Here is a 141,144-nt window from a genome sequence, read left to right as displayed (position 1 = left end):
GAGGGACATGTTCATTCCCCTCTATTCAGCATTGGTGAGGCCTCATCTGGAGTACTGTGTCCAGTTTTGGGCCCCACACTACAAGAAGGATGTGGAAAAATTGGAAAGAATCCAATGGAGGGCAACAAAAATGATTCGGGGGCTGGAGCACATGACTAATGAGGAGAGGCTAAGGGAACTGGGATTCTTTAGTCTGCAGAAAAGAAGAATGAGGAGGGATTTGATAGCTGCGGGAATGATACGGTTTGGAACATGTGCTTGTATGCCTCTGGAGTCAGCTCTAGCCGATCCAAAATGGCTTCCTTCACCACAGGGTAGGAACTCGCCTTCTCATTGCTTATTGCCTGCTAAGGCTCCTGGCCTCACTCATCAGGAATGGTGCTATGCGGGCTGCCCAAGTTGACTCTTTCCAGTCTTGGCTACCTGCTCAAAAGTCTGGAGAAATCATCTGATCCGAGCTTTGCCAGGCCTGGAGCCAACCGACCACCAGTTCCATCACCAACTGGGTTCTCGAGCATGGTGTGACCCAAACGCCTCTATATCTACTCCTCATTGTTGGACTGGATCTCCTGCCACTGTTGCTGGGTCACAAACTGGGCCTCTTGTTGCCTCTGCAGGTTCTCCATATTGCATCAACAGGGTCTGGATGCACTGCTGCTGCCGCACCACGTCTACCTGCTGCTGTTGGCCTGCCACCAACATGCAGGTCACCTCCTCCATAATCATGCCCCTTGTTAATCAGAGGTCAGTCCAAAAATCCCCACTTCTGATCCCATATGTAATGGGGTTGGCACCTATCTCTTGCAAGCACCCCCTCTAGTTGGGTGTGTCCATGGTCTTTAAACCAGTCCAGCCCCGGAACGGGGCCAGAGCCCCAAGGAGACACTATCTTCCTGCAGCCCTGCCCAGGCTCAGTCCCTGCTCAGTCCCCGCAGCCAGCCAGGAGCTCCCTCAGTGCTCCACTGTCCCTGCTAGCAAACTGTCTTAGGCTCGGTCCTAGCAGCCAGCCAGGAGCATCTCGCTCCCCCAGTCCCTGCTCACATTGAGCTGACTGTGGCCCTGCTGCTCTTTCAGGCAGCCAGGCCTGCAGTCTGGAGAACCTCTCCATTGCTTCTTTAGAATCTAAAATCTAAAGGTTTATTCATAAAAGGAAAAGGGTAGAGATGAGAGCGAGAATTGGTTACTGTATATAATTGATTTCATTTAATGGCAAAGTTCTTAGTTCAGGCTTGTAGCAGTGATAGAATTAGCTGCAGGTTCAAATCAAGTCTCTGGAGTACATCCCACGCTGGGATCGGTCATTCAGTTCGTTGTTCAGAGCTTCAGTTTGTAGCAAAGTCCCTCCAGAGGTAAGAAGCAGGATTGAAGACAAGATAGAGATGAGGCATCAGCCTTTTGCAGTCTTTTCCAGGTGTAAGAACACGTCTTTGTTCTTACCGTGGAAAGTTACAGCAAAATGGAGTCTGGAGTCACATGGGCAAGTCTCTGCATACTTTGCTGAGTTACAAGGTGTATCTGCCTTCTCTCAATGGATCAATTGTGTAGCTGATGGTCCTTAATGGGCCATCAAGCTGGCTAGGCAGAGCTAACACCAGTTTGTCTGGGATGTCACTGTGGCAGAGCTCTGACCTTGCTCCCGTGGGTCCTGCGCTTTTAGGCGGTTTATGCTAGCCTCAGTGGCTCACTGTGACCCTCCACGTGGCCCTTCTCTCTCTAGGGCCAGGGGTACAGTCTACCGAGCCCTTTTCATCAGAGGCCAGCAAGATCCTGGGTGAGAGAACTCCCACAGTCTCTGTTGTCCCTGGGGGTTTATTTCAGAACAGTTTAGCTTCCGGGCCTGACAGGGGCCTGACTTCCCCTCCCAGGAGATGTTCCTGTAGTGGTGGGTTGCGGGGAACCCACCCCCACCCTCTACTCCAGGTTCCAGGGCAGGGACCCTAATGGTAGCAGCTGTTGGCAGCCAACCTTTCACTGCCAGAGTTGCTACATTTCCCTGGGCCACTTCCACATAGCTCTCCCGCTTCTCCCTTCTTCACCCTTACCTTAGGGCTCCCTTGCCGATGGTTTGAGGGTGTCTTCATTAAACAACCCCACTTGCTCTCCCCTGCCTGACTGGAGTGAGCCCTTTTTATAGTATCAGTGGGGCCTTAACTAGAGTCAGGTGGTCACATTAGCTTAATGGCCTCACCTGACTCTTAGCAGGTTAATTGGAGTCAGGTGTTCTCATTAGCCTGGAGCAGTCCCTGCTCTGGTCAGTCAGGGAACAGAAAACTGTTAATCCAGTGGCCAGTATATCTGCCTTCTGCTATACCCAACTGGCTTGGGTCTATCAGTCATCCAGAAGCACAGCACAAATTTGAAATACAGACAGTATAGAGCCAATACTCATAACTTCAACTACAAAATGACACATGCATACAGACAGCATAATCACAACCAGCAACCCATAACCTGGTCTTAGACACCTTATATGACCCCCTTTACATAAGATTTGGTGCCACTACAGACCTTGGTTGCAACCATGTCCTATATGGCCCCAGATATCAATAACGTCACACCCCCAATGTAAAATTGATGCAGGAAGAGATGACAAAACATCACTGACTGCATCCCAAGAGCTCCCCATTCTTGGGTCTGTCTCACTACAGCCAGTGTTGGGATAGAGGCCGTACCAGTGTATAACAGAAATGGTTTATCAAAGTCATGTTCAATAACATGATTGAATCTCTTTACCGACTTAAGGTAAAACTTGGTTAGAACAACAGTGGATTGGATCTGTTTTTGCAGCATGGTTCTTGTAGGTTTCATGTGATCTTGCCAAGAGCTAAAGCAAACAGCTACTTTATCCATACAAGGTCTGGCAAATGTCTGGAACCCAATTAACATCAGAACAATGTAGATATTAATATCGTTTAGAGTACAGGAATCTTGGCATTTAGCCATGCAAGCAGTATGGTAGTGTGCCTCAGTTTCCCTTTTCGTACAGCACATTAGGTCTGGAATGTCTTTACCCCATGAAAAGTTCCAGTACTGTTTACAGGCATTAACTGTGAAGAATCAATATAGCAAGGCCTTTTAACATAAAGTGTGTTCTCATGTACTGCTTTCAACACGGTCAAGGGATTTTCCACAAGATTAGACACATTGTACATTCTTACCGTTCTTGGTAACAGCAACACATTAGTTACAAAAATCACCATTAGCAGCAACAACAAATTCACTGCAAGTGTCCATCTACAATCATGTTTGTCATGCCAGACCTTTGGATCAGGACCATTGGAGTTTGGGCATTTTAGGGTTAACCTGCAGCTTCCCTTTGCAACATTCAGTTTTCTCTTTCCTCCTTGTCCTGCAGGATCAAACCCTGATTTCTCTTGCTTAACAGAATTCAGGGGCTGATGGGGTGGGCTATCTGTGCTAACAGCTATTAGCAAGTCTTTCTTCTCCCTCCCGCTCAGGTAATTTGCATTAACGCAAACACCAGCTTTTAACTTCTTAGCTGCTACCAATTCCAATGCTGGACTCTGTCTTACAGAGATACCACACAAATCCAGAGTCTGAGGGTGAGTCTGCTTGTTCTCCCCTGAATCCTCAAGCATTCGGCCATAAAACTGTTCTGCTCTTAAACACCAGTAACCAAATCTGTCCTCAGATCCTGAAGCACAGACTGCTCACTTAAAGAATCAGAACAGAGACATTCCTGTTTTAACAACCTTGTCTTCCCAACAATCTGGCCACACACAGCCACTTGGTTATATGGCTGCTCAACTTTCTTAACAGCCTCTACTCCTTCTGAGGCTACACCTACACTACATTACATTACATTAAACAGGTTTTATAAAACAGATATTATAAATTCGATTTCACGCGGCCACACTAGGCACAGTAATTCGGTGGTGTGCGTCCATAGTCCGAGGCTAACGTCGATTTCTGGAGCCTTGCATTGTGGGTAGCTATTCCATAGCTATCCCATAGTTCCCGCAGTCTCCCCTGCCCCTTGGAATTCTGGGTTGAATCATTGTCGCGGGTGGTTCTGGGTAAATGTCGTCAGTCATTCCTTCCTCCGGGAAAACAACAGCAGACAATCCTTTCGCACCCTTTTTCCCCTGGATTGCCCTGGCAGGCCATAACACCATGGAGCCCGTTCAGCTTTTTTTTTACAGTCACCGTATGTGTACTGGATTCCACGGACAGAGGCGATTCTCCAGCGCTAACAGCAGCATTCATTTGCTTTTGCATGATAGCAGAGATGGTTACCATCGTTCTGTACTGTCTACTGCCGGAGTAAACTGGCAATGAGATGATGGTTATCTCTCCCCCTCTGTACTGTCTACTGCTAACATGAGTGCCTCTGGCTGAGATCGCCGGGAGCGCAAAAGCAAAACTGGAATGACTCCCCAAGTCAACCCCCCTTTATGGTTTCTAAAAATAGAGTCAGTCCTGCCTAGAATATGGGGCAAGTGTACTAGAGGACCAGTGTATCAGAGAGCACAGCTGCTGCCATGTCAGTATTCACAGGGGGTGCCCCTGCAACAACCCCACCCATTTGCTTCCCTCCTCCCCCAACCTTCCTGGGCTACCGTGGCAAGTGTCCCGCCCATTTGTGGCATGAAGTAATAAAGAATGCAGAATAAGAAACACTGAGTTTTTAGTGACATAAAATGAGGGGGAGGCAGCCTCCCGGTGCTATGATAGTCCAGCCAGGACATTAAGCGTGTGGGGGAGAGGAGCCCAGCATCCCACTGCTATGATAGTCCAGGCAGTACAGAATCTTTTCTTTACACATGAAAAGGGAAGGGGCTGATTGAAGCTCAGCCCAGTTGCTATGATGAAGACGGTTACCAGCTGTTCTGTCCCATCTACTGGATGACCAGGAATCATTCCTGTTTTTACCCAGGCGCCCCCCGGCCAGCCTCATCTCAGGCCAACATGTTAGGTATTGAGCAGTTATCAAGCATTGGAGCACTCGGGTTCATAAGGACCGTTACCAGTCCTACTGCACCGTCTGCCACTGAGAGGGGAGAGGAGCGAATACTGCGCTTCACTGCCGCAGCATAATACGTCTAGCACCAGCAGCATTCAGTAGACATAGGGTGACATTGAAAGAAGTCAAGAAATGATTTCTTGCCCTTTTCTTTCACGTGGTGGTGCGGGGGAGTAAACTGAAGAGCTATTCCCTGAATCACGCAGGACAATGTGTTTGAACCTACAGGCACTGGGAGCTCAGCCAAGAATGCAAATACTTTTCGGAGACTGCTGTGGACTGTGGGATAGCTGGAGTTCTCAGTACCCCTCCCTCCATTAGCGTCCATTTGAGTCTCTGGCTTCCCGTTGCGCTTGTCACGCAGCACTGTGTAGCCTGGATTTTTCAAACGCTTTGGCATTTCGTCTTCTGCAACGGAGCTCTGATAGAACAGATTTGTCTCCCCATAAAGTGATCAGATCCAGTATCTCCCATACGGTGCATGCTGGAGCTCTTTTTGGATTTGGGACTGCATCGCCACCCGTGCTGATCAGAGCTCCATGCTGGGCAAACAAGAAATATCATTCAAAAGTTTGCAGGGCTTTTCCTGTTTACCTGCCCACTGCATCTGAGTTCAGATTGCTGTCCAGAGCGGTCAGTGGTGCACTGTGGGATACCGCCCGGAGGCCAATAATGTCGATTTGCGGCCACACTAATCCTGATCCGATATGTTTATATTGATTTTAGCGCTACTCCTCTCGTTGGGGAGGAGTACAGAAATCGATTTAAAGAGCCCTTTATTTCAATATAAAGAGCGTTGTAGTGTGGACGGGTACAGCGTTAAATTGATTTAACACTGTTTAAATCGATTTAAACGCGTAGTGTAAACCAGGTCTGTGACCTTTCCAAAGCTATCCACACTGGATCTTTCAAAAGAAAAGTCAGTGGATCCATTTACAACAGAAAATTTCCAGCTGTTAGAAACTGAAACTTCCTTGATTAAATCACTTTTACACCCCTCAGTTGCAGTAAATTGCTTGCCCAGATTACCATGAGGATTCCTTTCCCTAGGCGCTTTTCTAAGCAGCAATTCACCTGTTACAGAAACTTTGACCTTTCCCTCTTCACCTAGGGCTTGCTCTGAAGGAACACTTCCCAGAGCAACAACAGACTCTTTCTGGGTCTTACTTACATCCAGGATTACCTTTGGCCCATCAGGCAGATTTCTACACAATTCTCTTTCAGGCAAACCCATAGACTCACTAGTAAAAGGTTAGAAGCATTTTCCTTTGCCACACACAAGTTCAGGAATCTTTTTCTTCTTGCTATCAGTTTCCATACCATCAGTAGGTAACACAATCAAATCACCTCTCTGCTCTCCTTGTGCCCTGGCTAGGGAATCACCCTGATCAGACAGAGCTCCTACACCCTTTTCCAACCACACATCAGCAACTGGCAAACTACAAGCACCAGAATTGTTTGGTTTCTGGGATTTTGCTATGACACTAACTGGATGCAACCTAGTTACAGTGCCATTCTCCCCAGCAGACACAAACTTAGGACCATTCCCTTCCTGGGCCTCAGTTGAATCCACAACCAACTCTGAGACAACTGCACTGTTCTCAACCATCACAGGCTGAAAGGCCCCTTCTGTCTGCTCCACGGACAAAGAAAAGCTGGAGATACATTCTCCTTCACCAGACATACAGTTAGGATCTCATTTCCCTTGTCCCAGCACACAGGGCTGTTCACAGACAACTGCTTGGAGATGGAGGTAGCTTCCTCCGTAGGCAAGTCAATACCCCTGACAGACACAGGCACATTTCCTTTACTGTCACAATTCTCCACACAGGTAAGGGATAGGGACACTCATCTTCCACTGTCCTTGTCTTCCCAAACTGCTGACTAGACAAAGCCATCGGCTCACAAGGCTCCTCCAAACTTTTCTCACCAGGCACATTGCCACTCCCCACAGATAAGCTGCTGCTCTTTTCACTACACTGAACTACTTTCAGCAAATCACAGTTACACATTTCAGGTTCATTTTTACAAGCTGCACTAGCCACCGATCCATCACCCATTACAAAACTCCCCTTTCCTTCCTCAGTTAGGGCTTCCACCTGACCATTTACTTGAATCTGCTCCTGAGAAATATTTTCCTCACCTATGAGATCTTTCTGCTCTTGATCTAACTCCAGATTCACTTTTGAGACATTAGACAGACATTCAGAAACTCCATTCAGAGACACACTGCTTTCTTGCACAGACAAACAGCTATTACCCACCAGGTTAGAATCCCCCTCTCCCCGGCCATAGCAAAACTGGTTAAACACAGAAAACAGCCCAGAGTAATACCACATATCAACACAGTTATAAACTGGATTTTCAAGAGGACACAGTTTCTGCTGTTCTTCCAATGCTTTTTTGACTTGGAGCTGGAGTCTAGCCGTCTTCTTCTCAGCAGCCAGAAGCTCCTTCTTTCTTTTATCAGCTTCTTTTTCTTTCTCTTAGCAGCCTCTTTCTCTCTCTCGGCAGCCTCTTTCTCCAGCTGGGCCAAGGCTTGCTTGTCTTTCATTCAAATTTCTGCCAGTTTTTGCTAATGTTCAAACCACAGGCTGTCTATTGGGGCTTGTGGTTTCATTGTTTCTGCTGATGTTTTCTGGCTCATGGTCACTGATCTTTAACCAACCAACTCTCAATACCAAAATTTCAAATTTGGATAGTGTGGGGTTCTGATCCAAAGCTTAATTGACCGGGTTCTGTGGATCCTAGCATGACTACGCACTGTGACGATGCGGTTCTGGCAGGACTCAACTGAGAGTTGCCAATTCAGGACCAAAATTGCTTAAAACACGGCAGTTACAGCCCAAGGCAATGGGAGTTTTCCACCTCTAAGCAAACCAGAACCAGCCTAAGACGCAGTCAGGTATTCACTAGGTCCCACTCCCACTGCGCTAACCAACACAGCTTTCCACTACAGCAATTCCCCTGTGAGTACACTCCATTACCCAGCAACCACCAGTCCCACACTCGTCACTGGGGATGAATCGGTTATGTAGAACCAATACCCCTCAGAAAAAAGGTTCTCTCGATCCACAAGAGACAAGCACAACTCTAAATCAGTAGCCCAGTCAATATACACATCAGATCTTACCACCAAATGCATAGTGTTCCTAATGCCTTCTTTAGAATCTAAAATCTAAAGTTTATTCATAAACAGAAAGGGAGAGATGAGAGCGTAGAAATTGGTATAATACTGTATGTAATTGATCTCCTTCTGGCATCATTCATAGTTCTCGGCTTGTAGCTCAGTATGATAGAATTATGAACTGCAAGAAGGTTACAAATCAAGGTCTCTAAGTAACTCCACGAGCTGAGAATGGTCATTATCAGTCCTTTGTTCCAGAGCTTCAGTTATGTAGCAAAGGCACCTCCAGCAGTTAAGAAAGCAGATTGCAAGACACAGTTGGAGATGGTCAGGCATCAAGCCTTTTGCAGTCTTTTCAGGTTGTAAAACCTACTTTGTTTCTAATACCTCGCTGGAAAGTTACAGCACAAAATGACAATCTGATCACAATGGGCATACGTCCCTGCATACTTGCATGAGATATACGAAGGCGTATCTGCCTTTTTTTCTCAGTGGTCAGTTCTACAGTTTGATTGGTCCTTAAGGGCCATGCAAGCAGGACTTAGAGCAGAGCTAATACACCTTGATCTGGGCATGTATTCTCAGAAACACAGCACAAATTTGAAATACACGCCAATCTCACATATCTTCAACTACAATAGCTATCAATCAGCCATATAGACAGCATAATCATAACCAGCAGACCCTATAACCTGTCGGTCATTAGACGACTGAATAGCACCCCCTTTACAATCCATATGCATTGGCTTTGCGACTACAGGACCTTGGTGCAACATGGTTCCTATATCGGTCCCAAGATCTACTAATCAAAATCGCTCACAACCAAGTACGAAACCCGATGAAAGGTCGGTCCACAGAATGGTGTCCCCCTGCTCAGCGTACCTGCCCTGCTCCCCTGCACACACGCTTGTCTCTCTTCCTGGCTAACCTGACCCCGCCCTGGGACACCTGACTTGCTTGCTTCTGCCCCCTGGCTGTGTGACGAATTGGGACTGTTCTTAATGTTTGCCTGAATACTGTGTTGGTGCCTCAAGTGCTCCCGCTTAGGCAGTCCTTAAGTACTACTCACCTACGGTGGTCGGATAAGGGTCGTTTGATGGCTTGCAGGAGTCAAAGGCCCAGTGCACCTAATGCCTGGCACTCTTAATCCCTAGCAACTCGAATGACCTGGGCCCCGTTCTCTGCAAAGCCGTTGCCAACTTGAAGGTGTGGAGACAAGGGATCAGGGACCTCCTTGGCCCCGGGAAGGAGCTGAGCAGAGGGAGGGGCTGGAGGGCCGATGGTGTGAGTCTGGAGCGTGTGGGACCGAGGAGTGAGGGCACGCCTAGGTGTCTGCGCTTCACTGTCTCCCCCAGAATGGCACCCGGGCCTGCCTGAGCCGGCTGGTTCGCCTGTAATCCTGACAAGCCTACTCTTTAGAACCTCTGTTCCTGTCATCTGAATATAACCTTTCTGTTTTGCTGGTCTCAGAGAGTCACGTCTGACTGCCAACGTTGGTAGGGTGCAGAACCCTGTGGCTGTCCCCAGGAACCCTCACGCTGGTCGGGCTCGCTGTGGGTATAGCGTCACAGGTCAGGCTAGGGATGCTCGCAATTGCTCCAAGGTAGAGAGATATCCCAGGAGCGGTTGAAAGGGAAACGTGTGTGAGTTCTTGCCTCTGAACAAGTCTGGCTCCAAGGGAAGAGGAGGCTCCCCAAAGTCACTGAACTGATGACTTATGTGGGATGAAGCGAGCCAGTTAGCCAGAGCAACCTCGCACGCAGGGGACTGCTCCGTGGACAGCCTGTCTCAGGCTCTGACGTGAAGAAGCTGAAAAGGGTCTCTGACCCAAGCTGACCTCCTGACCGCCTGCCTGACCACAGAATGGACCTGGCTAACCCTTTGGGAGCACCAGACATGCTCGAGGCAGCCGCCTGTCTTCAGGCAGACATCCAAGCTCTGCAGGCCTGGGTCATCCAGATGACCTCGGAGAACCAGCTATTGTAGGAGCAAGTCACACAGTTGCATGGTGAAAATGCTGTACTCCAGACACGGCTCATGCAGCCCTGTTCCCCCCCAAAGGAATAGTTTGATGGTAATCACCAAAGATTCTGGGATTTTATAAACCAGTGGTGCTTCCTGTTCATGAGACATGTTCAGTCCTGTACTACTGATCCTGCAAAGGGGAGTCTGGTTGTCAGCTGCTGTGCAGGGAAGCATGAGACTAGGCATCCTCCTTCTTGGCACGTGACAGTCCAGTACTGTTGAACTGGGACGCCTTCCTCCAAGCCATTTCGGTGCTATTTGACAATCCGCACTGAGCTTGAACCAGGGAGGCTGCCCTAAGACAGGGCAGGACACCGTAACCTCCTCTGATGCACGATTCTGCCAGCTCACAGTTGATACAGACTTGAGTGAGGTGGCACAGCTGTACCTGTCCGGTGGGACCTGCAAGGAGCAATTAAAGATGAATTCGGGGCACTGTGAACATTGCAATTTGGCTTGATCCATTCTCCACACTTGCCCCTGATCCTCGGGACTTCCTGGCTGGCCCTCCACAACCCGCTCATGTGGTGACAAGAACAGGGACTCTGTTTTCCTTTGCACTTTTGTCAGCAGCACTGGCAGCATCCTATCCCAGAATTCGAACCTCGAGAGGCTCAGGTGAAGGCAATTATCCAGGCAGAATCTTCCAATGGAGCTACATCTGAACTCCCCCAAAATACCACGACTACACCAATTTGTTTGAAAAGAAGAATGCAGAAACCCAACCGCCGCACCAGGACTATGACAGCTCAGTAGTGCAGAAGCCAGGAGCCAAAATACCATTTGGACAAATTTACACCATATCAGAACCTGAGCTGTCAGCACTCTGAGAATACCTCCAGAGAACCTGGCCACCTCACCAGCTGGCAACCTGGCCAGAGGGTCAAACCATGCAGACAGAGCACCCTGAGTTACAGATAGCGACAGAAAGAACAGCAGCAGGGTGTGCAGCAAGCAGCAGAAAGGGGCATTGGGCCAGAGCGAAGCTAATCCCTAGATGCAGCAACATGGAGGCGCCCCAGCGGTAAGTGGATCTCATGACATTGGAATACCTACGTAAGCCAAAAGCCGCAAACCAATGGCAGCTTCAATGGGCCTTATTTGTCTCACAATTCGATAACGTTGCCTCCTGGAGTCTTGGGATCTGATTGGCAGAATGCAGGGGGTCCTGATTGGTTCCCAACTTGTATTAAAACCAAGCAGAGGCACAGGCAAGGTCCATGCAACTGGGTTCCCCTGCCTAGGACTGCTTTCCCTGACTCTTGGGCTGTCTCAGACTCTCACTTCCTGGTATCTGACCCAGCCCTGCTTCTGGCTCCTGCTCTGACACCGGGTCACCTCACGGCAGGGCAGGCCTCTGCCCAGGGCACCACATCTCTGTTAATTGCCGGTCTTTTCAGACTGGGTTACAAATGGCTCTGTAATGGCCTGTTGCAAATTGAGCCTCTGTGACTACTGTCTCTTTATATGCTTTTCTCTCTAGAGCAGAGTATAGTCACCCTTCTTACTCCCATGTCCCCCACCTGCCATGCACAAAGAAAGGCATCTCCATGGAACTGTCCCTGATGTACAGTGTTGTCAACTCTAGCAATATTATCACTAATCTTCTGATATTTGGAGCTTTTCTTAAAGCCCCAACTCCTGGAGTCCTGGAACTGTGGGAGAATCTTAGATTTAATTTTTAAAAAGTGAGTTTTTAGCCCTCATGGTTGCAGAGGGAAGTTGGGAAACTTAACGCCCGAGGGCTCAGAAACCAACAGGCTGATGAATAGACCCAACATCCGTTATCTTAAAAAAAAATCCCACGATTTTAAGCTAAATTCATGACTTTTGAATTCTCCGATGCTGTGTCCTGGAGTCCACGAAGTGGCCCTGGCAGAGTGGGAGATCTGTTCATAAGGGGTGGGTGACAGCAGGACCCAGTGCGTGATTTGCCTTTTTTGCCCCACCCCCAGAAGGAATCTGCTGGAAAGGCAATACGAGCACTATTGCCTTTTCTGCAGAGATCCCGTGTTCTGTAGATATAAGCTAAAGCATGAGCAAAACACCTGGATGTAAGGTTGTCTGAGCATTTCCATTCTAATCCCCCTTACTCAGTTGCTCACACTGTATGCCCCACCTGTACTGGAGACTGTTGGGTCAAAAGAGAAATGGGAGCGGTGCAAGTTGGCTGCTCAGAAGCAGCCTCATCGGGGTGTTTGTTTTTGTTTTGTTTGTTTTTAAAACTGGGAGGAAACCCAAAACCGCTGCTCTGTGGTGCTCGGAAGAACTCCCAGGATTCCTCGGCAGTTGAAGTGGGGGGAACTTGAGCCTTGGATGGTTTTTAAGAGGGTGGGGATGTAAAAGGAAAAAAACAGCAGGGGAAGCAGGCAGCAGCACCCCCCTGGAACCGCTTCAAGCAGGCCAAATTGGCATCGATGGAAACAGCTGGTGAAGGCTGAAGAGAGGCTGCCCCATGCTGGGGGCAGGGAGAGAGGCCTGTAGCCAGCAAGGCAGCAACTGGTACCAGAGAAGAAGGGATGCCGAAGTGTGGAGCCAGTGGCCACGTGGCATTGTCGGAGAGGTGGCAGGAACAGATCTGAAAGGGACACAATCCAGCCCCGGAGGGAGAGAAAACACAGAGATGCTGCAGTAGGAACAGTGGAGACAGCCACAAAGGGGCGGCACGTAGCAAGAGAAAAGAGCCGGCAAAGGGGAAAAGAGGAAAAGTTAAAGGAAAACCAGTGCAGTTAAACTAAAGGAAAAATGACTCAATAGTCTCTAAATAACCTAAGCAATTATTAGAAAAACATGGTTCGAAAACAGTGGGGGGAAGCGAAGAAGGAAATGTGAGGGCTAAATGTAATAAAACAGAAACCGTAATGACAGAGAAATAGACTTAAGAAATATGGAGGAAATGAGCTGCAGTGAAAGTAAAAAGATAGTAAGGACTGTAAAAGAAAACATCCGGACAGCATCTTAAGGCATGCGGGAACAGAACAATTGTCAGAGAGCAGAGGGACTGGAAGCCAGAAAGGAGTGGAGGGAAGTTCCAGCAAGAAGCCACCCCAGCGTATCAAGGAACACGTCTGTCTTTGAGATGGAATTTAAAACCGTAAACAAAGATTGCACAAGAGGATTGCTCAAGATATAACTAAACATCCTAAGAACTCTCCCTCCAAAGTCTGGGCTTAGAGGCTGAAAACTGAGAAACTGACAACAGAACGTACAATGTTGGGGTTTATGCTTTAATGCAGAGTTTGTAATTCAAAATTCTGTTATTTTATCAATGGAAACTGTAACCTATAGAGGGAGTTTAATTACGATACTAGTAAATAATATACAGTAGATAACTGTACTCATTTATAGTTGTTTACAATGTGAGCCTAAGTAGTAGTTCCTGCTAAAACAACTAACTCTGATTTACTTGTGATTATTCCGCCTCTAATTGATTTCTACTTTACCCCAATCTGAGTGAGATAAAACATAACTTGGCCTCTAGCTTGCCCCTGCCACTCTTTAGCGCAGAATAGCCCTCCACCAGGCTTGTTACAACTTTCCAAAACTTTCACCTTTGGCTTGATACTTTCCAGGCTTAGTTGCTGCCCAAAAGCAATTTGTTTGGATTCTGATTACAATTCAGTCATTTCTGAGTGTGAAGAGTGAAAAACAATCCACTCTTCCCCAAAATAAAAATGCACTTTCTTCATAACATAAAACAACTTTCCACACTTTTTTAAGCAGCTCTACTGCAGAAATTGTTGGGGGCAGAAAGCTAAAACTTGGCAGAGAATCAGTGCTGATTGAAAAGAACTTTCGAGTGATCCAGTAAACATTGTATTTGACTTATTGAAAATTATACTCCACACAGGCCCAGTGCATTTTTAAGTGATGGCCCCTTTCAATCACCATTTGGAAAGTACATGGCCAGCGTGCAGAAGCACGAAAATAGCAACATGAAAACTCTCACAGAATATCCCAGACAACCTGTGCTATGGAGAGAGAGAAAGGAAACCCCAGGAGCAGCTCTCACCACAGAGATACCAGTAAAACGGAGAAGGAGAAGGAGAACAGAAATAAGATGTGTGGTGTCTGGGTAGCTTATCCGCTATGTGGGCTGCTGGCTATAAGACCCTCTCTCTGCTGAGGTTTGATGCAAAGGTATAGGCATAGAATCAAACTGAAATGTAGAGCAGGAAGGGACCATGTGAGGTCATCTAGTCCAGCCCCCCATGCTTGGACGAGACCTGGGCACTGAAGTGCTTTCCTGGTGGCTGTGGTGTGAAGACAAGCCTTGCTGGTGGGGCAGTCTCTAAAGGACCTGCCACCACAGATAGTGAGATTCCAATTACACATGTACTGTTTCGGCTACAGAGCTAGACCTACCAAGAATAACCTTGTGTTGGTGGAATCCCTCTCTCCAGCAAACACCAAGAGGGTATTGCCAAAGAGAAAAGAGCTGATGGAAAAGGACCCAGGGTGGGGTACGGATCAGGTTTCCTCAGCTGCTCAATCAAATCCAAACAGACCCAACAAGTACACAGGCAATAGGATCTTCCAGCAATTGAACAGATTGGCAGGGATAGGCTGGCAAGCCTGAGTGGTTCCTGAACAGCCCTTTCAATGCTGGCAATGCAGTAATGTGGTTTAAGGAATGCCCAAGCCCCAGGCATAGAAGCAGGAGCAGCAAGAACACTCAGTAAGAGAAGGACTTTTCAGCTTGGAGAAGAGACGACTAAGGGGGGATATGATAGAGGTCTATAAAATTATGGCTGGTGCAGAGAAAGTGAATAGGGAAGTGTTATTTACTCCTTCCTGTAACACAAGTCACCAAATGAAATTAACAGGCAGCAGGTTTAAAACAAACAAAAGGAAGTATTTCTTCACACACAGCACAATCATTCTGTGGAACTCTTTGCCAGAGGATGTTGTGAAGGCCAAAACTATAACAGGGTTCCAAAAAGAGAAAGATAAGTTCCTGGAGGATCAGTCCATCAATGGCTATTAGCCAGGATGGGCAGTGATGCAAAACCATGCTCTGAGTGTCCCTAGCCTGTTTGCCAGAAGCTGGGAATGGGCAACAGGGGATGGGCCACTGGATGATTCCCTGTTCTGTTCATTCTCCTTAGGCACCTGGTGCTGGGCACTGTCGGAAGACAGGACACTGGACTAGATGGACCTTTTGTATGATCCAATATGGCCGTTCTTATGTTCTTAAGAGCAGTCAGGACTGTACAGTCTCAGGGGAGAGGGAATGTGGATGATGCCTGGAAGGAGATCTCCAAGGGGATGCAAAGACTAAGGGAATTGGGTTACTGTTCTTGTTAAGTCACAAAGAAAAAAATCACTGTCGATGAAATTGGAGGAATGCACCAAGATTGGCGGAGTGGTAAATGGCGACGACTGGCAGTCATACCACGTGAGCTGGGTCACTTGGTAAGCTGGGCCCAGTCCAACAAAATGTGCTATAACGCAGCCAAATGCAGAGTGACACATCTAGGCACAAGGCCCACAGCCTATACCTACAAATGGGGACTGTACCCTGGAAAGCAGGGACTCTGGAAAGGACTTAGGGCTCATGGTGGACAAGCAACTGAACACCAGCTCCCAGTGCGATGCTGTGGCAAATTGGGCTAATGGTAACCTTGGCGTATAGAGAGGGGAGTAGGGAGACAATTTCATCTATGGCTAAAGCACCAGTGAGACCGGAACTAGATACTGCTGTCCCAGCTACAGGGCTAGCAGCACCTCTGACCCCTCTGGGGTCTCTCTGAATGCACCCCGTCAGCTCTCAGGCCTTGAGCCTTTTTCCTTTCCTGGGATGGAATCATGTGATTCTCCAACTCCTAGCTACAGCAGCTGGTGTATCCACATGCAGATCCAGCTGGGTTTGGTACCTGTGGGTCTTCCCGTTGGGCGCTATGACCAGACAGCCTTCTGAAAGCAAGTCTTGTTCAATCTTAACAGTAAGAACAAAGCACTATTTAAGAGAAAAGGATTTTAAAACAACAAAAGGTATATCTGTCTGGCTGACCCCAGCACAGACCCTAAACCAGCCTCCTTTCCTTGACACCCAGATCCTGGAATCTGGGTGATTGTCTGTTCCCCAGAACTGTGTCTCTCCCCTGCTTGAGGCTCTGGCTCTGTTCATCCCCCCAGATGTCCTTCACCTCTCAGTTTCCCAGCCTCGGGCCTGCTGCCCCAACCCAGTGTTGGTTAACTCTATGAGGGTGGCATGTTGTCCATTCAATTGCTGCCTTCTTGCCTTGTCCTGTGATTGTTGACAGATAGGTGGTTATCTCCTGGCTTCCTGTGTGTTTCCCTGCAGCCTGCTGTTAAACTCAACCAACATTAATGCAGCAAACCTCCTGCCACAGTCGTACAGAAAATATCTCAATAACCAGGTCAACAACCCAGGATTCATAAATTCCTCCTGAGCACCCCACTTCCCCCACAGCTTCAGCCAGCTCTGGGGTCCACATTGTAAAAAGAATGTCCAAAAATTGGAGAGGGTGCAGAAAAAAAGCCACAAAAATGATTCAAGGACTGCAGAAAATGCCTTACACTGATGGGCTTAAGGTACGTCTACACTGGAGTCAAAGGTCCATGCCTATCCTCTCCAATGGCACTGGATGTAGAGCAGACAGCGGCCATGCCTGGTGGCCTGTGGGGTATGGTAGGGGCAGGGCCGGCTCCAGGCACCAGCCGACCAAGCACGTGCTTGGGGCGGCACCTTGGGGCAGGGTGGGGCAGCGCTCAGGGGTTTTTTTTCGGGTTTTTTTTGGTTCGTCGGGACAGTGCTGGAGGGATTTTTTTTGTTTCAGCGGCATGGCGCTCGGAGAGGGGCAGGGGCTTCGGGGGCATGGAGCTTGGGCTGCACGGCACTTGGGGGCAGGGCTTCAGGCAGCGTGGTGCTTGGGGGGGCGGGGGTTTCGGCAGCGCAGCGCTCACAGTGGGGGTACGGCAGGGTGACACTCTTCTTTTTTGCTTAGGGTGGCAAAAAAGTTAGAGCCGGTACTGGGTAGAGGGACTTGGCCCCACTCTCTCCATTGGGTTCCAACCCAGGGCCCTATGAACCCAGGGAACTCCCTATTAGGAGTTCAGGTATCAGTTTCTAGTACCTTCCCTGGGTCACTTCCTACCACAAGTTGCGTCCTGGGCACCTCCTCAGCTGATGGCAGCTTGGCTTCCCTGGCAGTCAGAGAGTCGCCTGCAGCACAGTCTGGGTCCAGGGGCTCTACCGCCTGGAGTGTCACAGGCACCTCTGCAGAAACCTGCAGTACACGTCCTTCCTCCTCTGTAGCCCACCCCGACTGAGCTGGGCTGCCTCCTTTTATCTGGCTCTTCCACCTGGAGCGTCCACAGGAGGGGAAAGGGGGAATGGCCTCCTGGGCCATAGAGATTGGTCCATCCCCACTGGCCAATCACAGTACCTGTAAACCACTCAATCTGGTTCGAACACAGAGAGGTCATTTGATCACCATGTATCAGCATCTTCAAAGGGAGAAAACAGTGGGTATTAATGGGCTCTTTCATCTAGTGAAGAAAGGCATATCAAGAACCAATGGCTGGAAGTTGAACCCAGTCAAATTAAAAGAAGAAATAAGGTGCACATTAAGAGTGAGTCTGATTAACCACCAAAGGAAGTGCTGGATTTTCTGTTTCTTGGTGTCTGCTAATCCAGACTGGGCGCCTTTCTGGAAAAGATGTTTCAGCCAAACACAAGCTATTGGACTCAATACAGAGGTAAGTGGTTGAAATTTTCTGGCCTGTGTATCCAGGAGGTAAGACTGGATGATTTAATAATCCTTTTTATTTTGAATGCTGCATTGTTTGTATTTAAATATAGGCTCAGCAGAATTCCATTTTTTCTTATTTTATAATTTCAATGGATAATATCAATATGTATTTTTAAGCATTTTTTTTCTATTTTTAGTCATTAAAATTTTCACAGGTATGCAAAATTATGGGTTTTAAGCATTTTTTCCCCAGTTTTTACCTATTTCCATTTTCACAGTTGCAGGAAATTCTGAGGCATCAGAAATGAAGGAAGTGAGACGGTAATTATTTAATGATGGTCGACACACTGAGATTCAAAACAGCTAAACCATAAATTGTCAACATCACATGTCAACTATCCAAAGTAGATATCCTGAAATCAAACTCTAAGAAGTTCTTATGCAGCGCGTTTCTTACATTGCCTCTCTGTAAACAGTGATTATCAGTGATGGAAATCCATTGTGTTGGGTTTGTTTGTATATAGTGAAACTGACATTTACTGATCAAAATTGAATCCTTCCAAGCCTGTGTAAATATAATATAATCCAAGGATGGAAGTCTGCCCTGCTACTACTGTCCTGTGGCCAATGCAGCCGTTCTCCTATCCTCACACCGCTGCAGCAGCTGCTCTTGTTTTATAAAGCCAATGACATTGAGATATCTGGGTTTGGGAAGGCTCTGGGTGAGTATGCACAGGTCTCCTGGCACAGTCTTTTCTTGCAATAACACAGCTCCTAGTCCATCTTCAGAGACATCTGTAGAACTTCTTGTAAGCCAGGACACATCCACATTTCACTCTGTAGGTGCACTGGTGAGTAATCTTTTCAGTCTTTTGCATTTAGACTCATGTCCCTCAGTCCACTTCCATGCCACGCCCTGGAACAGTATCCTTCTTGTACGCTTTAGCAGTCAGATGGTCGATGAATTTCCCAATAGATTCACCACACCCTGGATCCTCTGTAGACCCTTCTTTTGTCTGGGCCTGGCATTCATAGGGAAACTTGTATTCTTTGTAGGATCTGGCCTGACACCATTTTCTTCTTAAGTTTCCTCCAAACACAAGAGTTCCTTTTTTGGGAATTGGCATTTTACTTTATTCACTTTCAGGCCATTGTCCCCAGCAACCTGCAGGACTTGTGCAAGCCTATCACCGTGTCTATGTTTCGTGGTGCCTGTGGCGGGCGAAGACTCAGCAGCAGGGTGCCTCCTGCTGGTTGTCCAGGGAATAAGCTGTTTTTCAGCTCCGGAGCACCCTCTGCTGGCTGATGCCTCACCTGCTGTTGGCCTCCGTGTCCTTCCCAGACCCACGTCCTTGTATACCAGGGGTCTGCCTTAGCAGTAACCCCTCCATCTCTGGGTCTCCCCTCCCAGGGGAGCCCTCAACCCCCAATCTCCACCTTGCCTCAGTGACTATTGCCATTCCCATCTAGCCCCGCTCCCTGGGGCAGACTGCAGTCTGTAAACCACTCATACTCAGCAAGGGGGGTTGGACCAGCTGCGTCTGCCTATTCCTGGGTCGCCCCTCTGCAGCCCCAGTACCCTTGTGGACCCTTAACTCGGCCTGCAGCCTGGGGCTTAGCTAGGCTGGAGCTCCCCAGTCCCCTCTGCCCTTCCCCAGCGCTGCTCCACCCTAGGTACCCTTCTCTGCTTCCCAGGCAGCCAGGTCCTTCTCTCTCAGAGAAGCTAGAGAGAATGTTTCTTAGCCTCTGGCCCTCAGCCCTCTTATAGGGCCAGCTGTGGCCGGATTGGGGCATGGCCCCACCTGTGGCTGCTTTCCCCAATTAGCCTGGCCTTTCTCCACCACAGCCCTCTCCAGGGCTGCTTTAACCCCCTCAGGGCAGGAGTGGGGTGACACCCTGCTATAGTGCCCATATGAAATATCATCTATTGACACCCTGACTCCATCAGCACCATCCAGGAGCTGCTGAATAGTCCACTGATATACAGCAAATTCTAAACAGGCGATGTTGGAAACAGTGCCTGCCCAAAAGTGTGTTAAATGGGCAAAATCATTAACTCTTGGGTCAGAAGATTTTGCCAAGACCTACCGCATGCATTGAAAATGGTGAAAAATACATCTCCTTCAATGTTCTCTAGCATTTCATGTCTGGTTAGAGAGTGATAATGCTCCTTCTTCATGCTGGCTTTCAGTTCTCTGGGGTCGAAACACAAGCACAGCGCTCCCGATTCCTTCTCCACCATCACCAGGGAGTGCACCCGTCTTCTTGGCTACTCCACTTCTTCCATTGTGTCCACTGAGATGACGCATTGAAGTCCTTTCTGTAATGTGTTCCTCAGGACCACGGCACATTCCTGGCTGCATGTAGGAGAGGTTGTGGTGCATCTTCCCTTATGGTGACTTTTTATAACCAGTTATCATTCCAAATCTTTGGAACCACACCTTCACATTTCTTCACTAATGTTGTGACATTCTGAGTCAAGAATTGTTCTACAGTAAACAACTTGCGTCTCACCCCCAATCAATTGCTTGACCCCCAATCTAAGATAAGTGTTCTGTCCCCTGTAACCTGGGTAAAGGTGTTGTTTACTCCTCTGTTGTTATATGGCAGTATCTTCCCACTGCTGACCCAGGCAGCTCACTGTATGTTTTCAGGATATGGGTTTGCCACATCAGTGAAAGTCTGTTTGGCAGATTGCACCACAATTGTGGGAGTACCATCCATTGCAGCACCTGTGTCCAAACTGTATGTAATGTGCATGCCACTAAGTGAAATGGGCCAACTTTTGTCTACCAGTATCAGTTGCTGCATGGAATTAATGCCAAATGCCTCATCACTAGAGCTAACACTGAAGTCCTTCATTGCATGTACAGGTCTTGTTTGCCTGCATTGCTGGACGGAACGGTTGTCCTTCAGGCAGACTCTGCACTGTTGCCCAACACTGGACAATCTTTGTACCCGTGTTCATGTCCACACCTCTCACACAGGAATCTGGGCTGTCTGCCTGTGGCAGATTTGGGTGCTCTTTCTCTGCCCTGCCTGATATGCGCCTGTGTGTTCATCCCATGCTCATCCTTCCCATCCTCCTGCCTGCCTGATGCCCTCACGTGTGGTTTTCTAGCTCTCCCCCTCCCACCCCGCTTCCCCTGCCGTTCTGCCAGCTGCACTGCTATACAGGTTTGTACAATCAGCCACTCACAGGCTCTGAGCGACTGCTCACTGCAGCACCCCACCAGGCTGTCCCTGAGCAGGGAATCACTTAAGGCCCAAACTGCAACACTGGCATCTTAGCTTCACGTCTGTACCTCCCTCCTCCCTCCCTTGTGCCTTTGGTACTCTGTGCAGAGCAGGAATCTTTCATAGGTTTCCCTTTTCCTAAGTACACAATATGCTTTGAACTGTGCTAGGACTTTGTCACAATCTGTGCTGTCCACAGGTGAGAGCTGGAAACTATTATAAATCTCTGGCTGTACCAGCTATGGTTAATAGTAAAGCCGCTTTCCTGGCACACTCAGAGAGTCTGCATACATTGCAGACATAAACACTATGAACCTCTGTCTGAAATGCTTCCAGACCCCTTCCACATTGCTCCCAAACCTTCATTCTCATGGTGGTTTCAGACCATCCATCCTTGCTGGCTGGGTAGGTGCAATTCAGGCGTCTGGAATTGCTATGAAATTCTTCTTGATTACGCTCAAATCCATCCACTCCTTGCCCCATGTGGTGTTCTTCTCACAAAGGCAAGGAGAGCTTGTGTTTAACCGCTCCATTCATTTGTTTAAACATTCCATAGCACAGCACGAACAGCCTGCCGCGTGCTCCAGCCAGCCACAGCGTGCTCTGCCACTACCCGCTGTCCAACATGGAAGATGCCCTTTTCTTTCTGTGGCCACACCCACATCCTTACACCCCCTAGCAGGGGTTCTGCACACAGTGGCTAAGGATTTGCAAAGGGAAAGCAAGAACAGGTGAAATAAAAAGTTAATTTGACTGAAAACCCTTCCAGCCAGAGCGGAGACACTGCCTGCTTGTTGTGTTTGCATGCTGTTGCATTCATTGGCTTGGCAAGTTCTAACAGACATCCCCACCCTGCCCAGTACTGCAAACTGTCCCCCAGATTTCCTGTGGCCGTAGCTACCAGCAGCTTCCCTAAAAAGCGCGAGGAGGCGAAACAACCCAGACAGGCAGCACCCAGCGATACTGTCTTGACCAAGGAGGTGAGCAGCACTTCTTTAAGTGGTGTCCGAGGTTCGGAAGTCCTCCCCAAAAACTTCATGTTCTTGGCTCCACCTGTAGGGGACAAGAATGAGCTAAACGAACTTGTTGCTAATTTGCATGCCCACGGCCCTCAGAAGCTGCTGGTTTCCAGTCACAGGGGAAATTAGCGTGCCCTAGGCGACATGCAGCAAGAGAGGCCAGCCGGAATTGGGTGCTCTGTGTGCACCAGGATGCAGCAGTTACCAATGGCTTGATGTTCCAAGACGGTGGGTTTCCAGTGTTCTTGCTCAAGTTCAGCAAGAGGCCCAGCTGCTCAGCACCTGGCGATCAGGCTGCCTGACTGTGCTACCAGCTGTGGAGTGTGCAGCTCTCATTGACGCCCCCCCAGCGAGGTGGCACGTTCCCTGCCCTGTTCCTGCACGGCATATAGCTGGGATGTTTTCTCCATCTCCCGTCTGGAGCTGGTTTCCCCACTGCACCCATGTGGCATCAAATGCTCTGTGGCTCAGGGTCCCTGAGAAACATACGGGCTGGAGATTACAGTCCTGGGCTCTCTGCAGAGGCAGGAGCATGTGTGCCAGGGGCCACCGTCCCTTGCTTTAGCCTTTTCAAACGTCTGTGCAGTTACAAAAGCCGCCCATTGGGCCTTCGCTTCGGGGTGCGGTCTGCCCCACCAGCTGCTCCACCCAGCCCTAGGTCCTGAAATGCCCTCTCCAGGGGCTGTTCCTTCCTGGACGGAGGCGGAAAGTGAAGCTGGCTCTCACACCCTTTGGGCCTCCTGGAGATCTCCTGCAGGGAAGCACCCCGTGTCCCAGGACAGCTTGCACTGGGGAGGGGGCCTGGGGAAGCGTGTTCCCGGCTGCTCCCCAGAGCCTGGTGCTCTGGCATGAGAAGGCAGGGCACTGCAGCTGCTCTCCGCTCGTGTCCATCATAAAACTCTGCTTTCTCCTTTGGCAGCCTCTGTTGGGAAATGCTGCTTCTTGGGCTTTTGAACACCTCACGGATGCCCCCTAATGGCCGCCGGGTAGATGGCAGCCTGGCACCAGCTCGGCTCATCCACAGTCTGCCCCGTTATCTGCTCTTGGCACAGAAACCGAAGGAGCATCAGGACACTGCTCACCCCCCCCACCCCACATGGCCCTGTCACTCCACAGCCAGCCCCTCCCCTGCCTCAAATTCACCACCCTCAACCCCGTCTGCATCCCTCCTGTGCCCTATGGGCCGGCTGTGAGCCCCCTATCACTGTATTCTCACCCCCACCAGATCTGCATCCCTCCTGCACCCCATGGGTCGGCTGTGACCCCCCACCACTGTACTCTCATCACCCCAGATCTGCATCCTCTCTGTGCCCCATGGGCCGGCTGTGACCCCCCCCCCATCACTGCACTCTCACCCCCTTGGTCTGAATCCCCCCTGTGCCCCATGGGACAGCTGTGACCCCCCCATCACTGTACTCTGACCCCCCGGGTCTGCATCCCCCCTGCACCCCATGGGCCAGCTGTGACCCCCCCCCCATCACTGTACTTTCATAACATCACAACTGTCCTCATCCGCATTCACCTCCACCCCACGTAGAGCTGCTGGGGTCCCACTCCCTGCCCCATAACCTGCCAGTCCCCTTCCCCCAGCCCCTCCCACATGGCACTGCTGGGATCCCATGGGCTGGCCCCAGGACCAGACAGCTGACTTCCCCTCCTCCCACCAGAGCCCTGCTGCATCCCATGGAGGGGCAGGGTTAACCCCTGGGCTCTCTGGGAGTCGCTGGCCTCCCCCAGTACCCTGCAGCGGCAGCACAGGTTCAGGTTAGGGTGTCCAGCACATACAGCATTACCAATTGGGAGCAGGACGCAGGGGCCCAGCTGGCAGCTGCCCAAGGCCTCAGCTGCAGGGGCTGGGAGCAGAAACCCAAAGCCGACCCACCAAGATCTCCGGCCTCTCATTTCCACCCCCTTTCCCCTGCCCCGCTTGCTCCAGCCTGGTGGGGCTGAGAGCTTGGTCTCTTCCTGCCACCCCTTCCCCCCCTCACTGCCTGGCTTCCCCAGCCTTCCCCGCCTCCGGGGGGAGCATATCGCACACCCCCCATGAGCCACTTGTGCCCCTGACAAGCCTGGCACCCCCCACAGGGGCTCCGGCCCTGGCCTGGCAAGGGTGATGAGGCTGCACAGGGCTCGCCGATGGCCCTGCCTCGGCTGCAAAGGGCAAGCAGGTGGGAAAGGCTCCAGGTGCTGGGTCTGGGGCCTGCCATGCCCACGTGCCCCCGGAGGCGCGATGTATGGCCTGGCCATTATGGTGCAGGGGGAGGGAGCGCTCGGCAGCCCATCCCTCCCGCTTCCTCTCGCTGAAGGCTCTCTTGGCAGCTGCCCCGCTCTCTTGGCAGAGACCCGCCAGAATTGGAGAAAGCAGCAAGAGAGAGAAATTAAAAAGGGAAAAAAGCCCAATAGCCTGGAGAGACTTGTATGTTTGCCCTTTGTAATGACGTAGTGTCCTGTGCCTCTCCCCTCATTCCCTTCCCCTCCCTTCGGCCAGCCCCCACCCCTCGCCCCTCACAGCCTTGGAAGCCACAGTTAAGCGGCTCTGGGATAAAACACACTGGCTGCAGGAGGACTGGGGCATTGCTTCAAGAGATGGCAAGGCAGCTGGCTGCATCCCTCCTTCCCGGAGTCCTCCTCCTCCTCCTCGCCATCCTCCCGACTTCTCGGCAAGGAGGTAAGGAAAGCAACAGCTGCTTCTCCCCAGCCTGAGCCAGCCGGGCCACCTCTCTTGGGGCACCTGACCTCAGGCACTTGCTGGCGGGGACGAGGCTCCCAGGGGGCTGGTTCTGGGCCGTGTGTCCCCAAGGGAAGGGGAATGCCCAGTGGGCAGGTTGCTAATGCCACACGCCCCCTTTGGGAACGGAGCAGCTCATTGAAGCCCCCGAGCCAAACGGAGACTTCGCCGTGCCTGCACTGCCCCTGGGCTTTCCTTGCCCCAGCCATCCCTGGGTCCCATCCAGAGCACCTTGCAGAGCCTGCCTCGTCCCTTCTGCTCCCCCCTCCGCCCCGCTGGGACAGGCATGCTCCCAGCTATCCATGCCCACGCGTGACATGACACCACACCAGGGCTCTGCCTGGGGCAGGTAGAGCTGGGAGCACAGCTAGGGGCTACCCCGGGGATCCCTGCCTGACATACACTGGACAGCAGCTCTCCCGGGGGGCGAGGTGCTTGGTGAGGGGCTCCTACCGGGTCATGCAACGTCCCCCCCTAGCGCATCCCAGAAGGCAAGATCCCAGCCCCAGCTGGGGGGTGCCAGGGCCTACTGGGCTGCCAGCGTGAGGGACTGGGGCACAGAGAGCAGGCATGGGATGTGCATGAGAGTCCGGGGTTCACTCTCAGTGTGTGTATGTGAGAGACACAACCCATGTGTATCACATTCTCAGTGTCTCGTGTCACTCTGTGTCTGTGTGTGTTACCCTCCCCGCATGTGACACAGTCTGTGTAGCCACCTCAGTGTGTATGTGAGAGGCACAAAACACGTGTCTCGTTCTGTGTGTGTCTGAAACAGCCTGTGTGACAGAGACACAGTGCGTGTGGATTACTGTCAGTGAGTGTGTGTGACACGGTGCCTGTGTAGCACTCTCACTGCGGGTGTGGGTGTGACAGAACCCGTTCATAGCCCCCTTGATGTGTGGATATGAGAGACACAATCTGTTTGGAGCCCTCTATGTGTGTGTTTGTATGCGTGTGTACGGATGGCACAGCCCATGTGTAGGACCCTCAGTGAGCGAGTGTATGAAAGAGAGAGAGAGAAACAAAGCGCCTGTGTATAAATTGCAGTGTGTGTGACACAGCCTTTGTGTATCACTTTGTGTGTGAGCCAATACCCAAGTGCATTACTCCGTGTATGTGTGTGTGTGTGACAAAGCCTGTGTGTATGTGTGCGTGTAGATGTGTGACACAGTCCATATGGAACACTCTGTGTTTGTGTGTAGGCATGACACAGCCCATGCAGATCACTCTGTGTGTATGTGTGTGAGAGAGAGACAGACAGACACAGCCTGTGTGGATCACTGTGTGCATGTGTGTGTGTCGGTGTGACACAGCCTGCGTGGACAACTCTATATGTGTGCGTGCATGTATAGTTCTGACACAGCCCGTGTGGATCACTCTGTGTGTGTGTGTGTGTAGTTCTGACACAGCCCATGTGGATCACTCTGTGTGTGTGTATGTGTGTGTGTGTGTAGTTCTGACACAGCCCATGTGGATCACTGGCGTGTTGTTTGTGTGTGTAGTGTTGACACAGCCGGTGTGGATCACCTGTGTGCGTGTGTGTGTGTAGTTCTGACACAGCCCATGTGGGGTCACTCTTGTGTGTGTGTATTTGTGTGTGTGTGTAGTTCTGACACAGCCCATGATGGTATCACTGTGTGTGTGTGTGTAGTTCTGACACAGCCCATGTGGAGCACTTTCAGGGTTGTGTATGTGTGTTGTGTTGTGTGTGTAGTTCTGAACACAGCCGTTGGTGGAGCACTCTGTGTGTTGTGTGATGTGTAATTTGTTCTGGACACATGCCATGTGGAGCACTGTGTGGGGTGTGTTGTAGTTCTGTACACAGCCGTGGTGGATCACTCTGTGTGTGTTGCATGTTCTGACACAGCCGTGGTGGAGCACTCTTTGTGTGTTGTGTTTGTGGTTTGTGTGTTGGTTGTGTAGTTCTTACACAGCCGTTGTGGAATCACTCCTGTGTGTGTGTTGTTGTGTGTGTGTGTGTGTGTGTGTTTTGACACAGCCGTGTGGATCACTCTGTTGTGTTGTTTTGTTTTTTCTGACACAGCCCATGTGGACCACTCTGTGTGGTGTGTGTGTAGTTCTGACACAGCCCATGTGGATCACTCTGTGTGTGTGTTGTGTGTGTTTGTAGTTCTGACACAGCCCATGTGGATCACTCTGTGTGTTGTGTGATGTGTAGTTTCTGACACAGCCCATGTGGATGCACTGTGTGTTTGTGTGTTTGTGTGTGTGGTGTAGTTCTGGTACACCAGCCCATGTGGATCACTTGTGTTTATGCGTAGTTCTGACACAGCCGTATGGATCACTCTGTGTGTTTTTGTGTAGTTCTGACACAGCCGTGTGGAGCACTCTTGTTGTTGTGTGTGTAGTTTTGACACAGCCGTGTGGAGCACTTGGTGGTTTGTGTTGTGTGTGGTGTGTGGGTTGTTGTGGTAGTCTGACACAGCCGTGTGAAGCACTCTCTGTGTGTGTGTGTTAGTTCTGACACAGGCCGTTGTTGAAGCACTCTGTGTGTGTGTGTGTGTGTGTGTGTGTAGTTCTGACACAGCTGTGTGAAGCACTGTGTTGTGTGTGTTGTTGTGTGTGTGGGTGTGTAGTTCTGCACAGCCGTGTGAAGCACTCTGTTGTGTGTTGTGTGTGTGTGTGTTGTAGTTCTGGACACAGCCGTGTGAAGCACTCATGTTTGTGTGGTGTGTTGTGTGTAGTTCTGACACAGCCGTGTGAAGCACTCTGGTGTGTGTGTGTGGTGGGTGTGTTAGTTCTGACACAGCCCGTGTGAAGCACTCTTGTGTGTGTGTTTTTGTGTGTAGTTCTGACATAGCCGTTTTTGTGAAGCACTCTGTGTTGTGTGTGGTGTTGTGCTGTAGGTTTCTGACACATGCCGTTGTGGGAAGCACTCTTATTGTGTGTGGTTGTGTGTGTGTAGTTCTGACACAGCCGTGTGAAGCACTCTGTGTGTGTGTGTGTTGTGGTTAGTTTCTGCACAGCCGTGTGAAGCACTCTGTTGTTGTGTGTGTGTGTGTGGGTGTGTAGTTCTGACACAGCCGTGTGAAGCACTCTGTGTGTGTGTGGTGTAGTTCTGGCATAGCCGTGGTGAAGCACGTCTTGTGTGTGCGCGTGTGTGTGTGTGTGTAGTTCTGAATCACAGCCGTGTGAAGCACTCTGTGTGTGTGTGTGTGTGTGTTTGTGTGTGTGTGTGTAGTTCTGGACACAGCCGTGTTGAAGCACTCTGTGTGTGTGTGTGTGTGTGTAGTTCTGACACAGCCGTGTGACGCACTCTTGAAGGAAAGGGGATGAAAGTGCAGCCTATAATTCTCAATGCCCATTTGCAGACTGGATGCTTTGGCAAAGCTGGAGAGGGGGAAAGGGCACTGGCAGGGCAGTGGGTGGGAGGGGGCCGCCATTGGCTGTGCTGCCCCGTCCCAGAGGAGAGCCCTTCAGGCCCACTCTTGGGGGTCAGCGACCCCTGGAACTCTCAGTGCAGGTGCCAGGACTCCTGGGCCCCCTGTAGAGAGGACGGATGCTATTGGAGCAGGGCCAGCCATTCCTCTGGTGTGAGCCATCCGCAGACAGGCCACGATTCTCTGCACTGATCCCCAGGACCCGGGGCAGGCGGCTCCTCACAGCTGTGCATGGTTGGGCCCCACTGCGGCTTGGATGGGTACCTAGATCGCAGGCGGGAGGGAGAGGTGCCCTTTCTGGGGAGAACGCTGGCAATCGCTAGGGCAGACGTGGCTGCTCACAGCCTCCCCGACCATGGCCCAGGCAGAGCCCAGTGGCATTTCAGGGACATCTACACGGCAGCGCCCCGGCAGGGAGTCTCAGACCCGTGTCTACACTCGCCCTGGAGACGGTCCTGCTGGGAAGGGAGACTGGGGTCTGAAACCCTGCTGTGATATGTCTGGGCCCTTTGACCCAGCTCCAGTTCTCAGCCGGCCCTGCTAGTCAGGCGGGGCCTTGGAGGGAGCCAGTGCGGCTGGGCAGACGTGCAGGCGAGGGGAGTTTGCACCTGTGGGTTTATGAGAACAAGTGTGAAGCTTTACTCCTTGCAGCACAGCAGAGAGTGATCCGTCCTGAGCTGCGGCACCCCTGCAAAGCCAGCCATGAGCACCCCCAGCACTCTGCTGGGTACGATGGGAGGGGCTGTGGGGTGAGGGCAGAGCAAGCGTGGCAGGGGAGTGAGGGTGGGGAAGAGCTACCCTGGCAGTGCAGTGGGAGCAGAGAGAGTGTGGTGATGGGGTGGAGTGAGCATGCCATGGGGTGGAGGCAGACTGAGTGTGGCGGGAGTGGGTGGGGCAGGGCAAGTATAGAGGGGGGGTGGGGCAGGGCTGGGAGTGGCTGTGGGGTGGGAAAGAGTGAGCGTAGCTGCAGGGTGGGGCGGGGCTGGGAGTGGCTGTGGGGTAGGGCCGAGGGTGGCTGTGTGGTGGGGAAGAGCGAGCATGGCTGTGGAGCAAGGCTGGGAGTGGCTGTGGGGTAGGGCCAGGGGTGGCTGTGTGGGGAGGTGGGCAGGGAGAGCGTGGCCCTGGGGTGTGTGGGGTGGGGCGAGCCTGGCTGTGGGGTGGCTCTGATGCCAGCACTCCTCAGGTGGGCCTGTTGGGGGGTCCAGCGCTCTCTGTGAGTCACTCGGCTGGGGGGAGCGAGATCTCCCAGGATGGCCTGTGCTGGGTGGCTCCCGGCCTATGCACCCTGGGCAGGCCGGGGGAGGGAAGCAGCTAGGGTCCCTGCCCCCCTCTGGTGGGATGCGGCAGGATTGTGCTTTGCAGCAGGCTCTCGAGGGCGTTGCTCCGCAGCTGCGCTGGGCCTGCCTGCGGGAGAGGCCAGCATGCCCATAGGAAGGGGGCAGCAGGGAGGACGGGTCCCAGCACAGCAGGGAAGGCGGGCAGGAGCGCAGTGCGCTCGTGTGTTGGGGGCTGTGCCACGGGCTGGGCTGGCTGCAAGCGGAACATTCTTTGCTGCCTGGAAGTGGAGAAGCTGGTGCCAGCACACGGACCGTCTCCTTGGGGCCTGTGGCATGTCTGACTTTCCCAGGCAGGGCAGAGCTTTCTGCCCAGCCATGAGACTGTCCAGCCGGCTGCTGTGGGCTCAGATCCTGCCCGCTTTGCAGCCGGTAACACAGGTAGTGCCCGCACTGGCTCGGCGGTAGGACTGGGCCTGCCTATGGGGGAGGTGCAAGGGATCTCCCTTCAGTGGGCCTGACCCTGCCAGGGAACTGCTGTTTGTCCAGACTCCCCTCCCCTCCCCCCGTGCCCATGGGGTCTCTGTGCCTACAGGGCTCCCCCCCTCCCTCCGAGACATGCCTGGAGACCCTGAGTGTGCCTCTCCCCTGCCAGGTGCGGGCGGTGGGGTAAGGGGTGCTGGGGAAGTGGGGAAGGTCAGGGCTTTCTTCCCAGCTCCACGTGGCATCCCGCTGCCCGTTGGCAGCCGTACACTGCACTCCCTCCCCAGGCTTGAGCTGGAAGAGCCCAGGCTGCACTAGCCACAGCATCAAGCTTCAGTCGCCCAGCTGTGCCCTGACAGATCCTGGGGCTCAAAGGGCAGGAATCCTACAGGCCAGGGAGCAGGGACCATGGAGAGTGACTCCCAGCCCAGGCTGGGGCCAGGTGTCCAACCCAGGCCTGGATCACATAGGCCTGGAGCGCAGGGCATCACACCTGTGGCTTTTAGTGCCCAGGCCCATCCCTCTGCCTGCCTGCTGCATCACGCGGGATAACGCGAGCGTGCCTGAGTCAGGCCCAAAGCCGCTGAGAAGCCAGTGACTTCGCCTGCCTCGGCCCAGCTCCGCTGTAAGGCGATTAGCACAGGCTGCTCTTTGAGCAGACTCAACCTGTGACGGTCACATGCTCACATGCTCGCCTCCGAGGCGAGTGTCAGGCTGTGAAAAGCCAACGCCGCCCGTGGGGGGCTTCTGGGGGACTTGCAGCGCCTGACACCGTGCTCTAAGCTCTGTGTCTCTGAGCCCACAGCGACATGGACAGAGAGGCCTTTGTTCTGTGCAATGTGCTCTGCCCCATCTGGGCAATGCCCTCCTCACTCGGGACCCTGCAGAATGGCACCCACACTGCCCAAAGTACGGGTGCTCCATCGCTGGGATAGACTAGCTGGGAGCTGCCTCGCGGCCAGCACTCCTCCCTTGGTCCCTCCAGCATCTCCTGCTGGGACAGGCTGAGAACTAGTGCTCCTTCATCCTCTACAGCGCCTCCTGCTGGCAGAGGCCACAATGCTGCTGTGAGCTCGCCCCAGTACAGTGCACAGCAGCTGGGTGTGGGGATTGCCTGTACCTGTGCAGCAGGCATGGCCCCATTTTCAGGCCGTGTGTCTCCCCGCTTATGCTGCACACCTGATGGTGGCTGGCAGGTTCTCCCAGATGGCCAGGCTTTCAGCTCTGAATTTTGCCTCTTTTCCTGCTCGTGAATTGTTCACCAAGAGCTTGACTTTCACCCAGTGATTTCAGTGAATAATTTGCCATCTGCAGTTCATTCATGAACTGCTCAGGGCGAGTTGTCAGAGTTTGGAAATCAGAATTCAAGCTCTTTGGAATGGACACATGAGACAGAATCTTCAAATCTGGGCTTGCGGCCCAACACGAGGGCTCCTAATCTGCATTTAGGTTTCCTAAGAAGCGGCCTGTTTCAGCAGAGCTTTCACTGGGAACTGCGGTGCTCAGTGGTTTGGGACGCACGTAGGCAGCCATGTTTGAACTGTGGGCTGTTGGTCACGTGGTATGTTTCTGTTTCCTGATTGGGAAGCATCTGGAGTCGCAGTTTTTAGTGCAAATTCTCACCAGTGTTCATCCCATTAACCCTTCATGACACCACCCAGCTCCACAGCTGCTGGGTCTGAAGCCAGCTCCCCGGAAGGCAGCTCAAGCATGAGCACCAGCAAAGCAAAGGGGTTGAAACCCACAAGGCTGTGTATTGAAGACACTGGGCATTGTTCCCCTAGCTCCACCACCATTGCAGTAAATGATGGCAGGTGGACACGTGGCTGCGTGTGGCTTTGCTGCTGGCCCGGGGCAGGTGGAGAGCTCTGGGCTGGGACACGGCCTCATGTTCAAATCACACGCACCAGGCCCAGGACGTCACATGGCCAAGAAGTGAGCTCTGCTAAGCCTCAAAATGCTGCATATGGGGCAGGGTCTTGTGTCTCAACGCTGCTGGTGAGCATCCAGAAGCTTCTGCACGTGCAGGCCCTCAGAGCTGCTGACTCACATTTGCCCTGAGATGATTGTGGAGAGAAGCCACGGCAGGCACATTACTGAAAGCTCTTCAATTCCTTGGAAGGTCTGTGGCCAGCTCCCTCGTGCCCTAGATGCAGAGAGACAGAGAGGTGAAGGAAGATCTCTGGTTGCCAAGCAGTCACTCGCCTCGCAGGGCAAGCAGCCAGGGCGGGCTCCAGGCACCAGCAAAGGAAGCAGGTGCCTGGGGCAGCCAATAGAAAGGGGCGGTACTCTGTCCGTTGCTGGGGCGGCACATCCAGGTCCTTCTGTTCCTCTTCCGCGGCATGTCAGCAGTAGCTCAATCGGTTTTGTCTTTTTTTTCTTCACCACTTGGGGTGGCAAAAAAGCTGGAGCCAGCCCTGCAAGCAGCGACACCCAGCACAGGTGAGCCCTGCTCCACAGCTGGCAGCAGCATGGCAGAGGCCTCCTGGAAGCCAGGACAAGGGCCCTGAATGGAGCGTTAGCCATAAGGCAGCGAGTGATCGGCCTCTGATTCCTGCCAGATGGTGCCACCCAGCATATCAGAGCCTTGTAGCCTGGTCCTTGCTGAGGGGGCGGGTCCAAGAGGGGCATTGCGATCTCAGCCGCACGCCAGTGGGCAAGAGCACAAATGCCTCTGTGCTGGTTGGAAGGCGAGAGGTCTGCGGGAGCCTGGGAGTGCACCATGCGGAGCTGCCCCTGATGAGCCCCCCGGGTCAGGGATGCCAATGGGCGACTGTTGCTTCTGCTGTCTCTGGGACAAACTGGGAAGTGAGTAAGTGGGTGCAGCTCTGTTGGTTTCAATGCGATCGCTTGCACTGGGGCTGAATTTGGTTCCTTGTGTCTGGTCGTTGGCTTTATAGCTCAACAGGTTAGGGCCCCACAGGGCCAGCCTTGCACCTCCGGACGTCTGGGGCTCAGCAGTCTCCTTTGCATAAGACCTAGAGACCTGCCTGGCATGTGAGCAGCAGCCCCTGAAGCCAGCTGGGAGGGCCCCAAGAAACTCACCTTCTGAAAGCCTGTGAAGGAGCCAACTAGGGGCCATCTGCTCTGCTCTGCAGTTGGCAGCCAGCACCCAGCCTGGGTAGGGCTCTGGCAGGGCCCAAGCTAGTGTGCTAGCTAGCTGTGTGGCTGTGGCCAACATGCAGGTAGCCGCCCAGCTGAGGCCCAGGGCTTGGGTGGGCCTGAGAGCCGAGCTGCAATGCCCACACAGCTATTTCCACCAAGCTAGCTCGAGCCCCGCTAGCACATCTGTCTGCCCGGGCTGAGAGGCCAAGCTACCCTCCCGCTCGAACAAAAGGGCAGGATGGCCAACATCTGGCACCAGCGATGGCCATGCTGAGCCAGGGAAGTTGCCACACTTTCGCCTCAGAGATCTGACCCCTGGGCTCTTCAGAGCGCACAGTGAAGAGCCGGCTGCTAGCTGGGGCCTGGGACTCACTGCCGTCAGTATCAAGGGGCTGGGGTATGAACTAGCCAGCTTGATGCATCTTGTCCAGCCGTGGGCCAAGCTCACCGAGCTCAGAACAGGGGAGTCTGCCGTTAGTAGATGTCACCTCCTGATATTCCCTGGACTGTAGGATTCCAATACCCTCCTGCGAGCCAGGCAAGGGCCCCCTGCCCAGCAGCACAAAAGGACCCGGTGAGCTTTGCCAAGATCCAGGGGAGGTTGGCACACTCCTCACGCAGCTCAGCTCCACTCTCAGCCCTGTCTGGGAAGGGCAGACTCAGGAGAAGGTGGGATCAGAGCCTAGGAGAAATGGAAACCTCTGCGACAGCCAGTCAGTGAACAGCTGGTGAGGAGGGCTGAGTGGGAGATAACGCTGAAGGTAGCAGGGCGCCAGGAGAGACGTATAAGCCTGATGGATGAAGCCCTTTTCCCAGCAGCTGAGAAGCGTGGCTGAGGCGCCGGACACAAGAGGGTTTGCACAGAACATGCCTGTCCCGGTGACAAATCCTGAGTTAATAGGGGATCTTCCCTTGGTGCTGGGGAGTGACACCAATTAGGAGCGGGCACTGGGGCAAAGGCGAACTAGGCCTGAGAGGAAGGATGCCCTGCTTCCAGCCTCCCACCCCAGCCTACCCAGGTTGGGCAGAGACATGCATCAGCTGTAGCTCCAGGAAGGCTCCTGTCACATGTGTGGTGGTGCCAGGTGCTGCACCAAGCTGCCCCAGCACAGGGCCAGCTCCTGCTGATGGGTCATGCCCCCGCTGACTGCCAGCTCCTCTCCTCACACCCGACCTTCTCAGACTGCTCTTCCTGGGAACCCAAACTCTGCAGGGAGGCCGGGCTGGGATGACTCAGCACCAAAGAACTTACTGGGGGCCAAAGGCTCAGACTTTTACCCCCTCTGACCTCTCTGGAGGGGCAAATGGAGCCTCTGGCTCCAGTCCTGCTGAGGAATGTCCTCTTCCCAGCCCAGCTGGCACTGGGCAGCCGGCCGCATTAGCTGTCGTGTGAGACCATTCCTCCCAGCAGCAATCCTGCGGCTCCCCTGAGCTCTGGGGCAGCCACACGCCCTCAGCCCCGTGTCACGGTGGCAGCCGTGCCAGATAACCATTGCCTAGTGCGCAGAGCTGCCGCCGACACAATAACCAGCTTGGCAGCTATGAACCCTGGGCTCTGAGCCCTGCAGGCAGGGGACAGGGGCTCTCCAGAGAGCCCCAACTGCACTCTCCTCACGCTGCCCCCCACGGGTCAGTTAGCCCAGAATCTGCTGGTGAGAGGGAGCGCACCTGTCATCATGTGGTGACACAGTGCCAGGAAGAGGGAATCTTCAGACCCTAAAGGAGCCCATGTCCCTGGGCAGGGCCAGCACCAGGCAGACAGCGTGTGGAGCCCTGTCGGTGACCAGCCCAGAGAGGGAGCCCGGAGGGGAAAGGGACCTAAGGAGCCATTGGTTCCCCCAGGATTCTGGCTGGGGGTGTCTCCCTTTCCCCTAGAATGAATCTGTCCCCATTCCCTTCCCCTCTCTCTCCCCAGCGGGCAGGGGCAGCAGACTGGGACAACTCTCCAGGGCCAGGGCTGCACGGCTTACTGATGGGGAATCCTGAAGCCCCTCGAGGCCCCCAACCAGATACAAGCTGCTCCCACCTCAGCTCCCCCACTCCTCTCAGCAGCCAGGGAAGGGGTGGGCGGGAGGCAGGTTCCCCTTGCCATGCTGTCCCTTCCTGTAGCCTTGGGTCCTCGGGAGGGCATCGCAGCACATGGCTCCCAGGGCCAAGTTGCAGCCTGGTACAAACATCAGTGCAGTTCTGCCATTTACGGCAGGGCTGCAGTTGGCCCTCAGAGTGAGTCTGTGGCCTGGACAAGGCACTGCTGTGGGAAACCTCGCAGCACTGGCATCCCAGCTGCACCCCAGTCTGGGGAGCTCCCCTGGTAGACGTTTACAGCAGTTGAGGCTGGTGTTGGCCTGCAGCGCAGGACAGGGAGGAGCCGCATGGACACTTCGCGTTTGTTTTTAAACAAGGAATTATCTGGGATTTGTTTTTCCGAGCCAGCGGGAGGCGAGTGGGGTGGGAGCCAGGGCTCTAATCCCTGTTTGAAAAGGTCAGAGCCCTGTCATTCATCCCAGCCAATAGCGCAGCCTCTGCTAAGGGAAAATGGGGCAGGGCCAGGCCATGGGAGCGAGGGGGAGGGACAGACAGACAGACGGATGGGGAGACAGGAGAGCGAGGACTGGAATGAGTGCCTTTGGCTGGGGGAACGTGTTATCAGGCTCTGAATTCCACGCAAAGTGAGATCAGCTGGTCTGGAATCTGGAACCAATTCCAAAGCCTGTGGAGGCTCAGTGAAATGTGCTCCACATTAGGCAGGCTCTGTGCTAGCTGTGCGGGCCGAGGGCTGCGGACCTGGGCATGCAAGCGCCTGGCAGTGCAGCAGAGATCCACTGGGCTTTGCCTTCTCCAGGGTCTGACACCCAAAGGTCTCAAAACACTTTGCTGTCCTGTGACCTTCCCACCCCATCAGGGGCACCTAGAGCTACCTCACATTACATGTGGGGAAACCCCTAGGCTGCCTGGCGATTCATTGGCACAGGTGGGGATGGCACCTATAACTCATGGATCCCATTCTTGTACCCTGGCACTAGTGCCCTTTCTGTGTCTGGGGTTATGAGTGTGACCCCTGACACTAGTGCCCTCTGTGTATCTGGGTCTGAGTGTGAATCTTGGCACTAGTGTCCTGTGTACACCTGGGATCTGAGAGTGTGAACCCTGACACTAATGCCCTGTGTGTGTGTCTGGGCCTGGGAGTGTGAACCCTGGCACTAGTGCCCTGTGTGTACCTGGGGTATGGGAGTGTGAACCCCGGCACTAGTGCCCTGTGTGTGTCTGGGCCTGGGAGTGTGAACCCTGGCACTAGTGCCCTGTGTGTACCTGGGGTATGGGAGTGTGAACCCTGGCACTAGTGCCCTGTGTGTGTGTCTGGGCCTGGGAGTGTGAACCCTGGCACTAGTGCTCTGTGTGTACCTGGGGGCTGGGAGTGTGAACTCTGGCCCTAGTGCCCTTTGTGTGTAACACCAACAGAGCGCAGTCGTTGGCGGGTGGAATTGAATCTGGGGCCTCTGGAGCTTAGTGCATGAGCCTCTACTGCATGAGCTAAAAGCCATGTTGCTCTTAGCTAAGGCTGTAGAACAGACTCATTAATGTCTCTCTACATGGTCTTGGTGCCACTAGATGAGACAGAGCACCACACCCAGGAGGTGTGTGAGTTACACGTACACTTAGAGGCTGTGTGTGTGAATCCGGCATTAGTGCCCTGTGTGCGCTTGGGGGCTGAGTGTGAACTCTGGCACTAGTGCCCTCTGTGGGGGAGGAGGCTGTGAGTGTGAACCCTGGCACTAGTGCCTTGTGTGTCTGGGTCTAGAAGTGTGAACCCTGGCACTAGTGCCCTGTGTGCGCTTGGGGGCTGAGTGTGAACTCTGGCACTAGTGCCCTCTGTATGGGAGGAGGCTGTGAGTGTGAACCCTGGCACTAGTGCCCTGTGTGTCTGGGTCCAGAAGTGTGAACACCAGCACTAGCCCTGTGTGTCTGGGTCTGGAAGTGTGAACCCTGGCACTAGTGCCCTGTGTGCACTTGGGGGCTGAGTGTGAACCCTGGCACTAGTGCCCTGTGCGTGCCTGGGGGCTGGGAGTCTATATCTATGTCTTGGGGCTGTCTATGGCTCAGGCAGGACGTTGTCTCCTCCCCCGGGCAGAAGCAGCTGGAGCACGGAGCGCTTGGAAGGCTTGTCCCAGCTGGACACGTGTCTGTGTCCGTGTCCCTGACTGGAGTGGGTGAGAAGGCAGCTGTAGGGCGCCGGGCTGGGCGTTGGAAAGGAAAGGAGAACTTCTCCAAGGCCTGATAAAACTGCCCAGCAGTGAGAGCAGCCGCAGGCAGGCAGGCAGGCGCTGTCTCAGCCCCTCGACGCCATCTGCTGGGCATGTTTGTTTGGGCAGCTGCTAGTGACTCGCTCAGCTTCCACGCCCAAAGAACATAACCCAGCTGGGCGGGCTGGCCCAGAAGGACCTGGCTAGGTAGAGACTGATGCATGGGCTGGGCGGATGTGGGAGCAGAGCTGCCACTCGTCAGCCCTCTCCAATGTGGGAGCAATGCCCCCTCAGACCAGCTCTTGCCTGGGGCAGCTGTACACACTGGGACCGGGCCAGCTCCTGCAGGCAGCGGGTAGGACATCCGAGCCCTTCCAGATGCAGGCCCTGTACAGGGCAGGCAGGCAAGCCTTGTGCCCCGTTTTACACAGAGGTCACACTAGGCCACCCCGGGCAGAACTCCATGCCCAGCATGGCAGCCCTGGGCTCCCTGCTCAGCAGAGAAAACCCATCCTCTGCTGGCTTCTCTGCAAGGAAGTCCTGGTCCTGCCTTCGAGGCGCTTAGTGATCTGGACCTGGGATACTGCCTGGAACTCCAGCTCACACATCCCAAACACCACGGCCCATTTTGTACTGTCTGGGAGACTCAGCAGAGGCCAAGAACTGCCAGACAGAGGGTTTACTCTAAATACAACAGCCCTCCCAGCACTGAGTCCACACACGAGACCTTGTCAACAGAAGCATATGGTTCTATACAAAGGGATGGAGGTTCACGCAGCAGCAACCCGGGGCTGTCTAACACTAGCTAGGAGCAGGGCAATGGCAGGCAAAGGTGGGCCCTGTCCCCACTCTGCATGAGGACAGCTGTCGGTGGGATCCTGCCTGAGGACACCAGCTGGGGCTCTCCTAGCCTCATGGCAGCAGTCAGGTTCATTGTAGCTCAGCTCCCCTCCCGAGCCTGAGAAATGATGCTGGCTTGAATCCCAGGCAGCACTGGACTGGCACAGACACTGCAGCAGGGCTGCCTCTACTGACACAACCGTGGGCCTCCCCCTTTCTGGGGCTGTCCCAGAGCACAGCTGTGTGGGATGTTACAGGAAAAGCCGACAACCCAGAGCCAAGCCTTTCCCCCCGCAGCATGCTCAGCTGCCCAGAGATCAGGGCCCTGGAGACGGGCCTGTTAGCCCCAGACAGGGCCTGGGGACACGGACCCCCCCCAAAATGGAGACACTCCCAGAGTCTTACACTAGCTGGATAGGAGCTAGAGCCAGGCCAGACGCCTGCCCCAGGGAGGAGAGCCAGGTATTCCCTTGCCTCAGGGGTGAACAGCCCGCCACCAGGGCCCTCAGGGGTGTACAGCCCTCACCCGTGTCCTCAGCGGTGTACGGCTCTCTGCCAGGGCCCTCAGGGGTGTACAGCCCTCACCAGGGCCCTCAGGGGTATATGGCCCTCCGCCAGGGCCCTCAGGGGTGTATGGCCCTCACCAGGGCCCTCAGCTGTGTACGGCCCTCCCCCAGGGCCCTCAGGGGTGTATGGCCCTCACCAGGGCCCTCAGCAGTGTACGGCCCTCCACCTTGGGACTGAGGGGTGTCACGGCCCTCCACCTTGAGTCTCAGGGGCATATGTGGCTTTTCTGAGTCCTGTTAGCAAAATGACAGGGCCTCTGAGTGCACTGACCCACTGCTGCTACCTACATCGCACTTGCCAATTGTACATCTCAAAGCACTTCCCCAAGGCGGCTCAGTGTCATTTTCCCTACGGTAATGATGGGCAAACTGTGGCACAGGGAGGTGCAGGGAATCCCACAGCAAAGCTGGGCCCGGCACTGCCCTGGAGCTCGTGTGCTCAAGTGATAGTCCTGTTTTATCTGTCTGTCCTGGGAAGGTTTCTGGGCTCCCTATAAGCCAACTACTGGGTGGACGTGGCCTGGCGGGTGTGTCCCCTGGCTGGCTGTGTGTGATGCTGCCTGTTCCTTTTGCAGGGGTGCCTGGTGCTGGAGGGGGAGTTCCGGTTCTAGGATATTACCCAGGTAAGAACCCACACCCCCCAGCGGGACACGGGAAGCGGCAGGGAATGGGACTGTCTCCCCAGCCAGCAGGGCACGCTCTTCCCTGCATGGGAAGGGAAGTGAGAGCGCAGTGGAAGCGGGGTCCCCAGGCTGGTGGATGGAAATATCAGCCAGTCCCAGAAGGGGGTGCTGGCCCCAGGGGAGAGGGGTATCCAGGGCTGGGAGCTCAGGGAATGTCTCCCTCGCCCCAACAGGAGTGTGTTTGGATGAATCTGGTCAGCAGGAGCCACGTGCAGGGGTGGGAACCCCGCAAGGGACAGTCAGGTGTGGATCCAGGCGAGCAGAGCTGCCTGTGTCACCCCTCCGCACAGCTCCCTCCAGCAGGGCTGGCCATGGTCCCTCTGGGCAGAGGCAGAGCTGCTCGGCGTGACTGGGCCTGAGCTGAGAGTCAGAAGAGCCTGGTTCCTGTCCCGGCTCTGGCGCTCACTTGCAGCGTGGCCCAGGCTGAGGCACTGCTTGGGGATGGGGAGACACAGAACCTTAGTGTGCAGGCTGCCCTGAACGGTGCCTGAGGGACAATCCAGGCAGCTGGGGTGACACCTGGTAACACAGCAGAAGGATGCCCATCAGCCAGGCACGCTGTAGCCCAGCCCAGCCCTGGCACATGAGTTATGTTGTAGCACGGTTTCTTTGTCTTGCCCCTGGTTTAATGACAGCTGGGGTTCCCATCCAGGCCTGAGTCGCTGCATGGGCTCAGGCCCGGATCCAGAAGGAACATAGGCACTGCAGTACCTAACGTGAAGGGGCCTCGAAATTCACCGAAACACGCTGCGATCCACAAAACCTGCATAGATGCCCAGGATCCCTGGACTGCTGGGCAAAAAGTCAGCATGTGGGGCAAGGAGCCACCTAAGCTAGTCAGTGGGCACAGCCAATGGCAAGGACGTGTCCTCAGACAGGCACCTGGCTCTGCTAGCAACCCAGGAAGGGTCCCTAGCAGTGAGAGCAGCCGCACGCAGACAGGCTTGTGAGAAGGGATAGCTCAGTGGTTTGAGCAGTGGCCTGCTTAAACCCAGGGTTGTGAGTTCAATCCTTGAAGGGTCACTTACAGATCTGGGGAAAAAATCTGTCTGGGGATTGGTCCTGCTTTGAGCAGGGATTGGACTAGATACCTCCTGAGGCCCCTTCTGACTCTGATATTCTATGGAGTCTGCAGGGCACAGGCACCTACTGGTTTCTCATGGGCATGATGTAGGTGTGTGCCTCACTCCACACACAACAGCTGGAGGAGGAGCAGCCCACCTTGTGACTATTACTCCAGGAGTGAGAGCACAGGGTTGTTCTGCTGTGGAGCCCTCTTAGTGAATCGGGGGCCCCAAAGCACTGGACTGTAGAGCCATTCTTCTTCTGCCCCAGTGGTTGAGCCTCTGGGGATTAATGCTGGCCAGAAAGAGTGAGACTCTCTGTGGTTAGGGCACACGCTTCGGAGGTGGAAGCTACTAGGCCCACCCTCTCCTCTAAGCTCAGATTAGTTAGCCCCATAGAATAGGATGACCAGACAGCAAGTGTAAAAAATCACTGGGGTGGGGGGTAATAGGTGCCTGTTACAGAGTGTGAGGGAGACCAGGCCCTGCACACCCAGCTTCCTGCAATTAACTGTGACTCTCAGCCAGCCAGTAAAACAGAAGGTTTATTTAGACAACAGGAACACTGTCCAAGACAGGTCTTGCCAATACAGACAGCAGGACCCCTTTTAGTTAGGCCCATCTGGGGGCCCCAGGGAGGCCTCAGCCCCATTGGGAAGCCTAAGCCCCATTGGGGCCCCTCTCCATTGCCCAGCCAGCTCCAAACTGAAACTCCCTCCAGCCTCTCACTCAGCCTCCCCCTCGGCTCCTTCCCCAGCTTTTGTTCAGTGGCCCGGGCAGAGGTGTTACCTGGCTCCAATCCCCATCCTGGGTTTTCATGTTACATGCTCAGGTGTCCTCCCTTCCCCAATGCAGACAGTCCCAGCAAAACTCCCCTGCAACCTTCCCAGGCCAACACTCCCCACTCAGCATTTAAAGAACATTCCCCCTTCATCACATCACCTATATAAGAAAAAGCCCCCAAAATCAGGACATCTGGTCACCCTACCATAGAACAGCTTCAGCAGGAGAGCGCCTCCCCTCATCAGAATATCCCATGGCTCCATCATTAGAGCACTTTGGTGAGCAATGGGAGACTCCTGTTCAGATCCTGCAGGAGATGGGAATTGAACCTGGGTCACCTACATCCCAGGGGAGCACACTAGCCTCTGGCTACGGGTTATAAGATAAGCACTGCTACTCCTCCAGCTGGATTTTGAATGTGACCTAATCTGGCAGGTGGCCTCTGAGCCCACCCCCTGGATGGGGCTTAGCCCATGACTCAGGTGGAGGAATGCCTACGTTCCCCCCCTTTGCATTGGCGCTTAGGCAGGAGGTGGGCATCAGGTGCCTAGAGAAGGCAGCAGGGCATGTACCCAGATGCAGAAACTTAGGCACCGAGGGAACTTTAACCCTTAAAACTTAGGTGCTGAGAGTTTAAGAACCTCCAGGCATGAGCGGGAATTTTGTGGATTGCAGAGGGGCCTAGACCTGGGACTTGGCGCCTAAATCCTGGACTAGGCACTGCCGTCCCTATGTAGATCAGGGCTCAGCCCCTGTGCCGGGCCCTGATGGAGTTCAGAGCCTGCATTCTAGGCACAGAGCCAGCCCCTCAAGTCCTTCTGGGAGCCAGGGAACCTGGCAGATCGCTGGCCCGAGAGCCCAGCTCTGGCCGCGGAACTCTGTGCTCTGCAGCACCATCTACTGAGAGTGCAGGAAAGGAGCCGTCTCACTGCATAGCTAGACCCACAGCCTGCAGCCCTGACTGAGTGGGGGAACGGCTGACAGAGGCAGTGACCTTCAGCAAGGTGCTTGCAGCAACCTTTCACAGGAAAGAGGGGTCTCTCTCGGGCAGTCCTACCCCAAGCTGACAAGGGACCAGCTGCCCACGTCTTCCTGGCTCTTGTTCCTGTGGCTCTGGGCTGGAGCGTGGTGGGGTGGAAGCCCAGGGATGGCAGCTCTCAGGGCTACACCCGCAGGTACCGATTACTCCAAAGTCGTGATGCAGGCAGGGCTGGAGGGCAGGGCGCTGAGCATGTGCTGCTGTTTGCAGGAGCTGTTGGGGTTGGAGCTGGACTCGGAGGTGTAGGTGAGTGCTGCCCTGAGATACACAACCCCAGTCCCCACCTTCCTGGCCCGAGGCAGAAGTAGCTGGCAAGCAAGTTTGCTGCTGGCTGAGTCCTTGGGAGCAAACACTTCTTCTGGGTATGGGGGCACCAGACAGCTGCTCCCCCCCCCCCACAGGCCCCGTGTGCAGAAGCACCTGTAGGGGTCCTTCACCTTGGTGTGGAGGGATCTGCTTCCTGAACTACAGCGTCCCCCCATAACCAAAGAGGGTGGCCCATACCCTCTTCTGCAGTGCTGTTGGATTCTCCAGGGGAGGGCCCTTCGGTCTCACAGACTAATGTCTGGAAGCTTCTGCTCCAGCCACTTAGGGATCAAGTCAGAGAAGTTCTCAGACCCATGCTGTCCAGGAGACCAGCCTCGTGGGGCCTTCGAACCCATGTGTCTGGCTCTCAGGTGGGGCAGTACAGGGGCGGTTCTCTGCCCAGAAGTGCATGGCCAGTGTGCCAGGTTCATCCCTGTGGCGCCAGGCCAGCTACCTGTGCGACACAATCTCCAGAGGCCAGGGGCTGGGTGGCACCTTACGCATCTCACTCCAAACCACCAGACTCACCGCATCCATTGGGCTCTTGCTTCTCTCTAGGGCTCGGTGTTGGCGCGAAACCTCCCAAGCCAGGTAAGGGACGTCTCCCTGTCTGCGGGTTCTCGGCTGGACAGTGCAGGGCTCCATTTGCTAGGGGCAGGGCTCAGCAGAAGCCAGGCATGGACATGTAGGAGTTTCCCATCAGCTGCTGCCCTTGCGTCTCTTGCATGGGGCTGAGTGGGGGGTCACCACTCAGGACGCTGCCTTGGCAAACACGACTCCTCTGCAATTGCCTTGCACCTCCCAGCCTCAGCCCTGCTCGCTGTGCCCTGATGGCGCCCATGCCAGCACATCACACTGCCCCAGCTCAGACCCCCTCCCACACTCGGTAGTTCCCTGCTTTGCCAGCTGTCTTCGCCTCCTCCCCCAGTGCCTGGAGACCACAGCTGTCCATGCCTGGTGTCCAACGCAGGGCTTCAGGCCGGCGGGCACCTTGGGAGCAGAGAACTCACCGGGTTCTCGTGTGGGAAAGGAAAGGCTGGGCGGCCTTGGCCTTCTTCATACCCTGGAGCTGGCAGCCCATGACCCCTTGCAGCACTGGCACGAGGTGTGGTGCTGCGGCCCTGGCTGGCACTGTCCCCGCTCCGCAGGGGGCAGAGTGGCAGCCAATGCCTTGATGAGAGGAAGGCCCAGGCCACGACACAGCTGGTTCAGGGCCTGGCAGCCCCTGGGCACTTGTTCCAGGCAGCCTCTTCCGCTGCCAGCGAGGCCTGGTGAAGGCATGTCAGGCCTCAGCTAGCCTGAAGTTAAATGCCAACTCCAGGAGACTGAGCCAGATCCCAGCACTCCCTGGTGTCCAGAACCACTGGGGGAACTGCAGCATGCAGAGCCCTAGTGCCGGGAGAGGATCCTGGCTCCTGTCTGGCCCTATCTGTCTGTAAGTCAGCCATCCTGGCGCTAGGGACAGAGCTCAGGCGCTCCAAGTCAGTTGTGCCCATCGCAGGGCAGATGTAAAGCTTCAGTAATGTCAGCCCCATGCCAAATCCAGCAGCTGCCAGGAGATTGTGCCCTGGAAAGCTGGCAGAGCCTCTCTCCACCTTGCAAGGATTCAATGCCAGGCCAAATGACCAGCCAGGTGCCTTTGCTCAGGCAAACCCCACCCTGGAGCAGGAAGCATCTGTGAGGCAGAGGGTCCCATTTACAGTGAGAGACATGCAGCCTGCAGGAGGCTTAGCATAGGGCCACCAGGAGCCTGCTCAGGTCCCACAGATGGCGGTGCCCAGCCTGCCCAGCCCAGCCTTTCCCCTGCAATGCCTGCAGTGGGGTCAGGTGGGCAGGGTGCTTCCCAGAAACCTCTCTGGCATGGCTAGACATGGCTTGAGCCCTATGGAGTGAGAGGCTGCCCCAAGGCTGCGATGGTGCCTGGAGACATCCTCTAGCTGTGGATGGAGTTGCTGAGGAATCATCTGGTTGTTGTAGGATGGACCCACACTTACTTCAAGAGGCATGACACTGCAGTGCACTTGTCATCACCCCGCCATCTGGTGAGACAGCTGGGCCAGCGCACATCTCATCATGGGGCCCTCTGCTATGCCAGGCTGGGCCCTCTGCTATGCCAGTGTGTTTGGTCATCACTGCGCTGGCCCTGAACTGGGCCAGCGCATGTGTCATCACTGTGTTGTCCTGTGGGATGGCTGGGCCAGTGTGTTTGGTCATCACTGTGCTGGCCCCTGAGCTGGGCCAGCGCATATGTCATCACTGTGTTGTCCTGTGGGATGGCTGGTCCAGTGTGTGTGTCATCACCAGATCAGGGGCATGCAGCTGGGTCCTAGCTCCTCTGGTTGCTGGAGATGGGGCAGGAAGGAAGGGGGCTGGGCCCCTGGCATGTTGGAAGGCAGGTGAGAGATGCTGCGTCAGGCCCGGGGACTGAGGCTGGAGATCACCCGTGCTGCCAGGTGCCCTTCTGAGTGGGGCCAGGAGGCTCCAACCCCTTTGGGGTACTCCCAGGTCAGACTGCCCGTCCAACCTTGGCCCTGCCCAGAGCTAGGTGAGCAGCAATGCGATTGGCCCCTGGGCCTGTCCATCTGCATCTCCGCGGGTGTCCCTGGCAAGGCAGGTCTCCGATTTCAGTGTGTGGAAAGAAAAACAAGGCCTGTGTTTGTTGGTAATGAAACCCAAACGGTACGGAGCTGTGCAGGCCCAGCCTGAGTGCTGGCAGCCGCCCTCAGCCAAGGGCAGAGGAATTTGTGCCTGGAGGGAGAGAGCGGATGATTAGGCACAAATGTTGGAAGGCATCAAAGTCCTGAGCCAGAGCGACTTGCTACACACTAGTAAACATTTCAGATCCAGTCCCATTGCTGCCTGCCGCGGCACAGGGGGGACAGAGCCCAGCGGGTGGCTGGGATGGGACACAGAGTGATGGAGGAGAGACAGATGGGCACAGCAGGGCAGGGCAGGGAGCCACTCCACCTGCCCCAGTATGCAGCTGTTCTCGTTATCCCTGCCCTGTTCCTAGGGCACTTCCCATCTCATTGCACCAGCTCCTCACCCCAGGGCACAGGTGGGGAGGCAAGTGACTCTCCAAAGCTCCTCCCACACCGCAAGCAGCATCCAGTTGAGGAGCCAGAAGCAAGGATCCAGCCCCTCTCCATTCCTGTGTGCTGTGGCCAGCAAGGAAATAGTTACCGATGCTGCTCCTCCTGAGGCTCCAGGTCAGCAGCAGCTGAAAAGGAAGAGAGGCAGGTGGCCCACACAATGCTCTTGCTCAGGCTCTCTGCAGACCCACGCAGTGTCTGAGCACAGAGACAGTTCAACGGTGACTAGATCACAGTCTAAGTGTCTCCATGGGGAAAACATACTTAGCAATGGGCTTTTCAGTGTAGCAGAGAAAGGTCCAACATACTCCCGGGACTGGAAGTTGGAGCTAGACAAATTCAGAATGGAAGTCAGGTGTAAATGTTTAACTGTGAGAATAACTAGCCACTGGAACAATTTACCACGGGCATGGGGTAGGGTGACTATACATCCCATTTTGGCCGGCGCAGTCCCTCTTTTAAGCCCTGTCCTGGCCATCCTGCCTTTTTTTGTGGAAGAGGGCATTTGTCCCGCTCGCTCTTGCTGACTTGCTCAGAAGTGCAGTGCAAAAGAACACATGGGGGGTGAATGGAGATGCCAGCCCCGTGCAGAGGGAGGGAGGGTTTGGCTGGGGGGAGACAGCATTCCAGCATGCAGGGGGGTGGGGCATCAGGGTTTCAGAGACCAGCAGCAGCCTTGCAGAGGAAAGGGTGGGGCTCAGACAAGCAGCTGGGGGTGTCCTATTTTCCCTTTGGGAAATATGGTCACCCTAGCATGGAGGATTCTCCAGCACTGGGGAAGTGTAGCTCAGGAGTGGGTGTTTTTCCAAAAGCTCTGCCCTAGGAATGATTTAGGGACAGGTCTCCAGCCTGCGTTATGCAGGAGGTCAGTATGACGGAGGGGGCACGTTCTTGATGTGTTATGTGAATGCTGAGTGGGGAGTATTGACCTGGGAAGGTTGCAGGGGAGTTTTGCTGGGACTGGCTGCATTGGGAAAGGGAGGATACCTGAGCATGTAACATGAGAACTCAGGAGGGGGCTGGAGGCCAGGTAACACCTCTGCCCAGGACACTGGACAAAGGACCCAAAGGCTGGGGAAGGAGCCGGGGGAAGTCCAGAAAGGAGATGTCTGAAGGGAGTTTCAGTTTGGAGCTGGCTGGGAAATAATGACGGTCGCCCTGACCAACAGGGCTGTGGCCTCCCTGGGGCGCCCAGATGGACCTAACTAAAGGGGGTCCTGCTGTCTGTACCGGCAAGACCTGTCTTGGACTGTGATCCTATCATCTAAATAAACCTTCTGTGTTACTGGCTGGCTGAGAGTCATGATGAATCACAGGAAGACGGGGGTGCAGGCCCTTGTCTCCCCCCACACTCCGTGATAACTGGTGGCAGGGTTGGGATCTACTGCACCCCGTGGATGGCACTGCCTGCAGTAAGTGACTGGGGAGCAGTAAAATGAAGGGGGATTGACAGGGACTAGGCATGCTGAAGAATCAGTGAGGGACGGTTTCAGAGGGCGATTAAACCCCAGGAGTGTGTAACCAGCAAGAAGGACTTTTGCAGTACCAGGGTCCCCCGGAGGATTGCAGCGAGTGGTCCCAGGGGCGGAGGGATCTGCCGCTCGACCCTGGCAGAGAGGTGGTGACCTCGAGAAGGGCTGGCACACTAGGGGTCTTCCTGGAAACTGTGGGGATCAGCGAGCACCCAGGCCTGTGAGTGGCCAGCAAGAAGATGTATGCCAAGTGGCTTAAGAGTGACCTAGTGGAGCTGTGCAAGCAGAGGGGGCTGCTAGCACAGCTCCACCAGGTGGGAGGCTCACCAAAGACCAGCTGATTGCCCAGCTGGAGGAGGGAGATTGCTTGAATGAACTGATCCCTGTCTCTGAGGGAAGCAGCCTGGCAGATGCAGCGCAGGCACCAGTGTCTGTCCCAGCTGGGAGTGGTCAGCCGGCTGCTGAGGTCTTCCTGAGACCCCTCCTGCCTCTGCCTAGGGGAAGGGAGGGGAGGAGCCCAGCAAATACCGAGGGCACCATGACAACCCCAGCCAGCAGGGGATCCTCCTGGCAAAGCTCGCAGGACAGCAGGGGATCCTCCCGGTGACGATCAGCATCTGTGGAGCGGAAGTGGCTGCAATGGGAGAGAACGCTAAAAATGAGAGAGATGGAGGATCGTGAGAAGCGGAGACAGCATGAACTGAAGGAGAAAGAGAGACAGAAGCAGCGTGAAGAGAGACAGAGGCAGCATGAACTGGAGGAGAAAGAGAGACAGAGGCAGTGTGAACTGGAGCTGGCGAGGCTGAGGGGCAGCAAGCCCCTGGCTATGGTGAGTGAGGGGGGACCCAGGACTGCGCAGAACTTTGATAAATGCATCCTGGCCCAGTGTAAGGAGGGGGAGGACATGGATGACTTCCTGGATGCCTTTGAGATGGCCTGCGAGCTGCACCAGGTTGATCCTGCAGACAGGCTCCGGGTTCTCACTTCCTTACTGGACCCCAAAGCCATGGCATTGTACTGCCAACTGGAAGGGGCGGAGAAAGCGGACTACGAACTATTCAAACAGGCCCTGCTACGCGAGTTTGGGCTGATTCCCAAAATGTACCAGGAAAGGTTCTGGAGTCAATGTAAAACCCCTGAGGTCTCATACCTGCAGCTAGCCATCTGCATGGAGGGATACGCCAGCAAGTGAGCAGATGGGGCCCAGACGAAGAAGGACCTGGTTAAACTGATCATTCTAGAGCAACTCTATGAGCTGTGCCCATCCGACCTGAGTCTGTGGTTGAGGGACCAAAAGCCAGAGAACCCGCGACATGCAGGGCGGCTGGCCGATGAGTTTGTGAAGAGCCGGTCAGGGGGTGGCAGGGAGGAGTCCCAAAGGAACAGGCCTGCCATGATGCACAAAGATGACTCTGGGACATCCCAGAAGGGAAACATGGAGAACCCCTTCCCAAGGGGAACATCTGGAATCAGGGCCAACCAACCGGCTCGAGGGGACCAATGAAACATGGGCTGCTATTACTGTGGCCAGAGAGGCCACATATGGGCCCAGTGCCGCAGGCTCAGGGACAGACTGAGCAGACCGAACTCACAGAGGGTTGACGGGGTAGAGACCCAGCTGGACGAGGGGCAGGCTTCCCAGGCAATGGGGGCTGGCAGCCTATTAACTGCTCAGAAGAGAGGAAGGCCCCAGGCCAGCTTCTCTGGGGGGCTGGAAGCCCTGGACTCAAGGTTCTCCTTTTACAGGGTGGGCGCGGGGCTGTCCCAGTGTCTTGTTCCCCTGGAGGTGGATGGGAGGAAAGTCTATGATGCTGGGACATGGGCGCTGAAGTGATGCTGGCCCAGCCCAAGGTGGTAGCTCCAGATCAGGTAATGCCCAACACCTATCTGACCCTGACGAGAGTGGACATGACCCCATTCAGGGTGCCTGTGGTGAGGATACACTTGAAATGGGGAGCCAAGGAGGGCCCCAAAGAAGTGGGCGTGCACCACCATTTGCCCACTGAGGTGTTAATGGGGGGAGACATGGAGAACTGGCCAAGCAACCCCCAGGTGCCCTGGTCATGACCCGTAGAGGACTGGCTGCATTGGGGAAGGGAGGATACCTGAGCATGTAACCTGAGAACCCAGGAGGGGGGTTGGAGGCCAGGTAACACCTCTGCCCGGGACACTGGACAAAGGACCCAAAGGCTGGGGAAGGAGCCAGGGAAAGTCCAGAAAGGAGATGTCTGAAGGGAGTTTCAGTTTGGAGCTGGCTGGGAAATAAAGAGGGGCACCTTGAACAACAGGGCTGTGGCCTCACTGGGGCCCCCAGCTGGGCCTAACTAAAGGGGGTCCTGCTGTCTGTACTGGCAAGACCTGTCTTGGACTGTGATCCTCATAGACTCTAGGACTGGAAGGGACCTCGAGAAGTCATTGAGTCCAGTCCCCTGCCCTCATGGCAGGACCAAATACTGTCTAGACCATCCCTGATAGACATTTCTCTAACCTACTCTTAAATATCTCCAGAGATGGAGATTCCACGACCTCCCTAGGCAATTTATTCCAGTGTTTAACCACCCTGACAGTTAGGAACTTTTTCCTAATGTCCAACCTAAATCTCCCTTGCCGCAGTTTAAGCCCATTGCTTCTGTTGTCTAAATAAACCTTCTGTTTTACTGGCTGGCTGAGAGTCATGGTGAATCGCAGGAAGCCGGGGGTGCAGGGCCTGGTATCCCCCACACTCCGTGACAGTCAGACTAGCTGGTCCCTTCTCGCCTGCGGGTCCATGAGCCTGTGAGTCCCTGCACTGGTTACACTCGGGGTGCATGGTTCTAGTTACTCCGGCAGCCATGCAGGAGAGAGATTCCCTTGTTATCTAAATGAAAGCTGGAATTCTGGGAGCCGGGGGGCAGCCTCCCGGACAGACTGGAGCTGGCCCCAGTCACTCCCACTCCCCAGCCTAGGAGGCAGAGAAATCCCAGGGCACAAGGGAGCCTCTAGGTTCCAGCAGTCACCATGGCTCTAGTTCCAAGGGCCAGTGTTCGAGCTGCCTCTCCAAGAGGCAAAACAGGCTGCTGGCCACTGGACCCTCGTGCCAGCTGGCTCCAGCTGAGTGTGGCTGAATAGGCTAGAACCATTCACACCCACACAGAAAACACCGCCTGGGAATTGTGTTAGTGGAGGGTTTCTCTGGCCTTCCCCTGGCATGGTGCTGGGTGAGATTGTAGTGCTCCAGCCTCTCCCAGGTGACACATCCGACACTTTAAATCCTTTACCCAGTGCGGCAGCATAGACACCAGCCAGTGTGTGTGCTGCAGAAGGGGTGCAGAGCTCAGGCTGAGCACCAGTGCCCTCCCTGCCTTGTGCAGGCAGCCAGCCCCTCTGAGAACTGGGCCGTGGGAGGAGAGTAAGAGTGATAAAGCCCGTGTCCTTCCCAGGTCTTCCTTCACTGCTTTCAGGGAAAGAGTAAGTCCCAGAGGTGGCAGCTGGAAACAGTGGACCTGACCACTACTATTGTGTCTACTCAGGGCCTGGCTGAAATAACTGGGCCGAGCTTAACTGCTCTCATCTCCTGTGCCTGCCGCCAGCCTTCCCTCCTTACCCAGCAGCCGCCCCCCTGTGCCCCTTCTCACCAATCTTCTCTTTCCAGGCCTTGGGGGACTCGGCGCACTTGGCCTGCAGCCAGGTGAGTGCGCTGACTCTTAGGGGATCTCTGGGAAGGCTGAGCCCTGCCCCGGAGGGGCTGGCATGGGACCCCTCACCCAAGGCACTCCCTTGCATATAGCGCACACTGCAGATCCTTGTGCACTTTTCCTGATTCCTGTTTGCCCAAGCCACAGAGACAGGCGCTGAGATGTGCCAAGGCTGCCAAGGGGGTTGGACAACCTCGCAGTGCATGGGGTTTGGGGAGCCAGGCTTCCTCACAGCTGTGGGGTCCAGGGAGCTGGGGTTGTTCCCAGCCTTGAGCAATGGGGATTCAGCCTCAGCCCCCTCATCAGGGTCAGAGCCCCATTGTGCCAGGCACTCCAGGTCTGGCTTCCACTTCACGGGCACGAACACATGGGGAAGGGAGCAGGGATGGAGCCCACCTTTCAGGGACCCACAGGACAGCTGGATGCTCCACACCATCTCGGGATCTTTTAACTGTCTGCAGCCCAGCTTGGCTGTGGTTGGCCAGCCGGGTCCCTACCAGGGGCTGCATGGAGCAGAGGGTGAGGGTGCCAAGGGATAAGGCAGAGAGCATGGAGGAGAGCGCAAAGATATTTGTGGTGCAGGGGGTCAAGGCTGGCATGAGGAGAAACGTGGTCAGAGACATGGGCCAACAGGTACAGAGGGGCAGAGCTGGGCAGGGGATGCGGTGGAAGTTAAAGAGTCTGGGCAAACATCAAAAAGGGGAGAAAATGATCGTATAAGAGCAAGGAGGAACAGTCTTCTCACTCCAGCACCCCCCCTGCTATCCCATCCCAGGGCTCCCCCCATAGATCTACTGAGACACCTTAATCCTGACCCCAGCTGTCCCAGTCTGGGGCTCCCCCAACAGCTCTGTCAGTGCCCACCCTCTTCCTGCCCTGCAGTCCCACCCCTGGGCTCCCCTACACAGTTCAGCTGATGCTGAGACCTTGCTTTCACTCCAGTCTGCTTGGAGCATGGACGCACTAGGAAACTCACAGCCACACTAGCATGAGTCCTCCAAGGAGGCGATCCCGCTCCCTCCACATGGGCTCAACTCGACGCCTGCTGATGGGTGCCCTGGAGACCCACTGGGGATGGAGTCGAGCCCCTGTGGGCCCTGGCAACCATTTGCTTGATGACTCTCAGAATACTGCTGCTGTATGACTCCAAGCACACGGCCCCGATTTACAGGGGCGCCCATCTCTGACCAGGCAGCAGGGCAGAGACATGGCCAAGTCTCCAGGTTGGGGATGAGGGGAGGCTGCTTGTGTCTACGCTCTGCAGAGCTGGCAGGGTCCAGTTCGGTCCCTGGAGCAGCCCTGAGGCCAGGTTGCCCTCCCCCTGCCATGAGTCTTGTGGCAGTGGGGGATCCTGCCTTCCACTCTCCCCCCAGCCCCTGGGACAGTGCAGACCCAGGGGACTGGCCTGGAACAGCACAGCTGGCAGTGGGGGGCCCAGGACAGGGGTGAATCCCCGGGTCACAGCTAACTCTCCTTCTCCCTGGCAGGTGGTGTAGTCCAGCCAGGTTTCTACCCGGGCGGCCTCTACCCAGGGGCTGGGCTGGGAGCCTATAAAGCTGCTGCAAAAGCTGGTGAGTGCACATGACTTTCTAATGCAGGGGGTTATCCAGGGTGCCTGCATACCCCTGCCCCTCCCTGGTGCCCACTGCCCCCCTCACCTTGCCCTCTTGCCTGGCTCTCTTGCCATGAGCCGTGGGGTTCCTGCCTTCTCTGGGGTAGGGCCTGGTCTCCAGCCAGGTGTGAAGAGGCACAGGAGAGGCGCTGGTCTCTTGGGCTAGAGCTGGCCCTGGGGGTGGGGTAGGGAACTGGAGGCGAAGGGGCAGGAGTGGGCCCACTGGAGACTGTGCCCGTGGACCACAAGCTGAGCCGAGTGCACTGGCTGGAGTTAGGAGTTGGTGCATAGGGAGCGCAGAGCTGGGTGTGCAGCGCCTAGCACCGGACAGGCTGGGATCCTGCTGCCCAGGCTCAGGGAGGCCTCTCCCTATCTGATGCAACAGAGGCTGTCACTCCTGTGGCCTGTGGGACAGTGACGGGAAGCCCACATTGGATGTCACCCATCAGTGGGAGGGCAGCGTGGGGAAGCCTGCAGCAGGGTGCCCACTGAGGTTGAACTTCCCCCACACCGCTGGAGCATATGGTCCATCGAAGCTGGGCACAGGGCCCATGGCTGGGCCTGAAATACCCAGGGATCCGGTCTCCTGCTGGGAGCCCACTGTGCACTGTGGTTCAGAACTTCCTTTTCATAACCAGCTGCTGGTGTGGGCGGAGTGGGCGGAGTCAGCGGTGTGGGTGGACCCGGCGGTGTTGGGATCTCCATAGGTAAGGTGTGTTGCAGTCCAGGGCTTGCCCACCCCTGGGCACAACTCTGACGGCTCCGTGCCATGCCCTGAGAGGAGCAGAGGCCTGCCATGCTGTCTTCCGGTCCAGTGCTCATGGCCTCTGGCTCTCCTGCAGGTGCTGTAGTGCCCCAGGCTGGGGTGCAGCCACGAGTAGGCGCTGCAGGGAAACCTGCCAAGGTACCAGGTAGGTGACGGAGAAGGCTGGGAAGGGTGGGACCATGCAGCTGGACAGACAGTCACTGCTCCTCCTTTCTTGGCTGGCAGGTGTTGGCATTCCAGGTGTGTACCCGGGTGGCGTGCTTCCAGGAACAGGTGAGCAGTAGCCGGGCCCTGGTACTGGGCTCTGCTGATGAAGTTTGTGGCCAAGGGATCCACCAGTGGCAGGGTCCCCTGTCTGTCACTCTGGGAAGGACCTCGCCCAGTCTAGACTGAATCTAGCCCAGAAACTGTGCACTTCGGACACAGGTGCAGGCCCTGGCATGGGACTGAGAAGGGTTGTTTGGGTTTGGGGTGTGGGGTGGAGAGGGGCTGTTTGGGTTGGGGGTGTGGGATGGAGAGGGCTGTTTGGGTTTGGGGCATAGGGTGGAGAGGGGCTGTTTGGATTTGGGGCTTAGGGGGGAAAGGGGCTGTTTGGGTTTGGGGCGTGGGGGGAAGAGGGAGTGTTTGGGTTGGGGATGTGGGATGGAGAGGGGCTGTTTGGGTTTGGGGAATGTGGGGGAACAGGGGCTGTTTGAGTTTGGAGCATGGGGTGGAACAGGGGCTGTTTGGGTTTGGGGCATGGGGTGGAGAGGGGCTGTTTGGATTTGGGGAATGTGGGGGAACAGGGGCTGTTTGGGTTTGGAGCTTCCGGGGGCACAAGGGCTGTTTGGGTTTGGGGCGTGGGGGGGAAGAGGGGCTGTTTGGGTTTAGGGAATGGGGGGGAAGAGGGGCTGTTTGGGTTTGGAGAATGGGGTGGAACAGGGGCTGTTTGGGTTTGAGGCGTGGAGTAGAGAGGGGCTGTTTGGGTTTGGGGCGTGGGGGGGAAGAGGGGCTGTTTGGGTTGGGGGCATGGGGTGGAACAGGGGCTGTTTGGGTTTGGGGAATAGGGTGGAACAGGGGCTGTTTGGGTTTGGGGCGTGGGGGGGAAGAGGGGCTGTTTGGGTTGGGGCATGGGGTGGAACAGGGGCTGTTTGGGTTTGGAGTCTTGGGGGGGACAGGGGCTGCTGGGTTTGGAGCGTGGGGTGGAGAGGGGCTGTTTGGGAGTGGGAGGGAAGAGGGGCTGTTTGGGTTTGGAGCATGAGGTAGAACAGGAGCTGTTTGGGTTTGAGGCGTGGAGTAGAGAGGGGCTGTTTGGGTTGGGGGCGTGGGGTGGAACAGGGGCTGTTTGGGTTTGAGGAATAGGGTGGAACAGGGGCTGTTTGGGTTTGGGGCGTGGGAGGGAAGAGGGGCTGTTTGGGTTGGGGGCGTGGGGTGGAACAGGGGCTGTTTGGGTTTGAAGCTTGGGGGGGGACAGGGGCTGTTTGGGTTTGGGACATGGGGGGAAGAGGGGCTGTTTGGGGAATGGGGGGAAGAGGGGCTGTTTGGGTTTGGAGCATGGGGGGGGCAGAGGCTGTTTGGGTTTAGCTCCTCCCAAATGCAAAGAGGCCACGGGTGGGTTTGAAATCGCTTGCTGGAATTGGTGCTGCTGTTCTGTGTGGAGATGGCCCAGGCTCCCCTAGGCGGCTGCTATGGAGGCCAAGCAGTGGTGGGGCTAGAGGCAAAGCCCTGGCGTGGGGCAACCGCTGGCAGCAAAGCTCAGAAAATGTCAGGGTGGGAGGTCGTATGGAAATCACGGCAGTGCTCTTGTCTAGTGCAGTGGCTTATATCCCCAGGGATACCCGGTGCAGTTCCCTCCGTCCCCAAGCTGGGGGGTGGGGGTGGGATGCGAAAGATCAGGGCCCTGGAAGCCTCCACCTCTGCCTGGGGCTGTGAACCCCAGAGCGCTCAGTGGCCGCTGTGAAGGGGGTGCAGGAGAGACATGGGGTGAGAGACAGCAACTGGCATTGCCACAGACCTGGCAAAGAGGGGGTGGAATTCCTGGGGACAGGGCTCCAGGGAATCACAGCTCTAATGGGGAGGGAGTGTGTGTGAGAAAACGCAGCACCCCCATGCCCTGCACAAGCCTGCAGGTGTGGGAGCAGGGGCCTGCTGGGCCATTTCCACTGTGGGGTGTGCTGGGCTCCTATTCCACATTCACAGGGGAGGAGCCCCTGGGCCTGCCCACCTGCCAGGAGACCTGTGTGCCAATGCTGCCCATGAGAGAGACATCGGCTGCAAGCTGCCCCCACAACCACCTCAGGGCATGGCTGCTTGGGCTGTTCAGTGCCTAGCACCAGGAGTCCAACTCCCTTCCCTCCCCAGGGCCACGGGAGACCCTGAACAGTCTCTGGTTACTGCCACTAGGGGTTAGATTCGCACTCTCGAGGAGAACCCCACCTCCCATCCCCGATTCCCTGGAGCCAGCCACTGCCCCCCCTCAGCCCCGCGGGGCCAGATGGGAGCTGGTGCCTCCTAAAAGGCTCAGAGTCCCATTCTCCACCCCCTCAGCCATCCAGTCTCCCTCACCTGGATTGGATCAAAACAAGAGTCTTTGAACCTGGGCCCCATCTCCCAAGCCCCTCCCTGTCCACTGGTTGTAGATGTGGCCCCAGGCAGCTAGATACGCTCTCTGCTTTAGAATGGCCCGGCTTGGTGTGGCTTGTAAGAAGGCAAGTCCCAGTGGATAGGGGCATATCATGCATCCCAGACACTGAGCGCAGCCCTGGCGTGCAGAGGGGACACATCTCTCTCCCTGCCCCTGTGCTCCTGGGATGGTAGGAATTGGTCCATCCATCCCAGGAGCACTGGGGCAGGGAGAGAGATGAGGAAATGAGAGGGGAAGAGTGTGACACTTTCCTCAGGGTGCCCAGAACCACAACCCTCTGTGTTACCCCTCTGCCTTGGAGGAGGAGATCCCTGCTGGAGCTTAGACTGTGTCAGCTCCCTTCCACGCCAGTCCACCCACCTCCCCAGCAAACTCCTCCAGACTGCCAGCCTTAAATGAGCCTTCCAGGTGACATTGAGGGAACCCCTGGGCCCGAGACCCCCAGAGACATCTCTGCAGCGTCCAGCCCCATCACTGGCCATGCACAGAAATTACCAAGGCAGCTGCCTCCAAAGAGGCTCAGCTGAAATTCTCCATCTGCCTTCAGCACCCAGCGCTGAGATGGGTTATACCTATCTAAATGAATATATGGAGATACACCTATCTCACAGAACTAGAAGGGACCCTGACAGGTCACCGAGTCCAGCCCCCAGCCTTCACTAGCAGGACCAAGTACTGATTTTGCCCTAGATCCCCAAGTGGCCCCCTCAAGGACTGAGCTCACAAGCCAGGACTGAGTAGGCCCATGCTCAAACCACTGAGCTATCCCTGCTAATAAGGAACAAGTGTTTAAATGATACTGAGTGAGAGAAAAAGGAACAGGTCTGGTTACAAACAAAACAAGAATAATTTGCTTTCTAGTGAGCAAATCTTCACTCCGGCAAGCTACAGTCTTTGCCTGAGCAGCTTTCTCACTTACTTCCAGCCACCAGCATCTCCAGCCCCTCAGGCAGGAGGACCCGCTGTGCACAGAACTTTGTCCCCTAAGTGATGGGTAACCAAGTCCCCTTTCTTCCCTTTTATAATACAGCAAACCTCAGCAACATGTTCTTGGGAAGTGTTTCCGCAGATCAGGGGTGGGCAAATTTTTGAGCTGAAGGCCACATCTGGGTGAGGAAATTGTATGCAGGGCTGGGGCAGGGGATTGGGATGTGGGAGGCAGTGTGGGGTGTGGGGGGGGTGTGGTGTGCAGGAAGGGGCTCAGGGCAAGGGATTGGGGCAGAGGAAGGGTGCAGGGTGTATGAGGGGACTCAGGGAAGGGGGTGGGGTGCAGGAGGGGTGCAGAGTGCAGCAGGGGGCTCAAGGCAGGGGGTTGGAGTCCACAGGGGAGCAGGGTGCAGCAGGAGGCTCAGGGCAGGGGGTGGGGTACAGGAGGGGTGCAGAGTGCAGCAGGGGGCTCAGGGCAGGGAGTTGGGGTACAGGAGGGGTGCGGAGTGCAGCAGGGGGCTCAGGGCAGGGAGTTGGGGTGCAGGAGGGGTGCGGAGTGCAGCAGGGGGCTCAGGGCAGGGAGTTGGGGTGCAGGAGGGGTGCGGAGTGCAGCAGGGGGCTCAGGGCAGGAAGTTGGGGTGCAGGAGGGGTGCGGAGTGCAGCAGGGGGCTCAGGGCAGGGAATTGGGGTGCAGGAGGGGTACGGAGTGCAGCAGGAGGCTCAGGGCAGGGAGTTGGGGTGCAGGAGGGGTGCGGAGTGCAGCAGAGGGTTTAGGGCAGGGAGTTGGGGTACAGGAGGGGTGCAGAGTGCAGCAGAGGACTCAGGGCAGGGGGTTGGAGTGCACAGGGGAGCAGGGGGCAGCAGGGGGCTCAGGGCAGGGGTTGGAGTGCAGGGTGTACGAGGGGGCTCAGGGCAGGGAGTTGGGGTACAGGAGGGGTGCGGAGTGCAGCAGGGGGCTCAGGGCAGGGGGTGGGGTACAGGAGGGGTGCAGAGTGCAGCAGGGGGCTCAGGGCAGGGAGTTGGGGTACAGGAGGGGTGCAGGGTGTACGAGGGGGCTCAGGGCAGGGGGTTGGAGTGCAGGGTGTATGAGGGGGCTCGGGGCAGTGAGTTGGGGTACAGGAGGGGAGCAGGGTGCAGCAGGGGACTCAGGGCAGGGGGTTGGAAAGCAGCGTGTACGAGGGGGCTCAGGGCAGGGTGTTGGGATGCAGAAGGTGTGTGAGGTGCGGGCAGGGAGTTGGGGGGCGGGGTGCAGAAGGGGTTTGGGCTCCGGGGTGCCTGTGGCATGCACCAGGGCCAGGGCAGGCTCCCTGCCTGCCTGCCTGCCCTGTCCCCGGCCCTGTGCTGCTCCCGAAAACACTGCGGCCCCTGGAGGACGGGGGGTGGAGGACTCCCCGTGCTCTGTCCGTGCCTTGCATCCAGGTACCTCCCCCAAAGCTCCCACTGGCTGCCACTGCAGTTCCCCGTTCCCAGCCAATGGGAGCTTCGGGGGAGGTACCTGGAGGCAAGGGCCCAGGGGCCGCAGGGACGTTGGGCCGGCCGTTGCTGAAAGCAGCACGGGGCCCGCAGCACCGCGGGGGGCAATCCCGCAGGGTGGATCTGGCCTGCGGGCCGTAGTTTGCTTACCCCTGCCCCAGATAAAGCTTCCTTCCCTTGTGCTTGTGCTCCAGGAAGCTGGTGCCCTGCTATCCTCTCATGCCTTTCATTAATGATCTGGAGGATGGCATGGACTGCACTCTCAGCAAGTTTGCAGATGACACTTAACTGGGAGGAGTGGTAGATACGCTGGAGGATAGGGATAGGATACAGAGGGACCTAGACAAATTAGAGGATTGGGCCGAAAGAAACCTGATGAGGTTCACCAAGGACAAGTGCAGAGTCCTGCACTTAGGATGGAAGAATCCCATTCACTGTTACAGACTAGGGACCGAATGGCTAGGCAGCAGTTCTGCAGAAAAGGACGTAGGCGTTACAGTGGACGAGAAGCTGGATATGAGTTGACAGTGTGCCCTTGCTGCCAAGAAGACTAATGACATTTGGGGCTGTGTAAGTAGGGGCACTGCCAGCAGATCGAGGGATGTGATCATTCCTCTCTATTTGAGATTGGTGAGGCCTCATCTGGAGTACTATGTCCAGTTTTGGGCACAACGCTAGAAGAAGGATGTGGAAAGAGTCCAAGCAGAGGACAACCAAAAATTATTAGGGGCTGGGCACATGACTTATGAGGAGAGGCTGAGGGAACTGGATTTGTTTGTCTGCAGAAAAGAAGAATGAGGGGGGATTTGATAGCTGCTTCAACTACCTGAAAGGGGGTTCCAAAGAGGATGGATCTAGACTGTTCTCAGTGGTACCTGATAACAGAACAAGGAGCAATGGTCTCAAGTTGCAGGGGGGGAGGTTTAGGTTAGATATTAGGGAAAACTTTTTCACTAGGAGGGTGGTGAAGCACTGGAATGTGTTACCTAGTGAGGTGGTGGAATCTCCTTCCTTAGAGGTTTTAAGGTCAGACTTGACAAAGCCCTGGCTGGGATGATTTAATTGGGGATTGGTCCTGCACTGAGCAGGGAGTTGGACTAGATACCTCCTGAGGTCCCTTCCAACCCTGATATTCTATGATTCTGTGATTCTTTCTCAATGGGCTTGTCCTGTTACTCAGTTGCAAGTGTCTCTCCACTGTCTCTGGCATGGCCTTGCTCAGTGACACTGGAGACACAGGCAGACAGGCAAACCAGCATTCCTTCGGCTAGGACAGACGTTACCCACTCTCCTTGGATTGCTTAGTCTAAACAGAGTATAGTGCTGTATTTCCAGCACAGCTCCATAACGTTATGCGTTAAACATACAGGCATCATGCAACATCAGTGACCAGTGTCACCGGTCCATATGATACCTTGCAAGATCCTTTTTGGATAAATATTATGACAACAGTGTGTTCTGTGTAGTAAGTTTGCCTGCCCCGGAAACAACTGTAGCTACAGACAGTGAGCCCTTTGGGCACTGAAGGTCACGTGGATCAGGAGGAGACGGATGGGAATGGGGAAGGGGAGCAAGACTGCAGGAGACAGGAAGTGACAGGATTTGAGCCAGGGAACAGAGCAGCCGCTCAGTGGGAGTTGGGACAGAGCAGGGATTGAGACACAGACAGGTGCCTGGCTCTCAGTCCCACAGTCTGCATTGGGATAGGGGTGGGTGCATCCTGCAGTCGGCCCCACAACGCGATGCAGGGGGGCTGGGGGGGCTGTCACTAGGGGTGTCCCTGCCCTGCATTGAGTTGGCTCCTCTGCACTGTGTTGTAGGGGTCCGTTACCCTGGCATAGGCGTCCTGCCTGGTGTGCCCATTGGGACTGGAGTCAAGGCAAAAGCCCCAGGTATGCTGCCCTTCCCCAGAGAGTATCAGGTACCAGTGGGGTGGGGGCTGCCATGGCTCCTGTGTGGGCTGGGGTGGGCGGCCAGGGCTGGGCAAAGATTATAGGAGGCTGAATTTTTCATCGTGCCACAAGTGCAGGGGGTGGGAGAGGGCACATTTTCCTGGAGTTGTCACAGGGAGTAAGGGGGACTTGGGTGAGGTGAAGGCCTGCATTGATTGTCTCAGGTCCATATAGACCCGCTCAGGCCTATATGGACCTGCATGGACCCACATGGACCAGCTAAGACCCACATGGACCAACTCAGGCCTGTATGGACTAGCTCAGTCCCATATTGGCTGGCTGTGAGGCTCATGTACCGGTTTCTCTCTTTAACAGGAGCAGCAGGAGCCCTTGCAGGAATTCCCGGTGAGTTGCTTGGTTTCCCAGCCTGCTGCAGCTTTCATTTGCATGATACATATACCCAAGTGTATATCTGTACAGCCTCAGGGCCTGCCCAGGCTGCAGTCAGAGTCTCAGAGCCCCCAGCTCTGCCCTCATGTTGCTTCCTGCTCTGCTCTGTTCTTGCTCTGGGATTCTGGACACCCCACAGACACTGCCCTGGTGCCCTTTGGCTGGTGGCGGGCTCACGGAGCACTGGGCATTCACCTGAGAGTTTCTGCTGTTGTCTTTCAGGATTTGGAGCCTTCGGGGGCCCGCAGCCCGGCGTCCCTCTGGGATATCCCATCAAAACCCCCAAGCTCCCAGGTAAGTAGCCGGACTGGGCAGAATTGGGCAAGCCTTCTCTAGCTTTGCCTTTGGGGAAAGCTGGAGTTGCTGCTGCTCAGCTGGGGGATTTCTGCTAGCTGAGCCCCGTCTTTCCCGCAGCACTTAGACCTGAGCCTGAGCTCCAGCCCTTCCTGCCATCCCCGGGGCAGCCACCCCGCCCTGACCCTGAGTGCCGGCATGTGGAAGCAGGAAAGCCCTGTGCCCAGGGCGAGCCCAGGAGGGAATGGACAGCACTGAGCTCTCTGCCAGAGCAGGGAGGGGGCAGGGGAAGGGGGAGGCACAGAGAGGCTGGCAATACATGTTACCATCTCTTCCTTTCCTTTGGATCCTATAGACTTCTTCTTTATTGTTTGTATTACTGCAGCGCTTAGCCCAGGGCCACGCTGCGCTCGGTGTTGTACAATCATGTTCATATTTGGTGCAACTTTTACTCCAGGGCTGCTGCTGGCTGATCCGTGGGTGACAGTTCTAACATTAGCCCCAAATCCATAGTAGCACCTAGAAAGTGGCCTGCCTGGAAGTCCATGAGAGCTGCTGGGCTCAGGCATCACCTAGCCAGGGACCTAGCTTTAGCCTCCCATGTGTGAGGACACCAGTCCGTGCCTCGCTCTGTCTCCCTGTGGGGAGCAGGGCTGGCTCCTTGCGCCTGCCGGGAGTGGAGGGGAACAGTAGTGTAGGCGAGGGTAATATGGAGGTGAGACCCGTCTTGTTTTACCCCTACTCCACAGGAGATGAGCAGGAAAATGCGAGCGCAGGGCCGGGGACATGTTGGGTGCGTGCTTTGGCTGGGCTGTCCAGAGACACGCAGGCAAGGGCTGGGAGCTGCTGCAGGTAGCATGGGTCCCAGCCCCAGCTGCCTGAACCCGTAGGCCCTGGGAGCGCTGCAATGTCTTTACTGGCAGGCTGGGGAAACTTGCTGTTGCCAAGGTTTATTGTGCAACGTGCTGATCCAGGACTCTGCAGCAGACGCCGCCGGGGGACGGGAGGAAGGGGATCAAAGCCAGGCCAGGGAAGCTGCTCCCCAGGGCTGTTAGCAAGGGGTAGTTCTTAAGCCCCATCTCTGAGGATAACTGGTTTCCATGGTCACAAACTGCTTTTTTGGTAGCAGCCTCCCTGGAGAGAGGTGACCCTGGCCTCGAGAGCCCCTGGTGCTGGGCAGGGTCCCAGACAGACAAGGCAGTGCAATGTGAAACTCCTCGCCAGACCAGCCAGATTCCCCCACTGGGGCCCATCGCAGTGAGAGGCAGAAATACTTGAACCAGGCCGACTTCCTCCCGCAGAGGCAGAGTTACACTCATTAGAGCCCTTCTCTTCCTGAGCAGGCCAGGCTGCTGATTCCTGGGAAGCCAAAGAACCGCTCAGTGAGATCTCTCCCAGAGCTGTCTGGCGTCTCCCCCACAGCACGGCTTCCGCCGCCTAGCCGCTGCCCCAGACTGTCTTTGATGGGGTGCCTGGTGCTAACGAGCAAGCCAGCAATGTATGGCTGAGGCAGCACCTGGCTTCTTCTGCAGCACAGCCCCACCGGTGGCCCAGAGCCCAGACGCAGCCCTGCCGCCAGCTGACCCACTTACTGAGGAGCCACCGTTAATAAATCGCAGGAGATAGCACCACCAGGGAGCCATGCTCTCAGCATCTCCCTACTCCAGGCAGCACTCCCCCATGCTGCAGGGCTCCCCACCAAGCACTGTCCCTCTGCTTCTCTGATCAGCCCTCTACAGAAATGAAGAAGCCCTTGTCGGAGTGCTGGGGTCGCTCCCCACACCCAGGCACCTGAGGCTGGGCAGGGAGAAGGGCTTTTTCTCCCAGGCACTCTAGTTTGGTGAGTGCTACTCCTGCACTATAAACTCCTGCCATTTTAGCATGAGTCTTACCCTACTGAGTGTTGTTTAAAGTCTCCCATGATCTCACAGGCTCTGAGCTCAACTTTGCCAGCTTTCCCTTGCCTGGGAACCCTCCGCATGGCTTATTTGTAAACCAGTCTCCTGATTTTATGGGGTTTGGGCCTGACTTGTTGTTTCTGAATACTTGCAGTTGGCCAGACTGAATCAGGAAACTTTTCTGGGTGCCTAAATAGGGGTCGAGGGGCAAAAGTCCCCAGGCTTGATACAGTAAGACATTTTTTCACAAAATGTGCCTCTGTGTGGGGGGTTGGAGTGGGGCTGGGTGGGGCTAGCTGCCCCATCAAGCACGTTTAACACCAGCTGATATTTTCGAAGTTGTCAGCTTCCTTGTGGCAGGAGGCATCATCTTGTGTCCTGGTGGTTATTCATAGACTTCATAGCTTGACCATTGGGATCATCTAGTTGGACCTCTGTCTAACATAGGCCGAAATAGAGACTGTCCCACTTATAAAGGGCCACTGCCCTGAGAACAAGGATTCTGGGTCTCCACCTGCAAGCTCCAGGTCTACAAATGAAGGTTTGACTCTAGCTATTACTCTTGTGAAACTCCCTGGTACATAAACTCCAGTCGAATTGAATAGGCCTCGGTCGGCTACTGTGGCTAGGCCTCGATCACCCTTTCTGTGGGTTTTTTGAATAAACAGCAATTGCTCTTGCTATGGGTTATTAGACCAGATAGCGATGACACTTTCTAGAGGGTGTTTCCATAGGCAGCAATTTTGGTGGGTTAATTGAATAGGCCTCAGTTACTCTTTCTGTCAGTATTTGAGTAGGCAGCAAGCACTCTTTCTGTGGTGGTTTGAACAGGCAGTTATTTGAACCTGTTTTATGGGTCATTTGACTAGGTACTGTGAGCCATGGGAGTTTTCTGATGAATGATATGCATGACAGGACTTACTCGACTAGGGATTGCAACTGCAGAAAGGTTCAAATGCTGCTCCCAGGGCAAAGCAGGATCCATGAGGTGTTTGGGTCACGTAACTGCCTGGGGTGATATGAATGTGTTGTTGTGGCTGAAACTGACCCCTATCAATAGAGGATCCAGAAAGACAATGGGAACCCCAAGGACTGAACAATGATGCGTAACAATGGGAAACTCCAGCAGGCAGAACATGTGAACTCAGTAAGTGTCCTGCTGGAGGACAATGACCAAGAGGTGACCAGAGGCTAGGATAAGAACTGACCTTTTGAGAAACACAGGTAAAGCCCTGCAAATCTACGGACGATTTCTGTGGATCACAGATCTGATGTGAATACAAATTTTGTATCCAAGCAGGGCTCTAGATATAGGTCTGACCTGGGACTGACAGAGAAGGGGCAGAAATTGACTGAAAAGAAACCAAGATGGTTCCTAGAGCAGGATGGTCAAGGGACCCTTGGCTTTAGCTCAGGGGTGGGGAACCTACAGCTCATGGGCCGGGTCCAGCTCGCTGCTTCATTTTATATGGCCCGCAGCAAGTCTCCGCACTGGAACCATAAGCCCGGAGCCTTGGCACCCCCCGCAGGGCTGGAGCCACAAGCACTGGCTCGCCTCGCTGTGGGGAGAAGATAAGGTCGGCTCCAGTTCCTGGAAGCGCCGACATGACCCTGCGTCCCCAAGGAGCAGGGGCAATCAGGGAAACTCCATGCACTGTCCCTGCCCCCAATGCTGGCTCCACAACTCCCATTGGCTGGGAACCACAGCTAATAAGAGCTGTGGGCGCAGCACATGTGAGCATGGGCAGTGTGCCTGCCTTAGCCCTGCTGTGCTGCCAACTGGGAACCAACAGAGGTAAGCACCATCTGGCCGGAGTCCACACCCCAAACCCACTGGCCCAGATTGGAACTCCCTCCTATACCCTAATTCCCTCTCAGATCCCACACCCCAACTCCCTGCCGTAGTCCTGAGCGCCTTCTCACACCCAAACTTCCTCCTGGAGTCTCCACCCTGAACCTCCTCCAAACCCCTTGGCCACAGCCCGGAACCCCTCCTGCACCCCAAACCTTCATCCCCAGGCCATCCCAGAGCCCACACCCCCAGCCAGAGCCCTCACCCCCTCCCACATCTCAATCCCCTGCCCCAGCCCGGAGCACCCTCCCACATCCTGAACCCCTTGTTTTTGGCCCCACTCCAGAGCCTAGGGGAAGCCCTGAGCCTCCCCATCCCTGGCCCCATGGGACTGTGTGTAGTCCACTACTGATTTTTTCTGTGGGTCAATGACCCCGATAGAAAAAAGGTTCCCCACCTCTGCTTTAGCCAATATGGACTATGCCTTAACCTTTGCTTCTTTATTGTATCCTAAAGACTTCCCAAGGTCGCATGCCAGTTGACTAATAAACACGTCTTTGTTTTGAAAAGGCTGCCTGGTGTCACTGCAAATACCTGCTGAGGTTCATTGATCCCTGAAGAGGACAGAAAGTCTCAGAACTGGAGTCTATCTTAGAGCTATGGTGTGAAACAGGAGTGCTAGAGCCCAGAGGCTCAGTCTCAAAGGTGTTGAGGCCACATGGTCTACCCTAAAGGAGGAGTGGGACCCCTTTGAGTTCTGGCACACTGATAGGATTCATCCTTGGGGTATAGCTCTGTGACAGTAGCACTCACCTCGTCTATGATTATTGGAATAGGCAGCAAGGGTTCTACCTTGACTAGGTATCAATTGCCTTTCCCATAGGCTTATTTAAATAGGATATGATCCCCCTTTCTATGGGTTCTTTTTCTAGGCCTCAATCTCCATTTCTAAGGCTATTTATCTAGGCCTCAATCTGCCTTTCTATGGTTATTTGTCTAGGCCTCAATCCCCCTTTCTATGGGTATTTGACGAGGCCTCAATCCGCCTTTCTATGGTTATTTGTCTAGGCCTCAATCCCCCTTTCTATGGGTATTTGACAAGGCCTCAGGTGCTCTTTCTGTTGGTTATTTGACCAGGATGCCTCACCTGTTCTGTGGTTAGTAGAATAGACACCTATTGCCCTTTCTATGGGTTATTTTAAAATAGAATGAAGTCACCTTTTTAACAGTTATTTCAGTTGATGTTGATTGACATTTCTGTCACTTATTTGACTAGGTGTCAGTCCCCCTTTCTATGGTTATTTGAAGAGGAAACAATCTCCCTTCTTTTGGTTATTTGAATCAGAAACCATTGTCTTTTCTATTGTTTATTTGACTACGCACTGATTGCCCTTCCTGTCCACTATTTGAGTAGACAGCGATCAGCCAATGACTAGGTAGCAATGGCCTTTTGAAGAACAGCAATCGCTCTTTGTACTGGTTATTTCAATAGGTTGTCCTCATCATCACCCTTTTTATGGGTTATTTCCATAGGCAGCGATAATGGAATGAGATGTGTTTGCCCTTTCCGTGTGTCATTTGTGTAGGGCGGGATCACCCTTTTTATGGTTATTTGAGTAGGCAGAAATCACCCTTTCCATCAGTTCTTTGGCTAAGGCTACGTACATGCCACAGCTTCGGTGTGTTGCTCACGGGTGTGAATTAGCCAGCCTCCCGAGCGATGTTAGTTACTCTGACCTAAGTGCTAGCTTGGACAACGCTATGTAGGCAGGAGAGTTTCTCATGCCAGTATAGCTACCGCTGCTCATTGGGGGTGGATTAATTAAGTTGATGGGAGAGCTCTCTCCCCTCGACACGAGCAGTACTACAGCTGGATCGGTGCAGCTGTAAGCGCTGTAGTGTACGCAGTGCCCTAAGCGGTGATCACCCTTTCTACGTGTAAGTAGCAATCGTTCTGTGTCATAAGCATAAATCCCAATTCTGAACCTTAGCATCCAAAATGTGGGTGCTTGCATGAACCCTCCAAGCTTAATTACCAGCTTGGATCTGATAGCGCTGCCACCAGCCAGAATTCCCAGTGTCTGGTGTACTCTGGTCTCCCCAAAACCTTCCCTGGGGGACCCCAAGACTCAGATGCCCTGAGTCTACAACAAAGGGAAATAACCCCCTCCCCTTGTCTCCTCTTTATTTCCTCCCCGGCTTCCCACCCTGGGTACACTAGGAGATACCGTTTCAAGTCCTTGAAATGCAAACACAGAGAGATCAAGTTTCTCTCACCCTCACTCAGAGTCCCTGCAAATGCAAGCTGCAACTGTGACACAAAGAGATTTTCCCTCCCCCTGTTTCCTTCCTCCCCACCAATTCCCTGTGAGTTCTAACTAAAAAATCCAACAGGTCTTAAAAAGAAAGCTTTATATAAAAGAAAGAAAAAGACATAAAACTGTTCTCTGTATCAAGGTTGACAAATACAGTTCAATTGCTTAAGAAAATGATAAACAGCCTTATCCAAAAAGATATACATTTAAAACATTCAGCACTACACATGTAAATACAAAAACAATATAAAAACCTATTGTCTTCTACCGTTTGTACTTACACTTGGAAACAGAAGATTAGAAAAGCCTGGAGATAGAAATCACTCTCATAGCCGAGAGCAACAGAGCAGAGACACAGACACAAGACACACACCCAAAAATTCCCTCCCTGAGCTTTGAAAAATCCGGTTTCCTGATTGCTCCTCTGGTCAGGTGTGTGGTTCCCTTTGTTAACCCTTTACAGGCAAAAGAAACATTAACCTTTAGCTATCTGTTTATGACACTGTGTATTAGCTGTTTGACTAGGCAGACATTGACCTCCCTACAAGTTGTTTGAATGGGCAGCTTTCACCCTTTCTGTGGGTTATTTGACCAGGTGTCGATAGCTCTTTCTGTTTGTTATTAGCTTAGGCCTCGATTGCCATTGCCATCAGTCATCTGAATAAGCAGAGTCTGCCCTTTCAATGGTTTAGTTGACTAGGCATCAGTTTCCATTTCTATGCATTATTTCAACAGGCAGCGATCCCCCTCTCTAAGTTATTTGACTAGTCAGCAATAGTCCTTTTAAAGCTATTTGAATATTGTGTGATTGCCTTTTTATAAATTATTCCCATCGTTATTTGACTAAGTGACAAAAGCCCTTTTTGTGAGGTATTTGACTAGGCAGTGATTGCTCTTCCTATGGTTATTTGAATAGGCAGCGATCACGGTTTCTATCAGTTATTTGAAAGGGATCACCCTTTCTGCTGTTTATTTAACCACACTTTGATCGTCCTTTCAGTGAGTTATTTCAATAATCAGCAATCACCCTTTCTATAGGATATTTGAATATGATACACTCAGCTTTTCTATAGGATATTTGACTAGGTGTCAATAGCCCATTTGGTCATTTGACTTGGATGCTATCCAGGGTTGGCTTTCTGAACAGTGGGGCCCGATTCAAATACCTGGTGGCAGTCAGGGGCTTTGGTGGCACTTCGGAGGTGGGGGGGTCTGCTCTGGGTCTTCCACGGCACCGAAGGACCCCCCGCCGCTGAAATGCCACTTAAGATCCGGAGCAGACACACACACCCCGCCGCCAAGTGAGTAAAAAAAATTTAAAAAATTAAAAAGACACCTAAGAAGCGGGGTCCGATTCCAGGGAATCGGGGGAATCAGCCTAAAGCCGGCCCTGATGCTATCTCCCTTTCTGTGAGTTATTTGAATATGATGCTATGGCCCTTTCTGTAGGTTATTTAAATATGATGCTGTGGTCCTTTCTGTAAGTTATTTGGCTGGACAGCGATCGCCCTTTGTATGGTTATTTGAATGGGCAGCAATGACTTGATTGGTGTTTTGACTAGGCATTGTTTGGCCTTACTATCAGCTGTTTGATTCCGAAGAGATTACTCTTTCAGTGGGTTATTTGCCTGCGCCTTGCCAGCTCTTTCTCTGGGTTAATTGACTAGACACCTATGGCCTTTTCTATGGCTTTCCTGAAGAGGCAGAAATCACCCTGCTGCAGCCACATATATCAGCTATTTGACTATCCCCATTTCCAGCCTAGGCAGCGTCCGCCCTTCCCATTGGCTGTTTGAATAGGAAATGACTGTCTTTTCTAGAGTGTGCCTACAGTGCAGCTGGAAGCAAGCCTCCCAGCCCGGGCAGAGAGACATGTGCTAGCGGGGCTCAAGCTGGGCACTGAAAACAGTTGTGTGGATGTTGCAGCTCAGGCAGAGACTCAGGTTAGCCACCTCAGCTCACGCCTACTCAGCCCCCTAGGCTTGAGCTTGGGTGGCTAGTCTGAGTCTTCACCAGAGCTGCAGCATCCACACTGCTAGTTTTAATGGGCTAGCTCGAGCCCTGCTAGCATGAGTCTGTCTGCCTAAGCCAGGAGCCTTGTTCCCAGTGGTTGTGTAGACGTACCCTATACATTACTTGATCAGGCAGGGAGTACTTTCCTGTGCTGATTTATGTGGCTTATTTCTCTAGGTAGCAACTGTCTTTTTTTTGTGATAGTGAGAATAGCTCAGTGGTTTGAGCATTGGCCTATTCAGCCCAGGGTTGTGAGGTCAGTCCTTGAGGTGGCCACTTAGGGATCTGTGGCAAAATCAGCAGTTGGTCCTACTGTGAAGGCAGGGGGCTGGACTTGATGACCTTTCAAGGTCCCTTCCAGCTCTAGGAGATAGGATAGGTCTGTTAATTTAATAGGAAGGGCTCACCCTTTCTATGTGCTATTTCAATAAGCAGTGATTACTCTTTCTATGGGTTATTTGACAAGGAAGCCTTTGCCCTTACTCTGGGTTATTTGACCAGGAAGTGGCCACCCTTTCTCTCAGCTGTTTGAATCAGCTGGGATCACCCTTTCTGTCATGTAAGTGATTAGGCCTTGAGCAGCCTTCCTGTGGGGTATTTCCATAATCAGCAATCACCCTTCATACTGGTTATTTGAATAGGCAGCAATTCCCTTTGCTCTTGTTTATTAGAAGAGGGAGGGATTGTCCCTTCCATATGCCATTGGAGTAAGCAGGGATAGGCCTTTCCAGGGGTTGTTTGACAAGGCAGCCGTAGCCCTTTCTGAGGGTTACTTACATAGCTAGAAATCCTCCTTTCTATTGGTTATTTGACTAAGCATTGTGTACCCTTTCCATGGGAAGTTTAAATAAGTATTTGTTGCCATTCTAGGAAGACATTACCTTTCTGTTGATTAGAATTGGAAGCAATGGCCCTTTGAGATTATTAGACTAGATCGTGATCATCCTTTCTGTGGTGGGTTATTTGACTAGGCAGTGCTAGCTCTTTGTGTGAATTATTTTCCTCGTCAGTGCTCGCTCTAGGCAGACATTGCCTTTTTATTGGTGACCAGAATAGGAAGCAAACAGCCATTTAATCTTAGAGTAGGCTGAGCTCACCCTTTCTGTGGGTTATTTGACTACGGAGCTATCGCCCTTTCTGTAGGCTGGTGGACAAGGCAGCGATCACCCTGTGTCTCTTGGGGGAATAGCAGCACTCTCCCTTTCCATGGGTTTTCTGACCAGGCAGTATTGAAGAGGAGCCACCGGAGAGTATTGGTTGGAACACCAGGCGAGGAGCTTTGGGAGAGAGAGTTGAGCTTCACGGCTGGAGGCAGGTTGTCCTGCAACCTGGCTGAAGGTGACAGGAAGGGACTCTAAATTAGCTCATTCCTGGGCTGACTTGTAATGATCAGTCAGAGTTTGAGAAGTCTGCAGTGGAACTGTGGTGACTGGGTTTTCCCACAGTGGCCTTCAAAGAGCACCTACTGTACATACCAGAGGACAGGGCCCTTGGAATAAGGGAGCTGAGGTAAAATTTCCAAGTGCAAAGCTTAGTGAGGGTGGCAGCTACCTGAGCGGCGGGGTGTAGGACACCCCAGGCAGTAACGGATCTGTTTGCCCTGTCGGTGGGTTATTTCAAGAGACGGCAATCAACAAGTTCTTGCAAATTTTTGAATTGTGAAGTTGTTCCCAGTTTATGGGGTTTCAAACTGGGGCAAAAATAAAAATTTTGTTCACGACATATTTCTTTGACATTTTGAATTTTTGTTTTTGCCACTGAGTGCAATAAAATGTTTTTTCTACTTTCTTCTTTCTCTTCCCTCTCCCACCTTTTTTCACTGTAATTTTCTCAACATTTTGATACATTACACAGTGAGAAGAGAAAAATGAAAAAAGAGAAACGAATACGGGGGAGCGGGGAGAAACTTAGGAAAAATTATCCCCCGGGTATTTGGTTTTGGAAAACAGAAATTAAACAAAAAAAAATCATTTCATATTGTTTCTAAGTTTTCCACTGAAAAATCAAAAACTATCCCTGAAAATAATATTTTACACCATTTTCAACTTCATCTCATTTTTGATGAGAAACATTTTCAGACAAAAAAATTCCACCCAGCTGCAATGCTTTGCTCTGCCTCACCCAGTTGAGGAGGGAATTCTGTCCCTGCTCAGGGATTCTGCAGGCTGTTTAAGACACACCATACAGAGGAGTAATAGCACTTCCCTATTTCATTCCATAGGTATGAAGCACCCCATTAAGGTTCTGCAGAACTCTCTAGGCTTCATCTCTGCACTATTGATAGGACTGTTCCCTAAGGACCAAGAAAGACAATGGGAGTTGGAGAGTTTAGCCCCTCACAGGATCGAGCCCTTACTGATAGCAGAGAGAGGTCTAACATGATCCAATGGATGGAAGTTGAAACTAGACAAATTCAGTCTGAAGATACGGTGTAAAATGTTAACACTGAGGGGAATTACCCATTGGAACAACTTACTAGGGGTCATGGTGGATTCTCCATCACTGGCCAGTTTTAAATCAAGACTGGCTGGTTTTCTGAAAGCTCTGCTCTAGTTCAAGCAGGAATTAATTCAGGGCAGGTCTCTGTCCTGTGCTATGCAGGGGTCAGACTAGATCAGTGGTTTTCAAACTGCGGGTCGTGACCCAGAACTGGGTTGGGGAACGTCAGGCACTGGGTCGCGGTGGCTCTGGTCAGCACTGCCACCTGGGCTGTTAAAAGTCCCGTCGGCAGTGCTGCCTGGCTAAGGTAGGCTGGTCCCTACCTGTTCTGACTTCGTGCTGCGCCCCGGAAGCAGCCAGTAGCAGCTCTGGCTCCTAGGTGGGGGGCCACGGGCTCCACGCACTGCCCCTGACTCAAGCACCTGCTCCACATTCCCACTGGCCAGTTCCTGGCCAGTAGGAGCTGGGGGGCGGTGCCTGCAAGTAAGAGCCACGCGGAGCCGCTTGCGCACTTCTGCCTAGGTCCAGACCTGCTGCTGGCCACTTCCGGGGCACAGCGCAGTCCACGGCGCCAGGACATGCAGGAAGCCTGCCTCTGCACCCCGACTGCACCACTGACCAGGAGCCACCTGAGGTAAGCCCATGCCCCAACCGTGCACCTCAATCCCCTGCCCCAGCCCTGAGATCCCAGAAACCCAGAGCCCCCTCCTGCACCCCAAACCCCTCATCCCCAGCCCCATCCCAGAGCCCACACCCTAATCCCAGAGCCCTCACCCCCACACCCCAATCCCCTGCCCCAGCCCTGAGCCCCCTCCTACAGCCTGAACCCCTCATCCCCAGCTCCGTTGGGTCGCAGGCATCAACAATTTTCTTCAACTGGATCACCAGAAAAAAAGTTTGAAAGCCACTGGCCTAGATGATCACAGTGCTCCCTCTAGCCGTCACATCTCTGAACCTGTGGATGAACCCCTGGCCTCACTGGAGTCAGTGGATGGTGGCCGTTTTGCAAGGAGAAGGAGCCCTGCAGCCTGGCACACAGAGATGACTTTTGCCCTGCATGGTTGAGAAAAGCCCGTTCCTTCGCAGGCTGCAGTCAGTGGTGGCCGGCCCGGAGTTGCATTTTGAGTTACATACGTGTTCTCTGTGAGCAGCAGCTCTGATCTGGTGCACACTGGGCACTGGCCAAGGCCATGTGGTCTGAGGCTCATAGACTCCTGCTCGTTGGGCTGCTGGCTAGCCCAGTATTCAGCCAGTTTCCCCACTTGCAGTCTGTGGGGATAATGGACTGGAATCCCACAACCCGGTGGGCATGCTCCCAGGGAAGCCAGGCTGTGCACCACCCAGGCTGTTTATACCTCCTGGCTGGGTCAGTTCCCAGCACACAGCCGACTCATAATGCAACCATCAATGCCTTTTGCTTCTGTTTAGATTGCTGAGGAAACAAAGTCCCACTGTCGCCACTGCCAAGCCAATTATCAGAAAGCTCTCATGGCCGACACGTGGAGGCCTGAGCTTGGGAGAGCTGGGTTATAGTCCAGGCTAAATCTGTGGTCTCTCAGCAGGCTGTGCTGTGCCTTAATTTCCTTGTCTGTGCAGCATGCAGGAAGGCAGAGATCAGGGCACTAACATGGCCTCACAGCCCAGCCTGCCTATCTAATCCCCAGTAAGAGCCCAGCAGGCATGTCTAGGCTCCGAAGGTACCGTGGGGCGTGTGGAGACAGCTGGCCCTAGGGACTGGTGGCTTGCTAAAATCCTGTGAAATTGAGCCTCCCCAGCACAGAGCTCACAGCAGCGTCTGGCCAGAGAGCTCTGCTTTCTGTCAGGGCCGTGTTGATGTGGGAACGCCTGGAACGGGCGCAGGGAAATCTGGTCTCCACATGTTGACTTGCAGGAGGGGCGAGAGCACTCTCCACCCGCAGAGACATGAGCAATAAAGCTCTGACTCACTTTGATCCCTGCACCCTGGCCTCCTCTGGCTGGAGACGGCTCTGGTGCCAGGGGAGAAGCCCCCCCAGGAGTGCTGTGAGGACAATCAGGCCCACAATTTGTAATGTGGGCTCAACTCAAGTTGTCTCAGGCTGGGCACCAAAAGTGGAGGTGCCTGAAATCAGCAGCCTCTCTTCAGCCTTTGGGTCTAAATCTTCCTCGTTCTCAATCTGCTCCTGCCGGAGCCTGAGGGGCTGGTCCCCGCCCCAGATACTGGGCTCTCCAGGCCCTGCCTGGCTCACTCTGGAGATGAAGCAGGCTGCCCCCGCTCCCTGCAGCCAGGCTGCTGGGGTTCCGTATTGATGTGTGGTTTGTCCAGCCTTGGTTCAGATGTCCCACCCAATGGGGCTCCCAGCCCTTCTCTAGGATGTTCCGCCTGCTCCCCAGTGGCAACGTTCCTCTCCGCAAGCTGCCCCAGCCCCCTTACTGACCTCAGCAGGAGCTCCCAAAGTCTTTCATTTGGCTGTGGCCAGCACGAGGCCAGGTGGGAGCAGCTCTCATTGCAGGGCTTCCAGGGGTCCCTTGCTAAGCCTGCATTGGGGGACATGCTTGGAGGTGGGCTGTGGGCAGTGTGGCCCTTGGCCAGGGCAGAAGCTCCTCAGAGCATCAGAGAAATGGCCACCTCATCAGTTGGGAGGGTTCTGCTGCCACTACCAGGAATGCAGGGCTGGGGGTCTCACTGCCTGGCACTACCCTCGGCCAATGGCTGGCAGGAAGTGGAGTCTGCATGGGCTTGCCACAGGAAGGGTTGGCTCTGAGACCGTCTCCCTTGGAGATAAGCTTGGACAGCTCATGTTCCACAGATTGCTGGCAAATGGGGCACTTCTGAAGTGGAGCAGAGCAGGGCTTGGAATGGCATTGCCGATGTGCCGGGCTTGCCTGGCTGCAGCAGGGGCCCGATGCCCCAGGGCCTGCAGGGCAGATGGGATGGAGCTCACACGCACAGGCTGCTGCACTCACTCCCATCTCCGTGTGTTTTCTCTTGCTAGGTGGCTATGGGCTGCCCTACAGCACTGGAAAGCTGCCTTACGGTGAGAGGTCTTTCATTCTCAGCCCTCCCAGGATGAGGTCAGGGCCATGTGGTCACAAGGGTTCAGTGACTTCCCCCTTCTAACCCTAAATGCGGCTTCCCAGCAGAGACGAGGGATGAGTCCATAACGTTGGATGACTCCATAGCCGTTCCAAACCTCAGAGGGGTCCATGCCAACACCCATCCGGGATGGCTGATGGGAGGAATCTCCTAGGGGCTGAGACCTGTGGCCAGCCAGGCTGTGAGCTGGCACCAAATCCCTGAGCAGCTGATGTCGAGAGAGGCCTGGCGAGCTCATAGAGAGGATTGCACAGGGCTGCAGGCGGTTCGGGAGCTGCTCAGACATCCCACCTGAGCCCTGCTCTTCCCCCAGCTCAGGGAAAGCTCTGCCTTTCGAGTGCCAACTGCCTGCCTGCTCACACAACCTGGCCTCCCACCTTGGGAGGGTCTCAGGATGCACAGCGCCAGACACGCTGAGCAGAGAGCACTGGGGCTGCTCACGGTCATGCTGACAAGCTCCTAGCCTGGAAACGGGGGTGCTGAGCACTGCTCTCCCAGCACAAGGCAGCTTTTAACCCTCGGGCACCTGCTTCCCATCCTCCTGGCTGCCCGAGTGACCCCTGGGGCTGTGAACAGCTGGGACCAGGGCAGCACTGGGGAGGGTGAAGATGGCTCAGAGCTGCCTTTTCTCTGCCCTGCTGTGGGCCTGCAATGAGCCAGCCCAAGGGCTCCACGAGAAGGGCAGGTTTTGTTTATTGCGTCCTTTGTTACCTGAGACCTGAGTGCAAGTCTCCCGGCCTGGAGGCCCACGCACCCTCCTGCTTTCCCCGCGGAGCAGCGGCCTCCCTGGGCCGACTAGCCGGGGAGGAAGAATGCTGACAACTGTGAACATCTCCCAGTTGGAGGCTGGCCCGAACTGGAGCTGTCTCCCTGGATTCCTGGCATCCCAGCAGTGCAGGGCTGTAAGCCAGATGTGCTGAGGCCCCAGCCTCGCTCCCTCTGGCGGCTCGGAGAGCTGAGTGCTGGCCCTTCCTGAGGACATGCCTCACGCCGCAGCCAGCCTCACTCAAAGATGTTTGGATTGGCACCTCTGGAAATCTGGCTTCCACCTAGCAGGACTCTGCCACATCCCCAGGCTGCGGCAGGCCCAGCCCTCTGGCTGCCCAGCTCCTGTCACAGCTACTTGGGTTGATGGGAGGGACTAACAGAGTCCTCTGCTTTTTGTGGTTGCAGGGTACGGACCAGGTGGGCTAGGTGCTGGTGCTGCGGGAAAGGCAGGATACCCCACAGGGACAGGTGCGCTGCTTGGCCTCTTCCCAGGGAGCCGAGGGGGCAGCTGCCTAGAGCCTCCCGTGCTCCTTGGCACAGGAATGGGGCCTTGAGCCACTTGGGCCCTGCCACTGCCCAGCCAGCCTTCCTCCCAGTCTGCTCAGGCTGTGGCTGCTCTGTGGGGACGGGCATGGGGCTGGCTCTGGGGGAGGGGGGAAAGGGGCATGAGGCTGGCTTCAGGGACAGTGGGAGAGGGGCTGGCTCTGGGGAAGTGGGGGGCTAACTCTAGGGGAGGGGTAGTTGTTGGGGCAGGGAAGAAGGGCTGGCTAGGGGGAGGGTGCATGGGGCTGGCTCTGGGGGGTGGGGGAGGTGCATGGCGGTGGAGTTCCTCTCGGTGGGGAGAAGAACCATCCTGGAGCCAGGCGTCCGGGCAGTGGTTGACTCTGAGCCTCTTCATCGGGGAAAGGCCAGGTTGCTGCAGGGCCAGCGCCTGCACAGACACTAGGGCAAGTTCCCCTCGCATCACAGGGGACCCAAGAGGGTCTCTCTAGCTCAGTATGGGGTGGCCGGGGGTGGGGGTGGCCGAGGGGGTCTGGGGACAGCTATTCTGCTGGCATGTGATGAAGTCCAGATCCCTGAACGTTTCCTTGTTTGTGTCTCCAGGAGTTGGAGCTCAGGTAGCAGCAGCTAAAGCAGCAGCTAAATATGGTGAGTTGCCTGAGATGATCATGGGCATGAGCCAAGATGCTAGAGAGTGGCACTGCAGGGCCTGCCCCACCAAAGTGGTGTGTTTGGCAGAAGCCAGGTGTGTAACAGGCTCCCTTGGGAAGGCAGGATGGAGATGGATGGATAAACCTGCTCCTTGCAGACCCTGGCTCCATCCCTGGGCAGCAGCACCAGGGACCCCTGTTCCCGTTCAGCCTGCAAAGGAGCCACGGCAGCTGCAAACTCCAGCCCTGGGGTGCCATTGTGGGCTAGAGCGCATGTGAGCAGGAGGCAGGGAGCGATGAGGCATTGGGCCCAGCCTACCTGGGGGGTTTCCGGAGAGCCGAGGCAAAAGCCTGAGACCTCCACACTGACCTGCCAACCACAGCTCTGGGGTGAGCCCCTCAGACTGTCCCTGCACCACTCAGTACAGCCTGGTAGAGCCATTGTTGTGAGCCATGGAACTGCAGACCAGGTGGGGCCTGCAGCTCAGAATGTGGGACAGTGGGGAAAACCTAGGAATGTGGAGCTGGGGTGCCCCAGGGCAGGGTAAAGGTCCCACTGGGAGACCAGTGAACCAAGATGGAGACCCAGGAGAGGGATCCCCTGAAGGCCAGGCACTGGTGTCCCATTGGGGGACACCCAGGAGCAGAGCACGGGAGCGACTTCCCCTGCCACCTGGAGGGGATGGGCATCATGTATGTGTTCACATGTCCTGCACCACTCTGGCCGGGGTGGGGGCATGTGGGCTGCTCTCTCCCAGGCCTCTCGGGCAGTAGCACGCCATTGTGGGGTTAGAATCAGCAACGATACAGGGCAACAGGGACTAATGGGCCCAGCAGAGCAGTCAGCACCTCAGTCTGGGCATACTCCACCTGCGAGGCCAGGCCTCGCGTCTGGCTGGGAGAGCGTGTTGCAGTCAGTGCCCCGTGAATTACATAACGACTGGTGCATGGGGCAACACGGCGAAGCCAGTGAGAACGTTTCCTGCGAGCCCTGCCTAGCTGGGAGGTCTGGCCACACTGTGCCATTTCACAGCAGGCAGGGGCACCGGCAGGGCTGCCTGGTGAGAGGGGCCTCTCTGGGACGCTGCGGGGAGCTTGCTGCTCCGTTCACTCCAGAGTGGGCCCTGACTTTGTCACCCTGACCACTGATTCTCCCAGGGTTTGGGCCATTCTGCACTCTCTGCACCAGAATGCCAATGCTCGTCTGGCTCCTGTGCTCTCTGCAGGTGCTGGCGTCGTGCCTGGTGCTGCTGGCATCCCCGGAGTCGGAGGTCTTGGAGGCCTGGTGCCCGGAGTTGGGGGCCTCCCTGGAGTTGCAGGTGTCCCTGGGGTTGCAGGTAGATGTGCTTGACTAGCCCAGCTGATGGGCCTGTGGGGCTACGTTCCCCATCTCAGAGCCCTGACTCTTCCCTTGTGATCCAGGAGCTGGAAGTAGCAGCAGCAAAAGCAGCAGCGTATGATGAGTGGGCTCTGATTGTTCCCTGCAGGCCCTATCATAAGCATAAATCCCAAGTCTGAACCTTAACATCCAAAATGTGGGTGCCTAGCATAAATCCTCTAAGCTTAATTACCAGCTTAGATCTGATAGCACTGCCACCAGACAGGAATTACAGTGTTTGGCTCACTCTGGTCTCCCCAAAACCTTCCCTGGGGGACCCCAAGATTCAGATGCCCTGAGTCTACAACAAAGGGAAATAACCCCCTCCCCTTGTCTCCTCTTTTTCCCCTCCCCGGCTTCTCCTCCCTGGATGGCCCTAGGGGATACCATTTCAAGTCCTTGAAACACAAACCCAGAGAGATTAAGTGTCTCTCCCCCTCACCCAGAGGCTATGCAGATTCAAACCTAGTCAGTAAATACACACAAAGAGATTTCCCCCTCCCTTTGTTCCTTAGCTACCAGAGAAAACTCAACAGGTTTTAAAAAGAAGCTTCTGTATAAAAGAAAGAAAAGACATAAAACTGTTCTCGTATCAAGGATGACAATATACAGGGTCAATTGCTTAAAAGAAAAATGATAAACAGCCTTATTCAAAAAGAGATACAATTTAAAACATTCCGCAATACACACTGTAATACAAAAACAATATAAAACCTATTGTCTTTCTACCTTTTGTACTTACACTTGGAAACGAGATTATGAAAGAGCTTGGAGATAGAAAGTCACTCCAATAGCGAGAATGCAAGCAAGAACAAAAACAGACAACACACACCAAAAAATTCCCTCCCTGAGCTTTGAAAAATCCGGTTTCCTGATTGGTCCTCTGGTTAGGTGTTTGGTTCCCTTTGTTAACCCTTTACAGGCAAAAGAAACATTAACCCTTAGCTATCTGTTTATGACAGGCCCACTGGAACGAGCAGCTCCTAAGGGCTGACTTGGGCAGTCGCTGTCTGGGAGGTGCTGGATCTCCCTTGTGGCATGCCTGGCACAGAGTCTCTGATGAATCAGCACCACAGGGCAAACAGCTGAGCTGTGAGATAAACAGATTGATGGTGCACCTTTCACCTTTTCACTTGTCCTGAGCCCACAATCCATCTCCCCAGGATGGACCCACCTTTTGGAGCAGTTTCAGAGGATAAAGGATGCCACGGTCCAGGGTAGGCAGGACTCAGCCCTGCCCCAGGGACAGTTCTTCTGTGTCCTGATTTAAAGCTGGGTTACCCAGCCCTGCAGGGCGAGAGGGGGAATGTTATCCCCTGCCTGCAGAGGGGGATTTCAGCAGCCTGATGGGATATTCTGCACTTGTTTCCTGCACTAGAAGGGCCTCTGATATCAGACTTTAAAGCCATGACGTTTCACAGTTCTTTTCTTCCTGTCAGAAGGGTTTTATGGCTCCCTCTGAGACCTGCACAGCTGAGCTCATGGGAACCCAGGCTATGGCTACTAGACAGCTTACAGCAGTGCTGCTGTGCCACTGTAGGGCTGCTAGTGCAGTGGGAGAGTGCTCCCATCACCTTAATTACTCCAGCTCCTGCGAGCAGCAGTAGCTACGTCAGCGGGAGAAGCTCTCTGGGGTCTGGGGAGGTCTGTGCATTCACACTAGTGTCACTCCAAGCAGATCTGCACTAGCGGAGCATTGATGGGCAGGAGGGCAGCTTGTCCGGGTGGATTCCATTCTGCTAGCTGTGTGTTGTAATGTGTTTCCCCAGGAGCTCTCAGCTCCGCGAAAGCAGTTGCATTCTCTTGGAAGCTGGGCTGTGTGTGCAATCTTTGCTTTCGAAAACGCTGCTCCCAGACAGTGTCATGTGTGAGTGTGTGAGCAATGGTGAATGTGCGTGCGACACGGCTCTGTTTCCCCTCCAACACTCAGCTAAGAGGCACCCCCTGATTTCAGTGGGGGTATACACATCAGATTCATTTCCACAGCAACGCTGGGCGCCGGCTGTGACTGGGTTCAGTAGGGTCCTTCACACGGAGCACCCGCAAGCTGTGGCATCAGTGCAGTGCACTAGTGTGTGTGTGCGCAAGGGGCCCCTGCTCCTCACTCCCCAACCAGCTCCATTGATGCTCGGTCTGTCAGCCACAGGACGGGCAGGCACATAAGGGTTTGAATGCACCACCTCTGAGTGCAGGCAATATTGCTGACTCGCCTTATAAACGCAAAGGCTAGCGCAGGTTCTCCTACCGTATCACCAGTGTCACTGCCCTGGAGGGACCCGCTGTGCAAAGTGTAACCAGGACAATCAGGTCCATGCTGCAGGATATGCCTGCTGTGTTCTATGTATATGTATTGTCAGGTTTCTGAGATTTCCTCTCCTTCCTTTATCCCCAGGAGTTGAAAGCCCAGCGGCAGCGGCAGCAGCAGCAGCAAAAGCAGCCAAGTACGGTAAGATGGCCATCTACTCCTTCAGTGCGTGCCGCACCATGAAGGGTCCAGTCCTCCCTTTGTTATGGCCACATAGTTCCCCTTGTCACCCAGACTTGTATTATCATCCCAGAGAATGCTAGGCTTGTTTGACAGAATCTCTTCTCTGTAAGACCATGCTGAATGCCATGCTGCCATTCTTAATACTGTCCTGACTGCATTCCGAATCAGCCTTCCATGACTTTGCCCAGGATTGATGTCTGGCTACCTGGCCTATAGCTACCCAGGTCATCCCACTTGCCCATTTGAATACTGGCGCACACTGGCATTTTTCTAGTCTTCTGGGACTTGCCCAGGTTTGAAGATGTGTTATCAACAGCTCTGGGACCTCCGCGGCCGGCTCTTTTAAACTCTTGGGTGTATGTCATCCAATCTGACAGATTTGTATAACTTTAGCAGTTGCTTTTTAACACCCTCCCTAGTTCCTGCTGGAGAAGATGGTTCACCATCCTGGAGAATGAATCCCTATCCCATCGGACTGACCCTCTCGTATAGGGCTGAGAGGAACGGGCAGGATGGCGCAGGATGTTTACAGTGTGTCTGACATGACGGGAGCGCACAGCAGCAGAATTGCACTGGCCCGGCTGCGCTGGCACTAGAGTTTGCACTGAGTGGGACTGGGTTTCTCTCCTTTAACTCTGCAGGCGCGGCTGGTGTTGGAGGCCTGGTGCCCGGTGTTGGTGTCCCTGGTGTGGTGCCCGGTGTTGGCGGGATCCCTGGTGTTCCTGGTGTGCCGGGCGTGGTGCCCGGTGTCGGCGGTGTCCCAGGAGTTGGAGGTGAAGTTGCATGATTGGCCCTGTCGATGGGCCTGTGGGGTTGTGTTCTCCCCATCTCAGAGCCCTGACTCTCTCTCTACTGTGTCCCAAACAGTTGGAATACCAGCGGGAGCGGCAGCAGCAGCAGCAGCAAAAGCCGCCAAGTACGGTAAGCTGGCTCCCTCCCCCTTCTCCCTCCATGCAGCCTATAGTGATGGGGTGCCCACCTGTCACTCCTGGAACCATGTTGCTCCTGGGGTCTGAGCCAAGAGACCGTCTGTCCCTTTGGGAGCGATCAGCAGAGCCACTGGCATGTCTGGGAAGTACTCACATCCTCCCCGTTGCCCCGGGAGTTTCACCCTGTCCTGCAGCACGTTGGAGAGAGCTCCTGCCTTAGGTCCACTGGTGATGGGGGGCAGGGTGGGCAGCGAGCAAGCTGAGAGCCCAGCTCCGGCTACAAGCCAGGCTCCCTGCAGCCAGCAGAGAGTGTGGGGAAGCCTAGGACAGTGTGATGGCACAGAGCATGTTCCCCTGTCAGTCTGGGCAGGCTGCTGCCCCGTGGCTCAGTTTGGAGGGCTGCGGGCAAAGCTGTTTGGGACGTGCAGGTCAGTGAATTCCCAGAGCCCCTTGCCAGGGCCTGGGTGTCACAGAGTCCCCGGGCGATGCTCTGGAACTGCTCCCCACAAAGCCAGTCAGGACTTTGGGAAGCCTCCTCTCCCTTGCAGCAAACTGTCTTTAGGGCAAGAAGCTCACATGGCTTCACCTCTTGTGTCTGACTTTGGAGCATTCAGCATCCTCTGCCCCTCTGTGCACTTCCCACAGCGAGCCCGCCCCGGCAGTGTCCTGGGGAAGCCAGAGGGTCCTGCACCCCCACCTTGCAGTCAGACGTGACTCTCAGCCAGCCAGTAAGACAGAGGTTTAGTTAGATGACAGCAACACAGTCCAAAATAGGTCTTGCCAGTACAGACAACAGGACCCCCCTTAGTTAGGTCCATCTGGGACCCCAGGGAGGCCATCACCCTGCTGGGAGGCCATAGCCTCCTCGGGGCTCCCCTCCATTTTCCAGACAGCTTCCAAAAACTCCCAAACCCCCTCCAGCCCCTTCTCTCCAGGCTGTGTCTCTTTCCCGGGCCAGGAGGTCACCTGATCTCTCTGTCTCCAACACCTTTAGCATCCCCTTGCAGGGGGGAGGGCCAGGCCATGAGTTGCCAGGAGACAGAGGATCGGCCACGAACTGAGGCCCCCACACAGTATTCAGAGGGAACATTAAAACCAGTCCCACTTCCTCCCTGTGGGGCATGATCTTTTCAGCTCCATCATCAGACTGTATGAATCCACTTCATACATAACAGCCTCAGTTCCCAGTCCATCAAGCACATCCTGCAGCATGCAAGAAGCGAGAGGAGGGCCACCTGGTCCCAGCAATGTAAATTAAAATCCCACACACACACACCTTATCTTAGTCTGAGGCCAAGTTCTGAGGATCTGGGAGTCATGACTCGCCCCCGTTGGCCTCCTGCTTTGTCTGCACTCTGACCTGGCACCATGAAGGTGCCAGTCCCTCTTTTGTTATGGCCACATAGTTGCCTTTGTCTCCCCATCTGTATTCTCCTCACATGCTAAGACCATGCTGAATGCCATGCTGCCATTCTTAATACTGTCCTAGCTGCAATCTGTGTCAACCTTCCATGATTTTACCCAGGATTGATGTCTGGCTACCTGGCCTATAGCTACCCAGGTCGTCCCACTTGCCCATTTGAATACTGGCGCACACTGGCATTTTTCTAGTCTTCTGGGACTTGCCCAAGTTTGAAGATGTGTTATCAACAGCTCTGGGACCTCCGCGGCCGGCTCTTTTAAACTCTTGGGTGTGTGTCATCCAGTCTGACAGATTTGTAAAACTTTAGCAGTTGCTTTTTAACACCCTCCCTAGTTCCTGCTGGAGAAGATGGTTCACCATCCTGGAGAATGAATCCCTATCCCATCGGACTGACCCTCTCGTATAGGGCTGAGAGGAACGGGCAGGATGGCGCAGGATGTTTACAGTGTGTCTGACATGACGGGAGCGCACAGCAGCAGAATTGCACTGGCCCGGCTGCGCTGGCACTAGAGTTTGCACTGAGTGGGACTGGGTTTCTCTCCTTTAACTCTGCAGGCGCGGCTGGTGTTGGAGGCCTGGTGCCCGGTGTTGGTGTCCCTGGTGTGGTGCCCGGTGTTGGCGGGATCCCTGGTGTTCCTGGTGTGCCGGGCGTGGTGCCCGGTGTCGGCGGTGTCCCAGGAGTTGGAGGTGAAGTTGCATGATTGGCCCTGTCGATGGGCCTGTGGGGTTGTGTTCTCCCCATCTCAGAGCCCTGACTCTCTCTCTACTGTGTCCCAAACAGTTGGAATACCAGCGGGAGCGGCAGCAGCAGCAGCAGCAAAAGCCGCCAAGTACGGTAAGCTGGCTCCCTCCCCCTTCTCCCTCCATGCAGCCTATAGTGATGGGGTGCCCACCTGTCACTCCTGGAACCATGTTGCTCCTGGGGTCTGAGCCAAGAGACCGTCTGTCCCTTTGGGAGCGATCAGCAGAGCCACTGGCATGTCTGGGAAGTACTCACATCCTCCCCGTTGCCCCGGGAGTTTCACCCTGTCCTGCAGCACGTTGGAGAGAGCTCCTGCCTTAGGTCCACTGGTGATGGGGGGCAGGGTGGGCAGCGAGCAAGCTGAGAGCCCAGCTCCGGCTACAAGCCAGGCTCCCTGCAGCCAGCAGAGAGTGTGGGGAAGCCTAGGACAGTGTGATGGCACAGAGCATGTTCCCCTGTCAGTCTGGGCAGGCTGCTGCCCCGTGGCTCAGTTTGGAGGGCTGCGGGCAAAGCTGTTTGGGACGTGCAGGTCAGTGAATTCCCAGAGCCCCTTGCCAGGGCCTGGGTGTCACAGAGTCCCCGGGCGATGCTCTGGAACTGCTCCCCACAAAGCCAGTCAGGACTTTGGGAAGCCTCCTCTCCCTTGCAGCAAACTGTCTTTAGGGCAAGAAGCTCACATGGCTTCACCTCTTGTGTCTGACTTTGGAGCATTCAGCATCCTCTGCCCCTCTGTGCACTTCCCACAGCGAGCCCGCCCCGGCAGTGTCCTGGGGAAGCCAGAGGGTCCTGCACCCCCACCTTGCAGTCAGACGTGACTCTCAGCCAGCCAGTAAGACAGAGGTTTAGTTAGATGACAGCAACACAGTCCAAAATAGGTCTTGCCAGTACAGACAACAGGACCCCCCTTAGTTAGGTCCATCTGGGACCCCAGGGAGGCCATCACCCTGCTGGGAGGCCATAGCCTCCTCGGGGCTCCCCTCCATTTTCCAGACAGCTTCCAAAAACTCCCAAACCCCCTCCAGCCCCTTCTCTCCAGGCTGTGTCTCTTTCCCGGGCCAGGAGGTCACCTGATCTCTCTGTCTCCAACACCTTTAGCATCCCCTTGCAGGGGGGAGGGCCAGGCCATGAGTTGCCAGGAGACAGAGGATCGGCCACGAACTGAGGCCCCCACACAGTATTCAGAGGGAACATTAAAACCAGTCCCACTTCCTCCCTGTGGGGCATGATCTTTTCAGCTCCATCATCAGACTGTATGAATCCACTTCATACATAACAGCCTCAGTTCCCAGTCCATCAAGCACATCCTGCAGCATGCAAGAAGCGAGAGGAGGGCCACCTGGTCCCAGCAATGTAAATTAAAATCCCACACACACACACCTTATCTTAGTCTGAGGCCAAGTTCTGAGGATCTGGGAGTCATGACTCGCCCCCGTTGGCCTCCTGCTTTGTCTGCACTCTGACCTGGCACCATGAAGGTGCCAGTCCCTCTTTTGTTATGGCCACATAGTTGCCTTTGTCTCCCCATCTGTATTCTCCTCACATGCTAAGACCATGCTGAATGCCATGCTGCCATTCTTAATACTGTCCTAGCTGCAATCTGTGTCAACCTTCCATGATTTTACCCAGGATCGATGTCTGGCTACCTGGCCTATAGCTACCCAGGTCGTCCCACTTGCCCATTTGAATACTGGCGCACACTGGCATTTTTCTAGTCTTCTGGGACTTGCCCAGGTTTGAAGATGTGTTATCAACAGCTCTGGGACCTCCGCGGCCGGCTCTTTTAAACTCTTGGGTGTGTGTCATCCAGTCTGACAGATTTGTAAAACTTTAGCAGTTGCTTTTTAACACCCTCCCTAGTTCCTGCTGGAGAAGATGGTTCACCATCCTGGAGAATGAATCCCTATCCCATCGGACTGACCCTCTCGTATAGGGCTGAGAGGAACGGGCAGGATGGCACAGGATGTTTACAGTGTGCCTGACATGACAGGAGTGCACAGCAGCAGAATTGCACTGAGTGGGACTGGGTTTCTCTCCTTTAACTCTGCAGGCGCGGCTGGTGTTGGAGGCCTGGTGCCCGGTGTTGGTGTCCCTGGTGTGGTGCCCGGTGTTGGCGGGATCCCTGGTGTTCCTGGTGTGCCGGGCGTGGTGCCCGGTGTCGGCGTTGTCCCAGGAGTTGGAGGTGAAGTTGCATGATTGGCCCTGTCGATGGGCCTGTAGGGTTGTGTTCTCCCCATCTTAGAGTCCTGACTCTCTCTCTACTGTGTCCCAAACAGTTGGAATACCAGCGGGAGCGGCAGCAGCAGCAGCAGCAAAAGCCGCCAAGTACGGTAAGCTGGCTCCCTCCCCCTTCTCCCTCCATGCAGCCCGTAGTGATGGGGTGCCCACCTGTCACTCCTGGAACCATGTCGCTCCTGGGGTCCGAGCCCAGAGACCGTCTGTCCTTTGGGAGCGATCAGCAGAGCCACTGGCATGTCTGGGAAGTACTCACATCCTCCCCGTTCACCCGGGAGCTTCACCCTGTCCTGCGGCATGTGGCAGAGAGTTCCTGCCTTAGGTCCACTGGCGATGGGGGGCAGGGTGGGCAGCGAGCGAGCTGGGAGCCCAGCTCCGGCTACAAGCCAGGCTCCCTGCAGCCAGCAGAGAGTGTGGGGAAGCCTAGGACAGTGTGATGGCACAAAGTGCATTCCCCTGTCAGTCTGGGCAGGCTGCTGCCCCGTGGCTCAGTTTGGAGGGCTGCGGGCAAAGCTGTTTGGGATGTGCAGGTCAGTGAATTCCCAGAGCCCCTTGCCAGGGCCCAGGTGTGACAGATTCCTCAGGGTGAAACCTGGATCTGGGATATTGCTGAGCCCTCTGTCTCACCAACCTGGACTCCCTGTGACACTGTGACAAGCTGCAAATCTCTCCAGGTACTGCACTTACACAGACACCCATGGGCAGGGACACACCCAGCTGAGTTACTTGAATGCTTTTTGCCAGCCACTCACTAACCAACAAGAGGGGCTCACACCAATTCCCGCAGCTCCCAGCCTAGGACCCCAGGGCTGCACTGTTCTGCCCTGGTCAGAAGCCTGACCAGTGTAAGTTCATTACCCAGTCCACCCATCCCTCAGTGCAGAGAGGACACACACCAGCTTTTGTAAACTGAGCTGAGATTTCCCAAGCACTTCAACCAAAACACACTGTTTTAGGTAAAATATAAAAGAGATTTATTAACGACAGACAGAGATATTTAAAGTGATTATAAGTAGTAAGCGTAGAGATCAAAGTTGGTTACCTAAGAAATGAAAATAAAAGTGCAATCTGAGTTCTATAAACTAGATAGGATTTGAATCAAGCATTGTCTCACCCTGATGGTATGGTTCCTTCATACACAGCCTGGGATTCCTCTTTTTCAGCCTGAGACCACCTCCCCTATTCAAAGGCTTTGTTCTCCAGACATGCTTCCAGGTGTTGAGTTGTGAGGGGAGTGAGGCCAAGTGATGACGTCACTTCCCCTCCTTTATAGGTTCTTCCAGCTTGCTGGAAAAATCTTTTGCTATGACCTGAGTCAAAATTTGTCCCTTGTTTACGTGCTCCGTCTGAGAATCTTCATTGTACACAGATCCTGTGATAGCCCTTGGTAGCGTGGATTCCCCTTAATGAGCCTATGACGGGTTTGGTCACAGAGACTCTCCTCAAGACTGTCACTCAGTTAGCTGGGATACACTGAGAACACGCCTCGTGCCAGAAGAGGCCCCCCCTCCACTGCTGTCTTGCTGAGTTGGACACTCTAGTCAGCTCCAGCATAGACCCAGAGGTTGGGCCACACCTGTCTGCAGTTCACTGAAACTGAGATTCACTCAGCCCAGGGGCTTCTTAGTTAACAGGGACTTTCCCAGCACCCACTGTTCAGCCTTTTTGGGAGCCTGAACCCCCTTTTGCTCTGTATAAAGTTTATACAGGGTAAAGTCACATATTGTTCGCCCTCTATAACACTGATGGAGAGATGCACAGCTGTTTGCTCCCCCAGGTATTAATCACTTACTCTGGGTTTATCAATAAACAAAAGTGATTTTATTAAGTATAAAAAGTAGGATTTAAGTTGTTTCAGGTAATAACAGCCAGAACAAAGTTAGTCACCAAGCAAAATAAAACAAAAACACGCAAGTCTAAGCCTAATAGATTAAGAAACTGATTACAGGTAATAGCTCACCCTCAAAGACGGTCCAATAAGCTTCTTTCACAGACTAGACTCCTTCCTAGTCTGTGCCCAATCCTTCTCCTGGTACAATCTTTGTTAGATCCAGCTGACATCTCAGGTGATACGGGGTTTTCTCATGACTGGCAGCCCCCTTTGTCCTGTTCCACCCCCTTTTATAGCTTTGGCACAAGGGAGGAATCTTTTATATCTCTGGGTCCCCACCCTTCCTTCTAAATGGAAAAGCACCAGATTTAAGATGGATTGCAGTTCCAGGTGATATGGTCACATGTCACTGTAAGACCCTGTGTCTCCATTCCCCATGGGCTGACCCACACGTACACAGGAAGGCTTTCAAGTAACTAAGGGCGTTTACAACTGATTCTTTCTGGAGCACCCATGATGGCCTCCACTTAATATGTAAACATCAGTGATACAAGTCTGTATCTTATTCTCCTAACTCTAGATATAGAAATAAGACATGCAAACAAATAGGATGACCTCATTTAGTAGATTATAAGCTTTCTAATGACACCATACAGGGGGTATTTAGTGTAAAGCCTATTCCAGTTATGTCATATTCATAAGCATATTTCCATAAAGCATATGGAGTGCAATATGACACCCTCCTCCTTAGACACTCCATGGCAGAGGCAGAACATGTAAAATCCCTGTTCTCCTCTGGGCATCAATTTCTTTGTCTTTTAAGTCCAGGGTTTGCTGGTGGGCGGTGTTTTCTTTGTCAGCCTCCAGCTGCCTGAGTTCATACATAAGGATCTTAGTTCCCAGCCCATCCAAAGCACTCTGCACCATGAAAGCAGGGACAGAAGGGCTATGGGGAATTCCTGGTATAGAGGGAATCCGTGAGGTGCAAGGTTGGCTGAGCTGACTCTGCTGCCCCCAACCGACTCTGCCATCTAGTGCTGGGCGAGGCAGGGGGCGTGTTGGGGGAGAAGAAAGGGGGCTCAGGTGAAGGAGGAGAAGGGTTGTCAGGGAGAGGGGGGTGTTGGAGTGGAGGAGGAAGTATCAGCAAGGGAGGAAAAGGCAGCCAGGGGAAGGGAAGGGCATGTTGGGCTGGAGGAGGGGGTGTCAGATGGGGAAGGAGAGAGGGGGTCAAAGTGAGGGAAAGGAGGGCATCTCCCAGAGCTAGGTTCTGCTACAGATAATTTCCCACTGGCACCTGGTCCCAGACGGATCTATTGCCAGCAATGTAAATTAAAATCCCACACACACACACCCCTTATCTTAGTCTGGGGCCGAGTTCTGAGGATCTGGGAGTCACGACTGACCCCTGTTGGCCGCCTCCTTTTTCTGCACTCTGACCTGGCACCATGAAGGTGCCAGTCCCCACTTTGTTATGGCTACATAGTTGCCTTTGTCTTCCCAACTGTATTCTCCTCACATGCTAAGACCATGCTGAATGCCATGCTGCCATTCTTAATACTGTCCTGACTGCATTCCGAATCAGCCTTCCATGACTTTGCCCAGGATTGATGTCTGGCTATAGCTACCCAGGTCGTCCCACTTGCCCATTTGAATACTGGCGCACACTGGTATTTTTCTAGTCTCCTGGGACTTGCCCAGGTTTGAAGATGTGTTATCAACAGCTCTGGGACCTCCGCGGCCGGCTCTTTTAAACTCTTGGGTGTGTGTCATCCAGTCTGACAGATTTGTAAAACTTTAGCAGTTGCTTTTAACACCCTCCCTAGTTCCTGCTGGAGAAGATTGTTCACCCCCCTAGAGAATGAATCCCTATCCCATCGGACTGACCCTCTCGTATAGGGCTGAGAGGAACGGGCAGGATGGCGCAGGATGTTTACAGTGTGTCTGACATGACGGGAGCGCACAGCAGCAGAATTGCACTGGCCCGGCTGCGCTGGCACTAGAGTTTGCACTGAGTGGGACTGGGTTTCTCTCCTTTAACTCTGCAGGCGCGGCTGGTGTTGGAGGCCTGGTGCCCGGTGTTGGTGTCCCTGGTGTGGTGCCCGGTGTTGGCGGGATCCCTGGTGTTCCTGGTGTGCCGGGCGTGGTGCCCGGTGTCGGCGGTGTCCCAGGAGTTGGAGGTGAAGTTGCATGATTGGCCCTGTCGATGGGCCTGTGGGGTTGTGTTCTCCCCATCTCAGAGCCCTGACTCTCTCTCTACTGTGTCCCAAACAGTTGGAATACCAGCGGGAGCGGCAGCAGCAGCAGCAGCAAAAGCCGCCAAGTACGGTAAGCTGGCTCCCTCCCCCTTCTCCCTCCATGCAGCCTATAGTGATGGGGTGCCCACCTGTCACTCCTGGAACCATGTTGCTCCTGGGGTCTGAGCCAAGAGACCGTCTGTCCCTTTGGGAGCGATCAGCAGAGCCACTGGCATGTCTGGGAAGTACTCACATCCTCCCCGTTGCCCCGGGAGTTTCACCCTGTCCTGCAGCACGTTGGAGAGAGCTCCTGCCTTAGGTCCACTGGTGATGGGGGGCAGGGTGGGCAGCGAGCAAGCTGAGAGCCCAGCTCCGGCTACAAGCCAGGCTCCCTGCAGCCAGCAGAGAGTGTGGGGAAGCCTAGGACAGTGTGATGGCACAGAGCATGTTCCCCTGTCAGTCTGGGCAGGCTGCTGCCCCGTGGCTCAGTTTGGAGGGCTGCAGGCGAAGCTGTTTGGGACGTGCAGGTCAGTGAATTCCCAGAGCCCCTTGCCAGGGCCTGGGACATGATCTTTTCAGTTTGTCAAAGTCAGACTCAGGACTCACAATTTGTTAGACCACTGTTTTATTAGCACAGCCAGATTATGTGAGCACCATGCAAGGCCCACACTACCTCAATTTATACAGATAAGAAGGGAGCAAACTTGACACGATAACAAAGGGAGCAGAGCCGACAAGCTCACTGGAGGCTAGACGTACATAGTTAATTTCCTTACTAACCTTTCATCATTAGCTTAGGTGGACTCATTGTTTATGCCTTAATGTTTCTTTTCCTGACACCTGTATTTTAACATTATTTACTTTAAGTTATAGAATCATAGATTATCAGGGTTGGAAGGGACCTCAAGAGATCGTCTAGTCCAATGCCCTGCTCAAAGCAGGACCAATCCCCAAATCACCCCTTCAAGGATTAAACTTACAGCCCTGGGTTTAGCAGGCCAATGTGCAAACCACTGAGCTATCCCTCTCCCCCTTGCAAGCCTTCAGCATTTCTTTAATCCTTTCTATTTTTACAATATAATTCATTCTACTTTCACAAGCTCCATCATCAGCCTGTGTGAATCTACTTCATACATAACAGCCTCAGTTTCCAGTCCATCAAGTGCACGCTGCAGCATGGAAGAAGGGAAAGAAGGGCCATGGGGAATTCCTGCTGTAGGGGGAATCCATGTGGTGGAATGCTGGCTGAGTTGGCTCCGCTGACCTCAAGCCAGCTCTGCCATCTGGTGCTGGGTGAGGCAGGGAGCGTGCTGGGGGAGAGGAAAGGGAGTGTCAGAGGGGAGGAGCACTCTGGATGAGGGAGAGGAGACGTGTGTCAAGGTGTAGGAGAGGAGGGCTGTCAATTGAAGGAGGGGAGGGATGGTCAGGGGGAGGGGCATGTTGGGGTGGAGGAAGGGGTGTCAGGTAGGGAGATGAGGGGTAGTCAGGGCATGGGAAGGGAGGGCATCTCCCAGAGCTAGGTTCTGCTACAGATAATTTCCCACTGACACCTGGTCCCAGAGGGAACTATCGCCAGCAATGTAAATTAAAGTTCCCTCCTGCACCTTATGTTAGTCTGGGGCCAAGTGCTGAGGAGCTGAGAGTCACGACTGGTCCCTGTTGGCCTCCTGCTTTGTCTTCGCTCTGGCTGGGCACTGTGAAGGAGCCACACCTCTCTGTTAATATCCACATCGTTGTCTTTGTCACCCAGACTTGTATTCTCCTCACAAACAATTCCAGGCTTGTTTGACAGAATCTCTTCTCTGTAAGACCATGCTGAATGCCATGCTGCCATTCTTAATACTGTCCTAGCTGCAATCTGTGTCAGCCTTCCATGACTTTACCCAGGATCGATGTCAGGCTACCTGGCCTATAGCTACCCAGGTCGTCCCACTTGCCCATTTGAATATTGGCGCACACTGGCATTTCTCTAGTCTTCACCCCCCTGGAGAATGAATCCCTATCCCATCGGACTGACCCTCTCGTATAGGGCTGAGAGGAACGGGCAGGATGGCGCAGGATGTTTACAGTGTGTCTGACATGACGGGAGCGCACAGCAGCAGAATTGCACTGGCCCGGCTGAGCAAAAAATAAAGTTTGCACTGAGTGGGACTGAGTTTCTCTCCTTTAACTCTGCAGGCGCAGCTGGAGTTGGAGGCCTGGTGCCCGGTGTTGCCGGTGTCCCTGGCGTGGTGCCCGGTGTTGCCGGTGTCCCTGGCGTGGTGCCTGGTGTTGCCGGTGTCCCTGGTGTGGTGCCTGGTGTCGGCGTTGTCCCAGGAGTTGGAGGTAAAGTTGCATGATTGGCCCTGTCGATGGGGTTGTGTTCTCCCCATCTCAGAGCCCTGACTCTCTCTCTACTGTGTCCCAAACAGCTGTAAGCCCGGCAGCAGCGAAAGCAGCAGCAAAAGCAGCAGCATACGGTGAGTAAGCTCCTCCTCTCTTACTGCTCCGCAACTACGCCCTTTCCCCCAGGGCTCCTCAGTTGCAGGGCAGAGTCTTTTTTGCTGCATCTGTAGCCTCTGGCATCACTGGCATCTGTTAATTCAGACAGGCCATCGTGCAGGAGGGTTGTCAGCATGGAGCGCAGACGGAGGCCAGTCCGTGCTGCGCAGCAGGAGACGAGGGTCCCATGGCACAGGGGATCACCTGCTGGGGAGTGCTCAGCCTGCATTCCCCTTACATGTCTCTGATGCCACCAGGCACAGCCCAGGCCTTCGCAGACCTATCCCCGCTGTAACAGGATGTTAAACTATATTTTACTCTTTGGCCACTAAGTGGAGCCCTGTGTCACTTATCTGGGCAGGTCATAGCTAAAGTTAGACCGAGCTCTTGTAATGAACACATCTCCAGTGTCTCTCTCTCTGAAGGAAGTGCTGTAGCCAATCCATATCTGGTAGTAGGAACCCTGCAATTTTCTCTCTACAACATGGTGTTGAAAGTAAACTAGCGCCAGAGGAGAACGGAAACAAGAGGAAAACAGCAGCAAAGGTTGCAAACAGAAGCAACTAAAACAACAAAGATTGTGGGATCTCGTCAACATGCCACTCTTCTCTGCCCTTCAGAATGGACAGACTGGGAAGCCACATCTTTTCAAGCTTTTGCATTGCTATAAGACTCCATAAGGAAACGGGGGGATATTCTAGTATCAATGTTAATTGATGCTGTGGGAAGCAGACAGAGCATATCTTTAAATCTTTTACCTTTACTGCAGACAGTCACAAAGATGACAAAGAAAGGGTTATAATAACAGGAGATATTCCAGTCTCCTAGAACTGGAAAGGCCCTTGAAAAGTCATTGAGTCCAGCCCCCTACCTTCACTAGCAGAGCTAAGTACTCATTTTTGCCCCAGATCCCTAAGTGGCCCCCTCAAGTATTGAGCTCACAACCCTGGGTTTACTAGGCCAATGCTCAAGCCACTGAGCTATCCCTCCACACATTTGTGGTATACTATATACCTCAGAAAAATGTAGTTTACGAAAGATCATGTTTCCACCACAGAATTCAAGAACCAGGAGAAAATGTTGAATGTTTTATAATAGCTCTGCATGTATTGGCTGACAACTGATTTTGGGAATGCAGAACATGAAAATATCAGAGACAGGCTGGTTATTGAGTCAACAGACAACTACTGCTGCAGGAATGACAATTAAAGACAGATTTAAACCTACTCACAGCTACACAGAGAGCAAAGCAGGCTGAGCTTGTCAAAAAGTAGTGCAAAAGGCAGGAGCAACTTGAAACATCTGCAAGTAACTTAGAAGCTGTAAACAGACACAGCATGAGTTGAAACAGGCACTACCTCAAAAACCCTGAGGCTATGAGGGAGTCCCAGGCAAACTACAAAGCCTTTCAGACAGAATGTACAAAACATGGAAAAATTCATAGCCCTGCAGATGTATATTTAATCAAAGGTGCAAGGTATAGTAAATGCACCTGTAAGTAATATGGACATTTTGTAACTGTTTGCCATATCAAGGCAGTCAGGGAGTTGACTAACATTCCAGACGATCAAGTGCCATTATTAAAACAATCTGTCACATGTGATGACAGCCTGGAGATTGAAATGGAATATTCATGGGGAGACTATTAACTTTAATATTAACTCAGGAGCAGATGTGACCATCATCTCAGAAGGGACCTACAATCCCCTTCTGCCCCTCCCAGAGCTGAAGTCACTGACACAGCTCTGACTAGCCCTGGAGGTATTCCGAACTGCATGGGTCACTTCACCAGTAACACAAGACAAAAGCTGGGCCCTCAGAGTGTGTGTGATCGAAGACCAACAACCTTCTCAGCCACAGCGTGGCAGCCATCATGGGCCTACTGAGAAAGGTGGAAGAACGAAGAGGATTTGATGATATTGGATCTTAGAAAGAGATTCAGTACAAATAAACGTGAGACAATGGTAGATCATGCAGTGTACAGACACTCCTACCAGAGAGACCTTGGAAGAGATGAGCTGCAGACTTATGCAGATTCAGAAGACATTATTACCAGGTCATTGTGGACTATTTTTCCAGGCATATAGAAATAATGTAACTGAAAGACACAACATGTATTATGGAGAAACAGAAATGCACTTTTGCTCACTTTGATATTCCAGAGCGACTAGTGCATGACAATGGACCACAATTCACTGCAGCGGAATTTAAGTCATTCTGAACTAAATATGATGTTGATCATATTACTAGTAGCAGGGTGGCTCTAGGCATTTTGCCGCCCCAAGCACAGCAGGCAGGCTGCCTTCAGGGGCTTGCCTGCGGGAGGTCCCCGGTCCCGCGAATTCGGCGGCAGCCTGTGGGAGGTCCGCCGAAGCCATGGGACCAGCGGACCCTCCGCAGGCATGCCGCCGAAGGCAACCTGCCTGCCGCCCTTGCAGCAACCAGCAGAGCGCCCCCACGGCTTGCCGCCCCTGACTAGTAGTCCACATTACAGACAAGCAAATGGAGAGGCTGAGAGAGCTGTACAGACACCCAAGAAAATCCTAAGGCAGGAAGATCCATTCCTTGGTCTTCTGAGCTACAGATCAACACCAATGTTGGCTACTGGATTTAGTCCAGCACAACTCCTGGTAAGAAGACAACTCAGAACTACTGCTCCAACTTTGGAAAAGAATTGATCTCCAAAGTGGCCAGACATGAAGACGGTAGCCAAATTGGATACAAAGGCAAAAAGAGCTTATGGAAAACTTTTACAACAGAAATCACTCTGGCACCTGCTGGGTCTAGAACCTGGAGACCATGTTTGTGTCAAACAGGATGGAGAAAAAGGATGGACGACTCCAGCTGTTATAAAAAAAGAGAATTCAGCCCCCAGATCATATGTGATTGAGACCAACAGTGGAGAATTCAACATCTAGAAGCGATCAACATCTACATTTTGTTCCTCAGAAAGAACAATCGAGCAAATTCTACAGATGGCAGACGCAGAATAAGAAGACTCAAAGATTCCAAACTGACCAAAGACAGTTGTTGCAGCCAATGGATGGATAGATGACCTAGTTGTTATGTATTCAGGTCATGTAATTAGAAAACCAGTATGATTTAGAGACATTGAACAATCTGATCTGTACTGGTGGGAATGTAGAATTTAAAGGGGGAGATGTAATGAATGCTAAATTGTCCTATACTGATCAGCCACGAGTTAGCGCTAAGTGTAACATCCTTATCTGAGCAGATCATACTAAAGCCAGAGAGTGCATTAAAGGATCTCATGGAAGAAACATCTCTGATGTGTCTCTCCAAGAAGGAAGCTCTGTGGGCAGTCTATATCTGGTACAACAGTCTGATCTGCTAGTAGCAGCCTTGCACCCTACCATGTCCACAGAGTGCGTGACACCTGCCTCTGCCAGAGTGGGGCACATTGAGCACTGGGGCTGGGCACTTCACTGGGGCCTTGCTTCTTATGCATCACATGGGTGAATAGACGGACATGGAAAGGATAGTGGGTGGGTCTGTTTTGGGATGGCTGGATGGCCCCTATTGGAGCTGGACTCCCAGAGCAGGCAGTAAGATGCCTGCCTGGTCATGGGCTGAGAGGATAATGGGGAAACGGATGGCAAACCAGGATCTCCATTCATATCTCTCTAAAGCTAATGGCAGGGCACCCTTTACAGCCTCATCATGGGCCCTCGAGTACAGGGGGATACAATCCTGCTTCCTGTCCTGGCCTCACCACTGAACCTCTCAACAGGGGTTGGACGCGTACCAGGTGTGGCACCCGGAGTTGGAGGTTTGGTGCCTGGTGTTGGTGGAGTCCTGGTGCCCGGCATTGGAGGTAACTATTGCTTTAACTGGGCGATACGACTTGCCACTTGGTCTGGGATCCTCACTGCTGCCGTGATCTGTAATGGCCACTGCAGGGGAAGGCTAAGAGTCCTATGATGCCCCGTTGCAATCTGGAGCATCCCCAAGTGCATCCCCTTTTTCCCTGCTGTGGGAGAGCATGCTGCAGGAACAGTGTTTTTCTGTGATGGGATATGCCCAGGGGTCTGTTGGATTCCATCCCTGGGGAATGCGTCTCCACCTGAGTCTCATTCTCCACACATATCTGTCCCCAGGAGTTGTCAGTCCAGCAGCAGCAGCCAAAGCAGCGGCTAAAGCAGCCAAGTACGGTGAGTTGGCTCTTCCTCCTCGGGCTATCCACAGTGCCCTGCGACTGCTGGCTCCCTGCGAGTCTCTGCAGGAGGGGGTCATGGCCAGAGCTGGGGCTTGGGGTTCCAGAATGCAGCACCCTCCCACTCAGAGAAGTCTGTCCCTCTTGAGAAGGGCTGAGACCACTGCCTGAGCCACATGTGAACAGACCAGAAGTAACGGTACATGCTGAGTGCAATCACCTTGCCAACCCAGCTGAAGCAGATTCCTTTGTGGGGGGGTGGTATGTATTGACCACAATGTATATGTAACCCACACACCTCCTGGACCACTTAGAGAGAAATTAATGAGTCTGTTTTACAGCCTTAGCTAAGGGCCACATGACTTTTAGCTCAGACAGTAGAGGCTCATGCACTAAGCTCCAGAGGCCACAGATTTGATTCCGCTTACCGGCGAACAGGGTCTATCGGTGTTATATATGAGACATGGGCAACTCAGCTCCTCAGATGAGTGCTAGCCCAGGACCCATCGTGATGTCAGCTGGGAAACTCCTCTTCCCTGCACTGAGGGATTGGTGGAGTCTGGAGAGCCCCTTAGGAAATAATGCAGCTAATTCCATCCACCAGTCCCCAAACACACATCCACTATCCATCCACGCGTCCCTAAACAAAACCCCCCACTATCCATCCACGATCCATCCACTCATCCCCAAACAGACCCATCCACTATCCCTCCACCCGTCCCCAAACAGACCCATCCACTATCCATCCACCGGTCCCCAAACAGACCCATCCCCTATCCATCCACCCATCCCAAACAGACCCATCCACTATCCATCCACCCTTCCCCAAACAGACCCATCCACTATCCATCCACCGATCCCCAAACAGACCCATCCACTATCCATCCACCCATCCCAAACAGACCCATCCACTATCCATCCACCGATCCCCAAACAGACCCATCCACTATCCATCCACCCATCCCAAACAGACCCATCCACTATCAATCCACCGATCCCCAAACAGACCCATCCACTATCCCTCCACCCGTCCCCAGACTCATCCACTATCCATCCATCTGTCCCCAAACAGACCCACCCACTATCCGTCCACCTCCATACAGATCTCTCTCTCTTTTAATCAGTTCTTATACTGCACCCAATGTTTTGCAATCTGAGCACCGCTCTCCGTTACAATCCACCTGCATGCTATTTGAAGGCCCCACACTTTCTACCTACCTCAGGCTGTGCCATCTTCCATACCTTTATAGACCCTGCATTCCCAGACCATGGCTGCATTTCACATATCTAACTTTCTGCAGGAGCTGGCGGTGTTGGAGGCCTGGTGCCTGGTGGAATCGGAGGCCTGGTGCCCGGTGGAGTTGGAGGCCTGGTGCCCGGTGGAATCGGAGGCATCCCAGGTGCTGGCAGAGTTGGAGACAATCTCATTCTGTTCCAGTAGCGGATGAGTGTGTTGGACTCCCTGGTACCATACGATAGGGTTGGACAGTGATGTGACTGAGTGCACCCCTGCCCCCTTGCTGGTCTCTCTGAGTGACCCCTCCGCTGAACAAACTCCTGCCCCTGCCTGTCTGGGATGGAGTCCTGCCATTCTCCCACTCTCAGACTGGGATCTGGATACAGCTCCCAGCTCTGCCAGCTGCTCATTGCTGACTGCGGTTCTGGCATGGGCTTGGGACCTGCCCGTAATCAAATGGGAGGTAGTGGAGTTGGCTGTGTCACAGGCAGGCAGCAGTGCCAGGCTGTGCTGGTGTCTGAGCAGCCCAGAGTCAGCGTCCTCCCAGCCCCCCCCCAGGCTCAGAGCCATTGATCCCGCTGGCCCAGCTCCCTGGGCAGCGGCAGCGCTGGTGCCACCATGTTAGCTGAGTCTGCACAGGGATGGATCAGACAGACACAGGCTGCTGTGCCCGCCGAGGGGGCAGGTGCTGGTGCCAACATGTGAGCTGAGCCTGTGTCACGGAGTCCCCAGGCGATGCTCTGGAACTGCTCCCCACTAAGCCAGTCAGGACTTTGGGGAGCTTCCTCTCCCTTGGAGCAGACTTGTTCAGGGCAAGAAGCTCACATGTCTTCACCTCCTGGGACTCTCCTTGGAGCATTCAGCATCCTCTGCCCCTCCGTGCGCTTCCCACAGCGAGCCCGCCCCAGCGGGGTCCTGGGGAAGCCACAGGGTCCTGCACCCCCACTTTTACAGTCAGACGTGACTTCTTAGCCCAGCAAAACAGAGGTTTATTCGTATGACGGAACAGAGTCTAAAACAGAGTTGTAGATCGCGAACCAGACCCCTCCGGCCGGGTCCTTCTGGTGGGCAGTGAGCCAGACCCCTAGGTTTCTGCCTTCACTCCTTGTCCCCAGCAAGCTCCAGACTAACCACCCCTCCAGCCCCTCCTCTCTTGTCAGCCTTTCCCGGGCAGGAGGTCACCTGATCCTTTGTCCTCCAACACCTTCAGTTGGCACCTTTGCCGAGGAGGGCCAGGCCATCAGTTGCTAGGAGACGAGTGCCAGGGCATTTAGGGCAATGGCCCTTTGCTCTGCAGGCCAATCACACACCCCTTATCCCACCACCTAGATACTTAAGACTGCCTAGGACCAACACAGTATTCAGAGCATATTAAGAACCAGTCCCAGTTCGTTCATATCTCACAGGCCTGCCGCAGGGATGGATCAGACAGACACCACGGCTTGCTGTGCCCGCTGAGGGGAGGTGCTGGTGCCAACTGTGGCTGGAGGCTGCGCCAGGGATGGATCAGACAGACACAGGCTGCTGTGCCCCTGAGAGCAGGCTGCGGTCCCTCGATGCCGGTGCAGACACGGGTGGAGAGGAGGCTGCACTGGGTAAGGGGAAGAGCAGGAGGGTTCAAGCAGAGCAGAGCTGCGGCTAGGGCAGTGCCGGCCGTGGTGCCTGGCTCGGGGCAGAGGAGGAGAGTGTGGATGAGCCGGGCTGTTCACCAGGACAGGACTCTGATTCCCTTGCCTTCTCGCCCCCACTCTTTCCCAGGGTCAGTCCCGCAGCCAGCTAAAGGCAGCTGCCAAAGCAGCCAAGTAGCTGTGAGTGGGGCTTCCCCCAGCCCTTCCCCCTCAGCCCGACCTCCTGTTCCCTCCAAGCCCTCCCTCAGTCCCGACCTCCCTCTTATCCTCCAGCCCCCCCTTCACAGCCCCAACCCTCCCCTCCCTCGCCCCCTACCCTCCTCACTTCCCTCCAGCCCTCCCACTCCAGCCCCAACCCTCCCCCTTCCCTCTAGCCCTCCTGCTCCGCCCTGACCTTCCCCCTTCTCTCCAGCCCTCCCCTTCCAGCCCTGACCCTCCCCCTTTCCTTCCAGCCCTCCACCTGGCTGCCCATCACCACCCCCCATCCCCATGCGGAGTGAGTGCGAGGAATGCAAAGGGCTACGCCCAGAAATGCTCACACTGAGCCCATACGGGCACCTCGTGTCCCCTTCCACCCCACCCTGCACTTCTGGCCTTAACCCCCATCCCTCTCCACAGGTGCTGGCGTCGCACCTGGAGTCGGCGGGGTGCCAGGCTTAGTGCCTGGGGCCGGCAGGCTGCCAGTCGTAACGCCGGGGGCTGCCGGGCTGCCAGTCGTAACGCCGGGGGCTGCCGGGGTGCCAGTCTTTGTGCCCGGTGCAGGAAGAGTGCCAGTTCCGGGCATTATACCTGGAGCAGGTAAGTGCATATCCTGTCACTCAGTGGTGCTGGTTCCCACAGACTCCTCCCACAGCACAATGGGATGCCCCTCGGAGGCTATCTCCTGGGCACTGGGGCAGCTCTGTCATCGAAGCACCAGGAGGGTTGGGCCCTGCTGTGAGCAGTAGCAGGTGGCTCTGCATGTGAAGGGCAGAACAGTCACCCATGCGCCATCTGTCCCTTGAAGCCAAGTAAGGCGGGTTGGCAAGGGGGGGGCACCGGGCGCCATGTGGCTCCTGACTCTAACTGCAATGCTCTTCTCACCCTGCAGGGATTCCCCAGCTGGGCGTGCAGCCAGGCGCCAAGCCTCCAAAGTACGGTAGGCACCTCCCCACCTTGGCCCAGCCAATGGCTCTTCTCTGCCCTCCATCAACTGTGGCCCATCCTGCCCACTCTTCCCCTCTGCCCTCTGGCGGGAGGGCTGAGGAGCTGTCCTGTCGCTCAGCGCAGACACCCAGAGCCAGCCACCTGTCTCTCCAGACTGACAGCGACTTCCGGTCAGAGCCGCCAACATCCATCCTGGGGACCCTGTCTCTGCCCCTCTCCTGCCCTGCACTGCCCCTCTAGGGAGCTAGGGCCTCCAGAGCCTAGGCTGGATCCAGCAAAGGCAGCTTCCCCATAGCCACTGCTCCTGCGCTGTTCCACACCCCTCTTCTATTGAGGGGAACAGGGCGGACATAACGTGAGAACGGCCATAGAGGGTCAGACCAAAGATCCATCTAGCTCAATATCCTGTCTTCCGACAGCAGCCAATGCCACGTGCTTCAAAGGGAATGAACAGAGCAGGGCAATTTACTAAGTGATCCATCCCCTGTCATCCATTCAAAGCATCTGGACTGGCCAGTGACTGATGGAGCCTTTGCTTGGCAGGCCACAGCACTGGAGCTGGGCTGCGGGGGGTCAGCCAGCACTAGAGGCTCGTAGGGCCTGGTTCCTCCCCACATGGCAGTGTGTGCCCGTGTTCCCCCCAGAGCAGCCAGACCTGCACACATCTCTCCAGGGCCTGGTGCAGTGCTTCGGTTAGCATGGACAGCCCTGCACGCGCATGTGTGCTGAGCGTGTGCATGCTGTACACATGTGCGTGTATACCTGGGGGTGTGCATGCGTACATGTGAGTCTGCGTGGTGCACAGCTTCACATCAATGTCCCAGGGCCTTCTCATGCACACTACCCAGAGCACCTGTCCTGCTCCATGCCTGGCCCTGTGGGGAGGAGGTTGCTGGGTCAGTTCCTAGAGCTCCTGGCCTCAGGGCTGGGTGGCCCCTGCTAGGAGCAGGGAGTAGCAAGGGATGGTCTCCCCCAGATGGCAGGTTGCATGGCTACGGAGTGCCGGAGCAGGATGCCAGTCCTGGGGAATGTCACCCGCCTTGGTCCCAAGGGAAGGGGGCCCCGGCCCCGCTGCCCCTTGGTCCCATCCAAAGCAGCCCCCAAACCGTGGCAATGAAGGGATGTTCCTTTCTTAGCATCTCAGAGCCAGGAGACTCCACTGCCGCCCTGAGGGCCCCCATCCATCGAGCTCTCAGCACCTTGGGCCCCCCATACTGTCATGGATCCATGAGCCAAAGGCTTGTGCCCACTTGGGGCCTTCCCCACCCCCCCCGTCACCCAGCGGGGGGATGCTAAGGTTTGCTGAATGCTGAGGGTGTGAATTTCCCACCTGTTCTGTGCCACAGTGTTTCTGTATCCACAGGCTAGTGGCAAACCTCTCAAGCCATGTAACTTGCCCAGCCCCACTGAGTTCAGCCTCTCCCAGCAGGAAACACTACAGGGAGCAGGGCAGGAGCGCTGGCTGTAGGGAGCGCCTGGCTCCGAGCAGGGGGTGCTGTAGGGGCAGGCTCGCTGGTGAGAGTGCAGTGTTAGCGTCTCTGGGGAGTTACTCGGGGAGCCTTTGCCCTGCAGGTTCTGGGCCGGGCACCTGTCCCGTAGTTTGAGGGCCATCCCTTGGCCACTGGAACGTTACGTTGACGCAGGTGGTGACTGCACTGGACACCTGAGGGCAAGGCAGTAGAAATGTTCAGTTGAGAGAGAAATCCAGGTGGTGCTCAGAAAAATGGTGTGTCCCTAAAATGGCCCATGAAATACAGTCTTGTCCTGTATTTCCCGTGTGCTTTCCCCTTACTACCATCCAACAAAGGTAGGCAGCCTATGCCACTGTGACGATGTGGTTCTGGCGGGACCCAACTGAGAGTGCCAAATCAGGACCAATTGCTCAAACAGGGCAGTCACAGCCCAAGGCTGGGGTTTTTCCACCTCTAAGGCAAACCAAACCAGCCAGACAAAGATGACTTTGGTCTCACCCCACTGGCTAACCACAAGTCACACAAGCAATTTCCTTAGACACTCCAGTCTCCCAGTATCACCACCAGTCCCACACGTCCTGGGGATGAATGGTTATGAAAACCAACACCCCAGTAAAAGAAAAAGGTTCTCTCAATCCCAAAGGACCAAGCCCCAGACCCAGGTCAATATACACATCAGATCTTACCCACAAATCACGCTGTTGCCAATCCTTTAGAATCTAAAATCTAAAGGTTTATTCATAAAAGGAAAAAGATAGAGATGAGAGCTAGAATTGGTTAAATGGAATCAATTACATACAGTAATGGCAAAGTTCTTAGTTCAGGCTTGTAGCAGTGATGGAGTAAACTGCAGGTTCAAATCAAGTCTCTGGAGAACATCCCCGGCTGGGATGGGTCCTTCAGTCCTTTGTGCAGAGCTTCAGTTTGTAGCAAAGTCCCTCCAGAGGTAAGAAGCAGGATTGAAGACAAAATGGAGATGAGGCCTCCGCCTTATATAGGCTTTTCCAGGTGTAAGGACACTTCTTTGTTCCTACTGTGGAAAGTTACAGCAAAATGGAGTCTGCAGTCACATGGGCCAGTTTCTGCACACCCTGCTGAGTCACAAGGCGTATCCGCCTCCTCTCAATGGGTCAATTGTGTAGCTAATGGTCCTTAATGGGCCATCAAGCAGGCTAAGCTGAGCTGACGCCAACTTCTCTGGGATCTTTCCCAGTAACACAGCACAAGTTTGAAATACAGACAGTATACAGCCAATATTCATAACTTCAACTACAAAAATGATACAGACATACAGACAGCATAATCATAACCAGTAACCCGTAACCTGGTCTTAGACACCTTATATGACCCCCTTTACATAGGATTTGGTGCCACTACAGAACCTTGGTTGCAACCCATGTTCTATATGGGTCCAGTTTATATCAATAACGTCACAGCCACGTCTGCAGCCACGGCAATAAACGAGGACCTGGGTTCTCCCTGGCCCAGCTATCAGCTCACACCAGGCCAGCGCCTCTCACCAGGCCATGGGGCGCAGCTTGATCTGGGCTGCCTGCACTTAAGGCCCTCTGGGGGGATTGTCACTGGGGATTGTCACTGGGCCTCATGTCAGTCTGGGGGCTGTGAGCCCAGCCCTGCCTTGTCATGCTGCTTTGTATTCTGGCTCTGTCCATGGATCTGGGGGTCCCAGTCCCTGGTTGCCCACCTGGCTGGTCCAGGCAGCTTTCCCCATCAGAGGCTGCAGGGTGATGGTATGGGCCCCGAGCAGCCACCTCTCCCTGCTCATCCCCTCAGTACCCGGGCATGGTGGCCATGCTGGTGCAGCCAGGCACGAGCCTCCCCAGCACACGCCCTCCCCTGTGCAGCTGGCTGTGAAGCGTGGACACAGGAGGGGCAGCCCAGCCGAGGGGAGCTGTAATTAGATGAGGGAAACGTTCTCTCTGTGCCCAGCTGGGCTGTGGCTGGACTGCAGGGAGCCCCCGGCTGCTTAGGCTGACCCCCCCATCTCAATGTGGCGCAGTCCTGTGAGGAGCCTGTTTCCAGACGCTGGCATCTCTTGGTGCAGAGGAGCCCGGGGGAGGGAGGGTCCTGGGGAGAGGGACCTGGGCCTGTGGGATGAACCTCACTGGAGCGGCACCAGCTGACACCAGCAGCAGTTGCCAGTGCCCAGTTCCTCTGCCCAGTCCCCAAAGCCCTTGGCCTCAGCTGATCAGCCAGCTGTGCCTTGCCGCTTGCAGCAGGGGGGACACCAGGAGCAGCATCTCTAGACTTAGGGCTTCCCATCAGGCGTCAGTGTAAGAAACAGGGCAGGAGCGCTGGCTGGGGGGGGCCTCCCACTACCCCAGCCCAGCCTCTCCCAGCACAGGGTGCTGCAGGGAGTGGGGCAGGAGCGCTGGCTGCGGGGGGCCTCCCACTACCCCAGCCCAGCCTCTCCCAGCACAGGGCGCTACGGGGAGTGGGGCAGGAGCTTTGGCTGTGGGGGGCCTCCCACTACCCCAGCCCAGCCACTCCCAGCACAGGGTGCTACGGGGAGTGGGGCCCAAACAGGACCATACTCCATCATAAACCATCATCCCATCCCACTCCCAAACAGACCCCATCACTATCCTCTCACCACTCCCAAACAGATCCCATGGACACATCCTCATCCAAACAGACTCCATACGTCCATCTTCCCCAAACAGACCATCCACTAATCCATTCCACCGATCCCAACAGACCCATCCACATATCCATCCACCCATCCCAAACAGACCCATCCACTATCAATCACCCGATCCCCAAACAGACCCATTCCACTATCCTCCACCACTCCCCAGACTCATTTCCACTATCCATCCAACTGTTCCCCAAACAGACCCACTCCATATCCGTCCACCTCCATACAGATCTCTTCTCTCTTTATTCAGTTATATACTGCACCCACTGTTTTGCAATCTGATGCACCGCTTCTCCGTTACAATCCAACCTGCACTATTTGAAGGCCCCACACTTTCTACTACCTCAGGCTTGTGCATCTTCCATACCTTTATAGACCCTGCATTCCCCAGACCATGGCTCTTTCAACATATCTAACTTTCCTGCAGGAGCTGGGCGTTTGGAGGCCTGTGCCTGGTTGGAGATCGGAGGCCTTGGTGCCCGTGGTGTAGTGGGCTTGGAGCCCGGGGAATCGGAGGCAATCCAGGTGCTGGCAGAGTTGGAGACCATCTCATTCTGTTCCAGTAGCGATGAGTGTGTGGACTCCCTGTAACCTACGATAGGGTTGGACAGTATGTGACTGAGTGCACCCCTGCCCCTGCTGGGTCAATCTCTGGTGACCCTCCGCATGAACAACTCCTGCCCCTCACTGTCTAGGTGGAGTCCTTCCATCTCCCACTCTCAACTGGGATCTGGATAGCAGCTCCCAGCTCTGCACTGCTCATGCTGACTGCGGGTTCTGGGCATGGGCTTGGGACCTGGCCGTAATCAAATGGAGGTAGTGGAGTGGGTGGCTGTGTCACAGCAGGCAGCAGTCCAGCGGTGCTGGTGTCTGAGCAGCCCAGAGGCTCAGCGTCCTCCCAGCCCCCCCCCAGGCCAGAGCCATTGACTCCCCGCTGGCCCAAGCTCCCTGGGCAGCGGCAGCGCTTGGTGCACACCAATGTTAGCCTGAGTTGCACAGGATGGAATCAAGATCAGACACAGGCTGCTGTGCCGCCGAGGGGGAGGTGCTGGTGCCAACATTGAGCTGAGCCTGTTCACGGAGTCCCCAGGCGATGCTCTGAACGCTCCCACTAAGCCAGTCAGACTTTGGGAGCTTCCCTCCCTTGGAGAGACTTGGTTCAGGTGCAAGTAGCTCACATGTCTTACACCTCCTGGGACTCTCCTTGGGAGCATTCAGCATCCTCTGTGCCCCTCCGTGCGCTATCACAGCGAGCCCGCCCCAGCGAGGTCCGGGAAGCACAGGGTCCTGACGCCCCACTTTTACAGTCAGGACGTGACTTCTTAGGCCAGCAAAACAGAGGTTTATCGAATGACAGGAACCAGAGTGCTAAACAAGCTTGTAGATCAGCGAACAGACCCCTCGGCCGGGTCTTCTGTGGGCAGTGAGCAGACCCCTAGGTCTGCCTTCACTCCTTGTCCCCAGCAAGCTCCAGACTAACCACCCCTCCAGCCCTCCTCTCTTGTCAGCCCTTCCCGGCAGGAGGCACCTGATCCCTTTGTCCTCCAACACCTTCAGTTGGCACCTTTGCCGAGGAGGGCCAGGCCATCAGTTGCTAGGAGACGAGTGCCAGGCATTTAGGGCAATGGCCTTTGCTCTGCAGGCAATCACACACCCCTTATCCGACCACCTAGATACTTAAGACTGCCTAGGACCAACACAGTATTCAGAGCATATTAAGAACAGTCCCAGTCGTCATATCGTCACAGGCCTGCGCAGGGATGGATCCAGACAGACACCAGGCTTGCTGTCCCGCGAGGGGAGGTGCTGGTGCCAACTGTGAGCTGGAGGCTGCGCAGGGATGGATCAGACAGACACAGGCCTGCTGTGCCCCTGAGAGCAGGCTGGGTCCCTCGATGCCGGTGCAGACACGGGTGGAGAGGGAGGCTGCACTGGGTAAGGGGAAGAGCAGGAGGGTTCAGCAAGAGGCAGAGCTGGGCTAGGGGCAGTGCTGCCCGTGGTGCCTGGCTGGGCAGAGGAGAGAGTGTGGATGAGCCGGGCTGTTCACCAGGACAAGGACCTGATCAACCTTGCCTCTCGCCCACTCTTTCCCAGGTCAGTCCCGCAGCAGCTAAGGCAGCTGCCAAAAGCAGCCAAGTACGTGAGTGGGCTTCCACCCTTCAGTCTACACTGAATAAGGCCTCCCCTCAGCCCGACCTCCTGTTCCCCTCCACAGCCACCTCCCTTCCCAGCACACTCCCATTCAGTGTATCACGAATATTACGCGGACAGCGTTCGCGCACTTGAAGTTCGCCATTGGGCGTTAAGGCCAGCCCCAACCTCCCCTCCCTCCCACCCTACCTCCTACTAGTCTTTAATTCACCCGTCCCATCAGCCCTCCCACTCCAGCCCCAACCCTCCCCTTCCCTCTAAGCCCTCCTGCTCCGCCCTGACCTTCCCCCTTCTCTCCAGCCTCCCCTTCCAGCCCTGGACCCTCCCCCTTTCCTTCCAGCCTCCACCTGGCTTGCCCATCACCACCCCCCATCCCCATGCGGGTGAGTGCGAGGAATGCAAAGGGCTACGCCCAGAAGCTCACACTGAGCCCATACGGGCACCTCGTGTCACCTTCCACCCACCTGCACTTCTGGCCTTAACCCCATCCCTCTCTCCACAGGTGCTGTCGTCGCACCTGGAGTCGGCGGGGTGCCAGGCTTAGCTGCCTGGGGCCGGCAGGATGCAGTCGTAACGCGGTGGCTGCCGGGCTGCCAGTCGTAACGCCGGAGGCTGCCGGGGTGCCAATCTTTGTGCCCGGTGCGGAAGAGTGCCAGTTCGGGCATTATACCTGGAGCAGTAAGTGCATATCCTGTCACTCAGTGGGCTAGGTTCCCACAGACTCCTCCCACAGCACAATGCGGATCCCCTCGGGCTATTCTCCTGGCACTGGCGGCAGCGCTGTCATTCGAAGCACCAGGAGGGTTGGGCCCGCTGTGAGCAGTAGCAGGTGGCTCTGCATTGTGAAGGGCAGAACAGTCACCCATAGCGCCATCTGTCCCTTGAAAGCCAAGTAAGCGGGTTGGCAAGGGGGGGGCACGCGGGCGCCAGTGGCTCCTACTCTAAACTGCAATGCTCTTTCTCACCCTGCCAAGGATCCCCAGCTGGGCGTGCAGCAGGCGCAAGCCTCCAAAGTACGGTAGGCACCTCCCCACCTTGTGCCAGCCAATGCTCTTCTCTGCCCTCCATCAACTGTGGCCCATCCTGCCACTCTTCCCTCTGCGCCTCTGGCGGGAGGCTTGACGGTAGTGTCATGTCGCTCAGCGCAGACACCCAAGCCAGCACCTGTCTCCTCCCAGACTGACACCGACTTCCGTCAGAGCCGCCAACACCCATCCTGGGGACCCTGTCTCTGCCCTCTCCTCCCTGCATGCCCTCTAGGGAGCCTAGGGCCTCCCAGAGCCTAGGCGGATCCAGCAAAGCAGCTTCCCCATAGCCACTCTTCCTGCGCTGTTCCACACCCCTATTCTATTGAGGGAACAGGGCGGACATAACGTGAGAACGCCTAAGGTCAGACCAAAGATCCATCCTAGCTCCATATATCCTGTCTTCCGACAGCAGCCAATCACGTGCTTCAAAAAGGAATGAACAGAGCAGGGCCATATTACTAAGTGATCCATCCCCTGTCATCATTCAAAGCATCTGACTGGCAGTGACTGATGGAGCTTTGCTTGGCAGGCCCACAGCACTGGGAGCTGGGCTTGCGGGGGGTCAGCCAGCACTAGCGGCCGTAGCGCTGGTTCCTCCCACGATGGCGCAGTGTTGTGCCCGTGTTTCCACCCAGAGCAGCCAGACTGCACACATCTCTCCAGGCCTTTGGTGCAGTGCTTCGGTTAGCATGGAACAGCCCTGCACGCGCATGTGTGTCCTGAGCGTGTGCATCTGTACACATGTGCGTGTATACCTGGGGGTGTGCATGCGTACATGTGAGTCTGCGTGGTGCCACAGCTTAATACTGTCCCAGGGCTTTCTCCTGCACAACTACCCAAGAGCACCCTGTCCTGCTCCATGCCTGGCCCTGTGGGGGAGGAAGGTTGCCTGGGTCAGTTCCTGTAGAGCTCCTGGCCTCAGGGGCTTGGGTGGCCCCTGCTAGGAGGCAGGGAGTTAGCAAGGGATGGTTCTCCCCCAGATGCAGGTTTGCATGGCTACGGAGTGCCGAGAGTCAGGATGCCAGTCCTGGGGAATGTCACCCGCCCTTGGTCCCAAGGGAAGGGGGCCCCGCCCCGCTGCCCCTTGGTCCCCATCCAGCAGCCCCAACCGTCGGCAATGAAGGGAGTTCCTTTCTAGCATCTCAGCCATGAGCTCCACTGCCGCCCTGAGGCCCCATCCATCAGAGCTCTCGCACCTTGGCCCCCATACTGTCAATGGAATCCATGAGCCAAAGGTTGTTGCCCACTTGGGGCCTTCCCCACCCCCCCCGTCACCCGCGGGGGATGCTAGGTTTGCGAATGCTGAGGGTGTGAATTTCCCACCTTTCTGTGCCCAGTGTTTCTGGTATCACGCAGCTAGTGGCAAACCTCTCAAGCATTAACTTGCCCAGCCCACTGAGTTCAGCTCTCCCGCAGGAAACACATACAGGGCAGGGGGAGCGCTGGCTGTAGGGAGCGCCTGGCTCCGAGCAGAGGGGTGCTGTAGGGCAGGCTTCGCTGGTGAGAGATGCAGGTGTAGCGTCTTGGGGAGTTACTCGGAGCCCTTTGCCTGCAGTTCTGGGCCGGGCACCTGTCGCCGTAGTTGAGGCCACCCTTGGCCACTGGAACGTTCGTTGACGCAGGTGGTGACTGCACTGGGACACCTGAGGGCAGGCAGTTGAAATGTTCATTGAGAGAGAAATCCAGGTGTGCTCAGAAAAATGGTGCGCGTCCTAAATGGCCATGAAAATACAGTCTTGTCCTGTATTTGCCCTGTGCTTTCCCCTTCTACATCACACAAAGGTAGGCAGCTATGCACTGTGACGAATGTGGTTCTGGCGGGACCCAACTGAGAGTGCAAAATCAGGACCAATTGCCTCAAACAGGTGGCAGTCACAGCCAAGGCTGGGGTTTTGTCACCTCTAAGCACAAACTCAGCCAGACAACAGACTTCGTGTTTGCACCCTCTGGCTAACGCAAGCACACAAGCAATTTTCCTTAGACACTCCAGTCTCCCAGTACACCACCAGTCCCACACGTCCTGGGATGATAGTTATGAAAACCAAACACCCCAGTAAAGAAAAGGTTCTCTCGATCCCAAAGACCAAGCCCATACCCAGGTTAATTCATATGTTTATTAGAGAATATTTAAATAAGGATGATCCACGAGTTTGGCATGTCAGTCATTAGTCATGGGGGCAACACACACAGAGTATGGGGGAGTGGTATTTGTTATGGCGTTAGCAATATAAGCTACATACAGTCCTGTAATGCCCCAGTGCGGTGTAACGGTGGGTGGGGTAAGTATAGTAGGGAGCATGAGGGTACATCGCTCATCTTAACTGGTTACACATAGTCATGATTAGAGCTAAGCAGGGCCGGGTCATGGGGACAGGGTGACCCTCACGAGGTGGAAATCCAGATCGGTGGGTTCAGGACTCAGGGGATGGTAGGTTAGTAGGGGGGTTGTTAGGGTTTCCCTCTCCCCCCGTGGCTGGTGCGTTGGAGCCACATCGGCTCACTCTAGTCACTGGCGGTGGCGGTGATGGTTGGTGTAGATGTCCCTGGACCACTGATAGTGTCCGAGACCATCAAACGTTCATGAGTCGCGACAATAGCGACGGCCCAACCCACAGGCCACTAAGTACACGTTCATTACAGGGGTCCCAGGCTGCCTAGCACCCCGACGATCAGGGCGTCGTGTTAACCTCGTAGCCCTTTGCCTGCAGGTGTCCAGTTAAGTACACCCTCAGATCTTACCCACAAATCACGCTGTTGCCAATCCTTTGAATCTTAAAATCTAAGGTTTATTCATGAAAAAGGAAAAAGAATAGAGTGAGAGCTTAGATTGGTTAAATGGAATCATTACACACGAGTATGGCAAAGTCCTTAGTTCGAGGCTTGTAGCAGGGTAATGAAGTATCACTGGCAGGTTTAATCCAGTCTCTGGAGAACATCCCCCGCGGGATGGGTCTCAGTCCTTTGTGCCAGAGTTCAGATTTGTAGCAAAAGTCCCATCCAGACGGATAAAGAAAGCAGTATTGAAGACAAAACGGAGATCAGGCTTCCAGCCTTATATAGCTTTCAGAGTGGAAGGACATCCTTTGTTCCTTACTGTGGAAATGTTACTAGCAAAATGGAGTTTGCAGTCACATGGGCCAGGTTATCTGCTCACTCCAGTGAGTTCAGCAGGGCGTTCCGCCTTCTCTCAATGGTGTCATTGTGTTAGTTGATGGTCCTTAATGGCCACAAGCAGGCTAAAGCAGAGCTTGACACCAGCCTGTCTGGTACTTTTTCCAGTAACACAGAACAAGTTTGTAAATACAGACAATACACAGCCTATTCATAACTTCAAACTACAGAAATGATACAGAACTCCAGACAGCATAACATATAACCAGTAACCCGTAAACTGTTCTTAGAATTATATGACCCCTTTACATAGGATTTGATGCCACTTACGAACCTTGGTTGCAACCCATGTTCTATATGGGTCGTTTATATCAATAACGTCACAGCCACGTCTGCAGCCACGGCAATATAAACGAGGACCTGGGTTTCCTCGGCCCAGCTATCAGCTCACACCAGGCACAGCGCCTCTCACCAGCCATCGGGCGGCACTTGATCTGGGCTGCCTGCACTTAAGGCCCTCTGGGGGGGAATTTTGTCAAACTTGGGATTTGGGTCACTGGGCCTCATGTGCAGTCTGGGGCGGAGCCCGCCCTGCCTTTGTCATGCTGCTTTGTATTCTGGCTCTGTCCATTGGATCCTGGGGGTCCAGTCCTGGTTGCCCACCTGGCTGTTCAGGCCAGCTTCCTCCATCAGAGCTGAGGTGTATGGTATGGGCCGCCGAGCAGCCACCTCTCCCTGGCTCATCCACCTCAGTACCCGGGCATGGTGCCATGCTGGTGCAGCCCAGGCACGAGTCATGCCCCCAGCACACGCCCTCCCTTGTGCAGCTGGCTTGAAGCGTGGACACAGGAGGGGACAAGCCCAGCCGAGGGAGCGTAATTAGAGGAGGGACACGTTCTCTCTGTGCCCAGCTGGGCTGTGGCTGGACTGCAGGAAGCCCCCGGCTGCTTAGGCTGACCCCCATCTCAAATGTGGCGCTAGTCCTGTGAGGAGCCTGTTTCAACGTGGCATCTCTTGGTGCAGAGGAGCCCGGGGAGGAGGGTCCTGGGGAGAGGGACCTGGGCCTGTGGGAATGAAACCTCACTGGAGCGGCACCAGCTGCACCAGCAGCAGTTGCCCAGTGGCCAGTTCCTCTGCCAGTCCCCAAAGCCCTTGGCCTCAGCTGATCAGCAGCTGTGCCTTGCCGCTGCGCAGGGGGACACCGAGAGCAGCCATCTCTAGACTTAGGGCTTCCTCATCAGGCCGTCAGTGTAAGAAACAGGGCAGGAGCGTGGCTGGGTGGGGGCCTCCAACTACCCCAGCCCAGCCTCTCCCAGCACAGGGTGCTGCAGGGAGTGGGGCAAGGAGCGCCTGGCTGCGGGGGGCCTCCCACTACCCCAGCCCAGCCTTCTCCCAGCACAGGGCGCTACGGGGAGTGGGCGAGCTTTGGCTGTGGGGGCCTCCCACTACCCCAGCCAGCACTCCAGCACAGTGCTACGGTGGTGGGGGCAGGGAACGCTGCTGCCGGGGGCCTCCCCGTCACCCCAGCACAGACCACTCAGCACCGGGGCTGCGGCAGTGGAGCAGGAGGCGCTGCTGTGGGGGCCTCGCACGCTACCCCAACCCAGCCATTCCCAGCACAGGGTGCTATGGGGAGAGGGCAGGAGCGCTGCTGCGGGGGCCTCCCACAACCCCAGCCCAGCCACTCCCAGGACAGGGGCTATGGGGAGACGAGCAGAGAGCGCTGGCTGCGGGGGGCCCCCGCTACCCAGCCAGCGCACTCCACCAGCACAGGGTGCTATGGGAGAGGGGCAGGAGCGCTGGCTGCGGGGGACTCCCCGCTACCCCAGCCCAGCACTCCCAGCACAGGGTGCTGCGCGGGGAGTGGGGCAGGACCACTGGCTTGTGGGGGCCTCCCCGCTGACCCCATCCAGCCCTCCCAGCACAGGGTGCCTGGGGCAGTGAGGCAGAAGCACTGGCTGCGGGGGGGCCTCCCCGCTACCCCAGCCCAGCCACTCCCAACACAGGGTGCTATGGGGAGAGGGGCAGGAGCACTGGCTGCGGGGGGCCTCCCCGCTACCCCAGCCCAGGCTCTCCCAGCACAGGGTGCTGCGGGGAGTGGGGCAGGCGTGCTGGCTGGGGGGGGAGGGGGCTTCTGACTATGCCAGTCCAGCCTCTCCCAGCAGGGCTGCTGTGGGGCGAGGTGGCAGGGATGTTGTGACACTGGCGCTGCTGTCAGTTAGTGACTGACTGTGTTTGCTGTTGTAGGGTTCGGTGTTGGGGGCCTGCAGCCAGGTGAGTGAATGGGGCTGGGGGGGTCTCATGCTGTGCCCGCCTGCAGCTATGCCGGGCATTGCCTAGGAAATGTCTTAGCCTCCCTGGGGTGGGATGCTGGTGCCAGTGCTGCCTTCGGCATGGCCCTGCTCTTTAGCTGCTCCCCAGGCAGGGTGCTGGAGAAGCTGGACTGTGCTGTTCTGGCAGGAGGAGTGAACCCAGGTGTGACGAAGTGGGAATGTCTATAATGTTTTCTCTGAATGCTTCATGGGTGCCTCAGTTTCCCCTATGCAGTTCTTAAGTATCTAGGTGATGGGATAAGGGTGTGTGATTGTTGCAGAGCCTTAGAGGGCCAGTGTGATGGTGTCTGCACAGAGAATGGCCGACACCCTGTCTCCTGGCAACTGATGGCCTGGGCCCTCCCCTCCAAAGGTGCCAACTGAAGGTGTTGGAGAACAAAGAGATCAGGTGGCCTCCTGGCCCAGAAAAGAGACAAAGGCCAGAGCAGGGGCTGGAGAATTTCAGTTTGGAGCTGGCTGGGGAAATGGAGGGGGGCCAGATGGGGCTCTGGCCTCCCTGGCCCCAAGATGGACCTGACTGAGGGGTCCGGTTCTCTGTACCTACAAGCTCTGTTTTAGTCCATGTTCCTGTCATCTAATAAACCTTCTGTCTTACTGGCTGGCTGAGAGTCACATCTGACTGCGGAGTGGGGTGCACGGCCCACTGGCTTCCCCAGGAGCCTCGCCTGTGCGGACTCGCTGTGGGAAGCACACGGTGTGGAAGGGGATACTGAATGCTCTGAGGTCAGACTCAGGAAGGTGGAAGCTGTGTAAGCTTCTTGCCCTGGAGACAGTGCGCTCGGAGAGAGGAGGCTCCCCAGAGTCCTGACTGGCTTCCTATGGAGTAGTTCCAGAGCATCGCCCAGTGACTCCATGACACCAGGCAGGCTAGTGCCCTGGACAAGCTGCCAGGACCTATGGGCAATGTGCCCTGGACACCAGGGAACCAAACTGCTCTTCAGCCAGCCATGGCCTGGGAGGGCTTTCTAGGGCACAGGAGCCAGCGGGGCCCCATACAGCCAGATGTCCTGGCCCTGGGTGCCCTGTGGGGATGGGGCCAGGCATTCACAGCCATTGCTGTGATCAGACGAGGACTGGAGCCTGGGGTCTCATCTTCCTGCCCAGCGTGGGGCCAGGGGAGCTGCGGCCCAAGGTGGTGCCAGTCCATGCTCTGGGTCTCCTGTGGCACAGCCTCTGGCGCTGCCAGGCAGCCCCCACCAGGGGAAGCGTGTTACTGTGACCTGCAGGCCCAGAGTATGCTGTGGGGTGCATGGCACAACCCTCCGCAAGCCAGGCCAGTGGCTCGCCCCAGCTTCACACGCTCTCTTTCTGTTCTAGGGGCTGGAGTTCCTGGCTTCGGTTTGTCTCCCATTTACCCAGGTATATTTGTCAGCTCAGTTCCTGTCTCCTAGCAGTCGGGCCTGAACCCGGGCTAGGGCCCCATCCCCCTGCATGGGCCTCTTGGCCACACCTGGGGTCCCAGCATAGCTCCGCTGCATTGTGCTGTGGCCAGGCCAACATTGCCGGGCAGGGCCCGTGCCCAGGGGGCTGTGTCCAATGGCTGGGGCCCAGGAGGGGGGCCTGTGCCCAGGGGGATGGGCCTAGGACTGGGGCCTAGGCCCAGGGGACTGTGCCCGCTGGCTGACTCCTGGTCCATGCCGTATACACTCGGTCTGCCTGGGAGGCTTACTGAGCCCGTGGGGCTGGGGCAGCCCTCGGGGGGTGGTGTGAGGTCCCCTGCGAGAGGCCCCAGTTCAGCACAGCGGTGCCTGAAGGAGGGGGTGAGGTACCGACAGGGCTGGCACTGAGGACTCTGCTTTCTTCCAGGTGGACTCGCTGGCCAGCTGGGATACGGTGGTGAGTGGGTGCCCGTGCCAGGCAGGGCTGGGCTAGGCAGGACTCCCTGATGCCCGGAGAACCAGCCCCTCTCCCTGGGGAAGCCCAGTGTGGCTGGAGGGACCCAGAGCCTCCTATCTTCAGCCCTTAGCTGGGGCAGTTCTCCCAGCTCCCGAGGACGATACCAGGCAGCCGCCAGAGTGCCTGGGATGGGCGTGCGGCCTGTGAGCGCAGAGCCATTCACTCTCCCTGAGGGCTCATTGCAGCACAGTGGTTTCTGCTCAGGTCTCACCTTCTCCGGGGCTGCCCCAGGGTAATGGGGGATGGGGTAAGAGCAGATTCCTTAGGTACAGTATCTGGGCCCTGGGACATGGACCTGAGACAGGTCCCCGCGCCAGCCTGGCCCTGCCCCAGGAGCATGCAGCCCAAACCAGCAGACACAGGCCTTGGCTATATTGGCACTTGACAGCACCGCAACTTTTGTGCTCAGGGGTGTGAACCCCCCCCCCCGTAGCGCTGCAAGATACAGCGCTGTAAAGTGTCAGTGTAATCAGGGTGGCAGCGCTGGGAGCTGCACGCTACACCCGTAAGGGATGTGGTTTACGTGCAGCGCTGGGAGAGCTCTCTCCCAGCGCTGCCGCTCTGACTACACACACTTCAAAGCGCTGCCGCTGCAGCGCTTTGAAATTTCTAGTGTAGCCAAGCCCACAGGCTGGGCCTCTGCTTGCGTTATACATGGGGACCCTGCAGCCCCTTCCCAAAGCCTGGATTCCCCAGCGCTCCGCAGCCATGGGGCCAGATTCCCCAAGGGCCACGTGCACCCATTGGAAACCCAGGCCCAGAGTGAATTGCCCTGGGTGGCAGTGCCAGGGAAGGGAGTCCTCATCTCCTGAGTGCCCATGCAGTGCCTTAGCTCCCAAATCCGCCCTCCTCAGCAGCAGCCCCACAGCAGTCAGGTGGGGTGGCTCCGGCAGGCCCAGACTCCTCTGCTTTGTGGAGGCAGTGGGCCCATCACTAGCACACAGCACTTCCAGTGGGCAAGCCAGGCTCCAGTGCTGGGCTCCCCTACCTGCCGCCTTCTCCCACCTGAGCAAGGGTGCCCTCTGCAGCCAGGAACCCTGCCTTAGCTTGCCTGTGAGGCGGGCCCTGCAGCCAGCCTGGTGCACACAGCGGGGGCGGGCATCTCTCTGTGCATTGCAGCTGCAGCCAGGCCCTGGGGCAAAGGGGGTCGATCACTTTGCTGTGCCGCGTCACTGCTCTGCTGGTCGATAGGGGTCGGTGGCTTCGGGGCGGGGAGCCGCTCTCTGCTGCCTTTGGGAACTGGCATCCTGGATGAGCTGCCAACAGCCCCTGCTGCTCCCACAAAGTGCCCCTTGTGAGAGGTGCTGGGGAGAGGGGGCCCATGAGGCCCACTGCCCCTCCTCAGACTCCCAGGGACTGTGACTGGCTCGGAGAGCGGGGAACCGGTGGCCCATCCTCCCTGCTGCCCACGGATGGGCTGCGCACTCCTTGGGTCTGTGCTGATGGGTTGTTTTCTCTGCCTCTCCACAGGAAAACCTCTCAAGACCTATGGTGGGGCCCTGGGAGCCCTGGGATACATAGGTAGGTGCCCTGCACAGGGACTGTGCCAGACAGGGCAAGGCACACACTGGGGGAGCAGGATGGGAAAGCCCCACTGCCCGTTTGCGCTTGGAAGGAAGAAGCCTCGTGACTCCTCATCCTGGGTTCCCCCGGCCTCGTCACTTCGTGCAGCCTGGTTCTGCTGCACTGGCCACTCCAGGTGCCAGCCGAGGTGCCCATGCTCAGGCTCGGCTGCTGTGCCCACCTGGCCATAGCCTTGGCGCTTGGTTCAGCCTGCCCCACTGCCAGGGCGCAGCCAGGCCACTCCCACATTGGGAGCAGCCTTTGTCTCCCCCCATTGCAGCTGTGCCCACAAGGCGGCATTGGCCCAGTGACAAGCCCTTCATTCATAGCGTGTTGCTGCCTGCCCCGGCCTCACGTTCGCTGCCTCACACAGCAGCACATGCATCAGCCTGGGCCCCCTGCAGCGTTGTGCCTGGCCTGGGCCCCAGCTGGCAGCAGGGGGCCTGCTGGTGGCAGCCTCGCGGAGCACATGCCATGCCTCTGCCCGGGGGGAGCCCAGGGGCTCGGAGTGCTGGGACTGACACCTCCTTTGTCCCCTGCCAGGTGGCCTGGGCTGCGCGCAAGGGAAGTACTGTGGCAGGAAGCGGAAGTAACCCAGCCAGGCTGCTACCATTAACCTCATGAACTCTGGTGCTACTGCATGGTCTAGAATGTAAACCCTGAGTAAAGCAGTGATCCCGCCTCCCTCCCCCGCTCCCCCCGCTGGCCCCCCGGAGGGAACTCCGTGGCCCCTGACGCCCCCTTCACTCTGGCCCGGGGGTCCCCGCCCTCTCTCCAGCGGGAAGCACAGAACAAACTGCGGGAAACAACGATCCCACTGGTGCTAAAGCTCCCTGCGGGGAGAGCCGGGCAGGCCTCCATAGGGCGGGGGCTTCTCTGGGCAAGGCTCCTCCCCAGGGGCCCTGGCGGGGAGGAGATGGGGGCTGGTTTCCAAGAGACCAGCAAGGGGCTGGGCTCCACCTGCCGCCAGCACATGGGCGAATGGCCCATCAACAACGCCCAGCTCCAGCACATCCCAGCTGCTCCCAAGACTCTGTCCAGCTGGCATTGGTGCCACGTGCCAGGGACTGCTTAGCAGCTAGCCAGCCTTGAGCCCCTGCCCTTGTATCTGTCAGCCCCATCCATGCCTGCCCGCCCCAGGGCAGGGTGCCACGGGATGGGGTTCGTGGGCTCCATGCAGGCAGGCAGGGGACTGCCTCCTGCTCAGACACTCATGCCAGTAGGGCCTCGTGGGTGGGTTAAATTCACCCCGAGTTCTTTGCGGCAGGGCCATCTGATTGGCTGACCTGTCCTCGCGCTGGAGGACACGACCCTCCCGGTGCGTGGGGAGGGGCTGGCACTATCAGCAGAGCCAAGTCACTAACGCTGATGGGATTAGCCATGCGCCCGCCCTCACTTAGCAGTACTGTACGGGCAGCCAGCGCCAGCCCAGCCCTGCCGTGTCTCCGAGACCCCGCTGGGACCTGCCCTTCCTCTTGCCCTGGATGCCCGTGTGTTCCTGAGAGCCGTGGGCCAGAAGGAATCGCACCTCTCCATGTTACTCACTTGGTATAGCTCGGGTGGGACATGTTATAAAGAGGGAAAGTAACTGCTTCCAAACGACTAATAAACGATGACTTCTAAACGACTGCCGCCTCCTGCTCCTTCCGCACTGCTTCTCCAGACCCAGAGGTGGGGCTTCACCCCAGCAATCTGCCCCCCACAGGGATCTGGGTCCCCCCCCCCAGGGTTCTGCCCTGCCTCCCAAGGATCCTTACGGCCTCCCACCCCCCGGGGATCCTCACTGTGTCTCTGCCCATCTGGGGATCTGCCCCACCCAATTTGTCACTGCACCTGCCTGGGACGCATCCCATTTCTCCAGCTCCACTGCCTGCCTGCAGCACCTGAGCCCCTGCTGCCTCCTGCTGCAGGTACTTGCCATGTAATGTGCCCATTCCACGTGGAGCCAGCCTGGTGAAAATGTGTGAGGGTGGGGGAGAGCGAGCAAGGGAGGGACAGGGGATGGAGTGAGCAGAGAGTGGGGCCTCAGGGAAGGGAAGGGGCAGGGACCAGGCAAGGGTGTTAGGATTTCTGCAAGCCCGACCCATAGCTGGCATGCATAGTGCTGTGGCCCCAGCGCAGGAGTGCCTGGCCAGACCGTAGAGCAGCGAGACTCCGACTGAGGCTCACGAGCTGCAAACAGCTATTCAATGCTCCTTGCAGTACGTGACTTTAAAATGCTGGGTTATTTCATTATTAACCAGTCTAAGTTAGTAACCAATTGGGGTGTTTTTACTATGTAATTAACCAATTGCAGTTGATAAATAACCCTTGGTCAGTGTTATGGAGTGTGGGGGAGTCCGGGCCCTGCAACCCCCACTTCCTGTGATTCACCGGGACTCTCAGCCAGCCAGTAAAATAGAAGGTTTATTAGACAACAGGAACACAGTCCCAAGCAGGGCTTGTAGGTACAACCAGGACCCCCCAGCCACGTCCCTCGGGGGGGCAAGAATCTTAGACCCCAGACTCAGGTTCCCAGCCTCTTCCCAGCCAGCCCCAAACTCAAACCAAAACCGCCTCCAGCAGGATCTCTCTCCCTCCTTCTCTCCCCCTCTCCCTTTGTCCAGCTTCCCAGCAAAGGTGTCGACTCCCCCCACCCCCTGCCTGGCTCAGATTACAGGCTCAGGTCCTGTCCCTCACCTAAAGTCACCCCCTGCTCTCCCAAACCCCACACCGACAATTCCTACTGCCTCACGGTCAGTCATTCTGCTGTGAGAATAATAGATAGAAAATAATGGTAACTGAGCCAATGGAGTCACACGACAGTGGCTTTTCTGGGCAATGGCGAGTGCTAATTTGGCTCCTGAGCCCCTGAGGTCTGAGTAGCACAGGTGGAGTCATCGATCCCAAAGCCAGAAGGGACCACGGTGATCTCCTGGTGTGACCTCCTGTACAGCACAGGCCAGAGCCCTGCCCCTAGAGCAGGTCTTTTAGAAAACCAGCCCATCTCGAGTGGAAAATTGGTAGGGATGGAGAATCCACCCCAGTCCTTGGTGAATTGTTCCAATGGTCAATTACTCTTAACTGGTAAAAACGTGCATCTCATTTCCAGTCCAAATCTGTCTAGTTCTGGGGGTCTCAAACGTCATTGCACCATGGCCCCCTTCTGACAACAACAATTACTACGCGACCCAAGGAGGGAGGACCAAAGCTTGACCCTGCCGAAGCCCAGCCCCTGGGGGAGCCAACGCCCAAAGGCTTCAGCCCAAGATGGGTGGGGCCAGTAACCTGGGCCCCACCACTCAGGGCTGAAGCCCCAGGTGGTGGGGGTGGAGCTCAGGCTTCGGCCCTGGGCTCCAGCAAGTCTAACACCAGCCCTGGTGACCCCATTAAAATGGGCTCCCAACCCACAGTTTGAGAACCACCTTCCAGCCATTGGATTGTGTTAGACTTTTCTCTGCTAGACTGAAGATCCCACTGCTAAGTATTTGTTCCCCATGAAAACACTTATAGATTATAATCAAGTCATCCCTTAACCTTCTCTGTTAAACTAAACAAGGTTGAGCTCATTAATTCTCCCACTAGAAGGCAGGTTTTCTAATCCCTCAGTCATTCGTTGGCTCTTCTCTGAACCCTCCGCAATTTATCAATGTCTTTCTTGACTTGTGGGCACCGAACTGGACACGGTGTCTGAGCATTGGTTGTATCAGTGCCTAATACAGAGGTAACATAATCTCTTTGCTCCCACTCAAGATTCCCTTGTTTATGCATCCCAGGATCCCATTAGCTCTTTTGGCCACAACATCACATTGGAAGCTCATGGTCGGCTGCGTATCCACCATGACCCCTAAGTCTTTTTCAGAGTCCCTGCTTCCCAGGCTAGAGACCCCAGGCGGTAAGGGTGGCCTGCAGGCTTTGTTCCTAGAGGTGTACATGTGCATTTAGTCCAATGAAAACCAATTGTTGGCTAGTGCCCATGTGATCCAGATCGCTCTGAATCAGTGCCCTATCCTCCTTGTTATTTACCGTCCCCCAAGTGTTGTGTCATCTGCAAACTTTAGTAGTGAGGATTTTAATCCATTTAGTTTGCGTCATATTAATTTTATATCTTGCTAGTTTTTTAGTCAAAATGTCGTCTGGTGCCAAGTCAAATGCTGATGGACGTCTCAGTCTCTACCAACCAAACTTGCAATCTCATCCAAAACAGAAATCAAGTTAGTATGACAGGAGCGATTTTCCATAAAACCATGTTGGTTGGTATTAATTACATCACCCTCCTTTCATTCGTTAGTAACGGAGGCTCCGAGCAGCTGCTCTTTGAGGGGCTTGAGTCAATTCCTGCTGACCAAGCCAAGGGACCTTGTACTGCTGAATGGGAAAACAATGACTGGGCGAGTGAATAGGAGGAGCTCTTGGCAGATGGCCTTAGCCCAGTGCTACTCGGGAGAGTGCCATGTGCCATCTCTCACTCTGACCTGTTCCCTGCATCGGCATCCTGGGAGCTTTTCAATGGCCAGCCACACAACTCCCCAGGGCTCACAGCGCTGAGCTGGCTAACTCCCCAGTAACAAAGGTGCTGCAGGCAGGGTATGCCCTCAGGAACAATGGTGCACACCCTTCTGCCTCCACTGGACTCTCACTGACTGGAGTTCAGGAAGCAATTCTCTTATGATACACAAGAAGGAACAGATCCTGCATACCTCTTTGTTGCTGGGCCAGCCAAGTGTGGCTAATGGGGGTGGAATCCAGCTCCCTCTCCCATCGCTGGGCCGGCCAGAGAGGGCTAATGGGGGAAGAATCCAGCCCCCTCTCCCATCGCTGGGCCAGCCAGAGAGGGCTAATGGGGGAAGAATCCAGCCCCCTCTCCCATCGCTGGGCCGGCCAGAGAGGGCTAATGGGGGAAGAATCCAGCCCCCTCTCCCGTCACTGGGCCGGCCAGAGAGGGCTACTGGGGGAAGAATCCAGCCCCTTCTTCTGTCACTGGGCCGGCCGGGCAGAACTCATGGATGTAAGACCCAACTCCCTCTCTTGTCACTGGGCCAGCTGGCGAGGGCTCATGGGTGTAAGATCCAGTTCCCTCTCCTGTTCCTGGGCTGGGCTGGCCAGGCATGGCTAATGAGATAGAATCCAGCTCCTTCTCCCATTGTTGGGCAGGGCTAATGGGGGTAGAATCCAGCTCTTTCTCCAGTCACTGTCCCGCAGGGCAGGGCTAATGGGGTGGAAACTAGCTCCCTCGCCTGTCACTGGACCGGCTGGGCAGGTAGGTTGCCAATTTTCTAATCTCACAAAATGGAACACCCGAGCCCCATCCCTTCCCCGAGGCTCTGCCCACCCCCACTCACTACATTCCCCTCCCTCAGTGGTTTGCTGTCCCCCACCCTCACTCATTTTCACTGGGCTGGGAGAGGGTCTTGAGGTGCGGGGAGCGGGGGAGGGCTCTAACTGGGGGTGCGGGCTCCAAGTTGGGGCCAGAAATGAGGGGTCAGGGTGCGGGAGAGGACTCTGAGCTGCAGCAGGGGATTGTAGTGTGGGAGGGCATGAGGCCACTGACTGAGGTGTAGGCCCTGGGGTGTGGCTGGGGATGAAGGGTTTGGCATGCAGGAGGGGGCTCTAGGCTTTGGCAGAGGGCTGGGATTCAGGGCGGGTGTGGGGGCTCCATCTGGAGGTGCAGGATCTGGGGTGAGGCCGGGGATGAGGGGTTTGGGTGCAGGAGGAGGCTCCAGGCTGTGGGAGGGGGCTCTGGGCTGGGGCAGGGAGTTGGGATGCAGGTGGGATGAGGACTCCATCTAGGGGTGCAGGCTCTGGGGTGGTACTGGGAATGAGGGGTTTGGGTGCAGGAGGGGGCTCCAGGCTGGCAGAGGGGTTCAGAGTCGGGGACGGGACTCTGGGCTGGGGCAGAGGGTTTGGGTGCAGGAGAGGGCTCTGGGTTGGGTGAGGCTCAGGGCTGGGGCAGAGGGTTTGGGTGCAGGAGGGGGCTCTGGGTTGGGTGGGGCTCAGGGCTGGGGCAGAGGGTTTGGGTGCAGGAGGGGGCTCTGGGTTGGGTGGGGCTCAGGGCTGGGGCAGAGGGTTTGGGTGCAGGAGGTGGCTCCAGGTTGGGTGGGGCTCAGGGCTGGGGCAGAGGGTTAGGGTGCAAGAGTGGGCTCCGGGTTGGGTGGGGCTCAAGGCTGGGGCAGAGGGTTAGGGTGCAGGAGGGGGCTCCGGGTTGGGTGGGGCTCAAGGCTGGGGCAGACAGTTTGGGTGCAGGAGGGGGTCTCGGTGGGGCTCTGGGCTGGGGCAGAGGGTTTGGGTGCAGGAGGGGGCTTCAGGTTGGGTGGGGCTCTGGGTTGGGCTCCGGGCTGGGGCAGAGGATTAGGGTGCAGGAGGGGGCTCTGAGTTGGGTGGGGCTCCGGGCTGGGGCAGAGGGTTTGGGTGCAGGAGGGGGCTCCGGGTTGGGTGGGGCTCTGGGCTGGGGCAGAGGGTTTGGGATGCCAGGAGCGCGGGCTCGGGATGGGTGGGGCTCCGGAGCTGGGGCAGAGGGTTTCGGCGTGAGAGGGGCTATCCGGGATTGGGTGGGGCTCCGCTGTGGGCAGAGGTTTGGCGTTGGCCGAGGGGCTTCCAGGTTTCCAGGTTGGGTGGGGCTCTGAGTTGGGGCAGAGAGTTTGGGTGCAGGAGGGGGCTCTGGGTTGGGTGGGGATCAGGGCTGGGGCAAAGGGTTTGGGTGCAGGAGGGGGTTCCGGGTTGCATGGGGATCAGGGCTGGGGCAGAGGGTTAGGGTGCAGGAGGGGGCTCCGGGTTGGGTGGGGATCAGGGCTGGGGCAGAGGGTTAGGGTGCAGGAGGGGGCTCCGGGTTGGGTGAGGCTCCGGGTTGGGGTAGAGGGTTTGGGTGCAGGAGGGGGCTCCGGGTTGGATGGAGCTCTGGATGGGGGTCCGGGTGGGGCAGAGGGTTGGCTCTCAAGGTTGGGGCGTGGCCTTACCTCGGGTGGCTCCTGGTCAGCAGGGGGACCAGGAGGCTCTGCACGCTACTTTCACCCGCAGGCACTGCCCCTGCAGCTCCCATTGGCTGTGGCTTCCGGCCAATGGGTGTGTGGAGCTGTTGCTCGGGGCAGGAGCAGCACATGGAGCCCCATGGCCTCCCCAACCTTGGAGCTGTACCAGCTGGCCGGCTCCAGGGCGCAGCACGGTGCCGGGACGGTTAGGGTGTAGCCAGGCAGCCCTGCTGGTAAAGGCCTGTGCTGTAAGAATGTAGGTGTCTGTTTATCAATTAGCTACTTATAGGGGTATAAAAGAAAAAATCTGTGTCAGGGCCTCTCTCCCTGGGACAGTCTGAGGCCCTGTTCTTAAGCTAAGGCCTTTGGCTAAGCAGCAGGGGCAGCCATAAACTGGGAAGCGTATGATCACATCCTCACGTCCCAAACCAATCACATCGAAATAAGTTAGTATTGGGCTGTTAGGAAGACGATCCTGTCCTGATAGTGCCCATCACCAGCAGAGAAAGAAACAGATCTTAAGATGGATAAAGAAAACTTAGTTTGAGGGCATCCTGTCTGGCAAGAACTCACTTCTCAATGGTTGTGGTTGTGAAACCCTCATTTCTCTATGTTTTATCTTTATGGCCCCACTTTTCTATTGTTAATCGGTTTGAGTCTCGAATTGTTTCTGTCTGCTGTATAATTAATTTTGCTAGATGTAAGTTAATTAGGGTAGTGGGATATATTTGGTTAGAAAATTACATTACAATGTTAGGACTGGTTAGTTAAATTTCCGTAGAATGACTGGTTAAGGTATAGCTGAGACTATTACTATATAAATTAGGGGCAAATAGGAAGTAAATTGGGATTCAACAATAAGGAAAATGGAACTTGGACTGAAGCTTGCTGGAAGTTCACCCCAATGAACATGGAATTGTTTGCCCCTTTCTGATTTCAGGTATTGTTGCTCTCTGTTTGTGCGAGAAGGACCGGGGAAGTGAGAGTGAAGAAATAAGGTTTCTAACAGGGACTAGCCTGACTGAGTGCCGCAGCACCACCAACCAGACTTTTAACCCCGGAGCCAACAGGGTCCCTTTTTGACCAGGTGTTCGGGTCCAAAACCAGACACCTGGTTACCCTATATGCAGAGCTAATGGGGGTAAAACCCAGCTCCCTCTCCCGTCGCTGGCCCAGCTGGCCAGAACTCATGAGGGTAAGATCCATTTCCCTTTCCCATTGCTGGGCCAACTGAGCCGGACTAATGGGAGATAATCCCACTCCCTCTCTCATTGCAGGGCCGGCCGGGCAGGGCTAATGGGAGATAATCCTGCTCCCTCTCCCGTGGCAGGGCTGGCTGGGCAGGGCTAATGAAAGATAATCCCGCTCCCTCTCCCAGAGGTGATGCGGCGGGGAGGCGTGCAGGGCCAGATTAATGCAGGGGCTTTAGGGGCTGCAGCCCAGGGCCTCAGGCTAAGGGGGCCCTGTGACCTTCCCCTAGTGTTATCTGGAGTGGTGATCCACTAGGTCACTCCAATCCTTGACTCTGGAAGCCAGCCTGTCCCAGCTCGGCTGTGAGATTCCCCACTCCTGGGCTGTCCACGCACAGCCTCTGGCATGTAAGCTACTCTCAGTTACTTGCAACTGAATGATACTGGCAAATACCTCCAGTCCCAGACACAATCCTAGGAACCTCCCTCTTGCAGTGATTATGCCCGCTAGACACTGCAAGCTTATATGAGTTCATCAGTTTAACAAAGAAATTGATATGCAACAGGTTTGTTATCCTAAGGGGAGTCTCTGTCTGTCCCAGTTAAGAGTGGTCAGCCGGCTGCTGAGGGCTTCCCAAGACCCCTCTTTCCTATGCCTAGGGGAAGGGCGGAAAGGAGTCCAGCAAATACCGAAGGCACCATGACACCCCCAGCCAGCAGGGGATTCTCCCAACAAAGATCACCGGCCAGCAGGGGATCCTCCCGGTGACGCTCGGCATCCGTGGAGCGGAAGTGGCTGCAATGGGAGAGAACGCTAAAAATGAGAAAGATGGAGGATCGTGAGAAACAGAGACAGCATGAACTGGAGGGGAAAGAGAGACAGAGGCAGCGTGAAGAGAGACAGAGGCAGTGTGAACTGGAGGAGAAAGAGAGACAGAGGCAGCATGAGCTGGAGCTGGTGAGGCTGAGGAGCAGTGAGCCCCCGGTTGTGGTGAGTGAGGGGGGACCCAGGATTGCGCAGAGCTTTGATAAATGCATCCTGGCCCAGCGTAAGGAGGGGGAGGACATGGATGACTTCCTGGATGCCTTTGAGATGGCCTGTGAGTTGTACCAGGTTGATCCTGTGAACAGGTTCCGGGTTCTCACCCCCTTACTGGACCCCAAAGCCGTGGCATTGTACCACCAACTGGAAGGGGCGGAGAAAGCGGACTACGAACTATTCAAAAAGGTCCTGCTATGTGAGTTTGGGCTGATTCCTGAGATGTACCAGGAAAAGTTCCGGAGTCAGCGTAAAACCCCTGAGGTCTCATATCTGCAACTAGCCGTCCGCATGGAGGGATACGACAGCAAGTGGACAGATGGGGCCCAGACAAAGGAGGACCTGGTTAAACTGATCGTCCTAGAGCAACTGTATGAGCTGTGCCCATCCGACCTGAGGCTGTGGTTGAGGGACCAAAAGCCAGAGAACCCGCGACATGCAGGGTGGCTGGCCGATGAGTTTGTGAAAAGCTCGTCAGGGGGTGGTAGGGAGGAGTCCCAAAGGAACAGGCCCCCCATGATGCAGAGAGAGAGTCACCCTGGGACCTCCCATAGGGGAAACATGGAGAACCCCCTCCCAAGGGAACCATCCAGCATCAGGGCCAACCGACCAGCTCGAGGGGACCAATGGGACATGGGCTGCTATTACTGTGGCCAGACGGACCCAGTGCCCCAGGCTCAAGGACAGACTGAGCAGACTGAACCCACAGAGGGTTGACTGGGTAGAGACCCCCATGGACAAGGAGCAGGGGTCCCAGTAAAGGGGGGCTTACAGCTTATCAGCTGCTCAGGAGAGAGGATGGCCCCAGGCCAACTCCTCTGCAAAGCTGGATGCTCCAGAAACCAGGTTCTCCATTTACAGGGTGGGCACGGGGCTGTCCCTGCGAAGCGAGTGCCTTGTTCCCCTGGAGGTGGATGGGAGGAAAGTCTATGGATACTGCACATGGGCACTGGGGTGACGCTGGCCCAGCCTAAGGTGGTAGCTCCAGATCAGGTGATGCCCAACACCTATCTGACCCTGACAGGCGTGGGCAGGGCCCCATTCAAGGTGCCCATAGTGAGGGTACACTTGAAATGAGGGGCCAAGGAGGGCCCCAAAGAAGTGGGGGTGCATCACCATTTGCCCACTGAGGTGTTAATGGGGGGGACATGGAGAACTGGCCAAGCAAGCCCCAAAGTGCCCTGTGTGACGAAGAGGTAATGTTTTTGATATGTTATTTGGGGAGTATATGAGTGGGGAGTATTAACCTGGGAAGGTTGCAGGGGAGTTTTGCTGGGACTGGCTGCATTGGGGAAGGGAGGATACCTGAGCATGTAACCTGAGAACCCAGGACGGGGGTTGGAGGCCAGGTAACACCTCTGTCCGGGACACTGGACAAAGGACCCAAAGGCTGGGGAAGGAGCCAGGGGAAGGCCAGAAAGGAGATGTCTGAAGGGAGTTTCAGTTTGGAGCTGGCTGGGAAACAAAGAGGGGTGCCCCAACCAACAGGGCTGTGGACTCCCTGGAGCCCCCAGATGGACCTAACTAAAGGGGGTCCTGTTGTCTGTACAGGCAGACCTGTTTTGGACTGTGATTCATCATGAATAGCAGGAAGCCGGGGTGCAGGGCCTGGTCTCCCCCACACTGCATGACAATCGGCTGTGAAGTCCTGTTGGGGGGTGATTGTGTCTCTTTGGGACAGGATCCAGGCCCTGCTCCTGTAATGGCCAGGGAACCAATTGGCTAGGATGGAAATGGTCAGTGAAAATGCGAATGAGCTGGCTGGCAGGGGAAGGGGCTGCTGGGCTCAGGATACCTGCCTACCTGTAACCAGTCCCCTGGGGCTGAGGGGGAGGGAGAGATGCTCTCCGCCCCCTTGCACACCAGAGGGCACGTCTAGACTACGCGCCCTATCGGAGCGTTAAAATCGATTGCTCGGGGATCAAAATATCGCGTCTGGTCTGGACGTGATATCTCGATCCCAGAGCATGCTTAGATCGATTCCGGAACTCCAGCTAGACGACCGGACTTCCGGATTCGACATGGCGAGCCGCGCGGATCGATCCCTCACGGTGAAGACGGGTGAGTAAATCGATTTTAGATATTCGATTTCAGCTACGCTATTCTCGTAGCTGAAATTGCGTATCTAAAATCGATTTAATCTCGTAGTGTAGACCTGGCCAGAGAGGGGGCTCACTCTGGCTCTGAAGCTGTGACCAGAGCAGAGAACTCGCTGCCTGCCCCCACTGGGACAGCAAGGGCAGAGCTGAGCACAGTGGGAGCTGAGACCCCAGCTGAGAGGGGTGACACCCAGGCAGAGCAAGTCAGCTGCCAACCAGGTTTGCCTGGTCCAGACGTGCTGCTGGGAAGTGATTACACAGCAGAGAGGGAGCTGCCAGGGACAGGGCTCAAGGAGACTGTGACCCCTGCCCCAGCAGCTGAATCCCAGACCGAGCTGCAGAGGGATCCCTCCTTGGAGAAGCTAAGGGAACTTGCTGGCCACAGTGCTGCAAACCCCCTTGGGGAAGGCTGCAGGGACAGAGTCCTGCGGAAGGAGGAATTCCTGTACCTGGAATGGGCTCCCCAAGGGGAAGTAGAACTGGGAGGAATTGGGAGGCAGCTGGTGGTGCCCCAGGAATCCACAGGGTTCTTTCCGTTTGAGCTGCTGGATTGGAGGAGAGTGAGGGGACCCCTGGACCTGGAAGGGGAGGATTGGGAGAAGAAGGGGGAAGACCCCCTGGTGGATCTCTTCCCTGAGGTGGGAGCCAATCTCCCCCTCAGGTGTCCCCCATTCAGAGTCCCTGGGAAAGCAGCCCAGTACCTGGAGAGAGAGAGATCAAGGACATGCTGGCTTCAAATGGGATCCAGCCGTTCAACAGCCTACGGGCCTCACCCATGGGGCTGGTCCCCAAGGGAGACAGGATGATCTGATTCTGTGGGAACTATCGGAAGCTTAAAGCCATCGCGGTGTCTGATGCCCACCCCATGCCTAGGCCTGGGGAGATTCTAGACAAGCGGAGGGGAATGGAGAACTTGGCCCTGGCGTACAATGACGCGTGTGTCTTTTTAGCCAGACCTGGGAGGAACACATGTCCCAGGTGAAGAGGGTGTTGGGCTGCCTCAAGGAGGCAGGACTGACAGTAAAAGCCGAAAAGGGCAAGGTGGAGATGATCAGAGACTGGCCCATTCCCCAGAGCAAGAAACAAGTCCAGGCCTTTATCAGGATGGCGGATGCTACCGGAGGTTTGTACCCCACGTTAGCCCCCTAGCTGCCCCCATCCCTGAGCTATGTAAGAGGGGGAAGCCAGGTGAGGTGCTCTGGACCGAGCAGTGCCAGAGGGCTCTCTGCATACTGAAGGAGGCTCTAATCCAGTGACTGGTAAATCCAGACTTTGCCAACCCTTTTGCAGTATTCGCCAACGCCTTAGATGCAGGGCTGGGCATGGTGCTGACGCAAGCCGATGCTGAGGGGGGAAGACACCCCATCGGGTACCTGAGCAAAAAATAGCTGCCCAGGGAGCAGAACTAAGCGGCCTCAGAGAAGAAAGGCCTGGCCATGGTGCCTGCCCTTAAAAAGCTGCAACTGGATCTTTATGGGTGGTGCTTTACTGGGAATCCTCTGTGTTTTGAATCTTATTACCCTGTAAAATTACTTTCCATCCTGATTTTATAGAGGTGCTTCTTTTACTTTTTACTTTATAATACAGTTCTGGTTTTTTAAGTGTCTGATTGGTTTTTAGTGTCCTAAAAACCCAAGAGTCTGGTCTGTGCTCACCTTGTTAACCTATTTGGTTGGTAGATTATTCTCCAGCATCCCCAGGAAAGGGGATGAAGGGGCTTGGGGGGATATTTTAGGAAAACAGGAACTCCAAGTGATCCTTTTCCTGAATCTTTGTCTAACTGTAACTTCAGCGCCCTCGTGGCCAAGATGGAGTCTGCTCTGCAGGCAGCTCTGGCCAAGAGAAGGCGCGCGCATGAATGCAGCAGGAGAAATCCCTTCCACCCCAGGGCACCTGTTCCAAGCCCCCAGAGTGAACACACACACACACAGGAAAGGTACAATGGGGAAGTATTTAATTACAGAGGGATGAGAAGAGAAATACAACAAGAGGAAATATAAGGGGAGCAGTAAAATAAGGCTGCATCCAAGCCAAGGCCCCACAGGCCCAGCGGTAGCACAGTCTGGAAGGGCAGACACTGAGCAATGTGTCTGCACACAGAGTTCAGGAGGCCTGAGCAAAGTTCCAGTCTGGTGGTGAGTCTTGGGTGCTCCTGGTCATCTTCGGTGCCAGTGAACTCTCCCCAGCAAACCCCTCCAGTGCCCTCTCCCGCTGCTCTCTGCAAAGCCACACAGAGTGACCCCCTTCCCACTTAACAAGCTACACCCTCCCTCCTTGATCCCCATGCAGAGTGATCAGCCCCCATACTCCCAGCCCCACACAGCTCTGGGCAGCCGTGATCCTGGGTGCAGCTCCAGCCTGTCCTTCTCAGGCAATTCCCCCCGGCACAGGGCTCCTCCTGGCTCCTGTCCTGGGCTGTCCCCGATCAGGCCTGTCCTGCTCAGGCAGGTTCTCTCTGCTTCCTTTTGCAGGGCCTGCCGACCCCCCTCTCCCTCCCTGGAGCTCCAGTGCCACCCCCTGGAGTTTCCCTCCTTTTTTCTTACTCTCCTCCTCCCCCCTGGGAGAAAGATTTAAAGGGGCCATGCTCTCTGAACCCCAAAGGGGTTCCATAACTTACTTGGTGGTGGCAGCAGTACCCATCCAAGGATAAGGAAGGATGGCACGTTTGGACAAGTCTTTAAGCTAAGTTGGTGGAATATAAGCTTAGGGGTTCTTCCATGCGGGTCCCCGCATCTGTACCCTAGAGTTCAGAGTGGGGAGGGACCTCTGACGCGCTGTCTTTGAAGTTCAGTACTGATCAGTCTTTTAAGTGTCTCTGAATCATGCTGGTTTTCTAATTACATGACATGAACATGTAACCCCTTAGTCAGCGGGCTGCCCATTGGCTGCAAAGACTGCCCGTGCCTGGTTCAGAAGCCTTAAGTCTTCATCTTCTTGTTCTGCATCTGCCAGCTGCAGCGTTTGCTCTGTGGATTGTTCTTTCCCAGGAACATGCTGCCAAAGCTGATGGTTTCAGTTGAACTCTTCACTGTTGGTCTCAATCACATATGATCTGGGGGCTGAATTCTTTTTCTACATGACAGCTGGAGTTGTCCATCTGTTTTCCCCATCCGATTTGATGTGAACACAGTCACCAGGTTCTAGACCTGGCACTTCTCTAACTGACTGAGGTCTGTTGTAAAAATGTTCATAAGCTCTTTTAGCTCTCATCCTATTTGGCTACTCTCTTCACCTCTGGCTACTTTGGAGATAGGTTCTTTTTCAGAGTTGGAACCATAGTTTTGTGTTGTCTTTTCATTAGCTGGTATTGGTATCTGTAACTCAAAGGAGCAAGGAATGGATCTTCCTGCTGTAGGATTTGCTTGTCTGTCTGTTCAGCTCTCTCAGCCTCTCCATTCACTTGAGTTGCTAGTAATATGATCAAAGTCATATTTCATTTGGAATGACTTAAATTCTGCTGCAGTGAACTGTGGCTTGTTGTCCATCACTAGTTGTTCTGGAATACAGAAGTGAGCAAAAGTGCATTTCAGTTTCTCTATAACACATTATTTCTATATACCTGGAAATATAATCTACAATGACCTGGTAATGATGTCCTCTGAATCTGCATAAATCTGCAGCTAGTCTCTTCTAAGGTCTCTCTGATAGGGTGTTTGTACACTGTAAGGTTTAGCATTGTCTCTTAAATTGATCTGTGCTAGATCTCCTTTCAAAAGTCCAATATCATCAAATCCTCCATCAGGTTCTTCCACCTTTCTCACTAGGCTCATCATGGCTGCCACACTGTGGCTGAGAAGGTTGTGAGTCTTTGACCACACACACTCTGAATGCACAGCTTTTACCTTTGTAAGTTGTTTCTGTAGTGAACTGGCCCATGCAGTTCAGACTATCTCCTGGATTAGTCAGAGCTGCGTCACGTGACTTCAGCTCTGGGAGAGGTTGAAGTTAAGTCCCTTCTGAGATGCATGTGACCTCAGTTCCTGAGTCAATTTTAAAGTTATTAGTCTTGCCATGAATATTCAGTTTCACTCTCCAGGCAGGCTCTATGTCATCTCCAGTGATAGATCCCAGAAACAATGGCTCTTGACCATAGGTGCCAACTTTCCCCGGCTCCGGTGGGTGCTCACGGCCCCCTGTCCCTGGCCCTGCCCCTGCCCTGCCCCCATTCCAACCCCTTGCCCAAAGTCTCCACCTCAACTCCACCCCCTCTCTGCCCTATTGGACCCCTTCCCCAAATCCCCGCCCTGGTCCCGCCTCTTCCCCGAGTGTGCCACGTTCCCCCTGCTCCCTCCTCCCTCCCAGTGATTTCCGTGTGAAACAGCTGTTTTGTGCAGCAAGCACTGGGAGCTAGGGGGGAAAAGTAGGCACACAGCGCATCAGGGGAGGAGGCAGAGGCAGGACGGAGGTGAGCTGGAGTGGGGCGGGGAGCTGCTAGTGGGTGCTAAGCATCCACCAATTTTTCCCCATGGGTGCTCCAGCCCCAGAGCACTCACAAAGTCGGCGTCTGTGCTCTTGATCATGTGTAACATAAGTGACCTCCCTGATTGCTTTGGTGCAGCAAACATCTGAAACATGTCTATATTTCATGCATTTATTACACCATGTGCCTCTGGCTGGACATGCATCATCCCTTGGGATATGACTTTTTCCACACCTAGTGGATGTAGTCTGGAATTTGTCCCTCTTAGCCTGGGAGTTCTCTCTCCTGGCATCAGGGGTTTTATGTTAATGACTTTTAACACTCAAGTATCTGTTTACAGTTTTTTTGCTAGTTTCAAGTTGTTCACGTCTGTAAAGCTGTTCTAGGTTTTGCTGTTTCACCGATTCAGAATGTTTTACTCTCTGTATCACTGTGGCTAGGGTTAAATATCTCTTCAACTGTAGCTGCTGTGAAAGGTTTTTATCTCTTAAGCCAATAACCAGCCTGTCTCTGATCTTTTCATGTTTTTGCATTCCCAAATCACAGTTTTCAGCCAATACATCCAGAGCTCTTATAAAACATTCAACTTTTTCCCCTGGTCCTTGAATTGTCTGGTGAAAACTGCATTTTTCTGAGATCTAAGGTATGAATCACACATGGCCAAAACCCCTTCACACTCACCTTTATGACCATCTTCAGTAACGTCGGAGGGTTTAGAGGTATGCTTTGGCTGAGCCACATAGCATTAATTAAGGGAGATACCTGTATATCTCCAGTTTCTTTGTGGAGCTTGGTAGCAATGCACAATTGTGCAAAACAGTGTTTCCAGTCTGTCCATTCTAAAGGTTTGTTGAAGCTAAAGTTCTCTGGGGCACTGAGTGGCATGTTGATGAGATCCTGCAACATTTGTTGATATTCCTTCTGTCTGCCGCTTTGTTGCTGTTTTTCTTCTATTTCTGTTTTTATTTACTCCTGACACCATGTCATGTTGCTGTACTTGATATGGACTGGACACAGGTGTGTTCATTGTAAGATCCGTTAATGCTCTGCCAGGTATGGCTGAGGTTAGTTTAAATAAGGTATGTTACAGATGGTGCTACCTAGTGGCTGACTGGTATCGTACAGTTCCATGACAGCCAGCTGCTGCGTGAGCCCCACACATGGAGCCAGCCCATGCACCCCAAAGCAGCAGCCTGTGGGCACTCTGTGCCACATGCTCCCCCTGCAACTGGAGGAGAAGGGAAAGGAGAGGAAAGGCTGGAAACCTGTCAGGGGCAAGGACCATTCCACATACACACATGCATGGACCAGTTACAGGGGTGGCAAAGCTGAAGAGAAGGGGAACAAATTTGGGCAGGAGACTTCTCTATGAATGGTGGCTGGGAGATTGCTGCTTCAAAAGGGTTAAAACAAACAGCTGAAGAAAGAATAATACAATTAAATTATAAGATTAACAGAATTCATCCAAATCACTGGAAAAAAATATGTTGCTCCAGGAGTAAACTATTGAGCATGGTGAGGAGGGAATTGGTCAAACTTCTCGTCACAGGAGAAACATCACCCTCATTCTGAATGCCAACCCTCCCGTGTGACGTCTGGTGGGTATAATTAAATCTACGCTGTAATGGGCAGACAGTCAGATGAGTGGGGGCATGGTATGTGATAACGCCAACCCATCTATTCCTGAAACAGCTCCTGTAGAAGCCTGCTGAGGAACTGAAAATGCTGTTCCATCACCATCAGAGTAGGATAAAAGCATCTGTAATCCTTGGACAGCTGTAACTTTATGGCAAATACACAGGCAGTAAAGTGTAAAGAAAGCAACTCAGCTCTGGAAGGAAATATTAATCTTCTGCCAGGCTTTGGGTAGGGATGGAAGATTTCTATACCAAGCCAGGAATTTGTGCTTAAGGCACTAGCCTGGGACCCATAGACCTAGAGTCAAGTCCTGAGTATGCTACAGACTCCTTGGATGACCTTTCACAAGCCACCGAGGCCAGATTCACTGATGTTTGGATGCCCAGCTTGATACCCCAAGGTGCTGGGCAGCTAATAATTGAGACACCCAAAAATTAATGGCCATGTTGGAAAATCTGTGGCTAAATTGTCCATAATCTCTCTGTGCTTCAGTTCCCTATCTGCAGAATGGGGATAATACTGGGAGGAGAAAGTCATGAATGTGTGAAGGGCACTCAGATGGGGGCCATACAAGATACAGGAGAGTCAGTGATACACTGGCAAGGGTGTTACTAGATTTGTCTGTTACTTTGGGGTAGGCTCATAATTAGGGTTACTCTTCTGGGGGGGGAGTCTGTAATTCTCTCAATCTACTGCTTGTGTCACTTGTGTTCTTATACAGAGCTCTACGTCTGCAAGTTCCCTCCCAATGGAACTCTCCTGCAGGACCTAGGTTCCCCTGGGCTGATTCTTCCAGCCCCAGAATCAGACAAACACACACACACATTACCAGAGCAGGTCTGAGAGGATCAGGTTAAACAGCTCTCCCAAGCTGACCCCTTATATGTCCCTGGACTCAGTAGGCTGAGTCGAACAGCACCACCAAGCTGTCACCCTCATATGTCATGGGCACCGCACCAGAGTAGAGTACGCCTGAGCAGGCTGGGTTGAGCAGCGCTTTCAATCTGCCACCCTCATATGGCCAAGGTTCAGCAGGTCCCTTTCCCCACTTTCACGTTACAATTGTTCTGGTAGTAACCCACTTGATGAGGAAACCCCACAGGGTTTTTGGTGCTGCGGGGATCTTTAGCTTAGGTACGAAGAGCGTTGCTGCAGAGCGAATGAGGAAGCCAAAAAACACCCACGAGGGGTGGGGAGAGAGAGAAGCAACCAGCTTAATCATGAAAATTATTTATTGCGATGTGATAACCACAAGGGAGGCAAACAAACAAAACAGTTACAATATTAAATCTAACTTAAATTTGATTATAAAAGTCAGGTTTAAAAAACTATAACTGATCCCACAAATCAGGGTCAGAAGGCTACATCTAGGGAGAGAAAGAGCTGGGTTCTCACCACTTCCTGAAGCTTGAATCAACCAAGGGTCCCAGGTGGTGGTGGTAGCTGAGGGTCCGGAGTGCTGGAGACAGGCAGAGCCCCCAGCACAATCAGTCAGGAGAAGGTGAAGTCCCAGTGGAACTGAGGCATCAAAGCACTTGAGCTTGGGTAGGGGTTTTTGCAGGGGAAGAGCAATGGTTCAAGGGAGACAGTAGATTTGTTTATGGGTAAACTGATGGCTCAAGGGAATATACCAGAGTTGTTCTGTTCAGGCTAGAAAATAGGAACTGCTCATTGCTGGCTATGGGCGGTGTTCCTTCCAGGGAGCTCACAATGCAATTAGGGAGCTCCAGTATTTTGGATCCCAATAAAGGATTTAATACTAGAATTGGTCTGATAACTGCCGAGCTGGTTGTGTGCAGGCGTGGGTTCGTTAACATCTGGAGCAGAGATCCCCCATCATGCACTGCTTCCCTGTTTTTCTGGTCCCAGAGTTCTGTGCAGTTCTTGCCTTGGAATCTCTGGTTTCCATTCTGTATGCTAATGGAGATGCCTCCCTGTCCCATCCTTGATGCAAATGAGGCTAGGGGAGTTTCCTTAATCCTGTCACCCTTGTCCAGAGGGGTTTAGTGGGTCTCCCACTGCCTTTTCATTGCTTTTTGTCTTTCTTCTGATTGATTTTGGTTCAAGCAGATGCTGAGGGGGGAGAGAGGTCTTTTGTGAGTCAGATAGGCTGGGTACTGTGCCCTGGTTCCCCAAGAGCACAGAGCTGCTAGGTAACAAGTGACCCACTGCACTGTAGGTTCCCATCCCTGCTGAGCTCTTTGCAAACTCCCTGGGCCTGGCAGTTCAGTTACACTACAACCACATTCCTACAAATATCCTGTGCTCCCTTAGCACCTGAGCTGCAGGGCTTACTATGGCCTGGTTTACACTACAATTTTAGGTCGAATTTAGCAGCATTACCTTGATTTAAGTCTGGACCCGTCCACATGACAAAACCCTTTTTTCTACTTAAAAGGCTCTTTAAATAGATTTCTTTACTTCACCTCCGACAAGGGGATTAGCACTGAAATCAACTTTTCCTGGTTGAATTTGGGGTAGTGCGGACGCAATTTGACGGTACTGGCCTCCGGGAGCTATCCCAGAGTGCTCCATTGTGACCACTCTGGACAGCGCTCTCAACTCAGATGCACTGGCCAGGTAGACAGGAAAAGGCCCGTGAAATTTTAAATCTCATTTCCTGTTTGGCCAGCATGGCAAGGTGCAGGTGAGTGCAGATCTCATCAGCACAGGTAACCATGATGGAGTCCCAGGATCACAAAAATGCCAAAACATTGGAAAAAGTCTCAAAGGACATGAAAGACAGAGACCATAATAGGGACGCACAGCAGTGCTGCGTGAAAATTTTCTGCCACAAAATCAGAGAGGCAAACGGAAGGTCCGAGGCAGAGCCGCAGACATGCTGCTTCTACGCTGAGCTGCATGCCATGCTGTGATGGAGTAGGGGCTGTCTGCCTGGGGGATGGGAGAGCAGGGGATGTCTTTAGGTGAGAGACAGGATTTAAGCCTGTAACCTGAGCCAGGTAAGGGGGGAGGGAGTCAACACCTTTGCCGGGGAAGCAGGGCAAAGGAAGGGGCCAGCTGGAGGAAAAGTAGTTTAGTTTCGGTTTTGGGCTGGGTGGTTGGAATTCAGGGGGCTAAGCTTCCTGGACCCCAGAGGGGCTTGATTGAGGGATCCTGGCTGTGTCTAGAAGCTCTGCTGTAACCTGCATTTCTGTTATCCAATAAACCTGTTTTACTGGCTGGCTGAGAGTCACTGTGAGTCCCAGGAAGAGGAGTGCAGGGCCGGACTCCCCCACACTCCGTGAAACATGCTAGGATGTGCAGCCACCACTACCCCAACCCTGTGCTTTGGCTCCATCAATGGAGAATCGCACAAGAAAGCGGGTTTTGGGGACGAGGAAGATGATGATGAAGAGATTGAAGATGGCTCACAGCAAGGAAGCAGAGAAACCAGTTTCCCCAACAGCCAAGATATGTTTCTCACCCTGGACCTGGAGCCAGTACCCCCCGAACCAACCCAAGGCATGCTCACAGACCCTGTAGGCAGAGAAGGGACCTCTGGTGAGCGTACCTTTGTAAATATTACACATGGTTTAAAAGCAAGCGTGTTTAATGATTAATCTGCCCCAGCTACTGCAAAAGTCTGTTAACATGTATGGGGATGGAACACAAATCCCGGTGTTTGCTGGCATTCAGACAACATCGGTTCCTTAGCTCTCTCTCGTGTTATCCTCAGGAGAGAGATATCATTCATGGTCACCTGCTTGAAATAGGGTGCTTTTATTAAGAGGACATTCAGAGGTGCCCGTTCCTGCTCTGCTGTTCGGCTGTGGCTGAACAGAAATGTTCCCTGCTATTAGCCACGCGGTGGGGGAAGGAGTGAAGTGATCATCCCAGAGAATAGCGTGTGTGTGTGGGGGGGGGCGTTATTTGGGTTTGTGCTGCACACTAACCCACAAACCGCAGCCCCTCCTTTTAAATTGCCAATGCATTTTAAATGGCCAACTCAACAGCTGCTTGGTATGGGAAATGAGGGTGCTGCTGTTTGAAACCATTCCCACATGTTATGAAGGTTAAAGAAGCCAAAAGACTGTGGCTTACCATGGCTGCCTGCAAGCCAAATTCTGTTGCCTGGCACTGCGTGAGTGATCTCTCACACCACACCGGCAGGCCCTCAATATAAGAGGCAAAATGCGACCTTGTAAGGAAAGCACATGTGCTGTGATCCTATTGTTCTCTAAAATGTGTATTTTTAACCACCAATCTATCTTTTCCCCCAGCAGCTGCAAATGTTTCTCCTTCACAGAGGCTAGCGAAGATTACAAGACAAAAAAAACGCACTCGGGATGAGATGTTCTCAGAGCTACTGCTGTCCTCCCACACTGACAGAGCACAGCGGAATGCGTGGAGGCAGACGATGTCACAGTGAGGGAAAGAACAACAGGAACACGAGGAGAGCTGGTGGGCTGAAAAGGATAAGTGGCATCAGCTTGCTGACAGAAGGCAAGAGTCGATGCTCCGACTGCTGGAGCATCAAACCGATATGCTCCAGCGTATGGCTGAGCTGCAGGAAAGGCAGCAGGAGCACAGACCGCTGCTACAGCCCCTGTGTAACCAACAGCCCTCCTCAACAAGTTCCATAGCCTCCTCACCCAGATGCCCAAGAACACATTTGGGGGCCTCCGGCCACTCCACCCCAGAGGATTGCCTAAGCAACAGAAGGCTGGCCTTCAATAAGTTTTAAAATTTTTAAGTTTAAGTTTTAAATTATGGTGTGGCCTTGTCCTTCCCTCCTCCACCACCCCACCCTACACTTCCCTCTGTCCCCACCCCTCCCGGGCTACCTTGGCAGTTAGCCCCCTATTTGTGTGATGAATTAATAAAGAATGCATGAATGTGAAGCAACAATGACTTTAATGCCTCTGCAAGCAGTGATTGAAGGGAGGAGGGGAGGGTGTTTAGCTTACAGGGAAGTAGAGTGAACCAAGTGGGGGTGTTAATCAAGAAGAAACAAACAGAACTTTCACACTGTAGCCTGGCCAGTCAAGAAACTGGTTTTCAAAGCTTCTCTCATGCACAGCGCACCCTCCTGTACTCTTCTAACTGCCCTGGTGTCTGGCTGCACATAATCAGTGGCCAGGCAATTTGCCTCAACCTCCCACCCCGCCATAAACGTCTCCCCCTTACTCTCACAGAGATTGTGGAGCATACAGCAAGCAGAAAGCAGTAATAACAATGGGAATATTGGTTTTCGCTGAGGTCTATCCGAGTCAGTAAACTGCGCCAGCGATTTTAAACGTCCAAATGCACATTCTACCACCATTCTGCACTTGCTCAGCCTATAGTTGAACAGCTCCTGACTACTGTTCCAGGCTGCCTGTGTATGGCTTCATGAGCCATGGCATTAAGGGTAGGCTGGGTCCCAAGGATTAACCAAGGATAACTATAAGCATTTCACCGTCCCCAACTGTTATTTTCTGGTTTGGGAAGTAAATCCCTTGCTGCAGCCATTTAAACAGAGTAGTGTTCCTGAATACACGAGCTTCATGAACCGTTCCCAGCCATACCAAGTTGATGTTGGTGAAACGTCCCTTGTGATCCACCAGTGCTTGCAGCAGCATTGAAAAGTACCCCTTGCGGTTTATGTACTCACTGGCTTGGTGCTCCGGGGCCAAGATAGGGATATGGGTTCCATCTATCGCCCCACCACAGTTAGGGAAACTCATTGCAGCAAAGCCATTGACTATGACCTGCACATTTCCCAGAGTCACTATCCTTGATATCAGCAGCTCTTTGATTGCGTTGGCTACTTGGATCACAGCAGCCCTCACAGTAGATTTGCCCACTCCAAATTGATTCCCGACTGACTGGTTGCTGTCTGGTGTTGCAAGCTTCCACAGGGCTATCACCACTCGCATCTCAGCTCTGAGGGCTGCTCTCATCTTGGTATTCTGGTGCTTCAGGGCAGGGGAAAACAAGTCACAAAGTTCCATGAAAGTGCCCTTATGCAGGTAAAAGTTTCGCAGCCACTGGGAATTGTCCCAGACCTGCAACACTATGAGGTCCCACTAGTCTGTGCTTGTTTCCCGGGCCCAGAAGTGGCATTCCACAGCATGAACCTACATGTACTTTGCAAGAAGTCTACGTCCATGTCTATGTCCTCATCACTCTCATCACCGCGCTGCCGTTGCCTCCTCACCTGGTTTTGCTTTGGCAGGTTTTGGTTCTGCATATACTCCAGGATACTGCACGTGGTGTTTACAGTGCTCATAATTGCCACAGTGATCTGAGTTGGCTCCATGATCCCAATGCTATGGCGTCTGGGCTGAAAAAAGGCATGAAACGATTGTCTGCTCTCATGGAGGAAGGAGGGACTGACGACATGGCTTACAGGGAATTACAGTCCAGAAAGGGGGTGGCTTTGCATCAAGGAGAAACACAAAAAACTGTCACACAGAATGGCCCCCTCGAGGATCAAACTTAAAACCCTGGGTTTAGCAGGCTGTTGATTTCACAGAGGGCGAGAGGAAGCAAATGAATACAAAACAATCAGGTCTATTTCTTGCTTTGATCCACTCCACCTAGCTTTTACATCTTTAGGGTGGAAGCAGACGGTGCAGTTTGATAGCTAACCATTGTCTGCTCCTGGGTGCTTGGCAGAAAATGCTGCATTACGACTGCTAGCCATTGTCATCTCCTGGGTTCTCAGCAGAAGAAGTCTGCCCAGGTGCCTGTGACTGACCTCACCAAGGTTGGTTAAAAGAACATTCAGAAATATGATGAGGACTACCAGGCATAACGCACCATCTGCTGCCAACAGGGCCGGCTTTAGGCCGATTCCACTGATTGCGGGGAATCGGGTCCTGCGCCAAAGAGGGCCCCGCGCCTTAGGCACCTTTTTAATTTTTTTTTTTTACACTTACCCCGGTCCCTGGCTGCGGTGTGCTCTGGGGGCTTCCTTTGAGCAAAGCGCCCGAGGGAAAGCGGAGCAGCCTCGCTCTCCCAGCTAGAGCTCCAGCCTGGGCGGCGGGGCTTGCCGCGCTCAGCCGGGGCTCCAGCCGGGAGAGCGGGGTGGCGGGGTTTTGCCGCTCTCTGGCCAGGGCTCCAGCCGGGAGAGCGAGGTCGCGGGGCTTTGCCGCTCTTCTGGCCAGGGCAGCGGGGCTTGCCGCGCTCCGGCCGGGGCTCCAGCCGGGAGAACGGGGTGGCGGGGCTTTGCCGCTCTTCTGGCCGGCAGAGCGGGGTCACGGGGCTCTCCCGTCTAGCGCTCTGACCAGAGCACGGCAAGGCCCACGACCCCGGCTGGAGCTCTGGGCCCTTTAAATAGCCCCCAGAGCCCTGGGGCAGTGAGGGGCTCCGGGGCCTATTTAAAGGGTCTGGGGCTCCAG

At 54.7% G+C, this 141,144-nt stretch overlaps 1 protein-coding gene across 8 annotated transcripts; it reads left to right on the top strand.

The window, feature by feature from the left end:
• The first annotated feature begins 24,460 nt into the window (after window positions 1–24,460).
• On the top strand, window positions 24,461–117,714 carry ELN (elastin). Of its 8 annotated transcripts, XM_075073950.1 has the most exons (36): window positions 24,461–24,778; window positions 39,324–39,371; window positions 42,528–42,563; window positions 43,182–43,214; window positions 50,819–50,854; window positions 52,349–52,432; window positions 53,112–53,180; window positions 53,316–53,384; window positions 53,465–53,512; window positions 60,083–60,154; window positions 60,530–60,559; window positions 60,827–60,898; window positions 74,331–74,372; window positions 75,605–75,667; window positions 76,304–76,348; window positions 77,577–77,687; window positions 80,121–80,174; window positions 80,858–80,989; window positions 81,084–81,137; window positions 83,124–83,255; window positions 83,350–83,403; window positions 85,358–85,489; window positions 85,584–85,637; window positions 89,419–89,550; window positions 89,645–89,698; window positions 91,786–91,932; window positions 92,019–92,066; window positions 95,840–95,923; window positions 96,207–96,260; window positions 99,746–99,925; window positions 100,218–100,265; window positions 112,942–112,968; window positions 114,345–114,386; window positions 114,834–114,863; window positions 116,394–116,444; window positions 117,030–117,714. In XM_075073950.1, the coding sequence occupies exons 1-36, from the start codon at window positions 24,529–24,531 to the stop codon at window positions 117,077–117,079; spliced, it is 2,667 nt and encodes an 888-aa protein (XP_074930051.1). In that variant the 5' UTR covers window positions 24,461–24,528; the 3' UTR covers window positions 117,080–117,714. The 8 variants fall into 8 exon arrangements, with proteins under 8 accessions (XP_074930051.1, XP_074930053.1, XP_074930054.1 ...); XM_075073952.1 differs by lacking the exon at window positions 53,112–53,180; XM_075073953.1 differs by lacking the exon at window positions 60,083–60,154.
• The last annotated feature ends 23,430 nt before the right edge of the window (window positions 117,715–141,144 follow it).

This window comes from Chelonoidis abingdonii, chromosome 20 (genome assembly GCF_003597395.2).
Source record: "Chelonoidis abingdonii isolate Lonesome George chromosome 20, CheloAbing_2.0, whole genome shotgun sequence".
Lineage (NCBI taxonomy): Eukaryota > Metazoa > Chordata > Testudines > Testudinidae > Chelonoidis > Chelonoidis abingdonii.
The sequence above is the reverse complement of the archived record's forward strand: the minus strand, read 5'-3'. Positions and strand labels throughout refer to the sequence as shown.

Bases quoted from the DNA above. Each gene is read 5' to 3' on its own strand.
- ELN (XM_075073950.1), top strand. From the start codon at position 24,529: ATGTTTGCCCTTTGTAATGACGTAGTGTCCTGTGCCTCTCCCCTCATT. The intron at 60,560-60,826 runs GTGAGTTGCTTG...GTTGTCTTTCAG, and splicing joins AGCCCTTGCAGGAATTCCCG to GATTTGGAGCCTTCGGGGGC. The intron at 96,261-99,745 runs GTGAGTTGGCTC...CCCTCTCCACAG, and splicing joins GGCTAAAGCAGCCAAGTACG to GTGCTGGCGTCGCACCTGGA.